This window comes from Ctenopharyngodon idella, chromosome 18 (assembly GCF_019924925.1).
Source record: "Ctenopharyngodon idella isolate HZGC_01 chromosome 18, HZGC01, whole genome shotgun sequence".
Lineage (NCBI taxonomy): Eukaryota > Metazoa > Chordata > Actinopteri > Cypriniformes > Xenocyprididae > Ctenopharyngodon > Ctenopharyngodon idella.
Genome location: NC_067237.1, coordinates 19,312,462 through 19,456,640, shown reverse-complemented (window position 1 = coordinate 19,456,640; position 144,179 = coordinate 19,312,462). Strand labels below are relative to the sequence as shown.

At 37.2% G+C, this 144,179-nt stretch overlaps 4 protein-coding genes and 1 long non-coding RNA gene across 12 annotated transcripts in view; 2 read left to right on the top strand and 3 right to left on the bottom strand.

Annotated features, from left to right (window-relative positions):
- The window catches only part of sema4ba (sema domain, immunoglobulin domain (Ig), transmembrane domain (TM) and short cytoplasmic domain, (semaphorin) 4Ba), an 85,731-nt gene extending 50,959 nt beyond the window's left edge, over nt 1–34,772 (bottom strand). Inside the window, exon 1 of one of the 4 annotated variants that reach the window (XM_051870173.1) lies at nt 34,561–34,772. The gene's annotated coding sequence lies outside the window, so the exon portion shown is untranslated. Of the gene's footprint in view, nt 1–12,434; nt 12,638–14,203; nt 14,222–25,649; nt 26,723–34,560 lie in introns of those variants that run through there. The other 3 variants (XM_051870172.1, XM_051870174.1, XM_051870171.1) reach the window with 3 other exon arrangements.
- Nucleotides 34,773–81,895: 47,123 nt separating this feature from the next.
- znf710a (zinc finger protein 710a) lies at nt 81,896–109,068 on the top strand. 3 transcript variants are annotated; one of them, XM_051869963.1, is made up of 5 exons: nt 81,896–82,215; nt 102,868–104,436; nt 105,803–105,994; nt 106,134–106,308; nt 107,258–109,068. In XM_051869963.1, exons 1-5 carry the CDS (start codon nt 82,189–82,191, stop codon nt 107,419–107,421), a joined length of 2,127 nt encoding a protein of 708 aa, XP_051725923.1. In that variant the 5' UTR covers nt 81,896–82,188; the 3' UTR covers nt 107,422–109,068. The 3 variants fall into 3 exon arrangements, with proteins under 3 accessions (XP_051725923.1, XP_051725922.1, XP_051725924.1); XM_051869962.1 differs by lacking the exon at nt 81,896–82,215 and adding an exon at nt 100,480–100,846; XM_051869964.1 differs by lacking the exon at nt 81,896–82,215 and adding an exon at nt 100,516–100,846 and having other exon boundaries at nt 102,868–104,406.
- An 89-nt stretch (nt 109,069–109,157) lies between these two features.
- On the bottom strand, nt 109,158–124,227 carry idh2 (isocitrate dehydrogenase (NADP(+)) 2). Its single transcript, XM_051869966.1, has 11 exons — nt 123,974–124,227; nt 115,841–115,932; nt 114,909–115,074; nt 114,366–114,526; nt 114,123–114,266; nt 112,552–112,688; nt 112,197–112,348; nt 111,800–111,912; nt 109,915–110,012; nt 109,687–109,779; nt 109,158–109,532 (listed from the first exon to the last, which is right to left on the bottom strand). The coding sequence occupies exons 1-11, from the start codon at nt 124,083–124,085 to the stop codon at nt 109,448–109,450; spliced, it is 1,353 nt and encodes a 450-aa protein (XP_051725926.1). The 5' UTR covers nt 124,086–124,227; the 3' UTR covers nt 109,158–109,447.
- Nucleotides 115,939–143,715, top strand: LOC127499567 (uncharacterized). Of its 3 annotated transcripts, XR_007926143.1 has the most exons (5): nt 115,939–123,819; nt 125,873–125,990; nt 127,188–127,300; nt 135,314–135,396; nt 142,941–143,715. It is a non-coding gene; the product is annotated as an uncharacterized LOC127499567 (long non-coding RNA). The 3 variants fall into 3 exon arrangements; XR_007926144.1 differs by lacking the exon at nt 135,314–135,396; XR_007926145.1 differs by lacking the exons at nt 135,314–135,396; nt 142,941–143,715 and adding an exon at nt 130,081–130,225.
- Nucleotides 127,356–134,200, bottom strand: ankrd34c (ankyrin repeat domain 34C). The gene is made up of 2 exons (XM_051869965.1): nt 132,953–134,200; nt 127,356–131,793 (listed from the first exon to the last, which is right to left on the bottom strand). The coding sequence occupies exon 2, from the start codon at nt 131,760–131,762 to the stop codon at nt 130,179–130,181; it is 1,584 nt and encodes a 527-aa protein (XP_051725925.1). The 5' UTR covers nt 131,763–131,793; nt 132,953–134,200; the 3' UTR covers nt 127,356–130,178.
- Nucleotides 143,716–144,179: the final 464 nt, after the last annotated feature.

Here is a 144,179-nt window from a genome sequence, read left to right as displayed (position 1 = left end):
GTCGTGAGCTTGATTAGTCATGCAGGAGTCGGTGTGCACGGATGCATCTCTCAGCAAGTGGGCGTTAAAAGCCTCAGCGACTAAAGGCCCTGCCGGTAATGGCCATACTGGCTCTTCAAAAATGTTTGATATGATTTCATGCTTTTTCCATTGCAAAATACAAAGACACAGATCATAAACACTGCACAAATCATATCAAAATCTGTTGCTGGAGAAACATCTACTATAATAACATTTATATGTTGCTTGCAAAAATGTTTTTTTCAGAATACACGTCAATTTTTAGAAAGCCATCAATGGAAAAAGGTGCTTTGTAAGCATGTAATGGTGTAGTTATGGCCGAAGTTAGCCGGCCAACCTTCCTTAAGCTGGATATCCATAGAGGAATGCAGCAAGTGGTTTATTTATACTTTACCATTACTAAGTTGCATTGCAACATGATACCCCTCTACACAATCAATACAGCGTATTGCACAAGGGCATGGCATGATTGGATCAATGTAAAGCTGAGGGAATGGAACCCAAACAAAAATGTATCCTGAGATGCACTGTCTGATGTTGGAGCTAAACACTGAACAGATCTTTGTAAAACATCATGTTTCTGCATAGCGATATAGAGCGATATGCTGATATATCGCACGGCTACGAGTGTGATATTGCTTATATAAAGCAGTATAGTAATGCTGCTTGTGTTAGGGGTCAATTTGACTCTAGCAAACAACAATAAAAAAATAAATAAAAATAAGGCTACTTCAGGTTCACCTGACCACTAAAAACAGCTGTCTAAATATAGAAAATACAAATAAAAAAAATAATAAAAAAGCTCAAAAAAATCATTTGAAAACAATCAAATAAAATGAAATAAAATAAATGAAAATAAAATAAAATGCAATGAAATATAAAGTAAGAAAAAACACTAAACCTGGAATCCTGAACTTTATCTAAGTGATGTGCAACTCTTTTCTACATGCATCAGAGAACACTCATCTCTTCGATCTCTATTTTCACATTCTGCTGAATCTGATAGTCAATCTAAAAAGCATTTTATGTGGGCTCTTCACATGCAGCTAGATAACCCCTTTACTGTTAAGCAAAGATTGATGACCATTAATTATTGCCCTTCGCTTGGAAGCGACCCAAAAGCATCCAAACGATTGAATGCATGACATAATCCCCCAACAGAGTTGAGGCAGAAAGACTGCGGCAAGCCGTTTCTATGGCTGTGAGTCCCAACACTGCAGTCAGTCTGTGCTCTGCCTGACAAGAGCTCTTGTCGATGAGATGAAATGCACTCTGTGCTTTTAGACAGCAAACTTCAAATGCCCATTACGGAGATTAAATCTCTGAACATTTTTCATCAAAACCATGCATGTAAAATCTATCAGCAGCACTATGCAACTGGATCAGCATTTTGAATATTAGCAGAAGCTCTTGATTCACTGTTGGTGGGAATTTATTCATGCAGTGCTCACGCTGTTACAAAAGAAACCTGAGGGTCATTTGGGGCTGTTATGCTGCCATAACCAAACCACTCAGCTAGCCTGACACTGACTGGTGGGTGATCTCATTGCAGGCGGCTCAATAAAACACACGCTCATTCTAGGGCCAAAGAGTGCAATGTCACCCAGGCAGCGGCATCTCAACCATCCCTGTGATCCAAACAATCCCTTACAACTCAGATATTTTGAGTAAATTCCACTCCACGCACATTTGAGTCCTAGACGACGTCTTGTGACCCTGGAGGACGGGCTGACCCATAATTAATAGGGCCGACATGGGTCATGTCAATCAAAGTGGAAGCTCACTAGCATAATGCTTCGCACTTGAAACATATATGATTCACGTATTTCTGTGTGAGGAAACATTAATTAGAGCTATGTTTGCATCTATAAGAATGTTTTGTCCCCTTCTGAAAAAGTAGTACGTTTAAAAAAAGAGTACTTATTATAGAATTAAAATACTATATTTCGAACTTAAGTATGAACTGAATGACACTTAAAGGTATAGTTAACCAAAAATGAAAATTTTGTCAATACTTATACCTTCAAGTTGTTCCAAACCTGTTTGAGTTTCTTTCCTCTGTTGAATACAAAAGAAGATATTTTAAAGTAGGTAACTAGAAAGTTGACGACTATAGTATTATTCTCCTACTATGGAAGTCAATGGGTGCCGTCAACTGTCTGGTTACCAACTTTAAAATATCTTCTTTTGTGTTCAACAGAAGAAAGAAACTCAAACAGGTTTGGAACAACATGAGGGTGAGTAAATGATGACAAAATTTTAATTTTTGTGTGAACTATCCCTTTAATTGCATGTTAACTAAAATTAAGTGAAAATGTATAATAGTTTCAATTTATATTAAATGCAATTAGTTGAACTTTAGAGTGCTATTTTGACCCTCTTAAGTGGTACACCTTTATGTAATTTCATAATTACTAGGGGTGTGGAGATACACTTAGCTCACGAGATGAGACGATACAAGATATTGGGTTCACAAGAATGAGACTAGATGTATTTTAACACTGTTTTTAAGAAACATTCAATGACAAATTGTATGACTGGAAAAATAGTATTTTATTTAGACTGAAGGTCACAAAATGCAAAACAATGCAGGTTCATTTTGAAATGTTTTAAACAAATCTAGGGCTGTCACTAACGATTATTTTGGCAAACGAGTAATCAGACAATTTTTTTTTTTTTTTGTGTGTGGTAATAAAAATAGACCTAAGTGAACAATAGCCTTTAAAATGACTTAAAATACATATATAATAACAATGAGGAAATAATAAAGAATCGAATAAAGATCCCCATTCACACGGACCTGTGAAAACAACTAAAAACGCTGTATTATGCATGCCAGGCCAGTAGTTGGCGATGTTAGAATTTGGCATATGTAAATAATGCATCTCTGCTGGTTGAAGTAGTGGTGCGGTAAATCTACACTTTGCTGGAAAAGCGTTAATAAACTCGGTATCTTGAGCAGCACTCGCAGACTTAACGCTCAATACGCATGACGTCACAGTTTTCACAAATTCGCGTATTTGTAGTTTACGTGGGGAAGATAACGGCGTCGTTTTTAAAAACCTGCACTCTGAAACCTGTTTCCAAAAGTTTGCATTTTCAGGCCCCCAAAACGCTGTTGTCGTGTAAATGAACGGCCAAAACACATACAATTTTTCCGTTTTTAGTTGAAAACGGTGTTGTATAAGCAGCCCCTCAGATGGCAATTTACAAAACATTGATGTCTAATTGGTGGGTAGGTGTTTAGAAGTATACCACAGCTCCTCAAGTTGAGACGTGATGAAAGTCCAGTTAATCCAGTATGAAACAACAAGTTCCAACACCACCTCTTTTAAAAGGAAACCCTTTTCATGAGCATATTATTGTGGAGAGGTGTGAGGGAGCAAAATACTAAAGGAAGGGTTTTTCATGAAAGGAAGTACTGCAGTACATGGTCTAGTTTCACCTTTGAGGTGTGACTGAGTTTGTAATTCAATAGTGATTGCACCACCCAGCTCAGGTTATGCAGGTCAACACTGATGGGACGGAAGATGAAAATGAAATTACGCGTTACAGGCATTCGAATCTGGTGTTCCTGTGCCAGTTGACAACTCAACATGATTCACATGGCTGATCATTTTTGTTTAAGATCCATAGGAGCTGATCCAACTCTTTAGATACAGCCATGATGCCAGGAACTAGACATAAATCTTGATGTGTGGTTGAGATTGCACTGAGTGAGGACCAGTTGTAGCCTGTTTTTATCACTCTCATTTCTAGGTTGATCTGATAATCAGATGAATTTGGATCATTTTCAGAAGATATAGACCTTTTTCGTTGCTTCGATCCCAAAATTAAGCTGGATACAGTACAACCGATCCTTTTCAGGAGAACATGCTACATCAAAAGGGAAATTAAAATCTTAGCAGAATGTTTTTCAACAGACATGAGAGACATTTTCAGCTGTCAGACATATAAGTACGCATGCTTTGATCTCACTCATATTACAGTCCTGATAGCAGGATAAAGGCCCATCTCTCTACAGCTCTTTGAAGCAGCACTGAGCTCTTAGCAGTGGATGATGCAGAAAATGTTCAAACACACACAAAAAAAGGTCTTTCAGATTTAAGGAATTTGGAAAACACCGTCAACCAACAGTTTGATTATTTAGAAAATGAGAAATAATAAGGCAATAAGACCTGAATAGATGAACAGTTGGTATGGTCTAAATAACTGTATGTTGATATATGCAGTATACACACAGGCTTGGTTTTTCATACAATATAATATATATAATTGCAAAATCCCTATATAATTAGGCTACTTTGGGGTTCACCTGACCCCAAAAACGTGTCTGAATATATAAAACAGGTCTGGGCATTGAAAGAAATTTCACAATTCGATTTGATTTTGATTAATTTGATTATCGATTAATCAGGTACAGTACATGGCAAATTTCCTCAAGGAAAAAAAATCTCTCTCTCAACTAATGTTGTAAACTATACAGGGAACCCCATTTGGTGCATTACTATATTTTTAAAGGTTAAAATTAACTGATTTGTAGGCTACTTACATTTAAATTATATATAAGGAAGTTGTTTTTTTATAAATATAAATATTTAAATGGTTGTCTTAAAAACATGATGTTACTTATTCAAACATAATATTGAAGAGCAGGTTAAGTAAAAATGCAGTAAATTTGCAATATTGTGCATATACAGTAGTCAACATTTGAAGTGCATTAAAACCTTTCATCAAAGTTGTCCTAAAACCGTCTTCTTAGGACAACTTAGTTCCTAGGACAACTTTGATTAACTTTTTTGATCCACTTCAAATGTTTACTACTGTATTTAGCAAAATGCTCCTCTCTACATTGTTTACAAGCTGTTTTATTAAACACTGATTGGGCGATTACATGTGACATTTCGGTAAGTTGTACTATATTTTTCAACATACCTTCTGATGTTCATTTATGTTTATTTCGTAACTAGTAATAAAGCAGAAGAGATGATTGGTTCACGTGTGCTAAACACTGCAGCTTTGTTTGAACTGAGGCGGTCATGTCACATTAAAGAGTGCCAAAACGGTATTTATTGTTTGAATTTCATAATAAAATTGACTGATTTTAAAAGCGGAAGTAACAAGAAGTAACAAAGCACAAAGCTTATAGCGATTTATTGGATGGGAGGTGGCATGCTACAAAGCACTGTCCTTTCATCAATTGAAAACAGCACAGACTGAAAGATCAATTTTTGGGTTTTAAGAAACGATATTCGTTTTTTCAAAATGACAATCGATTAAAATCAAGAAATCGCTATTTTTAGATTTGCAACATGGAATGAATGAAGCTGTTAGTCGACATCTAAAGCACAAGTACAGGACCTCGGCCTCTATAAACATGCCACATCTTTGATCCACTTTAATAAATCATTCAAACAGCAAGCCTATCCTACCTCTCTCCCATCTTTCTATACAAACTCAAGTTAGGGATGCCTGGACTGTACTGCACTTTTCAAGCAGGAAGCTTTCAGGCTGTTGTTGCTTTAAAGCACATTGTTCCAGTTGGCTTCCCTTTACATACTGTACAGTTGCACACACACACACAAGCTTCTGCATAGGTAGAAAAATGGTGAATGGCTGCTATGACAAACAGGACAATGGGGCATTGCTGGACTCTTTTGTGGCCATATGGGTTTTTTAAAAGCCTTTATGTCAGTGGTTCTCAACCAGGGGCCCAGGGCCCACTTGGGGGCCTCAGCAAACTTCCAAGAGGGCCACAGAATAACTTAAATATTTAAATTCATAAATGAATATTAATATATTAAAATTATCAGTCACATTAGTGAAACTGTGCGTAGTCACATTAGCGAAACTTTAGCAAAATTTCGCAAACAAAAAAATCCATCAAACAGAAGTCACTTTCGAACCAAACAGCTTTCTGTTGGTCAGCGTGGTAAATCCATGTACCCAAAATTTCCTGGAGAAATCTTTCACCCTTACGTAAAATTCCAGATTACATGGATTTCTATTGAAGTGACTGGATTTCGCTCACAGACCAAATGGTTAATGTAATTGCACCTTGAAGAATGAATATTGTATATTCAAATATTATGTTGGACAACAAGAGTAAAAAGGTTGAGAAACACTGGTGATGTGCAACATCTCTGAAATCAATGTATTTGCAGTGTTATCTGATGCAGTGTAAACTTTAGGATGCAGGCGTCCTAACCTGCACTGACTAAGCAAATGTTAAACGCTACATCCCTTCACTCCCTCTCACTGTCACATGATCAGCAGGCTTCACCTCACTCATACATACTCGCAAGGTTACAGTGACTTTAAATCATGAAATATCTCCAAAATAAACCTGTCAGCTCAGATCAGGTATCAGAGGAAAAAACAAAAACAAAAGTAGCGTAGCATAAAAAGTGGCCTGCTGAAGGGGAGCAGAGCAGTTGTGGTGTGAATCTCTGCATGGTCAGGGTAAGGTATACTTGAGAGGTTCAGAGAAGCCATTAGTGGACTAAAGGCCACAATCTGGAATGCTCTAGGAAGATATCAGATCACAGGCCGTCTGTGTATGTGTCAGTGTCCTCAGTGCGGTTACAACTAGGCTAAAGTCCATTAATCAACTGGACTAACTAATGAGTTCCATTTTAACTACACATGCAAACTAATACACATATGATTCGCACACACATACCACATTCTCGTTGGTGTAAGAGTCACGGACACGCTTCAATGTCCCGTCTGTTTAAAATAGACCTGCATAATACATGAAACGCAGACACGCAAGAGGAACAGGTGTGAGACAGAAGGTGTCAAAGTGTGTGTGTGACAACGGCAGGCAGCGGACTAAGAAAACACACATACTTGCCCCCTTCAGATGTGCCTGTGAATGACCATTAAAATTTCAAAAGTTTGTGCACTTATTGTGTCATACCAAAAAGCTCCCTCTGCTGTCAGGATTTCTTTCTGTTTCTTTCCAGCTCGCTCCCTCTCTCTCTCTTATCAGGGTCAGAAGCCACTGAAAGACAAGCAGGCAAATGCTAACTTTTGGTCTGTTTCCAGCTCCAGAGCAAGTTCTCACGTAAAAGCCCCTGGGAGAGAGAGAGAGAGTATGACCGGGAAAACCAGAGGGGAGGCTTGTGACGTCCCTTAAAGACGCATGTTTAAAGACTTCCCAGCAGTGAGTAAAAACACAGTGGCTGCTCAACCCCCAGGCCTCAAGTACTGCTTGCTTTACAAGACACAAATACATGAACCCTGTCAGAGCTTCTGACGCTCGTTCCCACTGTCTGTCACCCACACATCATGTGTTTATTAGTTATTTCAGAGGGTTATGCATGTTATCGGGAGGCCAACTAAGACCAGCAAACCAACAAAGGCTGGTTTAAGATGTTTTTTTAGTGCTATTTTCGGTTCAGAGTTGGTTCGACTGGCCTTCTAAGAACCGGTTCTCCTAAGAGTCTAGAGAGCCCCCACAGAGCCAGGTCTTATGTCACTGTATACGTCTCCTCTTTCCCAGCAATACTACTGCAGCAGCGCTAAACACAAACACACCAACAATGGCGGACGTTGCGTTACTACTGATGCTCATGGCTTTGCGAACCTACATCGGCAGCCAAACACGGCGAATACAACGTGTTCGTTCAGCTCGCCGTAATTGTATAGACGGAGTTTACAATCGATCTGCCATTAGCTCGATTAGCTGCTATTTCAAAAAATGGCGGTCACAAGTTTCTGTTCGTCTTTGTTGGTCACGGTAACCCTGCCCCCAGCCCCTGACACAAGCTGTTCTTACTTCTAGACCAGCAATGTTTTGGTGCTACTTACAAACCACTTTTCCTGGTTCAGAGCTGGTGCTTTGGGTGTCGAAAGACAAAGAACTGATTTGAAACTAGGCTCTGGCTCTGAACCAGCACTCAAACTACCTCTGGTCTTAGCCAGTTTAAGATGGTTTCCCAGCCTGGCCAAGCAGCAAACTGGTCTTACAGACTGACCAGCTGAAAAGTGCACAAAACCCCTAAAAACCAGCTCGGGAGATCATATAAGATCAGCAAAACCAGCACAGGCTGGTTTAAGATGTTTTTGGCAGGGATTGCACAATCATACAGCTCTCAATGCTTAAAAAAATAGTTAAACCAGCCTAAGCTGGCTTGCTGGTTTAAGATGGCCAAACTGAGTTGAGCAGCCAACTGGTCTTACAGACTGACCAGCTAAAGAGTGCCCAAAACCCCTCTAAATCCAGCCAAAAGGCCATCATGGAAAGGAAATGGTTATTCCTGCTGAAAAAAACTGCTTCACACTACAGTTAAGCTGGTCTCTCAGGTCTCTCAGCCTGGCCAAGCTGGATTTTAGCTAGTTTAACTAGGTAGTCAACTGGTATAGTAGAAAAGTAATCAAACCATTCTAAAACCAGACAACAGACCAGGCTGAGAGACCTGCTAAGACCAAGCGTGCCACACAAGTCCTGAAAAGTGAAGCCAAAGCGTCTCAATCGCCCCCAGGTGACTAAATGCAGTATAGGTCATAAACCCCGCCCTCTCTATGTAATGTAATAGGACGTGAGACAAACTAAACAGTCAAATTACATGTCAAATTTTTTTTACAAAGATGGTTTCTGTCATTTTAGGCAGTTTTTATCACGCTGATGTTAGTTAAAGTGTTTGTTCTTTAAATAAGTTTGTTTTTAGTTCGTTATTTGATGCTATAAAAATGCAGGTTTTGACGTCATGATTGACAGCTGAGATTGACAGCTTCTCTGTGAAGTAGTCACTGAGGCACCAACAGACTTTTTTCCGGATCTTCGGGAGGAGATTGGAGTTTATTTCATACCGACATAATGAGTTGTTCTGCTTTATTAACCGATTTTGCGGGCGGGACCTATCGCGGCTCCAAGTTCACAATGCGCAGACTCGAGACTCAAGATGTCGGTACCATATTGGCACACTGGCAGCTTCACTTACTACAATGGAAGAGAGTGAAGGTGCATCGTCCATCTTTTTTTACAGTCTATGGCTAAGACCAACAAACTAAGCTGATTTTTTTTTTCAGTGGGGGGTGGCACACTCATACAACTGTCTCTGCTGAATAAAATAAAAATAATAAATCAGCCTAAAGTGTCTTAGCTGGTTTATTTTTGGTGGCCAGCTAGTTTTTCCAGCCTGATCAGTTGCCAAAAAACTCTTTAAAACCAGCCAACAGATGAGCCTGACCTGGCTGGGAGACAAACTAGACCAGCAAACCAGCTTAAGCTATTTTTTCAGCAGGTATGGCACAATCATACAGCACAATTTCTCATTTTAATGATACAAAACATCAAGCATTACAGAAAGAATTCATTCAAAGTACAAAAGATGTTTTTCTGAGCAGAGATTGTTGGGGAGTGTCACATAGACTTATAACTGTCAGAAATAGAAAAAGAGATTGTGTTTGTCTGTTATTGTGTTTGTCCTTCAAGAGTGTGTCGCAACACTCGTCAGAGTTTGAGCTCCTGCCAGAAGAATCTAGGAGCAAATAAGACTAGTGCTTATTTACATTCCTTGATTCTACTACCAGAGCCGATAACTGACCCAGTTCTTTAATCCAACCAAGTTAAACATCTCTTACACTCACACATGCACAGGCAGGTATATAGTAGCCAGCCAAGCAGGAAGAATCAAAGCTAAAGCTGGAAAAATAGCCTTGGGATCTGATGACTTGGATGAGAAACAGGTGGTGCGTAGAGGCCTGAGAATGGGGAGCTTTATATTCCGTAAAGATACTACGAAGAGATACGGCCTGCATCTGTCCTGCTTTCACTCTTGACCTAATATGTAACAGGCTGCTGCTACAAAGTCAGCTGGTTCTTTTTTCTGTGTATCTTATTCTTATTTGTTCCAAGCTGGTCTTAGCTGGTTTAAGACCTAGCATCTGAAAAGTGCCCTAAACCCCTCTAAAACCAGCAAAGAGTCCATGCTAGGAGACCAAGTAAGACCAGCAAACCAGCTTAAAATGGTTAAAGCAGTTATTTAAATGTCTAAATGTTTCAGAAGGGCCAGGTAACTTGTCCAAATGTCCATTCAAATGCACTCCCTGACTTATAAACTCTGTTGTCTAGTAGTTTATGGTGTTGTATTGTATGTGACAGAAGCTGCAGTCAGGCTGTGCACTATTGATATAACAGGCACCGGTTTTTACCAACTAGCCAAACACGTTTTGACAGCCTCACACAGGCCGACCATTGTCAAGTCTCCTGTAGCCAGAATGCTATTGCCAGCTACTGTCTTTATGGATCAGACCAAAGAAAAACACAGGGCAAAGACTAACAGTGCAGTCAGCCCTGATGCTCTTCTTTCATGTCATCTTTTCCACCTCTACACCTCTACTGTCACGCTCCAAACTTTCCAAAAAACTTTTCCAAAAATTACCATTCCCTCCAAGTCTTCACAGAGAAGTAGGTCTAGATTGTAAACGGCATGAACGTTCAGCTCTTTGAAGATGGCTAAAATTGCTGTGTTTGTTACCGTTCCCTTCAATTCTCAGACTGGAGTGGTTATCTTCCGTGTGCAGCTGTCCAACAGGCTGCTAGCAAAAAAGAAAAGAAATCTCTCATTGGACATGAACTTAATGTGCAGATTTGCGCTGATTGCATATGCTCACATGAATACAAATATAGTCATCCATGACGACCTAACTACCAATGCTGGGGTCTTTATATTAAAGACCTTCCTCCTTCTGTTGAACACAAAAGAAGATATTTTAAAGAATGTTTTAACAGTTTTGTCCATACAATGAAAGTCAATGGGGTCCAAAACAACACGATTGGATCCCATTGACATTTCCAATTGATATTTAAAAAAATATCAACATAATAAATATTCCACAGAAGAATGAATATCATTTTGAACACATTGTAAAAAAGAATTGTTGGTTTAACTCAAAAAAGTAAGTTACTTGGTTGCCTTAAATTTTTCAGTTCATTGAAATTAAAAATTTGAGTTAATACAATGAAGGCAATTGGTTTAATCAACAGAAACTCAAAATATTATGTTATCTGAACCACATTAATTTAAGTTGATTTGACAAAAGAAAAAAATGCTGTGATAACAAATCATGAAAATATTTTTTTACAGTGCAGTGAAATATCCTTGAGAAAAAGAAGTACACTTAATTGTATTAAATTGTAGTGTACTTCATATCTTAAAAATATTTTTTACTGGTAGATAATATATTATTAATGAAATAAAAGGCCAGTTAATTGTACTTAAAGAGAGTACACTTTCAAGTTTTATACTTTGTAACAATGTCAAATTAAAAGTTTTCTAAAGTATTTTAAATCATTGTTTTAATGATCTTTTGTCGCGCTTTATAAAAGTACACTTATTTTGACACTCCAAAGTTTTAATATAAATTTAACCTATAATACATTTTCATTTAATTACAATTAACATGCAGTTAAGGGTCTTTTATATTCATTTAAAGTAGATTATTTACACAATAAATAATGGTATGCTTTAAGTATACTTCTTTCTCACAGTGGTATTCCTTTAAGAGCTCCATGCAGTTTTCCTATGTAATTCAAATTAATATTCCACCCTAAATGCTTTTTTACTGAGTAAACCAACCCACATGTCAAAAAAAGACCATATTCCATTGAAATGGTTTCATATTTACTTCTGTGGGAGGCTTTAGGTGGTTATACATTGATAGTCACTATATAAATGACTAAACAGGCTAGAAGTTTTCGTTTCCTGACAAACACCTGTAGTGTTCACTCCCCTACATGCCCTTGACCAAATCACAGATCTCTAAAGACGCCAAAACCACATGATCTTTTAATGGAGAACCTCACACTTCTCACTTTCCAATTTTTCCCTTGACTTGCAAAGCCCTGTTAGGAGTTCATGGAAAGTTCCTCCACGCCGACACAGCCTCCTGCCACATATATGCTCCCGTCTGCTGGCAGAGAGTGTGTGCAAAGATACTAACTCCACAGATCAAGAGACAGAGCTTTAAGCTTCTCCAAGTCAAACTGCCAAAGAGCTCATTCGTACCGGCCAACCTAAACTGAAACACACCCTGCAAAACTGATCGTTTGAAACCTAACCCAAACAAACTGAGGCACTTGAGGCACGCATACAAACAGAAGCAGACTGAGTTCGCTGTCCTGTGATCCGCTACAACCGGCTATCACCTTGCAGATAAGGTCTTACAGTAGAGGGATTGTCTTGTGTCAGCAAACACCCTCCCCCTCAATCCCTCCTGTCCCAGCAGCCCCTTGCAATAACAAACCCCCGTGCAGCCACGCCACTCGCCCGGAGCATCTAACAGGAGTGCGGCGCTATAAAACCCTTTCATTTGCACACTAACCAAACACTTCCCGCAGACACGAATCAATCATTAACAGCAACCAGTTAAAGGCACTGAAGCAAGTAGCGCTGACTACTTACTCTCTTTCAGACACAGTTTTCCAACACGTTCCTCACAAGAAAAAAAGAAATCCCAGTGGAAATCAGAGTCCTTAAGGATTGTCAATAGATCCAGCTTTGAGACTGCCAGTATCAGCTGTTTAAAGGTCTGGATGTGGGGTTGGTAGTACAGCGCTCACACTCGTGCTCTGTCTGCTGCTGTGACTGAGTGTGTATCTGACACGCTGGTGTAGTAAAGCCTCCCTCTGGCTTAATCACTGCTCCTCCCCTCACGCTCACATAGTAAGAGAAGCAGAGAGAGGAAGAGAGATAGCACTGCCCTTGATAATCATTACAAAGACTGAAGGGAAACCACACGATTTCTTGCTAACCTTTAGTTTCAGTTTTACTTAAACTTGAAGTATGAACAATGATAATTCTTACAATGATAATCTCAATGATAAGACTTACGAACAACAAAATAATTAAACTAAATATTTGAAGGGGGATATTTATGATTAAATTAAATCATACAGAATTGTTCATTTAATTATTATAATAATAAATAAATAATTTATAGAATAATAAGAGGAAAATAAATAAATAAATAAACAATTATTTTCTTTACATTATTATTATTATTATTATTATTATTATTATTATTACAGGCAGACTAAATGTAAAAAGTTTAAAAACTTTGAAACTTTGATCTACAGTACTACTATACTAAAAATTATCTTAAAAAAGTAATTTTTCATATTTTTTCACATTTTTTCCAATGTCGATAATTAAATTATTTAAATTATTACTATAATTATTATAATAAACTATTTCAATTATCTTATTATTATTATAAATAATTTAAAATGTAAGCTATATGGAATATAATAATAATTATTATTATTATAAATAATAAATAATCATTATATTACATTTAATAAATTATTATTATTATTATTATTATTACTACAGGCGGACTAAATGTAAAAGTTGAAAAACTTTGAAAATTTGACCAACCACTATCCAAACATTTTATCTTAAAAAAGTAAATATTTTCATATTTTTTTATCCACCTCAATGTCAATGATTAAATTATTTAAATTATTATTATAATTATTATTATAAACAATTTAAATTATCTTATTATTATTATAAATAATTTAAAATGTAAAATATATGAAATATAATTCAATTAAAAAATTATTATATTAAATATTATAAAATATTATTATTATTATTATTATTATTATTATTATTATTATTATAGGCAGGCTAAATGTATGCTTAAAAACTTTGACCACTATCCTAAAATTTAAACAAATATTTTTGAATTTTTTATCCCCTTTAATGTTGATGATTAAATTATTTAAAATATTATAATTATTATCATAATTTACAATGTAATTATATTAAATATAATTATATTCAATAATACAAAATCATTATATTACATGTAATATATTAATAATAATAAATAATAATAATTAATAAATAATTTTAAAGTAAAACATTTTTTATAATGGCTATGTAAGGTGAATTACCTCTGTGTATGAAATTGCTAAATAAACTTGCCTTGCCTGTGATGTTACAGTCCTACAAGCACAAGAGATATTAATTAACATTTATAAAACATCATATGAGAGGTAAGACACCATAGTGTAGTCCAAAAAGGTCATTATTTGAAACTAAATACTCCTAAAGATCAACTAGCACTGCCGGCACTCGGCTCAGGTTACAACACCTTCAGTGAATAGTGTTATTCCTGGTTGAGCGACAATCACCTTCTAACACGAGAGACAATATTCACTGACCTTATGCATTACAAAGCCTTCTCCAAAAACAGTTTTTCCAATCACAGCCAGAGACTCTTCTTTCTATGCGAGTTGTTCAACAAGACACATCGGTGTTAAAACCAGTCCTTAAAATGTCACTTAAATGCTTAAAACGGATGGTGCTAGAACAACTGAAAGATCTCAGTGACAGATCGTCTAATCATGCCCCAGTTAACAAGGGAAGAGAACTACAGAGCGCAATAGAGGAACAGTCACAGTTGGGAATCCCTGTGACTGAAATAGTGCTGCTAATTATGTATTGAGGGGAAATGCTAAGCAGGCAGATGGAATGGTAGGTTTGGGGTGTCAGGCTTCGGGATGCCGTCATTAGGAGACGGGGGACGAGCCAAATGCAGACACAAGCATGTCAAGAGAGCCAGGAAACAGAGCTGAGCCACTTAACAGCCTCTTACTTACAGACGCCAGATGCCGACTGGGACTCCGCCCCTTTACACCAGTCAGCCCTGGTCTACCATTACGCATGTCATTTTGAAACCAACTAATTGTAGTTACCTGGAAAAAATAAAATCTATTTAAAAAAGAAAGTGTAACACTTTATTTCGATGGTCCACTTTAGGCATTCTACTAACTATAAGTTACTTTGCAACAACAGGTCAACTAGTCTCAGCCTCGGACTTGGACCGTTGGCTGAACGTCTGATGCATAAGACACACAAAATGGCAAACACATCATGAGTTTCAAAGTCGCCATTTGATTGGTTGAATTCTACAGGATTTCCGGGAGACGTGTGTCGCGTTCTTTAACGGTCGGCCTGGAAACAAAGTTGTTGTGATGCCAAACCCCCTCATGGAAGAAGAAAGTCATCGTATTTACAACTGTGACAATGAGTGCTTATCAGGATCCACTAAACGCTGGATTTTCCAAAGTATGTGAAGTTTGCGGCTCCATTGTTACAGTAAACTTGCACAACATTCTTGAATGAATAATTTTATTAGATGCCGGTCTGTTATTGTAAGAACAACGACTTCACATTTTCACTCCCCTAAACATCACGCAGAACAAAACGAACTGTGACTGGTTGCTTTACATGTTGGTAAGACGTACTCTTGGGTGGTCCTTGGCCAATGAAAGCTGCGACGGAGTCCAGACCTTCTGCCTTCAGTCTGAAGGTCTGGCTACGCAAGACTGCATCAGCTAACTCTCATTAGTGGACTGTCTGCTTAATATCTGCTAACATTTTATGTTGATGGTCCCCAACATGACTACAAGGAACTTCAGTCTACTAATACTCTAATGAGAGTTAGTTGACAAGTAGTTGCAAAGTTACTTAGAGTTAGTAGAATGTCTAAAGTGGACCATAGAAATAAAGTGTAACATAAGAAAGAAAAGGGATAGAAAAAAGTGAAAAGTGCACTCTAAAAATGCTGGGTTAAAAACAACCCAAGTTGGGTTGAAAATGAACAAACTCAGCAGTTGGGTTAAATGTTTGGTCAATCTCAACTATTGCTTAAAATTTACTGTATTGCTTGCTTAACATGAACCCAAAATATGTTGGAATTAACATGTATTAATATAATGAACATTTATTAATACATTTAATACATAATAATTAAATAATAAACATTTATTAAATTGCTTTTTAATAAATGTTAACCTTTTGATTAATATTGTTGCCTCTAGTAATTATGTGTCTGATTTTTAATTTCCAACCTATTTTGAGTTCATTTTAAGCCAGCCATATAGTCATTTTTAAACAATAGTTAAGTTAAATAAAACTGGCCAGCACTTTGGGCAAACATTTAACCCAACCACTCAGTTTGTCCATTTTCAACCCAACTTGGGTTGTTTTGAATCCAGCATTTTTTAGAGTGTGTAATGCTACAGGATACACTATAAAAATGGTTCCAAAAGATGTTAAAAAAAAGATGCCAAAAGATGTTTTTCGCAGTGATACCATAGAAGAACCATTTTTGGTTCCCCAAAGAACCTTTCTATGGACAGTTCTTAAAAGAACCATTGTTTTTTTCTTAGTGAAGAACATTTTAATAATCTGGTGTTTCCACTATAAAGAACCTTTTGTGGAATGGAAATGTTCCATTGATGTAAAATGTTCTTTATGGAATCTTCAATGCCAATTAATTTGTGTGTGTATATGCCAGAATAATAATCAATTGAAAATGTAATCTCAGAAAATAAGGAAGTGAAAAAATAAACAATTCTTAAATTCACTTCTCCTCAGTCGTGATGCATTTTGGTAAGCTAAAATCATTTCCATCCACTTCCTTCCCATCATCAAGTTTGCATTTCGCTATCAATCATTTGAGTTAAAAAATTTTTGTTATTTGCAAACTTTTGTTCAATCACATTTGTGTAATCAAACATTCCTGTATGACATATAAACCAAATCGTGAATGACTTTGTTTAGACTTGCATATAAAGATTCAGTAACACTTCAGTTTGGGGAACAATTCTCACTTTTAACTAGTTGCTTATTAGCTTACATATTAGCTGTTTATTAGTACTTATAAAGCACATATTAATGTATTATTCTGCATGACCGTATTCTACATCCCTTAATCCTACCCAATACCTAAAATTAACAACTACAACAACTATCTTACTAACTGTTTATAAGCAGTAAATTAGGAGTTTATTGAGACAAAAATCGTAGTTAATCATGAATATGTGTTCCCCATACTAAAGTGTTCATACATAAAGATTTTGTCATTTGACCTACGAGCAGCTAAATTCAGAATGCAAACTTCATCAGCACCACACAGATCACCCGAGTGTATTTTCCCCCTCCGAACCTCTTGGTTGACTGATGTGGCGTGAACATCTTACAGACAGCTTTGCCGCGGTCCCCTCTGTCTCATTTGTCATCTGAAGTTAAACTCCCAGGGCTTCATGTGCACCCAGCAAGGGGAAGCATTGGCTCAAAAGTTTTCGGCTCTGTTAATCTCTCTATAGGGGGTGTGTAATCCCCTAAATTGGAACACAGATTACAGTTGTTTATATTATTCAGAACTGACATCTTTAAAGGGATAGTTCACCAAAAAATCATCGTCATGTCCTTCCAAACCTGTATGACTTCTTTTTTCTTCTTCTGCAAAACACAAAAGAAAATATTTTTAAAAAAGTGTTTTTTGGCAATACAAAAAAATCAACAGGGTCCAATGCAATGGTGGACCCCATTGAATTTCATCATATGGGCAGAAACATTCTTCAAAATACCTTGTTTTGTGAAGAAGAAAAAAAGTCACAAAGGAGTAAATTATTTTATTTTTTGTTTTAAATAAACAGAATCTTCGGTTTCACATTATTTTAAGGAGACATAGTTATATTATACTTACTCAAATATATACTGAGTAATATTAATTAACTACTTGTATTTACTATAAGGCTATGGTTAGGGTTTGGGGTTACACTTTCTTTTATAGTACATGTACTTAAAGTGTACTTAAAGTGTAGTTACCTAAGAAAGTACTGGTAGTATAAGGTACCTACATGGGTTAAGGTTAGGTTTAGGTTCAGGGTTAGTACCTAGTTATAACCCAGTTATTGTAATTGCTATAATAAGTACAAAGTATGTACATGTGCAACAGGACTGTAAAATTTGGATTAGGGTTAGTTACTTGTAATTACTATAATAAGTACATGTAGTAACATGTAACTACGTCACCTTAAAATAAAGTGTTACCAAATCTTCATTTTTGGTTGAACTGACCTTTAAGCCTGTCTTGATAACCAGCGAAGTAATGATCATTTTCTCAAATATTTTAATAAAAAAAGCTTATTTTCTCAAATGAACATGTATTTAAGTATAATATTTTATTTTGTTTTAATAATACATATATAAACAATTAATGAAAAATAAAGTCCAAAATAAGCTGAGCATCAATATTCTCATCAAGGACAAATAGTTATTCTGACCTCTATAGATTTGAATGGGTATTGCAATCATCCTCAACGTGCTCTAACTTGTGAAATCATGAATGTAGCTCTTTTTGCAAAGAATATTGCTTTCGCAAGCACATTCTCATCCTGAGAACGGCAAGAAATAGTGCATAGGTTTGACACTGAGTTTGTTCTGATGTGAAGCACCATTCTCCTCTAAATCTGAATCAACAATTGTGTCTCTGTACAGAGACTGACAGATAGCCAACACCGCAGGAGGGGACGGCAAAGCTCCTTCTGAACAGGATTATGAGAATGAGACAAATAAAGACGCTTGGCTTATGTTGAATAAATCACAACATTGATTACAGCTTCAGTCTGAGATGTGCTGAATGTGCATGTTTAAATACAGCCTTTTGTTGTTATTGATTAATTAAGTGTATAGTCAAATCAATTTTGATTCAGATCCAGAGCTGTTTTATAGATTGATAAACCATAACTTCAGTAACTAAATGTCTGTTGGTATTCTCTACAGACCAGTTTTCTCACTAAACACTAATTACAGGTTACACCGATTACAGAGTCGGAACACTGATTACAGGTCAGTCAGAAAGTGAAACTGGCACATCACATTGCTTTAAAATGCTCATGTTTACTGTGTGACAAGCAGTATGTAAATCATGAAAATTCATTTCATATATAGTGGCAGTAATCTTTTTTTCCAGCATATTTGAGGATGCCTCCTGGGGTCCAGATTAAATTCTGACTGGTGAAAGATCAAAAACTTCTCACATTTACTTTCATCTGGATGACTAATGTCCAACCCTCATAAAACCTTACAAGCTCTGCCATCAGCGTGTGTAGACGCCAGTACTCATCAAGAGCCCTCAGGCCTTTAGTTTCTGTCTCTTCTCTGCTTGTGAACCTCGTTATTAGTAGAAAGTTCATGCAAACACTGCATTTCTGGAAGTCAGCTAGAAAAAATAAATGGTTGTATTTCTGGTAGGATTATATTCAGGAGAATATTCAGTATGGTGCTGGAACAAACAAATTATTATTATACAAATAAACAAATAATTATTATTAATTATTATATTATTATATAAATTATTATATTATATATATTTTATGCTAAAAGTATTTACCATACCAAGTTTGTTGCTGAAACAAAATTAATATTTATCAATTAAACAAACAACATATGATAATATATATATATATATATATATATATATATATATATATATATGTGTATATTATTTAATACAGATGCACCGATACCAATAACCGATTATTCAGAGTGATATCTGCCGATACCGATAGTTTGGGGGTTCTGCCTTTTATACCTTCTTTTAAATTAATGATAATTTCATTATAATTAATAATTAATCATATTTTAATTATTATATTTTGAAAGAAATGCAAATAAAAATGTTATTCTCTCCATTTTATCAACTTGTTCCAGAGCGGTATCAGTTATAAACATAAACACATTACTCAAATTAATATTAACACATTAACTAAATTCTGAAGATTACATTAATATTTCTTAACTATCTGAATGTTATTAATTCACATAATTACTATTAATATTGAACATCAGACTGGTTTCTTTACACAAAGCCCAAATGCAGTGCTTTTTCCTGCCCTCTTTTGATTGACAGGATATCTTGGCCCTGACTATCGGCTGTTTTTAATCTATCGGCCGATAGCCGATAATGTGAAAATTTGCTTTTATCGGCCGATACCGATTATTGGCCAATATATTGGTGCATTTCTATTATTTAATTTTATATTTAATTATTTATTTGTTTATTTGTTTATATATATATATATATATATATATATATACACACACACATACATACATACATACAATAATACAATAATAGTATACTTATACTACTACTACTACTACTACTACTATAGTATTACTATTATTAAGGTTAAAGGATTATAATCAGAAGTTGTTGACTTCTTTATTTCAGCACCAAACTGGATATTTGATGTAATCCTAACAGAAATACAACAATTTAAGATCTTAACCATTTCAAGATATTGCCAAACACTTGTTGCAAAACACTGTCTGAAAAGTGTGCTGTACACAATGTATCTTTTCTAAATATGAAATATTGAGTTGAGAAATGTCTGCTGTTCACAGAGAAACAGAGAAAGAGAGTCAGCTGCGACTAACTTCTCCTCAGGTGGCTCTAAATGTCCATATCAAAGGAACTATGATTTGCTTTCATGTGTCTGCCAGAACGATTCCCCTGGCAGTGTGTAATAGATCATTTGTCCTCCCTCCTCCCCAACTTCCCCCTCCTGTCAGTAAAAATAACTAACAGACAATAGCTGTGTCAGTTAAGTGCTTCCCTATTCATGAAGCGGTGATGACATACAATCAGATTTTTTATGTATGGCAATACCTGCATTCAGCAAAAAATGCTGAAATTTCAAAACAAACTGGCCTTGAGGTGTGACACAACAAGCAAGTTTTGTTTAAAACACAAAAGAAATATTTGGCCAAGCACATAGCTCAAGAACGGTTGCACTTGACCTCCATCTCCCTGTTCAGCGTGGTACGTCCCTGTGGTGAGGACACAGCTCAGGGAAATGACTTGTCATTCAAGTCATTCAGAAGGGCCAAGAGCAAACAGAAGTCTTGTATTTGAGCCAGACCTCAGGGGGGCTTCAAATAAAACACTAAACAACTCTATCAAATGAAAACAAAAAAGAATTGCTGCTGCTTTTCTTTTCTACTTTGGCACACTGTTGCCTGGTATGAGGCAAAAGTAGATGGCCCAAAAAAATGGGTTTCAATAACCAGGACATGTCTTGAAAAAAGTATAGCCAGGCTTTTTTACTCTAGTGCTGCTGAGCCTGTAAAAGGAGCATCTGTTTTGTTTCAGCACAGCTGAGAGTAATGAACCTGGGCAAGCAATGAACTGTGACTAAAAAAAATCTTTGGAAGTCAATATTAGTTCTTAATATTCATATTACTGCCAAGAACACACACACACACACACACACACACACACACACACACACACACACACAAAGAGAAGGCACAGTGCTGCAGATAAAACACATGGTCTTACTGGAGTTTTTTTACTGGAGACTTTCTCTGTGCAATGACGTCATATATTATCAATATACTGTTTTCTTCTAACTAATATTTTTACAATATCCTTTAAACACAAAACAGATCATTTATAATCCACATTGTCACTCACAGCAGACTGTCTCTACATTCCCTTTGCGACACAATCTTTCAGTCATGAAATCAAAATTGCAGTATTTATTTTAAATGATTTATCCGTGCACATCATTATTTTTAATTCATGTGCCCTCGTAATCTTTAATCAAAGTAACTTCCCCTTCCTCTTGTAGAAACATCTCCTCTTCTCTGATGACATGTCTACTGGCGTGAGGGCGGAACAACCTGTCACTCACATGAGAACGACCAATACGACCAATCAATTCCCGATAGTCAAAATCAAGTCCCGCCCTGCATTTTTTTCGTTCAAAAGATGTTTCACGTGGACATATGTCACAGAGTAGAAAAGACTATCACAATTTCCGTTTCATGCCAACTTTAAGACAAACTGTATGATAAGGCTTATTTTAGATCAAATGATTTAACAGAACTTACTGACAGAGCCCCTAAAGGGACATGGTGATGGGAAAAATTTGAAATGGGAGGACAAAATATATTTTAATGCTTTTGCATTCGAACAAGTCCGCATGCACACAAAAAACGGGCTGCACGCGGACAGTGTGACCAGACATCAGCGAACTGATGACGAAAATTATGGCACACGGACTGTCCAAAGCAGAACATAGACAAGGGGTGTATACTTTTTACATTAAGGTGGCATTGCATGTATTTGTCCCATAAGGCAATCCCAGAATGCATTCTGTTGACCTCAGTGAAAAAATAAAATACAGCATAGTGGATGATGCAAGTTGATTATTAAAATAATTTATTAATTCCTGGAAAGCATTGTTTAAAAAAAAAAAAAAAAAATCTGTTAAAAAACAAACAACAGACCAGCCTGGCCAAATAGGGAGATCAACCTTATACCATCCTAAGCTGGTTTGCTGGTCTTAGCTGGTCACCCAGCCTGGTCAGACTCGTCTGTTGATTAGTTTTAGAGGGGTTTGGGGCACTTTAGGGCACTTTTGGCCAGCTTAAACCAGCTGAATTAAGCAGGTTTTTTAAAGAGAGTTGAGGTTTATAATTAACAGAAGTGATTTATTGCTCAATGTAATGCTCAGACACAAAATTTACTACGCACACTACGTCTGTCCTTTCAGAGGCCTTTGTCCTGGTTTATAGTTTGTGAATGTGTGAGAAAGAAACAATACAGCAATAAGACAAAGACTGTGTCAAGCCCACTCTGCTAACAATGCTACACGAAGGGCCATACGAGCCATAGCTTCAGCCAGACTAAACAGCACTCCTCCAGAGATTCCCTGACCTTGCTCAGTGTTAGGGGACACACAATCCTACCATAGTGCAACATGGAAGTGAACTCACTGGAGGACACCCCCTTCCATCGGCTCTATTTTAAGATCTCCAGCAACTTCTTTGCAGTTAAAAATCACCTGCTGCAAAGCTAAATCTTCGCAAAGGAACGCTAAGCGTCTTATAGTCAAAATGTCTGTCGAAATCCTTCAAGTGCAACATTGCGACTGTGTGAAATTTAGACATTTCCTGGGGGAAGGCTACTGCTTTTTTTTTTTTTTTTTTTTTTTTTCTCAGACTCACTGTCTGGTAGGAGGGAAATCAATAAAAACACTCACTGAGAAAACTGTTTTTTGGGCACCACATGATACATGGGCTAATCATTTAGGGAACATTCAGGCTAAAGCCATTTCATGTCTTGCTCATTGGACAGAGTCACAAAATCTAAGCTTTATCTTTTTTTTAAAAAAAAGAGAGAGGTCTCAAGTTAGTGTGCGTCTTTTGGATCAATTTATTGATGCGTGGAATATGCGATTGTGAAGCAACGCTCACATATTCCAGCCGCTCACAGATAAAGCATGCTAGCTGCAGGAGCCAACCACATCCTGAGTAAACATAACCTTCTCCCCGCTGGGAAATCATAAATTGACCCCCGACAGCCCACATGGTCCCATTCCACCAATCACAGTGGGCCATTTTTCTCAGGTCTGCAGATTTCACAGATCCTCATCACAAAAGAAAATCTTTACACTATTTGATTCTGACATTGAGACAAGCCTACTGCTTCTTTAATAAACCCCCGAGGACTTTTAAAACGCATGTACCCTTAATCTATATGAAATCTACAATTACTCAGGTTGATAAAGAACAAATTAGGACTATGAAAGACTGGATTAGAAGCTACAACTATAATTCATAGATTTATATTCACACAGTGCAGTAATTACTCGAACTTAGCAAATCAATTATTTATGCAGAATTGACATGGAGGCTGCTGGTATTTTCCGTCTCTTGATATAACAGGGAAAAATCCTCTGGATAAATTAGTCATGACCACATATGCACGTGGAGCAGCCCAGACACATAAAATATTAAAAAATTGCAAAAGACAAAGTATGGGATTTTACAATGAGCTACCTCTGAAACAATTTTAACTTTATGTGTATATATATTACACACACACACACACACACACACAAGTTGGGTTGAAAATGGACAAACCCAGCGATTGGGTTAAATGTTTCCCCAACGTGCTGGGCAGTTTTATTTAACTCAACTATTGTTTAAAAATTATATATGGCTGGCTTAAAATGACTAGAGGCAACAATAATAATCAAAAGGTGAACATTTATTAATAAGCAATTTAATAAATAGTTATTGTTTCATTATTTTTTATTAAACTTGTTAATAAATGTTCATTTATTAAACATATTAAAAAAATGTTAATTTCCAACATATTTTGGGTTCATTTTAAGCAAGTGATACAGTAATCTTTTAATAATTGTTGAGTTAATAATAGTTAAATAAAACTACCCAGCAGGTTGGGCAAACATTTAACCCAACCACTGGGTTAAAACAATCCAACCGCTGGGTTAAAACAATCCAACCACTGGGTTAAAACAACCCATTCGTTGGGTTAAAACAGCCCATTCGCTGGGTTAAAACAATCCAACCGCTGGGATAAAACAGCCCAACCGCTGGGTTAAAACAGCCCATTCGCTGGGTTAAAACAACCCATTCGATGGGTTAATACAGCCCATTCGCTGGGTTAAAATAATCCAACCGCTGGGTTAAAACAACCCATTCGTTGGGTTAATGCAGCCCATTCGCTGGGTTAAAACAATCCAACCGCTGGGTTAAAACAGCCCATTCGTTGGGTTAAAACAATCCAACCACTGGGTTAAAACAACCCATTCGTTGGGTTAAAACATCCCATTCGCTGGGTTAAAACAGCCCATTCGATGGGTTAAAGCAGCCCAACTGCTGGGATAAAACAGCCCATTCGATGGGTTAAAACAATCCAACCACTGGGTTAAAACAACCCATTCGTTGGGTTAATACAGCCCATTCGCTGGGTTAAAACAGCCCATTTGTTGGGTTAAAACAGCCCAACCGCTGGGTTAAAACAACCCATTCATTGGGTTAAAACAGCCCATTTGCTGGGTTAAAACAACCCCTTCGTTGGGTTAAAACAATCCAACCGCTGGGTTAAAACAACCCATTCTCTGGGTTAAAACATCCCAATCGCTGGGTTTGTCCATTTTCAACCCAACTTGGGTTGTTTTCAATCCAGCATTTTTTAGAGTGTACACACACAAACACACACAAAATAACACACATATATACACATTATGCATTTCATACAACTGGAGTATAACAACAAACAAAAAAAAATACTGGCAATTCTGGAATTAGAAATCATTGATTGTGTTTAAGTAGATTTTGTCCATATCATAAATGGAGGAAGAAGAAAAAAATGCAAGAGCTGCAAGAGGGGCTTACCCTGTCCATACTATGAAGCATTGTCCACGCACACACCCAGTCCCTCATGCATAAATATGCAGGAAAATCAATCTACATGTCACATTCATGCTGGACAGGAACATATTTCCCACACAAGCTCAGCATAATTTATAAGTCTTAGTAGACAAAGTAATAAAACCTTTACAAAAAAGCACAAGCTGGAACTTCACCTGTTCATTTAAACCTACAGATTAAAACAGACATTCTTACTTTCAAGCCACAATGAAGATCCATTCAGAGCTCAATCCTCTTTTGAAAAGGCTGCAGTCCAGGTGATATGCTGACCCAGCTATGAGCCAGCACAGGAATCCATCCTCTGCTATCCATGGTAACCAACACCTTACTAGAAGCGGTGTGTGCGTGCATGCGTGAGAGCCACAAGAGAGGAGAACTGACAGCGGCAGCCACGGGAAACCAAATTCAATCTATTGCCATGGCACCCGGTGCAGGCTTTCAGGACACAGACCTTTCCATTCAGCTGTGCACCAGACCCTAAGCCCAAATCGCTGTCCTGCCTCGCTCCCGTTCTTTTAAAACCTGCAACACATGCCATTTGTCAGATGAGAGAGAAATTACCTCCGCCGACGAGAGAGGGTCTTTTCCGCGAACGGGCGAGCCCCAGCCGTCACAGGGAGAAGAGGAACAGTAGCTCTGCAGGGATCCCCAGAGATGCCCAGGGCTGCAGCTCACACGGCACAGCGCATACAAACGCCAGCCACCAGCAGCAGCAGCAGCAGTGGCAGAGGATGGGAGGGAGAGTGAGAGAAAGAGAGAGAGAGGCAGAGAGAAAACGAGAGAGAGAGAGAAAGGGGGAATGAAACGCAGCAGAGGGGGGCTGCTCATTCTGAGGCAGCCAGGCACATTACATCATTGCTTTCCACTCCTGAGGAGGCAGAGCTGTGGAGAGGGGAGAGGAGGCACTCCCCTTTACACCTTCTGTCTGATAACGTAAGAACCTGCAGAGGAAAAATACACTGCAACCATCTCAAACTGCTATTGTGGAACGGATTATCATCAGATTGAAATGGATTTTACGTTTATGCACAATGGCTTTACATATGTACACACACCCTTTTTGGCATCAATAATGGATGGCAGTATGAAAATCAAATAACGCAGTTATATTAATCTCTTTCAGTTGGCAATCTAACCCTCATTGCGAAGGAAACAACTGTTTGGATAAAGTCCCCCTGTGGTGAAAATCAAGTTTTTAATATTGTTTATATATCTATGAGGTGTTATTGATATGCTTTAAGACAAACCATGTGCAAATTCATAAGTCAACACCATTGCTGAGTATTTTGTCCTTAAAACTGCAGTGAACCAAAGACAGTCTCAAAAACGCGGTTTGAAATCGCTGGTGTTTCTGACGTCACAAACTACCTTGTAACCAATCACGTCAAAGTGTGATCGTCAACGAGTGGATCTCTGAAGTAGTGCGAGTGAGTGGAGGTGGGGATAATTTGCATTTTCATAGAACCATGTATACTAAATGAAGCAAGTGTGTAGAGTTACATTCAAGCTATTTTAAGGCATGAAGATTTTTTTTTCAAGGAAAAAAACGTTTAAATATGTCATTTTTGTGATCAAAGATGAGTTTTAGAGGATAAAATTATTGACTACAGGGGGACTTTAACTGGAATTTACAGGAATTAAATCCCCCCCAAATACATTTAAAGGGATAGTTCACCCAAAAAAGAAAATTCTGTCATTAATTACTCACCCTCATGTTGTTCCTAACTCGTAAGACTTTCGTTCATCTTCGGAACACAAATGAAGATATTTTTGATGAAATCTGAGAGATTTCAGTTTCTCCATTGACAGTCCACACAACTGATACTTTGATGTTTCAAAAAGTTCATAAAGAGATCGTAAAACTAATCCATATGAATTGAGCGGTTTAGTTCAAATTTTCTGAAAAGACTCAATCGCTTTATATGATGAAAAGATTGAATTTAGGCTTTTATTCACATATAAACATTCATCAACTCACACATCAGTTGTAAACAGAAGCTCAAGCATGTTCACATGACGTGCGAGAACCAATGAGGTTCATTCTCGAGGTTTGTTCTAGCGCATCAAGCAGGTTTGTTTCAGCTTCTGTTAATGTTTGCTGAACAATGTTTATATGTGAATAAAAGCCTAAATTAAATCCATTCATCATATAAAGCGATCAAGTCTCTTTAGAAAATTTGGACTAAACCGCTCAATTAATTTGGATTTGTTTTACGATCTCTTTATAAGCTTTTTGAAGTGTCAAAGTGGTAGTTGTGTAGCTGTCTATGGAGGGACATAAATCTCTCAGATTTCATCAAAAATATCTTCATTTGTGTTCCCGAAGATGAACGAAAGTCTTACGGGTGTGGAACAACATGAGGGTGAGTGATTAATGACAGAATTTTCATTTTTGGGTGAACCAACACTTTAAGTTCCTTGTTATAGGCTAACCTGCATTTTTTTTTTTTTTTTTTCAAATTTTCAGTTTATTCCCATTAATTCCTGTTAATTCCCATATATTTTTCTTAATTCCCATGGAAAAGTTCCAACTTTTTAAATTAATAGCCAAATGATCATGAGAGCACACATTATTCCTAACTGGCCGGCCCATTGTTAAACATGTTTCTTTATTCTGTTATATGAGAAAGTTAGGCTATATTTTCCATTTGTTTAGCACTACATAGTAACCGCAAAGCAACACACACACACACACAAAACACCTTAGCAACCTCATAGAAACACTAAAAACCAAAATCAAAACATCCTATCAATGGCATAGCAGCAAACTAAAACTCAGTCAGAACACCTTAGAATAACCACTTAGCAACACTCTGGCAACCTCCCACTACACCCTAGAAATGTGGTGGCGAGTTTTGGGCGGGCAAGCACTACTCAGAAATCTGCTTCGCTTTTAAATGGAATCAGGAGTGGCCTGTTCTACAGTCTTTTTGCCAAAGAGGCTCCAAAGATATAGAGCAGCTTCAGGCCAGTGAGGGTCCGATGTGGGAGTATGTGGTCACAGCGGTTGGCTGATGGTCCTGAGAGATGGTGCACACCGCCTTTCCATCCCCACCCACTACCACACTGCTCATGCCTGCAAACACATGAGAGTTTACCGGGACATGAACTCTTTTCAACTCTTTTCAAAGGGAATGTGAAAGGAAAAACTACAATCATGCAATACATAAGACGGCGCATGCATAAGACAGGCTGATCCTGTTTTCTTACATTTACATACAAATGGCACATTTAACTAGGAAAGGAAGCAGCAGATATTAGTATACACTATCGGTGAAATTTTTTGGAATAATAAGGATTTTTTTAATGATTCTGAAAGAAGTCTCTTAAGGGCTGAATTTATTTGATCGAAATACAGTAAAAACAGTAAAATTCTGAAATATTTTTTACAATTTGAATAACTGTTTTCTATATAAATATATTTTGAAATATAATTTATTCCTGTGATGCAAAGCTGAATTTTCAGCATCATTACTCCAGTCTTCAGTGTCACATGATCCTTCAGAAATCATTCTAATATGCTGATTTGATGCTCAGTTTTTATCAACTATTATTGGTACTCAATTATTAATAATCGTTCATATTATAATCAGTGTTGAAAACAGTTTTGCTGCTTAATATTTTTGAGGTAACATTATACATTTTTTTCCATGACTCTTTGATAAATAGAAAGTTCAAAAGAACAGCATTTATTTAAAATAAAAATCTTTTGTAATATTATAAATGTCTTTACTCTTTACTGTCACTTTTGATAAATTTAATGCATCTTTGCTGAATAAAAGTCTTTCTTTCTTTCTTTCTTTCTTTCTTAAGTCTTACCCCAAACTGTTGCAACATTTGAACATTTTAAAATATATTAAAAGTTACTATATTTTTTATCAAATAAATCAGTTAATCAAAATGCAGCCTTGGTGAGCATAAGAGACTTCTTTCAAAAACATTTAAAAAAAATCTTCATTATTCCAAACTTTTGACCGGGAGTGTAAGTGGATTATTTACATATAGTAATAAAATAATTTTTGTTTTAATAATTAATTTGCGCTGCATTAATTTGTTAAAATAACAGCCCCAATTATAAGTCAGTATACACACACACACACACACACACACACACACACACGAGTATACTGACTCATTTACTTCTCCTACACCAACTATGTACACAACCTCACATACCGAGAGACAGCAGATTTGGGAAGAACCTGACATAGCACCTTTTGTCAGGCACAAAAAAAAAAAAAAAAAACACCACCATTTTCTTTCCCAGCTGGAGGAGCCTGCTGCGATTGGCTTTGCGAAGAGACCCCGGCTATTATCTGCAGATTGCAGCCAAGTACTGACAAACAGATTTCAGAGTTGTCTTTGCTAAAGCAAAACCACTTTACATCAAAGTGATACACATTTTACAAAAAGGGGACAAGGGCAGAAAAACAGGAAGCTCTGTTATTATTCCATTCAAAGGTCCATCTCCACACAGACCTCCAAAAAAGTCTTCCCAATGTTTTGCGTTCCCCTCAATCTACTCGGCTTTGCGGTTAAATGAAGACTCCTGCCTTTTAGGACAAGAAGGCAAGCTGCTGTCTGAGTCTGAGCAACACAGAGTCAGCCAATGAAAACACAGTCCTTTTTGTTCTGCAGCAGACCTAACTAAGTGATCATGATTTATTTGCGCTAATTCCACACTCTTCAAAAAAAGCCATTGATTCATAGCAAGCAAAATCTTCCCAACAAATAGAGCAGGCCTGTTTCTGATGAATGGCCTCTGCTGTTTTCACTGGCACTTGATTTCATAGATACGATTTTTCTCAATAGTGGCAGCTGTTGGTCAATCGATGGATGGTTTGAAGAAAAAATCATGGCCTTTTGCTGCAGTGCACTCTTGACTGGGTAAACGGCAGATGTTATTGCTCAAACTCTCTCAGATAGAGGATGATATTGATGCGGTTTAGTGTCCTCTGTGGAATGTAGTGTGTTGTGCATTCTTTGCTCTGTCCTATCAGTTCACAACATGATGCAAAACAACCACCTTTTTGATACCTGCCAAATATTTCATGACTCTTGTCCTTTAGCTATGCATTATTGATATCAATAAAAAGGCCTGATTTGCTTCTATTATTGTACAGTCTGTAAGCCTAAGCCAGGTCATAATTACAATCATTTTCATGTATGAACTGATAAATGACAAATAAATTTGTCTAAATAAATAAAAAATAAAAAAATAAAATAACTAAAATAAGCCATTTTAAATGCTACACAATTTAGCACTATATGAAAAATGGATATTCATGTTGAGATTTGCTAAAGATAACATATACGTAATTACATCATAAGTGTTCTTAAAGATTAACTTTACAGAAGCATCAGATGATGGTGAAATAAGCATGCACAATCGACTAATAGTAATACCAATAAATAAAATAAAATACAAAACATCTCTGATTTTGTACACTGTAAAAAATTATTTTCATGATTTGTTATCAGAACATTTTTTCTTGTGTCAAATTACCTTAGATAATTAATGTGGTTCAGATATAGGGCTGGGCGATATGGCTGAAAACTGTATCACGATATCAGTGTTTCATATCGGACGATATAGATAATTATTGATATTTTTTATGACCCATTTAAAATAAGGACCAGGAGAAAAATATATTACATTTAAATATTTTTATTTTAAACTTAACCTTCCTCTGATCATAATCCCCTCAGTTATTAAGACAGAAATGTCAACAACCATGGAAAACTACAGCTACAGCTACAGATGTTGTTGGTTGAATACGGCTGTGCTCCAAAGGGTGAGCACGGCTAAGGTGGTACATCAAGTTCGTAGTATTACCAGTCTTGGCGGGGACGACGGTCTTGCATAATCTGCAGACGACATCGGTCTGACTACGGTCAGACTTATAATATCCAAAAAACTGCCATACTGGCGAGCTGACTTTTCCTCTTTTATTTACAATTTCCTCGCTCGCTGCGGCACTCATTTTCTGCTTATCAGTCGCCGGTTACTGAAGAGGAATCCAGCAGACCAGCACGAGACAACGATATGGCGCAACCAAATATGATACTGTTACATGATTGGCTGTTATTGGCTGTTGCTAGGTTACCAGAGAGCGAGTGCCTTTGTTAATGCAACCAAACTTGCTTCGCAACCTCTGTTTTCTTCCGACGAAAAATAAAAAATATCGAACGTTTTATCGAACAAATTTTTTATTGATATCGATCACGTGTCTATCACGATACATATCGTTATCGTTTTATCGCCCAGCCCTATTCAGATAACATAATATTTTGAGTTTCTGTTGATTAATCAATCGCCTTCACTGTATTAACTTAATTTTTTTCATTTCAATGAACTCAATTTTAAGGCAACCAGGTAACTTACTTTTTTAAAGTTAAACGAACAATTCTTTTTTTTACAGTGTACAGCCTTTATGTCAATTTTGAATGTCATAACTTAATTATTCAAACTAATGTTTTGATTTGCTAAAGATTGTATTTCACAGTGTTATTAACTCTTTCAACGCCACTGACAGAATTATCCACCATTTATGACACAATGCACTGACGGAATTTTCTGGCAATCCAAGCTGTTATAATGTAGGAGGTGCTATTACGCATCTTCTGAAAGAGTACAGAATCTCCGGATCAAAACACGGGCAAAGAAGCAGCAGAAACAAGTGATAGAAGAGTTAAACTATTGGGCTGCATCTGAAATTGCATACTTCCCTACTATATAGTAGGCAAAAAACAGTATGTGACAAAAGTAGTATGTCCGAATTCACAGAACTCATAAAAGAGTAGGCAAAAAGTACCCGGATGACCTACTACTTCCGGTGCGATCCTGAAGTGTGCAAACGATGGACATCGTTTATCTCATGAGGCCAAGGGAGAGGATTTGTGAATGGCAGTGAAGCGACACAACTGACGCTGGTAGGTCACATGATTATGACAACATGGCTAATGTAGTACGGATTGCATTCATACTACACACACTTAAATCCAATATCGACCAATACCAATAAATAAAAATCACACTATGCCGTCACACTTTATATTAGGTGTCTAACTACTATGTACGTATATAAAAAAGCTACAATCAAAGTCCCTTTAAGGCAAGTCATTTCACTCGGCAGCCATCTTTGAAACGCCTCTCGGGCAGCTATTTCAGTATATCTCTTTGAATGGGAAAACATCAAATTCTCCAAAGGTGTTCACCAGGCTTACGATTAAATTTCATATTTGAAATCGTCAATGAAATCTGACAACCGTTTCATAAATGTTGTTTCTAAACAATCAAAATCATGACCAAAAAAAAAAAAAAAAAAAAAAAAAATGCATTTTTCAGGCTGGACCAGTACAATTTACAATAAGTGCATTGCATCAAATGATTAATTTAAATGTTAATACATAATAGTTAAAAACACTTATACAATGTTGGACCTAAAAAAAGGTTTTTATTTGATGGTCATTTTGTTGTATTAAGAGACTTCTTCTGTCATCTGAAGACTATCCACAACTATTATAACTGGCTGATTTGCCCTTCACCACATCAAAACTGTATAAAACATCATTGTTCATGTACGCCCAAACAGACCAGAATAATAATGAAACATTGTCTGTTTCATATTGGGCTTAATACGTATGACGAGGATGGGACAAAATACAGTCAAATGTCTTTTGTGAGTCCCTTAGTGTCTTTGAGAGCCCATGAATGACATTCCAAATATGCCGTGTTGTAGGTTGACTGGAATGCAGAAAACGGATTAGACTGTACTGTTTTCCATCGTGTACAAAAACTCCTCTAACAGGGCAATGCCTTAGGCAAAGAGAGAAGCTGCAGGAATACAAACACCATGGCAAAAGAGGTTGACCTCTAGCTGTGAAGATTTGTCCTGCCTAAAATCCTTGAGATATTACAGTGGAACAGAAGGCTACAGTGTTTTCTGCTATTATGGACATGCTGATTGCTGCCAGTTTTTCAGGTTCAGATTACAGATTGTTCTAAAGTAGTGTCAATGTCTGACCATGACAGGGAAAAACCCCTTAGTCTATGAAAAAAAAACGGGAAGAACCCAAGCTCAAAAGGGAAACCCATCCTCTTCGAATTGACCTGTATGAGTATGATATTATATGTTTTATGTGGTTACAATGATTACCCTTAAACTCTGGCATGAAATTGCATTAAAAAACTAAAACAAAATAGATTTAGTTTAGGAGCGAATAGACACAGGAAATAAGCGAGAGTCTGACAAAAGAAAGCAAAATGATCCAAACTATTACTTAATAGTTATACATTACCTATACCAAACTAAAATCCTTACCTATTTAAACTATAAGGACACATTAATTTGATCAAAAATGGCAGTAAAGACAAAAGATTTCAAATAAATGCTGTTTTTTTTTTTGTTTTGTTTTTATTAAAGAATCCTGAATAAAATGCATCAGGTTTCTACAAAAATATTAAGCAGTCACTATTTTCAACATTAATAATAATAAATGTTTTTTGAGCACCAAATCAGCATATTAGAATGATTTCTGAAGGATCATGCGACACTGAAGACTGGAGTAATGATGCTGAAAATTCAGCTTCGCATCACAGGAATAAATTACATTTTAAAATATATTAAAATAGAAAACAGTTCTTTTAAATTGTAATAATATTTTACAATATTATTGTTTTTACTGTATTCATAATACTCTAATGTAGGCTGCATTTCTGTAATAAAAAAAATAGAGTAAAAACAATAATATTGTGAAATATTACCACCATTTTAAATAACTGTTTTCTAATTGAAAATATGTTAAAATGTAATTTATTAGGGTGATCAAAGCTGAATTTTCAGCATCATTACTCCAGTCTTCAGTGTCACATGATCCTTCAGAAATCATTCTAATATGCTGAAGAAACATTTCTTATTTTTAATGTTAAAAACAGTCTTGCTGCTTAATATTTTTGTGGAAATCATAATTTTATTTTTCAGGATTCTAAGATGAACAGAAGGTTCAAAAGAACAGCATTTATTTGTAAGATTATAAACATCTTTACTGACACTTTTGATCAATTTGATCCACCCTTGCTGAATAAAACATTAATTTCTTTAAAAAAAAAAAAACCTTACTGACCGCAAGCTTTTGAACAGTAGTGTAAATAACATTTATTTAAATTATAGCAGCACAGTTCATCAAAATTCTGCTTTTTAAATTACATTTATATCCAAATTTAAATCAATATGTGACCACCCTCTCAATCAATTTGAAACTAGCATGCACTGCGACTACAACGAAAATAAACTGGTATGTAATCATCCAAATTCCTAACAACCCGCCCTTGGATGAAAGAACACAAAAGAACTCTTATAACATCATTCAAACTTAAATATGCATTAATGATTCCTACACACCATTTTAAACAGCCTTAGAGTGCCATAAACGTTGGTTAATTGTGAAGTAATTACAAAAATGCACTCACACAAAGGGAGTCCAGTCTTCTCAGGCATGAAGTATGGTGCTGATTGATTATATTTAGCAGTGGCAGTGTGACTGCCCTCTCCCAAAAGCATTTCGCTAATTACACGGTCAGAGGTCAAAGAGCTGGCCCCTTTTGTGTCCATTCAACACTGCCAAGACAAATCAGATCGGCTGACAATCTTACTTTGTGTGTGATGCACTCTTTAATCTAGGAAAGAGGATGTGGGCTGAAAATGATCATATCAAATCACTGGATATTCGTCATGCAGGAATGGCATCCAACCTTGCATGCGTGAGTTGATTACTCAGTATGATTCATGCACTGATTTATCAACTTAAAATAGGACCAAAGGCCAAGAGGTCAAAGATCTTCTGTTGTCCTGCATGAGACTAGAATGACAAAAATGTGACATGAAAGCCATGCGAATATGCAATCAATTAAAAATGTTATATTTACTAAACAGAGCTTTTAGAGCGTGTCCTCTTCGGTATTTTGAATGATGGATGGGATGGATTTGGAATAATAAACAATTTAATGATTCCAGTTCCTTAAAGGGGTCATGACATGGATGTTTTTATTATTTTAATATGTTCCTTGAGGTTCACTTATAATGTTAATAAAGTTTTTTGCACAAAAAAACAAATATATATGTGGAAAAAACAATTATTTTCAACCTTCATTCTGACCCTCTGTCTGAAATTATCTGTTTTTAAAGGATTAGTTCACTTTCAAATGAAAATCACCCTAAGCTTTACTCACCCTCAAGCCATCCTAGGTGTATATGACTTTTGTATGACTCTACTTTATGATTAACACAATCTGAGTTATATTAACAAATGTCGTGACACGTCCAAGCTTTATAATAGCAGTGAACAGGACCAACTAGATTAAAGCTCAAGAAAGTGCATCCATTCATCATAAACGTGTACTCCACACGGCTCCGGGGGGTTAATAAAGGCCTTCTGAAGTGAAGTGTTGCGTTTGTGTAAAAGCCAGTCTGGCTTCAGAAGGCCTTTATTAACCCCCCGGAGCAGTGTGGAGTACGTTTATGATGGATGGATGCACTTTCTTGAGCTTCATACTCGTTGCCCCCGTTCAGTGCCATTATAAAGCTTGGACGTGTAACGATATTTATTAATATAACTCCGATTGTGTTCATCAGAAAGAAGAAAGTCATATACACCTAGGATAGCTTGAGGGTAGGGCTGCACGATTTATCGCGATTAAATCGCACGCTATTTGGCAAAGGCTGCGATTATTTTATGTGCAGCTTGTCAGAGCTGTACGGCTCTGTGATCAGTAGTAAATGCTCTTCCATCTGAAAGCCAGAGGGCGCTCTTGCGCAGAAACTATGCGCTGCCACAGAAGAAGATAACACGCATCATATCGCTGTAGCTGAATAAACAGAAGATTGAAACGCTTTGATTGATTAAACATGACTAATAAACACACAACTGCCTTATTCTGAGTAAGAAGCCACATCATCTCACAGAAGGATGCTCAACTGTCGTTATGAAGTGAGTTTGGAGCAAAAACATGTTGTCTTTTGTTGGACAAGATGTTAATAAATGCTTCTCATGTCTGGAAAGAGTTTGACGCTTGTTGCTTTTTCAAATGTACATTATAAGCAACTCAAACTCGCAGTGCTTTCAGATGGATTAGCATTTGGAGCCATACTTCATTGATGAGCTGCCTTTGCAATTTCATAATCGCACTAAGAATCGCGTTTAAGTTCAATGTTATTTTTCGTATTGTGCGATAAATCGTGCAGCCCTACTTGACGGTGAGTAAATCTTTGGGTAATTTTCATTTTAAAGTAAACTAATCCTTTAAGGGATGGCTGCTTTAAAGTTTGTCAGTAAATGGCAACTGTTATGATTGGCTAACATCACTGCATAGGAAACAGTATCAACGCCCACTCGCTATTGCACGTGAGTTAGTGTTCTGAAAACATTATCCATATAAAACCAACATTAACAGACAAAACATTACGAAATCGGATTATGGGAACAGTTCTATTGCCAATTGATAATAATAAAAAAAAAAAAAAAAGAATTCCAAACATTTTTTTTAAAGTTACCCTGTGTTAAATGTGTTTAAACCATTTTAGAGACTGTAAATTCAATTAAAAACTGGCTTTAACTGTATATTAAACAACAATGCTAAATAAACAAAATGTGGTAACAATTAATTTATTTATTTTGTTGAATGTTTATGATTCACTAAAAGAACCGTTTCATAAAAGTGATTGGTTCTGCAATCAGACTGCACTGAATGCCTTTGACTAACTAAACAGAACCAGTTCATAAGAGTAATTTATTTGGGATCAGACTACACTGGCTGGTTGTATGTTTCACGCTGTAGATTCAGTAGGGCTCTTGCAGCAGTATCGAACAAGAAACTTTGCCAGAGTATTTAGCATGGAATTCCGTCCACTTCGGTAGAAAAATAAACATGCAACAACACGTAAACAGAATATCATTTGTTTTCCCCGGTACTTTTATTTGCTTAATTCTGGTACATTTCAGCATGTCATGTTAAACACTCCCTTCCAAAAAATCAAAACAAAAAACAAACAAACATCAAAATCCAATCATAACTTTTAAGCACCAGCACCTTTTCTTTGGAAATATTCACAATCTGCCAAATGTAAACACCACAGATTAATATCCAGGATTTGTTCCTTCACACCCTTCCCAATGCCAAAAATCTGTACAATCCATCCCCTCAAAGCATCAGCAGCCTGTTTTCTTTGGATTCTTTCAACACTTGCTACTTTTTTAACACTCTATTCATGTCTCTAGCCGCCATCATGACAAAACTCCAAAGCTAAAAACGAAGCAATGCAAACAAATTAGTCTGTGGTTAAGAGAAAATGAGAAAAATGTTTTTTCCTCTTCAATCTATTTGCCTGCAGAGCTGCTGCTGGTGCCCCACAGAGAAAGTAAAGACAATTCTATTGCACAGTGTTACACAAATGAAAAGAATATCATTGCATTTGGGAAATATCAACAGGCACCATGAGAAACAAAGCTATAGTTTTCCTGGCTGAAGTACTATTAATCATTACTATCATAATTTAAGGAACAGCTTGGCTTTGTAAACAAGCATATAATACAGTACTTATCACCGATATCACACAGCTGCTGCACCACTGCTGAAAATCAAAACACAATATAACTGTTTATCTTGTGTTCTCCAGTCAGACTAGGCAAACTTGACCCCAAATTATCCAATAATTTTAACACGCTGCTTTAATAGAGATAAATGCCTGCTCAATTCTCTTGTCAAAACCACTGAAAGACATTATTTAATTGCAATCTGAGCCATCTGAAACTCTTCGCGATAAATGATTCCTCTGGAAGAGCACTCCAAATGGACAATTTGAATGTTATTATAGACTTAGCATGTCCCAAATGCTAATTATTTTTCAGCCTGTGATCGCACAGATAGCCTATAGCAGCAGGTAGCACCATATCTAGAGTCAACATTGAGGTTACGTTCCCAGGCCCAGAGCAATCGCACAGCAGGGTTTGATGTTGGTACAAATCTAAATGATGGACATCATGTAAACACAGCAGCTATACTGTATGTGACTCTCTCTTGCTATCTTGGAGTTAAGGATAAGGTTTATTATTAGAATAAATTCAGTTGTTGTAATTGGCAAAGTTTTGTGATGCAAGATTTTGTAACGATTCTCAGAATGAGAATGGTAAAGGTCCAGCTCTGTGTGGTTATGTAATGAGGACACAGCATGGTGAATGGTGCCATATCACTTGATTCTTGGATTTTCTATCATCTAATGAAATGACAGAGCTTGGACCTTAAAGATTGGTGCAGTGGATTATAAATAATTAAGTTTCACTTTTTGATGGCTGTAACATTAAAAAGCAACATGTTTTCCCTGAAAAGGGGCCCTATCATACACCCGGCTAGTATCAGCCCGACACAGTTATTTTCACGTCCAGCGTCCTCTTTGTTTAAATAGCAAATGCACTCGCGCCCATCTGTTCGCCCATGTGCGTGCTGGTCTGAAAACGAGGTGTGCTCAGGCGCACTGTTGGCGTGTTGCTATTTTGAGGCAACTGAAAACGACTGCGCCATTGACCAACAAAAACCTGCTCTAAAGTCAATGGCACAGTATTTTATTTATTTTTATTTTTTGGTATTTAAAGGGAGCGTTAGTAATATGCGCCTATAAGCAGGTATACAACGTGTGTACACTCTGCTTGTTACACACACAGGGACACGCAGCAGCACACAAACATGCTAAATATTAAAAATAAAAGGATTACAATGTAAAAGATTATTGCATGTTTGCAATATTGCATTATTGCAAAGTTCCATGTTTAATTCAATGTGTTACACGCCATTTGTTTGTAATTATTTGTGTAATTTAATAGCAATTTCTGAGTGAAAACTGTATTTTTTCTTTACACTATTTAGATGTTTTTCAACACCAAACCTAACCCCTTATCTCTAAACCTAACAATTTGTCAACATAAAACAATATATAAAACACCGGATTTAACAGGCAGATACAACTACATTCATAATTTTTTAAAAAAATTACGAATATTGCAAGTCTTCCAAGGTCAAAAGATTGCTTTGTGTGAGGAACAAACCCAAAAGCGACCGCTGTCTCCATCTGCCATATTTGCAAAATATGGCTTCAGTTGTTGAAAATGCATGACATTTTTTTAATCGAGATTTTTTTTTAGGATTTTGAATTAAATCTTGATAAAAAATGTGATTTATGTTGTTGAAGCTAATGTATTAGCATATGATAAAAGGGAAAAAATGCAAGAAAAATTATTTTTGTTAAAATGTTCAGTTTGTAATTTAAAAACAAAGAAAACACATATGCAGTGATTCACTTCTGCATGCTGATGACAGCTTTCACATGACATCCATCCATCTTCATCAAAACATCACAAAAAGCCTGTACATTGTGAAATCAAAGCTCAAATAAATAGGACACAGTTTTACAAGTCAACCAGCGAACAGTGTGTACTATCCAAGAAAAGCTCACATGAAGGAGGAACTCACAACATACTTCAAGGACAAGATCATAGCAAGCTCAGCCAAGCTCTTATTCAGCAGTGACATATTGAGTTCCTCAGAAAAGAGCAGGACACATTTTAACAAACTGTGTTGTGTTGCGCTCTTCACCTTGAAGAGCAAGTTCTTAGTGTCCTTGAAGCAGGACTTCCCTCAAATTGTGGGAGTAGGATCATTATACAACCTACGCACAGGGTGACCACCGTTCTCTTATTTCACTCCTACCTGTCCAGCCATCTCCCTCCCCCCTCATCCCTTGTTCCCTTTCTTTCACCGTGGTGTACTGTTCCACGTTACCTTGGCAACACAGTGGTTATGTTCTGCTCTCCATTCAGCCGGCATTCTCTTGCCCTGGAGGGCAGATGCACTCTGCTTGTCCTCCTGTCATCCACACCAAAAAAGCCCATGTGGACGGCTCCATCAAACCCCCGTTTAACCTTCACGCTGCCTGAGACAACTGCAGAAAAGAAAAGTATGACTACAGGCATCCCAAACAACAAAATCAAGTGCTACCAGATGCTCTCTGTCTTTTCATTTTACCTTCTATATGAACCTCAAATTGCATTGCAAAGATGCCAAACCGTACTCTGAGTGGGGGTTGAGGACATTTCTCTAATTGAGGAGGATGGTTGCCATGGCAACATATTGAACCGTTGCATAGGGTAATGGGAGAACACCTTACTGCTGCTTGGTTTCACCTAGCTGAAGTGACATCTCCGAATCTCTAGTGTAAATCCAGCTGAAATCTCTAGAAAATACAGACTGCTTTAATCTCAAGAGCACTTCAGCTGCTTTAATCCATTTATTTCAACATTACATGAAAGACAGCGATAATTTGTGCTTTTAGACAAAGCAACAAGGCAACAAAAAGGCTCAACACATCATTAAAACCACACGTTAGTTTGTTTATTTTCTCTCAGGTGGAGGAGGAGTATCTGAGTGTTATTAATTTGAGCGCTGACAGAACTGGTATGCTGGTATGATTAACTAACGTAACCACAGTGTTTATTCTGCACACACGCCTTGTCTGTCTCACAAAGGTCAAACACAGTTACACAAGCAAAGTTTTTATACAGCAAACTATGTAGACACAATACAAGTGTTTCTCAAACAGCCTGGATTTTGTTTTAAAACATATGTGATGAAATCGCTATGAAAACAAAATTTAATTTTTTCTGAACTGAATATTTGTAGATTTTCAAAGTATATACATATATATATATTTTATGTAATAGGATGCATGTACATACATACATATATATATAAATTAAATAATTTATGTTGTTGGGTTTTGTTTTATACACACAGACACACGCCCTTTACAAAAAAAGTTTTTCGCCCTACCGCAGTACTGCCACCTACGTCACGCGTGACCGTTCCAACATGATTACGTAATGTGTGGCGCATCGCAGAGCTAGTGCAAGACGAGCATTTGTGGAAAAGAAGTGTACTTTTTAAGAAAACGACCGATCGTTTCGCTAGATAAGACCTTTATTCCTCGGCTGGGATCGTGTAGAGCCCTTTGAAGCTGCACTGAAACTGCAATTTGGACCTTCAACCTTGGTAGCTGCTGAAGTCCACTATATGGAGAAAAATCCTGGAATGTTTTTTCTCAAAAACCATAATTTCTTTTCGACTGAAGAAAGAAAGACATAAACATCTTGGATAACATGGGGGTGCACTCAAAAAAAATATTTATTTATTTAAATATATTAGTTGTAATTAAATTAGTTGTAGTTCTTGTCTTTCTCTTTCCTTCAGTGATTATGCTTGTTAACAGCAGGTGCTCATCACTAATGTTCAATCATCACTTAATTATCTCAATAATGCCGACACTACCTCAATGATACTTTAACTCAGTAGTGTGCACACACATGAACACTAACCAGTGTTAATTAACCTGGGCATTTTTCTGCGTACTATTACATAAATCTTAAATAAATCTAAATATTAAAACTATGTAATCCAAATGGATGGAAAATTTGAATGTGATTCAATTACATAAAACTTAAATTTAGACCGAAATATTTTTTTTGAGTGTGAGTAAATTATCAGAAAATTTTAATTCTGAAGTGAACTAATCTTTTAAAGCTACAAAAGTGATTTTGTCTTTGTATTTTGTGGTTTGATTAACATTAATGACTCAGACAGCAGCGGGTATATTAGGCTGCTGTCACTTTAAAAGCCAATACACGGATCTAATACAATGATACGCATCCATTTTCTTTCTCAATTGTTTACATTCACATAAGCCATATGTGACTGTATTTACAAGGACACTCACAGAGATGGGCATTTTAACATTATTTTGTGTGTATGTGTACGTTCCTTTACAAATAGAGGCGGAAAAGAATGGAATTCTGTGTTTGCAATGTTCTCTTATTTCGCAAGCTCTGAAATAAGTTCTCTTCCGCATCTTCTTGCACTCGAATGGCTTAAAATCGCTGAGTGTTTAAGCTGACAGGACCTAAAACGTGCAAATGATAAACTTTCACTCTATTAATCCAAGAATCACAAGCGTTTCAAACCATGGTGCCTGGTCCATACAGATCACAGATCAACTACGATCCCTATATTTGACATTGCATATGCTCACATCGCGAAGTCAATGCTAAAAGGATTTATTGTTCAGCTCTAATAATAAACAGTTAACAAAAACAACATGTATAGTCCTTCTCTTTGAAATACAGACCAAATAATTGATGACTATGCTGTACGCCTCAGACTTTTGACCAGTCAAATGCTCTCTAGGATGAGAATGTCCCTTCTTCTTCGACAGACAAGGTTCGAACAAACCCAAAAGCATTTAAGGTTCGTTGCTGACTAATAGTCCCATCCCAAACAAAAATCTGCTGTCGTCCAGAGATTTCATGGTGTTTTCAAAGGACTGGAGAATAAGACTTTCAAATGACACATCTTAAAAATGTAACAATAAAAGTAAATAAAATAATTTGGAGCATAATAGGGGTGGTTGTTCCTCAATTTGAGGTCTCTGAGACAAACACTATGCTTGTTCCATTGGCCCACTTCAAAGGCAGAGACTAATAGTGTTTGTATATGAGCCTGAATACTCCAGAATTGCCCCATAAGGAGGCTGTGATCCATATCATTGCATCCTTTGGCTGCAGATCAGAGCCGGCATGGGGGAATGAAGACAGGTCTCTATTAGTAGGTCCTGCATGTAGCCAATGTACTGAATAAGCCATTTTCACAGATTCTGCATTAAACTAACAGGCAGTAACTGTTTCAAAAGAACAGATGCCCTTGGGATAATTTACTCATATGTACATGTACATGCATACTTTGTGTGTATTGTTAATATAAATATTCAGATTACTCCTGGCTGATTACAATAAAATGGGAAATATAGCACTAAACTTTCATTGATGTATACAAAAGCTTATCCATCAGATGTTTAAATGTGGAACAGCACTCAAAATCATGAACAGTGAAGCTTTCAAAATGCTAATAAATATAGACACAAAAACCAACAGCAGAGAAACCACCTCTTTCTTAATTATTCATATGTTCTGCAGAGGGCAATCCTCAACTGTGGGTGTGATTTTTTTCTTTTTTTAACAGAATAATTCACTCAGCTGTGAAACACTCTGAAGAAGAGAGAACACCACACACCACTTTCATCTTCACACTTTTTTCACACAGCTGCTGCACCTTTGAACTAGAAAGCTGTATTTCAGTAAACTGTGATCAGTGCTGGGTGTTTCCTTTCTATAAAAGTCTACTGCTTATATACATTTAGAAGGTCTTCCAGGTCTAAGGAATTTCACACACAGACCAGCCACTAGTCATGAGCCGATCACTGAAAACTGAGAACCGCAGCATTTGATCACTGGATTTACAGAAATCATTTCACATTTAAGAAGTGTTTTTTTTTTTTTCTCAACATTGCAGCATTGCATATCTAATCAGCTCCTGACAAACACATTGAATAAACACATTGTCATTCAACCATGTATTACTGTCTTTGGAAGGCTTTTGTCTTTAAAACACATTAAAATGTACAAATTCACGTCATTTCATATTTACACCCAATGCAGGGATTCCCCAACTTTTTTGTCAGCTGAACCTCTTTGACCTGATATATTTACTTCAAGTACCCCCTGAGACTTGAGTCAGGTCAATAATAAAATTAAAGGGGACATATTATGAAAATCTGACTTTTTCCTTGTTTAAGTGTTATAATCGGGTCCCCAGTGCATCTACCAACCCAGAAAACGTGAAAAAGGAAAACTTTTTTTGGTAAGCCTTTCTCTGCAAGCATGTGAAAAAATGAGCCGCTCAGATTTGGCTCCCCTAGCGATGTAGGAAGGGGATCTTATTATAATATTACCGCCCCTTAATCTGCACATTTCCACCCATAGCGCCGCCATTTTGTTTTCGCAAGCGAGGCAAAGCTGCAGATTAAGAAAATGTAAGCATTTTTAAGTAATGCAAGGTGTTTCTTCATTTCAGGCAGCTCCACTTTCTGTGTGCTTTCCCTTAGCCTCCATATGCTCTATTACTTTATGCTAGCACAAACAGAAGTTGCGTTTGACAGAAATGTATCGGTATTACTTATGAATCACCCACAAAACAGCTTACACTAACGTTACTAATGTGATGTAATTTTACATCAAACGAGGGTCAATTCAATGCTGGATTCGCACAAAAGATTATCATGACGGCACATGCTAGTCGATGAGTTGAATCAACTACATAAATTTATCCACTAACCATTCAGAAACGTCCAGTTTCATTCTAAATGTTGTAACTTCTTCCTGAGTCTCTCCATTAGTGTTCGACTCTGTGTTCAACAATGTAAGGCTGAACACCGTTACTGACAATCATCATTTTGGCTGCGTGAGATTCTCCAGCTTTGTTGTTGTTGAGCAACCGAAGCACGAGCTGTTAAAGCTCCGCCCTCTTCTAGAAAGCGGCCGGGAGCAGCAGCTCATTTGCATTTAAAAGGACACACACAACACACGCAAAGAGGGACAAATTTGACAAGTTATAATAAATGATCAGTGGGGTATTTTGAGCTGAAACTTCACAGACACATTCTGGGGACACCAGAGACTTATATTACATCTTGTAAAAGGGGCATAATAGGTCCCCTTTAAGTCAGTAATAATAATAATAATAATAATAATAATGATAAAAATTAAGTTCACAGTTCTCTGATGTTGGTTAATGGCCACATGACATGCGGGTAAACAAATAAAATATTTAATATTTGAGTGTTTTATTTGATTGTTTTTATTTAAAAAATATTTATTTTAATTTTAAACATTATGATTTAATTAATTGCTTTTCATTAAACTCACAAACCCCAGTATGGAAAACCCTGACATAATGTAATATTTAATGCCCTTCATGCTGTTGATAACAAAGAATGGATTTTTTTTTTTTTTTTAAAGATGTTTCCCTAGCTTTCCCAGAGGCCAAGACCGTTTTAAGTTACTGCTCAAAAAAAAAAAAAAAAGTCATGAAAATGCGGTTTGTGATTAGAGAACAACTTGCCAAAAATAGTACTTTGCATCAATGTCAGATGTACATTTTTTATGTAACTATTAGCTGGGTAGATTCATTAATTGTGAATTAATTTAATAGATACTTTGTCTCAAAAACAAGGCTGTTTTCCCATTCAACCAACCAGGAAGTAGCAACTAATGGCTCATGACTCAATCTTGTCATTTGATTATAAAAAATTACCTAGCAAAAGAGAAAGAAATATAAATCTTTTACTTTGCTTCAGCACTTATGATTATGGACTATCAAGTATGAATCTGTTAAAGACTCATCATGTTAATGTCTTGTGAGTTTCATATAGTGCAGCATTTACAGCATACAAAATAACCCCTCTTATAAGCAGTGTGAGGAAATAGTATTAACCTCTACGATTGCTCATTGTCAGACACTGAGGAAGCTCATCTGCCCATCTCACCCTCACGACTGAGACCAGATGCAGCTGCTGATTTAATGGTGTGTCGTGAAAGCGTTCGCTAATGTCTGTGCAGGATGTGTTTCAATGAGACTTGGCTGGTCCACTATCACAGATTAGATATGCGTCACAATGACTGACGATCATTTGTTTAGCATCCTTGTTGATCTTAATCATCCTCTCTCTCATTTATCTATTTTCACTGAATGATACACAATTTACCGTACTCGTTTGTGTGACAAAGCTCACCCCCAATCCAAACTGCACCCATGCAGCCACCCTCCCCCATTCACCCCCAGGTCTGAACGTATAGGCAGGCAGATGGGTCCGTAACGCTCTGATCACACAGGGCATTCATACACATTAGCAATTATGTTTATTTCACCATTAGTTGCGCAAACAAAAAGATGGAAGTAGTTTTAATATACACAAACATGGATACAATGTACTGCATGGCCAAAAGTATGTGGACAGCCCCTTGTAATTAACGGCTTTGACTTTTCCAGTAATTCCAGTAATGAAAAATCCTAATGCTACAGTACACAAAGACATTGTAGAGAATTGTGTGCTTACAAGTTTGTGGCAAAAGTCTGGGAAGGGTCTTGCGGTTCACTGAGGTGGAGTTGAAGAACTAGACTGGCTTGCAAAAAATCCAGACCTGGACACTTCTGGGATTAAATAAGAAAAAAAAGAAGAAGAATAAAGTGGTTTTGAATTAGAACTGTCCTGAATAACAAATGGTCCCATTTTTCAAAATGGTCATCATCATAGTTCCACTGATGTGAATGGAATACATTCTAAAATACTACTTTCCTGCACTACTTACTTACAACACTGCTAATAAATCTATAGTGCGAAACAAAAAGAGTGAAAAATATAGTCCGATTCCCGAACAAATCAGTTATTTTAAGTAAATCAAAAACAAACGGTGCAAACAGTGTAGTTAGATTAACAAACAAGTGATTCTAATCAGCCGGTTCTTTTTTTTAGTGAATCAAACACACAGGTGCAGTGTAGTCCAAATCCTGAACAAGTGACTCTAATGAAATGGTTCTCTTTACTGAATCAAAAACACACAGTGCAAACTCTTGTAGTCTGGTTCCCGAACAAATGACTCGAATGAGTCAGTTCTTTTTAGTTAAACCAAAACACACAGCTCAAACAGTGTAGTCCGAGTCCGAATGAATGACTCTAATGAGCCAGTTCTTTACAGCGAATCAAAAACCCACAGTGCAAACAGAGTGATCCAATACCAGAACAAATGAACAAATACCCAAACAAAATCTCATCATCTGGCAGTGGAATTGATTTTTTTTTTTTTTTTTTTCCCAAATAAAAGTACTAAAAAAAATCATTAATGGAACCATCAAGGAATCAGAATCATTACTGCCAGCTCCATCACTCTTTTAATCAGGCACTGAAAAAAATAAGAATAGAACAAAAAAATGCCAATTAGAATTATTGTCTAATTCCAAAACAAATGACTCGAATGAGTCAGTTCTTTTTAGTGAATCCAAAACACAAAGCACAAACAGTGTCGTCTGGTTCCCGAACAAATGACTCTAAGGAGTCCGTTCTTTTTAGTGGATCAAAAACAGACAGCACCAACAGTGTATTCCGAGTCCCGAACAAATGACTCTAATGAGCTGGTTCTTTTCAGCGAATCAAAAACCCACAGTGCAAAAAGAGTGATCCGATACCTGAACAAACCAACAAATACTCAAACAAAATCTCATCTGGCAGCTCAATTGCAAATTGCAAGGAACCAGAATAATTACTGATAGCTCCATCACTCTTTTAATCAAGCACTAAAAAAAAAATCAGATTAGAAAAAAAAATAGCCAATTAGAATTAGGGTTTCATTTTTTGGACAATTAACCAAATAAAAATACATGCACTTGTTTTGAACTCTGCATTCATTAACTGGGCAAGATTCCATTAGAGAGTCATTTCCAAAGATCTGCAACTCTCTTTCTGAGATTTGCTTGGCAACCAGACGCTAAAAACCATGGCACTCGTCTTTGCTTTGGTGACAGAGCTTGTGCCAGGACCTAATAATACACTGACTGGAGATTGCAGGCGTTACAGGCCTCCCTGCGTCGTTCTCTCTTAACCTCTAAACATAGCCCAGTAGGAAAATCAACGAAAATTAGAGTGATGTCTTGCCTGCTCCGTGCCACATGGACCCCCTTATAAGACAAAAGGATCCGGGACAACTGCTCACATTCCAGGCATCACAGTGTGGACAGCATGGCACTGTGACAACAGTTGTAATCCCTCAGCGTCTGCTGGCGTGAGCTTACTCCAAGATTCCTTGTGTCAGAAAGTGATCAGTAGCCAAGCTATGTGTGCACCTGGAAAAATGTAAGGCGATATGATCTTGCAAACAGATTATCATACAGATTTATGGAGGTTGTAGAACTTTCCGAACCTAATGTTGGACTTTAAAGTTTTTAATGTTGTTTATATGTCTATGTGGTGTTTTTAATGTGCTTTAAGACAATCCATGTGCAAATTTATCAGTCAACACCATTGCTGAGTATTTTGTCCTTAAAACTGCAGTTTACCAAAGACAGTCTCAAAAACGCAGTTTGAAATCACCTTTGGTTTTCTACGTCACAAGTAATTTGCAAACAATCACGGTCTTTAGCATATTATTAAAGGGTTAGTTCACCTAAAAATTAAATTTCTGTCAATAATTACTCATCCTCATGTCGTTCCACACCAGTAAGACCTTCGTTCATCTTCAGAACACAAATTAAGATATTTTTGATAAAATCCAATGGCTCAGTGAGGCCTCCATTGACAGCAAGATAATTAACACTTTCAATGCTCAAAAAGGTACTAAAGACATATTTAAAACAGTTCATGTGACTACAGTGATTCAACTTTAATGTTATGAAGCGACGAAAATACTTTTTGAGCGCCAAAAAACACAAAAAAACGACTTTATTCAACAATATCTAGTGATGGGCGATTTCAAAACACTGCTTCATGAAGCTTCGAAGCTTTACAAATCTTTTGTTTCGAATCAGTGGTTCGGAGTGTGTATCAAACTGCCAAAGTCACGTGATTTCAGTAAACAAGGCTTTGTTACATCATAAGTGTTTCGAAACGTTTTGAAATTTCAATGGTTCACATGACTCTGGCAGTTTGATACACGCTCCGAACCACTGATTCCAAACAAAAGATTTGTAAATCTTCGAAGCTTCATGAAGCAGTGTTTTGAAATCGCCCATCACTAGATATTGCTGAATAGCAATATAGCAGATGGTTTATGTATATGATGTATATTATGAAGAACTATATGCCTTATTCCACTAAGTTGTTCAAAGTGTTTCTAAGGATTCTGATTTTTAGAAGGCAGCTGTCTGACTCTGAGATGGGGTTTGTGTAACATTAGCAACACATTATTAGCTCTTTGATAACGTAGTCAAGCCAAAGGCTAATCATATCAGTTACCATTATGCGTCCGATGTAGAGAGCGATAGATAAAACGCATTACCGTTCTGAGACATTGACTTGTAGATGAACCTGTATAATTCGCTCTTCCACTTCTTCTCCTAAATCAGTTTCTGGTTCAAACATATATGGCTGAATTAAACCAATATTTCCACTTGCCATCGTGTCGCGTTTACTACAGTAAAGCTGACAGAGTGGATCAGGTATTCTGAGTGGTGTGATTGAATGGAGGCGGGGACTAATTTGCATATTCATGAATCTGTGTATACTAAATGAAGCAAAGGTGTAGAGTTACATTTAAGCTATTTTAAGGCATTAAGAAATTATTACAAGAAAAAAACATTTACGTCATTTTGGTGATCAAAGATGAGCTTTAAGGGATAAAATTATTTACTACAGAGGGACTTTAGGCTAGTTTGATGAGAGAAAGCGTTAAGATATTGGGTTTTTTATTTGATCCCCCTCCCAAACCCCATGCTTGGGACAGTCCTGTCTGTGACCACAATGGTTGATAGCAGAAGGAAATGGTATATGCTATTTAGTTGCCCAAAACTTCAATGTGGGTACATATTGCACATGTAGTGTGCCCATATTATTTGAAACACTCTTTATTCTGATGTACACTAAAGCTAACTCTCGGGTTCAGACAGTTCGCCAGTTCATTTAGAGGGTAAATAATACGGCGGTTTCTCATATAAACCACTGTGACAGGCATTGTCCTGCATCCTACCTTGTCTTTCACTTTTTGAAAAACAATCCCATAAAAAAATGCAATGACCTCTTTCTGCGGTTACAAAATACAGTCTACTTCATTTGGGACTGTAACAAATCAGTCTAATGAAAAGGCTGGAAGGAGGTTTGTAGGTTAGCAAGGGGAAGACAAAGCTCATTAGAGGAGCCATCCTAGAACAATAACATTCTGCAGGCACACAACGACAGACATTGTTTTATAGGAGGAACATCTGTGAAATGTGTCCTACAAAAAAAAACCACAGATAAAACGGTTCATACAAAGGAGAACAACAAAATCAGATTTACACATATTACAGTCTATTGCGCTAAAGCCTTAAATGTTTTCAATAGTCCTGGATATTATTTTGTGCCTTTTTAAAATGTTTTTTCTTTGTCTTTTTTATGTGTGCACTGCAGTAATTTTACATGAAGAAAATAAATAAACTGAAACACTACATAAATTAAAAAAAACAAAAAAAAACAATCCTACTCACTATAATATAATATAATATAATATAATATAATATAATAGGACGCAAGCAGCAAAGCAAACACAAACTACATGTTATAAGCCCTCAGGTAAAATGCAGGCAAGCTGCAATCTTTTCATTTCAAACAAAACATAGACCTCAGAGCCCTTTACGTCAAAAAAAGTCATGTCTTTGCTCCTGACATAAAATGTGATGACACCGAGACACATCAGAGGTGTGAAACAACAGCTGCAGAGGACTGAGGCTCAGGGTGACTGGATGAACAGCCTTTGACAGAAACATCCAGAGATGTGTCACAACTGAGCTGTTATATGATCATGAACTTGGAGTCACAATCCAAAATACTATAAATGTAAAAACATGCCTTTCAAAGAAAACTCTGAAATTACTTTTCTTTTCCCACTAACATCATTTAAGCTGAGTGGGCTAAAGGATAAATGCTATTTACTTACGTTCAAATCTTGCATTCATAACTGTCACTGAATATCCTATTTCACTTGGAAATGTCACATTATGAAAGTAAAATGTATTATGAACATTCATGTTGACTTTAATAGACAACCATCACGTTATTAGGTCTTCTTCCAAGCCATAATTCAATGTTTACTGTGATCACTCGTCAAGAAGATATCTGCACAGATTCGTTTTCAAAGGACAGGACTTAACTTGCTTGGATTAGGGATAAAGACTTTCACTGGAAGATTTGCACTGTTGATTTTTTGGAGAAAATCCTTTTTTATTTGCTTTGTTTTAGGCAGAACACCATCATCTTCATGCTATACCCACCCTATGGGTCCAGCACTGCCATCACACAGGTTCCACATCCATGCACGGCTGCTTTCAATGAACAAATCCAAATACCTCTTGTGCTCTAAATCCAGCAGCAAATCTGCTTTGCCTCTTTAGCAATCACCATCTTGAAGCTGAAGTATGCCATTTCTGCTCCAATAGCATCACTAAAACAGAACAGTAAAAATAATGACTGTTTTTCTTTAACTGTAAAGTATTTGTGGTAATTGTGACTTTACTTCTCGTAATGTGACAATGCATCTCACACAGTAACATTAATTTTCACAAATGCAACTTTATTTCTTATTTTAAATTCTCATAATTACTATATTTCATTTACTCTGAAGCAGAAAAGGGCTTCATAGATAACATCCACAAAACAAAACACAAAAAACTAAATAAAATAAAACATCAAAAAACTAAACAAAACTAAAAAAAAAACAAAAAACAATAACAAATAAACAAAAAAAACCCACACAAAATAAATTAAAAACTAAACTAAAAAAAAACTAAACAAAACACAAAATAAAATAAAACTAAAATAAAATAAAACATCAAAAAACTAAACAAAACAAACCAACAAAACAAAACAAAAACAAAATAAATAAAAAAACTAACAAAAAACTAAACAAAACAGAACAAAATAACAAATAACAAAACACAAAATAAAACAGAATCTAAACAAAACGACAAAAAACTAAAAACAAAACATTAAAACAAAAATTAAACTAAACAAAACAACAAAAAAACAAAACAATATAAAACATCAAAAAACTAAACAAAACAACAAATTAAACAAAACTAAACAAAATAAAAACTAAAAATAACAAAAAGCAAACCAACAAAAACAAAAAACACAAAATAAATTAAAACTAAACTAAAAGAAAAAACTAAACAGAACAAAATAACAAAAAACACAAAATAAAACAAAATCTAAACGAAATAAAACAAAATGACAAAAAACAAAACAATATAAAATATCAAAAAACTAAAAACAACAAATTAAACAAAACTAAACAAAACAACAAAACTAAACAGAACAACAAATAAACAAAAAACAAAATAAAACAAAAAACTAAACAAAACAAAACATCAAAAAGCAAAACAAAAAAACAAAATAAAAAACTAAACAAAAACAAAGCATAAAAACACACAAAATAAACAAAACACAAAATAAGACAAAATCTTAACCTTTCATCTAAAAAGAACAAAATAAATAGATCTGCACTTGCAGCCACCTAAGCATTCAGTGAAAATGTTTATTTAAGAAAGCATGTGTTCTATCACATGTGCATCCAAACTGTATTTATATTAAAACATGTTATTGCAGCTGGCAATTAAGTGCATTATGGCATTAAGTGCCATAATGACACTGCGGGCATACAGATGTGCAAAAGGGTTCCTCCGGGGGATAGAGGAGCAGGTCCCACAGCGCTGGGTGTGTAGAGTTACTGCTATTGTACAACAACATGTGAGCACAGAGGAACCAGCCAAACCCATTTGGATGAGAAAGTCTCTCCCTGTTCCCCACCCTATATGAGTCAACGGCAATGTTTTCAAGAGGCAGTCCATTTAAAAACACATGGTTACCTTAATGAAAGAGCAAAAAGTGAACTCTTCCATAAGGTCTACACAACAGGATCACTCCACGTTTAAGGCAGATGATAGAGGGGTGAGGAGAAGGCCAAAAATGGAAGATTATACTACAAAGGGAGGTGAATCAGCAGATTTATGTAACTGCAGCACCTCTAATTTCATCCAGCCGCTCACAGGGGAACAGAGACAAGGACTTATATGAACCCAATACTGATTTGATAATGAGTTGAAGACAATGACTCAGAGAAAGGACAAGGGGAAAGGGACACTCAAATCAAGGAGATGAGGTAGAATGAGTAAGGGGAAGAACAGGTACGGACAAGTACAAGGAACAAGTCAAATAAAGTTTTATCTTAATAATGCTATAAAATTATATATACACTACCAGTTAAATGTTTGGAATAATTACGGTTTTTAAATTAATAGAAAAACAACAGCAATATTGTGAAATATCAATTGCAATTTAAAATAACTTTTTTTATTTTAATATATTTTAAATATTGCTGAATTTTCAGCATCATTACTTCAGTCTTCAGTGTCACATGATCCTTCAGAAATCATTCTAATATGCTGATTTGATGCTCAAGAAACATTTCTGATTATTATCAATGTTGAAAACAGTTTTTGGTGCTTAATACTTTTGTGGAAACTGTGATAGACAGTATTTATAAAAAAAAAAAAAAAAAATGTATTTATTTCAATAATGGTACATTAATAAAGTGACAGTATGTCACAAAAGATTTATTTCAAATAAATGCTCTGTTGAATTTGCGTCCTAAAAAATGTGTCATGGGTTCAACAAACATATTAAGCAGCACAACTGTTGATAATAATAAGAACCATTATTAATAACTGAGCACCAATAATAACTGAGCATCAAATCAGCATATTAGAATGATTTCTGAAGGATCATGTGACACTGAAGACTGAAGTAATGATGCTGAAAATTCAGCAATATTTAAAATTTATTAAAATAAAAGTTATTTTAAATTGCAATTGATATTGCAGTAATGATGCTGAAAATTCAACTTTACCATCACAAGAATAAATTACACTTTAAAAGTAAAACATTAAAAAAGAAAAAGGCAATTTATATGTAATATTTGACAAATATTACTGTATTTTGGATCAAATAAATGTAGAGCACAAATGTGAGCATAAGAGACTAAAACATTCATCAAAATCTTACCAACCCCAAACTTTTGAATGCATTGTATAGACATTAACATTATTGAAGATGAATAAATGCTAGAAACAGTATTAACAGAATGAATCATATTGTAATAATTAAGTGTTACCGATGTCCCAATATTATAGCATATAAAACAGATCCACTTCTGTGTAATTTTAGATGTCACATTTGCTTATCGATATCAATCAGGTTTCTTGAGAAAGGGGAAGACAAAAAAACAAGATGAGTAAAGTATCATGCTTTGATGATACCACATCAAGCATTAAGTTGAGAATTTACACTGACATGCCCATACAATGATTTACTCTGCCTCTAAGGCTTGACACAAATCTCGCCATCTCAGTATTCAGGTGTGTGACCCTGCCGGATCACAGTTACATTTACAGTGTATCTCTAAATACAGACCAGGCTGTTTTTAAACTAAAATACTGGATCCTATTTGATGTTCTCATACCTTACTGCCTTTATTCAGAAGCATGCAACAGGTGTGAAGACTTGAATTTGACATTCAAAGCCATTCCTGCCATGTTTCACTTGGTTTACCAGAAAAAGTATCAGGTCAAGTCAGATTACAATCAAAGTGCATGAATGACGAGGGCAAACTTGCGACAATGGCCCACAGACCAAGACGTGAAACCCAATAACCAAGTTCAAGCTCAGATTAGATTTCACAGAGCTTCTTTCCCCCCAGATTCATCAAAAGGGTCTGAGGGAACTTCCTTTCATCATCAAAGACATTTTCAAGAGAATAACACTTAGTCATGAACAAGTGGGCTAATGTCAGTATTGGGTTACTTCAATGCTTTTGTGTTAAATGAGTTACCCTCATCAGTGGAGTGGAAAACAACCTTAACACTTAGATGTTTATTAGACTGAGTTTAGTTTTGGTAGAACACATGAACTAACTTTTCTTGTAGCATTAACATAACTTTTCTAGTATTAACATTATTAAGATTATCATATCAAATTTAAAATGTATAATTTAATGGGTTTATCATTTATCTATACACTGCAAGCTATTTCTTTTCTACTTTATTTTTTGTTTTGTTTTTTCTTCTCCAGATGTGAATTTGTTGCAACTTGCATGTGTTACTTGAATTACCAGAATATTACCCACAACACACACCATATACTGCAAACGTCTTGGCTGTCCCAGTTCAGTCAAACATTCAAAAACATGTTGTCTGAAGTAACGATAGGGGCAAAGACGTAACGCAAAGCATATTTTTCGGACAGTAAACAAATTTGTCGCTATACTAAAACTATTAGACTAAAGGCTTCTGAGCATTGAATAATATCCTACATCAAACAAAAAGGAAAACTGCCTAGTTTGAATATGTTAAAAAATTCGACTCATCGATTTCCATGAAATAAACACATTTTAGACCACTGGATATGAATGCGTCTGAGGGTACATTTACATGACAATAATATACTAAAAATGGAAAAGTTTTTCCTTTGTGTTTTTCACGTACAGACGTCGAACGATCCCCATTAACACGGATCCGAGTAGTAGATCCGCCAGTAGTTGGCAACGGTTTATTTTTGGGCGTTTTTGCCTCTTTTTTTTTTATTGAGATAGGACAATTAGTTGACAGGAAGCGAATTGGGAGAGAGAGGGGGAAGGGATCGGGAAAGGTCCACGAGCCAGGACTCAAACTCGGGTCGCCCAAAGTGCAACTGTGCTATGTGTCGACGTGCTGCCCACTAGGCTATCAGTGCTGACGACAACGACGTCACTTTGTAAAGAAAAACTACACAATTATAGAAGGAACATGTAATACGCATGCACATGAGCATTTTCAAATTCTCATTTTTGTAGTTTACACAGAGACGATAAAAGTTTGCATTTTTAGGCCCCCAAAACACCATTGTTGTGTAAATGAACAGCCAAAAAATGGTGTTGTGTAAACAGCCCCTAAGATAGACAATTTCAGTGGTTTTACCATGAATACACACAAGTGATACCACCAAAAGTAATTCATTGTCTCTGCTTTACTATAAAACACACACTCAATGTGGCCACTTCACTACCACATAACACACACTCATTGTGACCCGTTTAACAGATGCATAATTGCAAGATGCAGATGCAAGACAAACAAGAGCCTGCATTTGAAATCATTGACATCAAACTTAAAGGGATAGTTGAAAATTCTGTCATTAATTACTCACCCTCATGTCGTTCCTAACCTGTAAGACTTTCGTTCATCTTCGGAACACAAATGAAGATCTTTTTGATGAAATCTGAGAGATTTCTGTCCCTCCATTGACAGCTACGCAACTACCACTTTGATGCTTCAAAAAGGTCATAAAGAGATCGTAAAACTAATCCATATGAATTGAGTGGTTTAGTTCAAATTTTCTGAAGAGACTCGATCACTTTATATGATGAACAGATTTAATTAAGTTTTTTTGTCACATATTCATCATATTTCACATATTCATTCACATTCATCAACGCACACATCAGATTTGGTAAACCGAAGCTCAAGCATGTTTGAACCAATGAGGTTCATTCTTGTGTGTTACGCAGCTCGTCTGCGCTTCCCCAAGAACCAATGAGGTTTGTTCTCGTGCGTCAAGCAGGTTCAGTTGAGCTTCTGTTTATGTTCGCTGATATGTGAGTAAAAGCCTAAATGAAATCTTTTACTCATATAAAGCGATTGTCTCTTCAGAAAATTTGGACTAAACCACTCGATTCATATGGATTAGTTTTACAATCTCTTTATGAACTTTTTGAAGTATCAGTTGCGTGGACTGTCAATGGAGAAACTGAAATCTCTCAGATTTCATCAAAAAGATCTTCATTTGTGTTTCGAAGATGAACTAAAGTCTTACGGGTTTAGAACGACATGAGGGTGAGTTTTCATTTTTGGATAAACTAACCCTTTAATTTTAACTCTAAAAGTCTGGCCTTGAGTAAACTAGTAAAATCTTCCAAAACAACTTGAATATGACACCACAGTAATGTTTGAAGCAGGATAAAAGGGGACATTTTTCTCATCACCTGCGTGTGTGTGTTGGTTCAACAGATCCACATGGTCATAGTCGTCATGCTTTCATGTTCTCAAAACTCCCCAGTAACTAACGTTTAACTGAATCATTGGTTTCCACTGGTGAGTCCCCAAGCAATCCTCTTGAAATGACAGTGCTGGAAAAAGAAAGGTTTTCTCACCCTCTCAGCCTGTGGACAAAGATCAATGGTGCCCACAATAAAGCAAAGGCCAAAGTAAGTGACTTTTGGGCCATTGGGTCATTCAGCTAATCAAAGAGGGCTTTTTCCACACATCATGGTGAGTCAGTCTGGTTAACTAACAGGATGTGATGCAGAGGACAGTGTTTCTTTGTCCCTATGAGTGGACAGAGACACTGAGGCCATATACAGGGTGGTGTTTATGTAAACTCACAAACTGAAAAAAGAAGAGATTCGAACAGCCTACGCAAGGCTCGAGTCTAAACATTTCTACACACTTTTCCAGAAAGCCCCACCCTAGCGAAAACATTCATAATATAAAGCATATGAATTCAATCACAACAGTGGCTTAACGAGTTCTCTAGGCCTCTGACTCACTGAAAATATAACGGGGCTTGTTTACGTCGAACAAAGGCTTCAGTTAACACAGTCCTACAGGTTTTTTCTTAGTAATCTATTGCCTCATTGTCACGCAAACCCCCAGAACAGGATTAAAGGCAGGTCTCTACCTGAACACTGGTTCAATCCTATGAACTTGAGCAATCTTGCCCTCTTCATTGGAAATGTGTGAGCATTTCCATGTCACTGATGCACAGAGCCTGTCCTTCTGTGAATGATTAGCAATTGCCCACTCATGCATTCACTCCAAAAACTCACTCCAAAATGAAAACAATCTTTGCTGTCATCAAAAACAAAACAAAAAAATGTTTTCAAATTTCATGTTTTCATTTTAAAGCATGCCATTTTTCTCTTCAAGGCATATATCATGATGTATTTCAGGCCACATTTTTTCTGTTACAGAAATTTCACCCCCTATTTATTAATTTGTAATCACCTTTTCATTAGGCCTATATTACTGATTGCAACATTTCATTATGTATTCAGTTATTTTGTGATATATTGATTTGTTTTATATTTTGTGCTTAATTTTATTTCAAGGTGCATTTCATTTTGTATTCCATGATGTTTTTTCAATTTCAGCTGGCATTTCACATTCTTTTTTCATGTTACATTAAAAAAGAAATGAATATCTAGTCTGTAGATACATAGTCAGTTTAATCACTCCATAGAAAATGGTTACGCTGCTTAATATTTTTGTGAAAACTGACACCTTTTTTTCTGAATAGAAATTCAAAAGAACAGCATTTATTTGAAATAGAAATATTTTGTAACATTAAAATGTATTTACTGTCACTTTTGATTGCATGCATCCTTGCTAAAAAGTATGAATTTCTTCAACAAAAAAAATAAATAAAATAAAATTAAAAAAACGTACCGCTCCCAAAATTTTGAGCCATAGTGTATTAAAATAGAAAGCTATTATTTTAAATTGCAATATTATTTCACAATATTACTTTATTATATTAGTTTTTAACTGTGTTTGTAATAAAATATTTGCCACCTTGTGAAGATAAGGAAACATCAAAAATCTTGCTGATCCCAAACATTTGAACACACACACACACACACACACACACACACACACAGAGAGAGAGTGTGGGGGCGGTCATGGCCTAAAGGCCCCGATATACTCACGGCAAAGTTCTTTTTCGTTCTTTGCTTATGGGTAAAATGGAGTTCGAAATACATGAGAAGCGATATACTGTTAGTGAACATCCCGATGCTGCCCGCGCTGCTGAGAGCGACATTTAAATGAATATGTAAATATGTGCTGCGCGCTTTCCTCTCAATAACAGAACAAAAATGAGAAAAAGGCATAAGAAAGCATAAGAAAAGCATCTGATCATAGCAACAACCTCTAGGACATCTCAGTGCACCTGTAAAGGCTCTGTTGAAAGTTTTATTGAACCATTGCGAAACACTGATCTGCAATTGCTGTAAGAAACCTAAAGCCTATTATTTGGGTTAAGCAATGTTTGTATACAGATTAGGAAGGATCTCTTGCATCTAATCTTCACTTCAAACAATAAAACTGGTTCTGTGGACATCGCTAGGGCAGTCCCTGAACAAGGCTATAAACTACAGAAACATGCGGTTTTGTTTATGGGTGGAAATGTTAGAAGGCACAGTAAATGGCTGTGCTTCAACAACTTCTATTTCAATAATTATGGAGAAAAAAGTACATCTCAAAACTACAACTGCACACAACAAAATGTACAAACATATAAGCTGTTTTCTAAGCTTTCTAACCATCTAACAAAACACAAATGTCATTTGTATGTATAATGTACAACGGAAGCTTGTTTCTGCCACTAAATAAAAAAAACTCAAAAAGGTAATTGTGACTTTCTCACAATTCTTACTTTTTTTCTCAAAATTCGAGATTTAAACTTGCTATTATGAGTTAAAAAGTCAGAATTGCATGATATAAAGTCAGAACTGCATGATATAAACTTGCAATTTCATCTTATAAAGTTAGAATTGTGAGATATAAATCGCAATTCTGAGAAAAAATGTCATTCTTTTTCCCCTCACACTTGGACATTATAACACGCAATTGCGAGTTTTTATCTCACAATACTTTATATCTCACAATTCTGACTTTATATCTCGCAATTCTGACTTTATAACTCTCAATTCTGACTTCATATCATGCAATTCTGACTTTATAACTCGCAATTGTTTTATATCACGCAATTCTGACTTTATAACTCGCAATTCTGACTTTATTACTCACAATTCTGACTTTATAACTCGCAATTCTGACTTTATTACTCACAATTCTGATTTTATAACTCACAATTCTTATTTTATATCACGCAATTCTGACTTCATAGCTCGCAATTCTTATTATATAACTCGCAATTCTGACTTTATATCACACAATTCTGACTTTATAACTCGCAATTGTTTTATATCACACAATTCTGACTTTATAACTCGCAATTGTTTTATATCACACAATTCTGACTTTATAACTCGCAATTGTTTTATATCACGCAATTCTGACTTTATAACTCGCAATTCTGACTTTATTACTCACAATTCTTATTTTATATCATGCAATTCTGACTTCATAGCTTGCAATTCTGACTTCATAACTCGAAATTGTGAGTTTATCTCTCGCAATTCTGAGAAAAAAGTTCAAATCGTGAGAAATAAACTTGCAATTTTGAGAAAAAAAGTCAGAATTGTGAGATGAAAAAGTTGCAATTACCTTTTTTTATTTCATGGTGGAAACAAGCTTCCATAATATACTACACAATTATGCCAAATTGAAGTTTTTCACAAAATAATCAAACTTCCATAATTACCATATTATGTGCAATACAATTATATCTGCTAATGTCACAGAAAATGTTTTAAAACATTTCCAGGTAACCCAAATTTTAATGCAACACCAAAGGTGCTTGACATCACCTGAAAATCTAGCCCTCTGGATGACAGCACATTCAAATTACTGAGCGGAGAAGCAGGCGTACTGCCCTCCTACACTCTTCACGAACAGACTAGCTAGTACCAGCACACGGCATGAACAACATTCATCTCCACTTCATGGCGGATCAGCTGCAGGGAGTGTAAAAATAGACACTTGGTAGTGATTGCCGGTGCAGGTGGTCAAATCTCCCAGATACTGTGCATAAACACATATGTGCAGACTGCAGAGAAGACTTTGAAAGCTTCTCCTCAGCACTTTGCTGGATTCTGCACTCTGATTGGATGTGACAGCTGAGACAGGGTTATTATTTCCCATATTATCCCAGCGGTCACATCGCTGAGTGAGGACTTTCACACCTCACCACGAATGCATGCTCACACACAAGCCTTCAGCAAACCCGACTGATATGTTGTCACGACGAATTGCAGAACTTGTGCAATGGCAAGGAATCAATTAGCTGAATCCTTTCAGCAAGGTTAAACCGCAGCATTATGTGTATCTGGTTGCAAAAAGAAAATGGCAACCAAACCAACTAACTAAATAAATGAAGTATGCTAACAAAAAGCAGTAGTCTATAAAGTAGTCTATTTTGATATTATTTTAAAGATTCATATTTTGACAAAATTTTAAAGGAAATGGTGCAGCAAAGTCATAAAACTACTACATAATAATAATAATCTTTCCCCAGCAAATTTGCAGTGTAATATATTGGCACTAGCGCTGGGCAATAAACGATATACCAAGATCGCGATAAAATGTATGTCAATAATGATAGCTCTGGACATTTTTACTCGATATGGATTAATCGAACAACCTAACACACAGCAGAAATAAACACAACAACAGCTAGTCAGTGCATGTCGCTATTAAGAGTTTTCTGCGTGTCTCTGTGTGAATGAACCGCGCGGTTTACACAAACTTACACACGTGATGCTCACTGTGTTTTCAGTGACTGCTGTCTCAATATATGAGGACATGAACAAACAAACTTTATCTCCAGAGCTGCTTTGTGAGTCACTTCACAAGCTTTTCACCGTATTATTTGAGGAAAAACTACCGTCAAACACACACTGAAACTGAAACTAAAACTGAAAGACCTTCACGACAAACTGTCAAAATAAAAGTTCAGGTTTTACCTCAAGAAATTACAAAAAAAATATATCACTACTGTATACTAAAATGTACTTCTCAAAGTAATAATAATATTTTTATTTATTCCTAAGGAATATCAAACAAGATATTTTTTCATCAATGTTTTACATTTTTACAGTTCTGTTGTGCAGCATCTTATTTGACAAAAAATAAAAATGCAATTTTTGTTGTAAATTAATTGTTATATTTTCATTTGATTACATTTTAAAAGCTTGATTAAATTGTTAAAGTTTATATACATTTGTATTAAATCATAAAACACAGAATCCCAGAAAAAATAAAATGGAAAACACAGAATTTAGGGAAAAATAAAATGGATTTCATGGGGCCCTACATTAAAAAGTAGCTACTCTGTGGAGTTTAATTGTGAATGTGAACAAAAAAGTTTATATGTTTACCTTCATTCTCAATGTCTAATAAATATGTGGAAAGCATTTCCTTCCCCATTAATGGTAAATTAATATTGTGATAAATATTGATATCATCTGATATGGAACACAATATTGTGATAATATTTTTGGCCATATCGCCCAGCCCTAATTGGCACACACTATGCCAAAGACTGCCTCGAGGATAAACAAAAACCAACAACAGACAAATCAACTTTCAAAAACCAACTTGTCACTACAGGGTTATTATAAAAAAGGGAAAAAATAAAGTAATAAATAGTATAAAATATAACGTATAAAATATTTAATATATAATATGATCAAATTTAATAATGTAATAATCATTTTAGAATAATGTTTCATCTGTTAACATTAGTTAAGATGAACAATTAACAATACTTCTACAACATATCTTTATTAATGTTAATCTCAAGATTTAATACATTTTTAAGATCAAAAGTTATATCTGTTGAAATTAGTTAATGCACTGTGAACTAACATGAACATTTTAATTAAGTAATATTAAAGGTGCAGTAAGCAATTTCTGAGAAACACCAATTTTGTGAATATTTGCTAGATGTCTGTTTTGTGTGTGTGCTGAAAAAAATATTGTCTTTGTACACAGTCCTGATAGGAGAAGAAACAAAGTGGACTGGACTGATCCACAGAGCATCAAAACACTCTTGTAGCCAATCAGCAGGAGGGGGCGTGTCCACTAATGATAGGGGAGGAGAGTGAGCAAGATTTAAAGAAAGACTGTAGATGGCTGAGAGACATTACAAAAAAGAAAAAAATCAGAAGAATAAAAGAAGGGTCATGGTCAGGCAAGAGCTTTAGGACCCACGTTAATATTAGAAAGGCTTTCCAGCGCTGGAGAGACCTAAGCGGGAAGGCCTAAAAACGTACGTAGAGGTTGCTTTGTTTCTGTTTGATACGTGAATTTTTTTGCTGTTGCACAGAAACCAGATATGCTGTTGTTTAATTACAGCTGATTCATCCATACTCGCCCAAGGTGTCTGATGTGAAGCTGTTAGTGGTTGCCTGCGTTACATAGCGTGTTCGTTATTTTTGGGGGCGGAGCAATGAAGGGAGGGGTGTGTTTATTTGGATGCCGATTTCAAATATCAACAGTGTTTCTCAGAAATCACTTATTGCACCTGTAAAAATATATTGCTCATTGTCATTAACTCATTAACTCAACAAATGAAACCTTATTATAAAATGTTACCAATATTATACTAATTATCAGTAGTCTTGGAGTGTTGGCCTGACTCAACTGACCCAAGTGACCTCCAAAGCCTCACTGATTTTTAACTTACAGACAAAACGCTGCAATAAAACTAAATCGCTCAGCCCCACTGTGAACTTCAAATGCAAACCAGCCCAGCCAGGATGAGAATCACAGCTCTTCCTTTATTAGCTGGCCATCGGTCTTGGTCAGCAGTGTCGACTGCTGAAGGAAATAAAGGTGCCTCACACAACACAAACTACAGAGGATTCTTTCTGCCTGTAACGATTAGAGCCATGGTCACTGGAAAATAGAGGAGAGAATGTAAGCGTGGCCTGTAATTGACATTTCATGAGGCCACTTTCTTTGTGTGTCCATTAAGGCAGTTCTTAATGGAACTGAATTATTGTACAAACTTCTAGAACTCTGGCTGCGATAATGTTACTCTGCCTCACAACTCCTGGTTCTCTTTCTAAAGAATGGCTCATGAGGAAAAAGGATAGAGTCACTAATAATACTAGACTAGACAATATTAAATTGAACATTCCAGAATAAATACAAGTTTGGAAGTTCTTTCAATAGCATCTGTTGTCAATTATCACAACAGCTGTCGTCACAATACTTCATGCAAACAAAAATTTGCCCCATAGACTCTTATTGTAAGAACAACTCTCAAAGCATGTGTTTGTTTAAAAAATTAAAGTAACAGCCATCAAAAAAAAAAAATAATTGCATTAGTCATCAGATGTTCTTGGTGATGCACCAATCTTAAAGTTATAGCCGAAACAATAAGTTAATAATTATTCCCACGTTTTGGCTGATAACCAATAAATTGCAGTTCACATTTTTTTTTTTTTTTTTTTTTTGTCAAAATAATTTTAAATAATATATAAAAAAAAAAAAAAAAACTAAAGTCAATGGTCGGTATAAAAAAAAATGGTATTGTTCATTCAGATTTTCTTGGTGATGCACCAAATTAAAATTATGACAGAAACAATAAGTTGATAATTATTTCCATGTTTTGGCTAATAACCAAAAAAAATTGCAGTTCTTACATTTTTTTATTTTGTCAAAATAATTTAAAATAATAGGTAACACTTCACAAGAATGTTCATTAGTTAAACATTAGTTAATGTATTAACTAACTAACCATGAGCAATACATTTGTTACTGTATTTACTAATCTTCGTTAACGTTAGTTAATAAAAATACAGTTGCTCATTGTTTGTTCATGTTAGTTCACAGTGCATTAATAAATGTTAACAAAATTTTAATAATGTATTAGTAAATGTTGAAATTAATATTAAAAAAAGATTAATAAATGCTGTATAAGTGCAGTTCATTATTAGTTCATGTTAACTAATGTAGTTAACTAATGTTAACTAATTAACTTTATTGTAAAATGTTACCAAATAATACAATAAAAACTAAAATCAATGGTCAGTATAAAAAAAATTGCATTGTTCATTCAGATTTTCTTGGTGACACACCAATATTAAAACTAAGACTGAAACAATAAGAGGATAATTATTTTCATGTTTTCGCCGATAAGCAATAAATCTTTATGAAATTAATGGTCTGTAACAAAAAACTGCAATTGTACACTCTAAAATTGCTTGGTTAAAAACAACCGAAGTTGGGTTGAAATGGATAAACCTAGTTATTGGGTTGTTTTAACCCAGCAGTTGGGTTAAATGTTTGTCCAATGTGCTGGACAGTTTTATTTAACCCAACTATTGTTTAAAAATTACTATATGGCTGGCTTAAAATGAACCCAAAATAGGTTGGAAATTAAAAATCAGACATAATTACTAGAGGCAACAATAATAATCAAAAGGTGAATGTTTATTAATAAGCAATTTAATAAATGTTTAGTTTAATTATTATTCATTCAACTTATTAATAAATGTTCATTTATTAAACATATTAATAAATGTTAATTTCCAACATACTTTGGGTTCATTTTAAACAAGCAATACAGTAATGTTTAAACAATAGCTGAGTTAAATAAAACTACCCAGCAGGTTGGGTAAACATTTAACCAATATTGTCACATTAACCAATATTGTAAACATTTAACCCGACCGCTGGATTAGAACAACCCAATCGCTGGGTTTATCCATTTTCAACCCAACATGGGTTGTTTTTAACCCAGAATTTTTTAAAGTGTAAATTCATATTCTCTTGGCGATACATCTTTTGCAATTGTATTGCATTTAATCTAATTATAAAAATAGGGGATATGACCATGCACAATTAAATACCCAATACGGATGACACTGATATAAAAAAATCAGTCCGATAACTAATGTATTATGCTTATGCATCCCCAACAACTATGTATATCAAATCACATGATTTCATTATCTTCTATCTAGGCTGACTGTCTTATCCTTGCTTGTACTCTCAGTGGCATTTAATCGATATAATACTCCATGACGGAGCTTACATCTGTGTCCGCAGAGGGCTTTGAGAGCTTCTTGGATGTCTCTGTAGCGAGCAGCCACGCCTGTCATCAAAGCAACAGCTGTCAATGAGCACAACTCACTTGAGGCACAAGGAGGAGGAAAGACGCATGTCTGTCCGGCCGCCACACGTTCTCACACAGCACCGAGGACATGTTGTACCGTAGAGCTGCACTGCACATTCCAGACCCCTGCTGGGAGGCTTTGGCGAGGCTTAATTATGGAGCACCGGTGCCATTGCTTTTCACACACCAGACTGACTGTATTTCACATTGCACGTCACCAACTGGAAAAAAAAGAAAGAAAAAACGACCTGAATATATCCGTGCTATAAATATAACCATATTCTTTTAACAGAGGGGGATTGAGGATCTTATTAGCTATGTTACAGGTGGTGAGCCAAACACATTCTCTGGGAGGTGATTTTCCATCTTGGATGTAGTTCATATTTAAATGTCTTGTGTGTAAAAACATGAAATTAATGAAACATTAAAAAATTACATTTTTAAAATATATTAAATATTAATTTAACTTTCCCCACCATTTTTCTAAAAGCCAGCGCCAGCATTTTTGATCATTTTCACAAAACCTTCAGAGCCCCCAGAATATTTTGCTGTATATACAATATATCAAAAGAAAGAACAGAGATTCACATGAACACTTGAATATGGGTATTTCCATAAAAAAAATAAACATTTTGAACGAAAAGCTGAGAAAATCGTGTTGTCAAAGACAGAGCCTCTTATTATTCTAGCTTCATGCATTCTTGTTTTTTACAACACTTGAATGTAGGTAGTTTCATAAAAAAAAAAAAAAATACACATTTTGAACAAAAACCTGAGAAAATCACCTTTTTCTTTTGTCAAGGATGGATCGGATTCAGAATTATGATCAAAACACAGATCGAGTGCATCAACACCCACAAAGCTTCACAGTCCTGTAACTCTTCCTGGGTGGGCATTTCATTCAGTAACGTTAGGCAGTTTTGATTTATATGCTGTTGGATGTTTGATGATGCCGTTAGCTTACATGAGCTCTATCGCTTGTTTCTGCTTCTTCGCCAGTTTTTTTGACGCAGAGATTCTGTACTCTTTCAGAAGGTGCGTAATAGCGCCCCCTACCGTATAACAGTGAAAACATGGATTGCCGGAAAATTTAGTTAAAGGGTTAGTTCACCCAAAAATGAAAATAATGTCATTTATTACTCACCCTCATGTCGTTCTACACCCGTAAGACCTTCATTCATCTTCGGAACACAAATTATTTTGATGAAATCCGATGCCTCAGTGAGGCCTGCATTCACTGAATCAGTGATTCGGAACGCCAAAGTCACGTGATTTCAGCAGTTTGTCGGTTTGATACGCGATCCGAATCACTGATTCGATTCGTAAATCTCCGAAGCTTCATGAAGCAGTGTTTTGAAATAGATATTGATAAAAAATAGTTATTTAGTTTTTTTGGCGCACAAAAAATATTCTCGTCGCTTTATATTATTAAAGTTGAACCACTGTACTCACATGAACTGATTTAAATATGTTTTTAGTACCTTTATGGATCTTGAGAGAGTAAGTACCATTGCTGTGAATGCAGGCCTCACTGAGCCATCGGATTCGGATCAAAATATTTTAATTTGTGTTCCAAAGATGAACGAAGGTCTTACGGGTGTAGAACGACCTGGGGGTGAGTAACAAATGACATTATTTTCATTTTTGGGTGAACCCTTTAAATATTGTGTAGGTAAAGTTTACTTAAAGTAATAGAACACCTCTCCTAAACGGGTTAGATTTTTATCATTCATGTCATCGGTTGGTGCAGAGAGACTTCACACGGTCAGTCCAAATCTTATTATTTGTGAATCTTAAGGCCCGTTCACACCAAGAACGATAACTATAACGATAACTATATATATTTGCATCCACACTAAGGAACGATAACGGTCTGTTTGTTCTAAGCTCACGCGTTGGGGTTTCAAAGTGCGTACAACATATTCTTGCTGTTCTTGTTGCATTTACACGGCTTTAACCAGCAGATGTCCTCATCATGCTATGTTTAGACTGAATAGCTAGTGCAATCGATCTAATCTAACAGTGAATTTACCTCAACACAGTGGAATTAAGAACAACGCCTATTCTTTGTTACTGCAACTTCAAAGGAAGCAAGACAATAATGTTGTCGAAACTAGCGCTGCATATCTGAGGTAATTTTATGAGTTTGCTACCCTGGCATTATGATCTCATCTCCGTTAATTACACTTCTCTCACCATATATTCCGAGGGTATGACCGATTGTTTTCCATATATCCATTTTTTTTTTACTTGTAAGACAGTGGTGAATTTAACTACTCAGCAATGTCGTCTGCCATTTTAAATGCACGAGCCCTTAAATTAGAATGGATTCTGATTGGCTGTCAGTGTTTTATCGTTCAACAGCTGAAAGTCTGAAAGTGATCCATATCGTTTCTCTATATCGTTATCGTTGTATCTGTGGTGTGGACAGTGCTATTTTTTTATATTTAGAACGATTTTTAGAACTATATCTTTATCGTTTTCTTTATAGTTATTGTTCTTGGTGTGAATGGGCCTTTAGAAGGAAAGGTTCTATAAAGTACCTTTTAGGGGTTTCCCATCATGTGATCATTTTTAATGGATTTTGATTACATTTTATGAATTAAACAGCTTGTAAACATACTACACATGCATACATATAGAAAAATTGAAATAACCTGTTAAACATGAAAGTATTAGGCAAACATTTAAGACATTTCTCTCTATATAGAGCCTTTTTGGCATAAAGGGTTCTTTAAAATTGAGTCAAGAAGTCTAGGGTTCTATATAGAAACCCATTGAAACTGTTTCTAAGTGTGAAATAGCTATAATGTTGCGTTGGTAGGCACACTCCAAAAACAACACTGTTTGCCTGGCAATGCGAGACCAGGTGAACTCTGAAAAATGTGTGACCAATAGGGGATCTAAGCATCACAGATTGACATCATGCTTCTGTACAAGCAATACAAACTTCAAAGCTGCATGGATTGTATAGACAATACATTTTAACATTTTGATATTATTCATTTATAATTTAATATTAATTCAGTAAAAGCAAACACCTTGATTTGTATATCTTTCTTTGTCCATCATTCATGACAGTTTGCGGATGAGGATGAGCACCAACAAACCACATGGATCTCATAAGCAGGCAACATTAAACACAGATTCCAGTCACTCAGAATAGTCATTAATGGATTTCACAAAATCCCACTGGTCATTAATAATCATCATAAGTTATGTTCTGTGATATATTGCAAGTAAATATATATATATATATATATATATATATATATATAAATAAATATACACACACACACACATACACATATATATACATATATATATATATATATATATATATATACCCCCAAACAAAAGCCTTTTTCCCCATGGAATAATTATCAGTAATAGGCTGAATTTTATGTATGGCTGTGACATGATGAATGAATGTTTGTTCTGTACATGCTGCTTTCTCTCTCGGTCAGGTGATTTTTTTAGAGATGGAATGGCCATTAGATTACCATGGAAACCTCCGCAGAGCAATGATGGCAAACATTTAAATGAACAGTCGTCTGACTCGAGGCTTCTCTTAAGATGCCTTTACATTTCATAGACACTGTTTTTCATATTTAATGTTCTCTATGGTATATTTAATCTTAAAGGGATAGTGCACCCCAAAATGAAAATTACGTCATTAATTATTCACTCTCATGTCGTTCCAAACTCGTAAGACTTCGTTCATCTTCGGAACACAAATTAAGATATTTTTGATGAAATCAATTCTCTCCATTGACAGCCTTTGCAACGAAAACTTTGACGCTTCAAAAAGTTCATAAAGAGATCGTAAAACTAATCCATATGAACTGAGTGGATTAGTCCAAATTTTCTAAAGAGACATGATCGCTTTATATTAGGGATGCACCGAAAACTTTACTGATGTTTTATTAAGTTTATTGCATCCGTTTTCACTCCAAACAAATCACCATAAAAGCTAAACATTACAGAGCACAAGAAGTGCGCATTAAACTCTCTCTCTCTCTCTCCATTGCATTATCATCAACATACAGCGAATTACTCAAAACACTTATTACAACTAACAGTTAACAAATACATACAGATCTTATGCCTTTTTTCGGGGGATGCTTAATAAACGGACAAACTTTAAATCTGCAAAATATCTCTGAAGAACTGCGTGCTCTCCTTGTCAGTCCGTAGACTAGAACACCCGTCAAAATAAGAGTCCCGCCTTAGTAAAGGAGATAGTGCAGATCTCATACATATTTAAACTTACAAAAAATATTAAAATGTATACAAAAACAAATTAGAAGATTAATCACAATAAAGTCTGTTACAATAAAGAAGGATTAATATGTATTTAAATACAGCGAAGAATATGCTATTTTATATATGTTTACTTTATTTCTGTACCTGAAAACTTTTAAACCTACCTAAAAAGCACTGTTTATTTCATATATATCTTTGTTCTGTTGTCTTTATGTAGGCCTGCTGAATGTTAAATGGATCCAGTCCATGTTCATTAAAAATTATTTGATGATGCAGCAATAAACCTGTAGTATATTTTAATGCAGGTGTTTTTGAACTTTGCTTATTTAAAACATGATCAAAATACTATCTATTTTGATGACAAAATTTCAAATAAGAGAGGAAGTGACAAATATCGGTATCAGCCAATAATTGTTTGTTAAAATCTGTATCGGTGCATCCCTACTTTATATGATGAAAAGATTAAATTTAGGCTTTTACTCACATGTAAACTCAACCAAACATGAATAACGCACAAGAACAAACCTCTTCTGGAAGCTAAAACGTGCTGCGTAACCAATGAGGTTCATTCTCGTGTGTTACGCAGCACATTTGAGCTTCTGTATGAGGTTTGTTCTTGTGCATTATTCATGTTCGGTTGAGTTTACAAAGCGCACTGCACTTTCCCTATTTCTCTCAACATGGGGACAGGAGAGCTGTCACTCAATAAATGTGAAAAAGTAACTTGCGTTACTTATTTGAAAAAGTAACTTAGACATTTCATTCTAAATTGAAAAAGTAATGCGTTACTTTACTAGTTACTTGGAAAAGTAATCTGATTATGTAACTCAAGTTACTTGTAATGCGTTACCCCCGACACTGTTCATGACGATGGTGTTCCCTGATGGAAGTGGCTCTTTAATGCACCCTGCCACACAGCACACACTGTTTAGGAATGGTTTGAGGAACATGATGAAGAGTTCAAGGTGTTGCCCTGGCCTCCAAATTCCCCAGATCTTAATCCAATTGAGCATCTGTGGGATGTGCTGGACCAACAAGTTCGATCAACGGCAGCTCCACCTCACAACCTATAGGGCTTGAGGGGTCTGCTGCTAACATCTTGGATACCACAGTAGGTCTTGTAGAGTCCACACCTCAGGGTGTCGGTGCTGTTTTGGCAGCCTGTGGAGGACCAACAGCATATTAGGCAAGTGGTCATAATGTTTTGGTTCATTGGTGTATATATACTGTATATTATAAAGTTTCAGTTTCTCTACTTTTTGCATGCAAATGCAGGAGACCAGGAGACTCATGCAAAGAAGTTTTGCATTTCGCTGCATTGCAAAGTTCGGTGAACTCTGATCTATGAATAAGTATCACGTGAAAAATTGTGGCTAATAGAAGATCAATACATCACAGCGTGAACAAACTTTAAAGCTGCAGGTTTGCAGCATTGTGGGAATGTGAAGCAGACTGTATAGTTTTACATTTTGGAATTATTATTATTATTGTTATAAGACACCACAAAGTGTGTCATATCTTGTTCATTGCAGTTTCCAAATTAATTTAGCATGCTATTAATTTAGCAAGTGGTGTGACTGTCCCTTGAGTCTTTGAAGAAACAAGAAGTGCTGCTTTGTTTCCTGTGCAAAGTTGTAGCACAGACTCAAGTGCAATGTGATAATTTCACAGCAATCGTGAACTTTGAGACAAATATTTGCCCTGTAGTTGACAGGTCCTCATCTAGCGTTCCTCGCACATTGTAATCACCTCCTTTATCTGTGTACAGCCAAGCCACAGCAAGCCCATAAATGACTTACAACACAATGAGCTAATACCCCTCAGAACACAAGACAAGACTTGTAACTCGTAAAATCAGGCCATTTAAGAACACGAGCACATGGATACTATCTGGGATTACTGAAACATTCTGTTGTATTAACAGAATGTACTAACAAATGAGAAATGGAACACAGAAGCTGTTGGAAGAGCAGCAATATTTTTTGTCTTGACATTGAACAGCTCAAAACACTACATCAAAATCAGCTAAAATTGCACTAAAAAGCCTGCACTGCCTTATTTAAACCAAGGTGTCTTGAACATTTGGGGGACCCTTGAAATGGACATTTTTATTTAAAGGAATTAAAGAAATGATTTAAAGGGGACCTATAATGTCCCTTTTATAAGATGTAATATAAGTCTCTGGTGTCCCCAGAATGTGTCTGTGAAGTTTCAGCTCAAAATATCCCACAGATCATTTACTATAGCTTGTCAAATTTGCCCCTATTTGGGTGTGAGCAAAAACACGCCGTGCTCCTGCTCCTGGCCCACTTTCCAGAAGAGGGCGGAGCTTTAACAGCTCACGCTTCGGTTGTTCAACAACAACAACAAAGCTGGAGAATCTCATGCAGCCAAAATGACAATTTTCAGTAATGATGACTCATCTATACACTTAAAAATAAAGGTTCTTGGCATCTATGGTTCCATGAAGAACCTTTTCATTGCACATTAATTTCTTTATAGTTAAAAAAAAATTCTTTAAATTATTAAAATGTTCTTCACACCAAGAATAGAAAATGTTTATTTTTTTGTAAGAACTGTTCACGGAAAGGTTCTTTTGGGGAACCCAAAATTATGCTTCTGTGGTATCACTGTGAAAACCACCTTTTGGAACCTTTATTTTTTGAGTTTGACATAAATGTTTACTCTGAATTGCAAACAAATCATGTAAAGTAGGGGAAAACTTCCCAGAAAACCGGAAAGCAGCATAAATAAAAGCACAAACAGCCCAACACAACAACATTGGTTTAAGCCAGTGGTGTGAGTTTGGGGGCGGGACTATCCACTAGACCAATAGAGACTATGGAAGTGTTTGAGAAACCTTTTTTTTTTTTTTTTTTTTAGCAATTTTGGTGACCCTGTTTGTCCAGAAGTTCACTTCACCTCTAAAAAAAATTAATTTGGACTAAAGTAGCATTCTTCAGAAAGTAGCATGAAAGTTGAATACATCTGCACTGTTTGTTATGCAACAAGGACTACGCTATTCAGGCAGCTGTGATGGATATCCCAAAGTGTGTTTGTGTAGTAGAGAGCAAGAGAGTGAAGACGAGATGCAGAGATAGAGAGAAAGAGGAAGAAAGGTAGATGGAGACAAATAGGCAGTGAAACACAGAGCTGTTTAGCTCAGCAGAGGAAGCAGCAGCCATCTGGGTGTAATGACACGCCTCCACTCTAACACAGAGGTGCAGGTAGTGCTGCGGCCTCTGAGGCCCCACTGTCTCCGGCACTCACTACAAAGACGGTTTTCACGATGCAGGCTGACACACCGGCCAGCTGGCCCACTGCAGAGTGACCTTTAATACACTGACAGGACATGCTCACAGCTGCAGGGAGAAGTCAAAGATGCCAAGCTTTAATTGGCAGAGCTTTGATTTAGTTGCCAGAACCCCATGATACTAAACTCTTTAACGAAACAAAACAGTCACTTCGTGGATCTTACAGAATATTGCCATGGTAAAACTTTCAGATAAGATGGAAATGTTTAATTCATGACTGGCCATTTAAGAGGATATTTAGTGAGTATATGGCTATGCCCAAAAATGAAGCCAGCTGTCTCGCTGCCCAGTCAGTCAATGACTAAACAGGCAGTGTTTGTGTATCAAAGTTCCTCCTAGGAAGCCGGTTTCAAACAAGCACCATAACATATTTAAGGTAGAGATGTGGAGATATTAAAATTCTGGCCAAATAAGCTGATAATAATTTTTTATAAATAAATAGATATTAATAAAAACACAATTCAAATAAAAGATTAAAAATTAAAGAGGCCATATTACTTGACTCATACGCGTACAAAGGCATTTGGCGTATGCGCAGTTTTGAGCAATCTCTCGCCACGAGCTGTTTCAGTTCAGAAACTACCTTTGGAGGGACTTTGTGCTCTGTATCTTTGCAGACATTTTTTCATGCTCAAACAGCAACATTACACACTAAAGAAAGTTGAAGATGTAAAAAAAATAAATAAATAAAAAAGTAGGCAAATTTTTAGGCAAATTTAGGCATCACAACATTACAGTTCAGTATGAAAAACAATATTTATTTTGAGATTTGCTAAAGATTACATTTAGCAGTCATTAAATTATTTTAAAGATAAATATAAAGAAAAAAAAAGAAAAGAAAAAAATAAATTTAAATGCAAAAAATTGGAGGAAATTTCAATGTATAATTAAATATCCAATATCGGCCAATAAATATCATGTAAATACCAATATCATGCATCCCTAAAATAAACAAATTTAAGTCAGATCCAAAGATAACCAAGCAAATATTTTGTGACTGCTTATTTCGAGTTTATTCCTGCTTATCTTTGAGTCGATGTAACCCCTCTTGTTCGAGCCACTCACTCTAAGCGGGACTTGAACCCGGGTCCGCTGGCATGGGAGTCGGGCGCTCTAACAAGGAGCCTAAAGATGTTAGTCCCTAATGCCAGTCGCTAGAGCACCTCTTGAAATCAGGGGAGTGAGGTTTACATGCACAGCTTCTTTACGGGCCTACGACATTTACACTCACCCCCCTAAACCTCACTACCATCCGGGTCATGGCACCAATGTAACCCATCCTATCCAAACTGCCTGCTCTAAGGGCCCGTCCATACGGAGACACATTTAGGTGGATACGCAAAAAAATTGTATCGTATATGTTTCATCCAGACGGATCCGGGATTTTCAGAGCCTGAAACTGCTATTTTTTTAAAACCGGGTCCCAGAGTGGATAAATCTGAAAACAACGGCCTTGCATTTTCGTATGTGCAGCCAATCCGTATATTTTTGTGAAACGATGATGTCATCATCCCACGTGTCAACCCTAGTCAGACATCGTTACGTCACGTAACAGCAACAACAACAACAACAACAACAGCGGACTACATGCTTGTGTTCGTGCCGCAGAAGCTACCGAGCCTATTAGCTTTATTAAAATAAAGCTTTATTTCTAAGCTTTATTAAAGTTTGTATACAGCACGCAAGGTTTATGCGCATGCTCCTTATTCTTTGTTTTTAGTGTATCTCTGTGGCAGAATTACAGCGCCACATACTGATCTGGCATGCATACTACATCGATTTGAGTCGGTTTCAGTGGTTTTGTGCATACACAGATATTTATTGAGACGAGGGGGAAAAAACAAAGATACGGATACAGAAAGCTCTTGCTTCGTGTGGATGTAGCCTAAGTGGGACTCGAACCCACACACAGCTCTGTGCGTGTAACAGAATCTAAATCTAAAAAAAAAAACTAATTTACATTTACTTACATTTAATCCACCTGCTGAACAGCACACACTTGTGGGATATCATAGGCAGTGAAGGATACGTCTATATACTACCTTGAGAAGCCAACTACACGAAGACATCTTTGACAGGATGTAACGCTTCCCTTACCTCCATATGTGAAAGCAGAGCTTTCGAACGCAGTCAATGAATCTTGATAAAGAAACAGGTGAGAGTCCACATGTCTAGGCAGGCACACTGAGAAAATGTGGGCTAGGACAGAACTAACAGGGATTCAAGTGGCTCAGAGTTACACTTTATGTTAACTTAGCCTACAGCAAAATTATTCAAGTCATTTAGGAGAAAGAAACGCTTGCTTAACAGAGAGCTCACTGTTTATATTGACATCAGCTCCTTCTTCTCTATGTGTGACGGCACCTCCTCAGAATGGCATCCTCGTCTTGTCCTTGATTTACGATGCATGAAATCCTGTCAGAATGAACAACTTAATCAGCCTCAGGCCACACTAAATACATTATATGTACAAACAAAATCATTGGCACAGTTGCTCTAATCTTAAAGATATTTGGGGGAAAGTGCACTTATGTGGCATTATAACTCATGAAATCACTAATTCTCTAAGCTAAACTGACTCAAAGTGCTTGTTTTTAACTTTTATGCACAAAAGATCCATTTGTAATTGGATTTAGCTTCATGCACTAAGAGGTTATTTCAGGTAGATGTCCTCCGGTTCTTTTATACATTTTTTTTAAAGAAAATTGCCCCTGCCTGCTAAAGGTCTGTCAGCAAATGAATTGACCAATTATAGACAATGAGCCCTATGAGTATTTTTACATAAACAAACAAGGTCGAGAAGCTGAATTATACAGAGTTTCAACATTCAGTCTCAGCTTTCAAATGTAACTCAGGTCAGGAGTGTGGGTGTATGCTTGAGGTTAATCAAATTGCAGCAAATGTGTATTCTCACAAGCCTCAAAGTGAACATTCAAGCTACTGTTTACAAAATCAGCATTAGTGTAGCTGTTTGGATAACCCATTTCCTTAAGCACAGAGCACAGGCTGAATGGAGGACTAGAGTGCTACTTAAAAGTATAATTAAGAATTAAAAAATATATAATTATAGTTACAGATTCAATTATTTTATTACATTTAAAGTCGGCATGAAAGAGAAGTTGCGATAGTCTTTTCTTTAAAAGGTTAGTTCACCCAAAAATGAAAATTCTGTCATTAATTACTCACCCTCATGTCGTTCCACACCCGTAAGACCTTCGTTCATCTTCAGAACACAAATTAAGATATTTTTTATCAAATCCGAGAGGTATATGACTCTTTAAAGGTCCAGAAAGGTACTACAGATATCATTAAAGGAACACTCCACTTTTTTTGAAAATAGGCTCATTTTCCAACTCCCCTAGAGTTAAACAGTTGAGTTTTACCGTTTTTGAATCCATTCAGCCGATCTCCGGGTCTGGCGGTACCACTTTTAGCATAGCTTAGCATAGTTCATTGAATCTGATTAGACCGTTAGCATCTCTCTCAAAAATGACCAAAGAGTTTCGATATTTTCCTATTTAAAACTTGACTCTTCTGTAGTTACATTGTGTACTAAGACTGACGAAAAATGAAAAGTTGCGATTTTTTTTAGGCCGATATGGCTAGGAACTATACTCTCATTCCGGCGTAATAATCAAGAAACTTTGCTGCCATACCATGGCTGCAGCAGGTGCAATGATATTACGATATCAGGATATTAATTTCCTGCGAAAACCATCATGTCAGGTCTAAAATATAAACACGTATAATAGGCTTACCATAGTGAATCAGGATAAGACAAAAACTTGTTTTGGAAGAAGGATTGATTCTGTACGGACTCATTTAAATTTGAATTTTGAACAAAACAAAAAAAAAGTTAGGCTACATAAAAGAAAAAGAACACTGCCTGAAGCAACATAAAAGAGGAAAGAACACTGCCTGAGAAAACAAACTACAGTCAGATGCTGAGGATGTCTATAATCAGTTAAGGGCACCATATCAAATCTGATTTTCCTTTTGGCAGGGTTATTTCAGAGTCATTAAAACAAGGTTTGTTTTGTTGTCATAAAATTACCACTGGAAATGTTAAATCTTGGAACGAATTCTGTTTGACCAGGGAAAAACAACTTTAACCACAAGAGAAAATACAAAGGACAGCCTAACAGAAGACAGATATCACTGAGTGTAGCGCAGCCCTTGACTAAAGGAAGATTGGCAAAGCAAGAAAGAACAAGATGGAGGGCTTTACCTGACACCACAGGAAACCAGCTGCTGCTTTGGACACCTCAGCACTCCCTAGGGATTCTCACATCGTTGATCTATATTTTTATTTTTTCCTTCTGTAGCCATTCCACTGAAACGATTGGCTCAAATCCCAGCAAAATATTCAATGAACTATATTTAAGTATATATAGTATATATGAAGTTAGTTCTTCCAGCTGCACACACAATAAAACACTTAAGGACGATTAATAAGCACACTACACAAATCCTAATGTAGTTGTCACATCAGAAGAGAAACACTTGTGGCAAGAGAGCTTTTCAGAGTTGGTGTTAGTCTTATGTTCTGTGAGAGGATTTCCTTCATAACCATTAAAATAGTCTAAATGCTCTTCTAAGGCAAAAAGGAAGTAATGTTTAATATGACGTATGAACAGAATAACCTTTTTATAACTGGACTTCATTGTATATTGTTACATTGTAGATGTAATAATACCAAGGCTGATAAAACACTAGTCACCTCTCTGTGTACATGTGTCCTGCCCTTCGAAGGTGTTTGATTCTGGCAAGGTACATGTTGCAACGAAACCAAGGCCAGACGCTGGTGTCATAATCGCTAGCAAAGAGAACAAACTATAAAGGGCAGAGAGTCAGTGTATGATACAGACGGAGAAAAGCCGCACAGACATCCAAATGAGTACTATACACAAAGACAGGGGTCTCACACTGTTTTCAGGCCAAGGACCCCCTGAAGAGAAAGCAGGACCCTACTACACACTGTAAGAAAATTAAAGGGTTGGTTCACCCAAAAATTAAATTTCTGTCATTAAGTACTCAACCTCAGAGAGGTCATCAGAGGTTTTTTTTTTTAACCTCCCATAGTAAGCATCGAAAGCATTTTTGCGCACAAAAGTATTCTCGTCGCTTCATAACATTAAAGTTGAACCACTGTAGTCACATGGACTATTTTAACAATGTCTTTACTACTTTTCTGGACCTTGAATGTGGTAATTTTGTTGCTTTTGATGGGAGATAAAAAAATATATATATATCTTAATTTGTGTTGTGAAGATGAACAAAGTTCTTACGGGTTTGGAACAACATGAGGGTGAGTAATTAATGACAGAATTTTCATTTTTGAGTGAACTAACTCTTTAACGTTACATTTTACTCCTGTCCTGGCCTACATAATAACATGTGTAAAGTATGTGTAAAGTACCATATTGTTGAATTTACATACTTTGGGATGACACTTGCATGCCAAAGCCAGTTAAATATCCAAATTATTGATATAAAGTCATATATTATATCAAGTGAAATCATTATAATTAATATTATATTAATTATAAATGTGATATTAAGGTAAAGTAATTTACTTAATACATTTTCATATAAGAGGAACATGAAATATTAGAACTTTTATGTAAGAGAGGACTTAAATGTTACAGTAAGAGGAAGAATTAAACATATTTTTATATATATATGTGTCCACAAATTAGTTTAAACAAAAAATTATGGATCCCTTGCAGCACCACTGAAAGCATAATGATCATTTAAGTACCTTCTTAAAGGTAAAAAAAAAAGTCTTTCCTTTACTCAAAAATGTACTTAAATGTTATGATTGGAAAATGCTTGATATGGGCTTATGAATATGGTTGAAGAATGCTTCTGAAGTTCAGTGGATTCAACCCAGGCAGCTCAATAAAGAAGCTGTAAACATAAGAGATGCAAGTTTAGGCCCAAGCTTCTCCTCAAAATATACAGCGAGTGAGAAAGGGCTCAGAATCAGCGTGAACAGCCCTGTGGGTTCCTTGAATTGCCGCAATTTTTGGCTGACACACTGAGAAATCAAAGCTTGGCATGGTTTTGTTGGACTGCACTGAACAAGTACAGAAGACGCTCTCCTTCCTACAGGTTTCAGAATCCCTCAATGAACACTGTCTGTGTTTATCAGGCCAATAAAGCCTTCTTTGAATCATAAATCCTGAGCATGATGGCGAAAGAACATAAAACTAAATCCATCTAAAGGCAAGCTTATTTTTTGTGGTTATGTTATATAAATTTGTAGTACAAGTTTGTAATTAGGTCAAGGTGGGTCTAGATGAATTGTGCCACATCATTAAATTATGAGCTTTAATAACGCAACACTGGAAAATCCGTAATCAAAACCACTAGATTGCAACAAACATTTGGACTGATGACGTTTAACTCCATCTGGAAGTTCTTTTATTTCCTATTCCACACATGCAAGACATCAGTTCAACTTTATTACTCTCAGAACCTCCACTAGCACCCTATTTGTATGTTTGGTGGGGAGCGGCTCTGTTACATAAGAAGCATTAGTACAGAATTCCAGAAATTCCAGCTGGAGGAACAACTATGATCCCAGAAGAGGTACAGAGAAAGTGGGGGTTACAGCAAATGACGACAGAACTGACTCAACGCACGCACACAGCTGATCCATCTGCAGTGCTGGACATTACCCATTACCAAACCTCCAGGCTGTCATTTCCTTAAAACAGAGGAGTATCAGAGGCCTGGACTGTCTCACTGCGCTCATGGGAAACTCAGGAGAGGAAATGATCTAAACCGCCATCAGCAAGACAAACAGCATCAGGATAATACTAGTCTGATCATCTCAGAGCGTCTCTCAGAACATCATCTCATCACGTCACTGAGAGTGAGAAACTGTGAAGAGACTGACAATGCATTTAATCTGGAACTGCGTGATTAATGGTTATAATTATCTGCATGTTTATTTCTCGAAAGACAGAAAGAAAGAAAGAAAGCTTTAAGGAGCTCAGCAAACTTTGTTGCAGAAGCCAAATAAAAGACAGAGGGAATGTTCTACTGCCATCTAGTGGCGAGACTCGTGTATTAACAGTCCTGCCATGCGACAAATTGTAAACCAATGGAACATAAAGACTGAAATTACCTACTTTGCACGTATATAAAATACAATAAACAGTTTTATACACATTATTAGATATTGAACTCAAAATATCTAGATTTTAGCACTGAATATGGGTGCTTCTTTAATTAAGAGCACTTTTGTCCCTAAATAAGACCATCAAAGGCGAATGTCAAATATACACATTTAAATAATATGTAATTAAAGTATAATCCTATTTTAAATATAAAAACTTATATTAAATATAACCAAGCTTTGTGAATACTTAACCAACTTTGACAAACAGCCTGATATATAAACGTTGAGTATAGATAGATAGATAGATAGATAGATCTCCTTTGAACACTAAAGAACAAACAAACAAAAAAAACACCATCTTGTGGATACAGCACTAAAAATTACATTTGTCACATAAGATGAAGAAGCCACGAAGTCAATTAGAGCTACGTAATATATTGCACAAGAGAAAAGTTCAGGGTTTTTTTTTTTTTTTTTGTTTTTTTTTTTTTACAACTTTTAACCACGTGACTGTTGTAGTGTTTAACAATAGAGGGTATGCACGTGACGTCAACGTCGGCCGGAGTGACTGCGGTTACGTCCACTGAGTGGCAAAAAGACTTAGACAGCATTGATTTTCAACGTGAATGCTGCGGAAAAACACATCCAAAACGGGAAAGAGCTGTGCGATTGACTGTACAAATTAATTTTACAAGAAATCTGAGGTAAATTTTTAAAGACTGCCGAAAGCTACAGAAAAGAGAAGCAAATGGATCGCAGAAACCCCAGGCAGCGAAACGTGGATTTGCAGTTATCGTTTTGTGTCAATATGTTGAATTTTGGGGTAAAATCATACCGTATATATTGTATTTTCATATATTATTGTATTGACAACTCCTCAAATATTTACCATCTTAAATTCTGCATAATTGGGTTTCTAAATAAACACGGACAAAAAATATACAAGTTTTAGGGCTGGACGATATATATATAATATTGATAAAAGCGATCACCCGAATTTAGACCTATAGTATTTATAAAGCGTTCACAGGCAAATTTGTTTTTGTTTTGTATTTCCCCGGCGTCGAAATCATACACGTAAGGAAACACGATTCCTGGCTGCATGTCAATATCTATGTATTACTGGATTTTTGGTAAGTTGTAAGGAACACTATCGAGTCCAACCTTTCGTTTAATCGTTTGTTTTATTCGTGTTTTACTCTCGTTTTCGCAGTTTCCCCTATTAAATCCAGTCAGGCAGCAGGCTCTTTTGCCACTCAGTCCTGGACCTGAGGGCGCGTATGGCGGGAAAGTCACGTCGATGCATACCCTCTATTAAGTCCTCCAGAGTTTTAAATAAAACACGACACAATTTATAGTAATATTAATCACATAAACTATCTTTTTTAAGAGCTAATAAGCGTCTTTCCAGGGAATGTCTATTATAAAATATAATAAAATTGTGTATCCTCCAGTACTGAGTCTGTCCTATAGAGGGCAGTGATTCAGAAATACAACGCCAATTACCAATCGTTTCCAATCATTTGACTGAGTTCACATCACAAATCAACGCAGAATATAGCAACGGTAAACTTGTTTCTTTAACGTTCTTACATGAATATCTTTATCCCACGATTAAGGTTAATTAAGTGCAGCCGATGAAAACTGTCTTCCTGATCAGTGCTCGCTAATGGCTGGTCACTTTTGCTGCCTTCACGTGCTTTCAAGTCGAATAAGGCCTGCAAGTGGAGACAACGAATAACCAAACGGCGTCGTGTTTACTAGTAGGCAACCTGTGATACCTGAGTTCTGACGTTGGAAGGGGCGTGTCCATACTTAAGATGGCGGAAAGCAACCTGCAAATGATGGTAATAAATGATTTAGTAGTTATTTTAATTTATTTTATATTTAATTAATAGCATAATGATGCATGCTTTGCTATTTGCTTTTTGGGGGCGGGAAATGTAGATGCCATGCATTAGTAAATAATGTTGCTAGTTAAAAAATCATTTCATTGTTCATTTTGGTTTGCAGACCAATAGAGTACCTCAGAGATTAAGTGTTTTTGTAGGCAAAACCCAGAAGTGAGTTAGCATTTTAGGACTTCCGGTTCCATCGCCCTAAAATCTATGGGTTTTTTGAATGGGTTTTTGCTAAATCGCCTGAAATAAGGTCTGTGGTTAACAAAGCCTCTAAATATTTTCACGTTTTGATCTATGACATAAAACACACCAGTTATAACCCGCTTGTGATTTTTTTTAAACCTTTATTGTGTCTTAAAAACAGCGGTTGCTAACAAATTGCTAAAAGGGACTACTTCCTTTGGGACTTTAGACGTCATCATGACAAACAGGACATTTGGACAGCATTTCTCATGAAAAAAGTGGATAAGTATTCATACACAGCGCAGATCATAATCAGCGAGCATGTTTTTAAATAAAGTTGTTTTTTTAATAAAGTTTGAGGAAGCTTGGTAGTGGTGACGTTGATCTGCGACCATGGTGTGCTGTAGTCCGTTTATAGCCAACTGTTATCTTTTTATATCTGATGACTTTATTTAGGCTTAATAATGTATAAATGTTGTGTTAACTTGTAAAGATTATCTTGATAGACAAAACGTGTAAGTGTCATAACCCTTTGTTAAACACAGAGCTTATTTTTTTGCGATTTTCCAAAAGTCTGTGGGAAAAATGCATAGGCTTTCGATCGAGGGAACCCGTGCGCCGCTAACTTCCGGGTTGGCCTACAAAAACACGTCATCTCTGAGGTACTCTATGCAGACCATGAATCAAAATTGACAAATCTTGTGTTTTATAGAATATTGCAGTATGTATTATAAAAGATTTATCTGTGCACATCACTGTTTTTTTTTTTATTTTTTTTTATTCATGTGCCTTGTGCTTGTAATCTTTAATCAAAATAACTTCCCCTTCCTTTTGCAACATCTTCTCTGATGATGTGTTTTTCAGCATGAAGGCAGGAAAAACTGTCACTCACGTGATCTAACTATCCAATCCATTCCTGATGGACAAAATCAAGTCCCGTCCTACATTTTGTCTTGTTTGACAAACTGTTTCACTCTGATATGTCACATTAGGGAAGTATGTACTTCTTTTGAATAAGAACTTACTCCACGAAAAAAGTATGTTCTGAACGCACTACAATCGTCTTTCCATCATCAGTTGCTTAGCTTCTCTGTATATACAGTCTCTCATATACGGTTGCAGTCTCTGAGCTGTTTGTTTTTAGTAAGCGTCCTACTTTACCATGGTATCCAACTGCATCAAGTTGCAGATCACTTTCTGCACTCCCGTTGGACCATATGCAAAAACAGTTACAGGATATGCAGTTGTCTAAATGTATATAACTGTAATTGTAACATCTAACAAGGTAGTTTAGAAAATTATCAATTATTGAAATTATCACAAATACAGATTGCAGAGATGACAGTTCAAATTGTAACTATGTCTTGAGACTAATGTGCCCATCATGTGGAGTCTGAGCACATGAATGACTAAGCAAAGTCATATTTACAAGTGGGAAACTCGGAATACTAAATGATAAACGTGTTGTGGTGTTGAAGGGGGTGTGTCAATTTGAAACACTGGAAACACTAGCCATGTTTTCTAATGTTTTCTAGCCATGGAAACACATTACCAAATAAATTTCTCAATGCGCAACAAAAATTTTTTTGTTGACCTTGCCTCAGCATTGGATGTGATTGGATAACTGCACTAACCAGCGGATAAGCTATGTTTCCATCACCCTGTTTTTATGCGCATTTTGAAGTATTGCTTCAGAAATGAGTGACGGAAATGGCAAATTTCCGGGGGAAAAATCCCTTAATTCGCAAAAACGTTTTTACGCTCACTTGAGGTGGTTTTTTGACTTGTGTGAAAAGGAGTTTATGCGAATAATGGGAGATGGAAACGCATTTGCCAAATAAATTCTGACGTAGCAAACATTAACCCCACATGACTAATCTGCCGTTTCCGCTGATGGTGTTTTGTTTACTGTTGGTTACTAGGTTACCAATACCACCATCATCCGTTCGATCAACTTTATGATGTAAGATAGAAGAGCTTCAGTGGCTTCCCCAATTGCAGCAACTTAGATTTTTATTACAGATATTTTGCACCAATTTTCCAGGAAGTGACGATTTTGTTCTCTTGAACACATGGGATGGAAACAGTGCTTTATTCGCAAATGTTTTATGCGATATTCCAATTTTGCACACAAGTAAAGTTCACAACTTTGGATGGAAACGGCTGCCAATCTATAATATCGATCAAATAATATATCTATTTATAAAACGGTTAGTTCCTGTCCTTGATTCTGATTGGTCAGTAGCTGTGTTTTATTCACGATAAAACATGGCTATGACCGCTTCAACCAACGGTTCTGTGTATCACCTTAGCAACCACTCTTAGCAACGTAAACTGTATGTTCTCAATTTATATTGTTCATTGATGTTTATTGTATTATGTAGAAGAGTGTTATGAGAAAGTGTTTGATTGAGCGAGTCTATTACCTGCATTCAGATTTAGCATTTTCCTTCCGGTCAGTCCTATGTTTATAATAAAAAATCTGTTTAAATGTCTAATGTATTATCTTGTCCTTTTAACAGTTAAGGGGTTTTCCCATGACTGACAGTCGCAGTCAAAGCATTTGTCAGTTGCGTCTTGATCTGTGTTCACAACAATTCAGTTTTTTCAATGTAAAAGTCTTCGTTACTGACTGACACACTCATAAAAGCAGTCTTTGCCGCCATCTAATGGCGTAATAATGTAATGTCTGTTGCTGTTCACGGTCAGGGACTATTTTTTTTTTTCCGTCGGAAGGAAGGCTTTTAGTAAGAGTTTACTTCATGAAAGTTGCATTGATACATATTTTTGGCTTTAATATTTGTATTGTGTGGTAACCATTTTATAAAAGCAATAAGGCACTCGAGGCTAGTGCTGTATCGTGAATAAGTCATGGCTGAAGGGGTTGCAGAAACTCCGCTTCGCGTCGTGCCTAACAACGCCCTTCAGCCGTGACTTATTCATTTATCTTCTCGTATCTTATTGCTTACATATAGATCAGTGAATGGAAAGCAAGTCTGTAGTGAAGTTAATCTTAATCTTTTCTTCCCTATTGTGATGCATATATTGTGGTGAGTGAAACAGCTTCTCGAACAAGATAAAAAATGTAGGCAGAGACTTGATTTTTTCCATCAGGAATTGATTGGATCTTTGGATCATTGTGGTTTGTTATTGCTGTGATCTCATGTGAATGACAGGTTGTCCCACCCTCACACCAATAAACACATCAGAAAAGAGAAGAGATGTTGTTGCCAGATGAAGGGGAAGTTATTTTGATCAAAGATTATGAGGGCACTTTTTTATATAATTGATGTGCACAGATAAATCATTTGTAGTAAATTGCAATATTCCATAAAAAAGAATTGTCAATTCTGTGACTATGAATGACTTAGCTTCTCTCACATGTACTTGAAGGCAGCAATAAAACCTGAGTGAGACTTAAATTGATTCACCAAGTTAGACCAACAACCTTTCAACATGGTGGAGAAGAGAACCATTTCAGCTGTGAATGGTAGAAAATTATTGATGTAAAGCTTCCTTGTTAGCTGTTTTGCACATGCAAAACTCACTGCCACAAGGCTAAGGTGTTGTGTGTGGTTCACAGGGCTTTGATATGTGATAGCTAATGTGTTCTCAGTGGTTTTAATTTTTGCTGTGCAGTTGCATTGGGCATTGCTGGGTTGCTAGAGTGTTCTGGGTGGTTCCTTAGAGCCCACCTTCACATATCAGAATCACCTGCACCGCAGCGCACACATAACACAATGAGATCTTGTGTAGTCCATAATTTATTAGGTTATGTTATGTGAGATTGTATGGGGGATAACAGCCCTGCCTTGCTTGTCTTAAACAGGTAGTGCTCTGCACACTGTACAATTCTCCTTCATTGTCTATCTCCCAACATCTATTATTATTGGTAGTCGCATGCAGTATAGCCAGAGTGTATATGGAAGGTCATTGTTTTCAATTACAGATTGCATTTTCGATACCCAGTATCAAATTGTTTATCATGACATGTCTGCTGGCAGGAGGAGAACAACTATATGGTTGACAAGCTTTTCCAGCTAGCTTGGATAAATGTGTTACCTTACTATACAGTGGCTTGGTGATAGAACTGCATATATTTTAATATAAATTCTGGATTATTGTATTTTCATTTGTGGAAATATTAGCCCACTTAAAAGGGAAATCTATCATCATTTACTGTTCCTTATATCGTTTCAAACCTTTATGACTTTCTTTCTTCTGTGGAACATTAAAGGAGTTATTTAGAGAAATGTCTCTGTGTTTTTTGTCCATATACAATGGAAGTGAATGGTAACCAAAACAAGATATCTTCTTTTTGTTCTGCAAAACAAAAGAAAGTCCTACAGGTTTAGAACATCATGAGTAAATGTTGACAGATTTAGTCAGACATTTGTACGTTTACACAACAACGATGTACTAAAAACAATTTTTTTGTGTGTTTGTGTGTGTTTTGCATACAGATGTCAACATCAAAATGATCCCCATTCATTCACATGGATCCGTGAAAATGACTAAAAACACTGTCACTCTGTAAAGAAACACTACGTGCATATGGACCAAACACAGAATACGCAAGCGCATGACGTCACCGTTTTCAGAAATCCACGTTTTAGGGTAGGTTTATGACAATGATGTACTAAAAATGGAAAAGATTTTTTTCTTTGTACAGATGACAACGTTATCAAAACTATCCCCACTCACACGGATCCGTGAAAATGACTAAAAACGCTGTATTATGCTGCCAGACAAGTAGTTGGCGACGTCACTTTGTAAAGAAAGACTACGCACCTGCCCAAATGCATTCTTTTACAGAGCACTTGCACCAAACGCGCATGCCTTTCCACCTTATTTTTTACAGTTTACTGCACTTCGATATTCTTCTTGTTATTTCCCTATAGCGGCTAATAAATTGGAAGTCTTACACATTCACAGAAAACACCTTACCTTCGCGTTGAAAAATAAGGTGGATAGACTAAACACGTAATATGCATGTGCATGCCGTCACCGTTTTCACAGATTCGTGTTTTTGCAGTTTACACGGAGATGACAACGGTGTCGTTTCAAAAACTTGCACTATGTTTTCAAAAGTTTGCGTTTTCAGGCCACCAAAAACACCTATTGTCGTGTAAATGATAGGGATGAGCGCAACGACTAATTATTTAAATGGAAATTTTGCAACCGACTAGATTTCCCGCCAGATATCCTCAAATAAAAGTTAGTCCACATAAGTCAGCACGTAACTAACAGTAAACATAATATATAAAGACCTTATGCCTTTTCGGGTGGTGCTTAATAAACTGGTAAACTTTATATCCGTAATCAACTCCAATGAACTGTAATAAAGTGCTCTCACCTTCATTACTGCCGTATCCAGTATCACTCTGGAGACTGTAAGCTGGATCACGAACAGATCTATCCTTGAGTAACAAATTTTTAGCACAACCTCTGTTTTGTATTGTCCCTTTGTATTGACATTCATTCACAAAGAAGTCCGGTGTGAAATGATTCGCGCAGACATAAACGAATTTCGGTAGAGTTGAGGGAGCATTTTCTTCGAAAACAAAATTAATCCACCTCGTCTTCAGCGGCTCAGATTTAGGGAGTAAATGGAGAAAGCTATGTGGATTAATCCATCCAGCTACAGAACACCTAAAACGCTTGGGAGACATTCTCGTCAGGGCAGCAATGGCGGACTCGCTGTGAACTCGCTCAGGGCGGTTCTATGTTAAAATGGCAGTGTCTGTCAACATTCGTGGGCGGGGCCTCTGGCTAATGTGACGTCACATTGCCAGGGATCTGGAAACAGCTTGTTCTGAGACACTGCTTATGACTGCTTATGGGGATTTAAAAAAAAAAAAAAAGGAGTGGTTGGATTTTTATCGTTATAGGGTGGTTGTGTACACACACTGCCAACACACATTTATATCCAAACACCATGCAAAAGTGAATTTTGCATAATAGGTCCCCTTTAATACTGCAGAACAAGAACTCATTATGTCAGTGTGAAATAAACAGTTCTGGAAATGTAGAAATGAAAGTTAAAGCTCCAATCTCCTCCTGAAGATTTTCCGTTGGTGCTTCAGTGACTACTTCGCTCAGAGAAGCTGACAATCTCAGCTGTCGATCATGACGTCAAAACCCACATTTTTATAGCATCAAATAACTAACTAAAAACAAACTTATTTAAATAACAAACACTTTAACTAACATCAGCATGATAAAAACTGCCTAAAATGACAGAAACCATCTTTGGAAAAAAATATTTGACATGTAATTTGACTGTTTAGTTTGTCTCACGTCCTATTACATTACATGGAGAGGGCGGGGTTTACCATCCACCTAGGGGTGATCGAGATGGTTTGGCTTCACTTTTCAGGACTCGTGTGGCACGCTTGGTTCACACAGAGACAACCATTTTCAAAAACTTGCACTTTGAACTCCCTTTTTCACAAGTTTGCATTTTCAAGCCACCAAAACGCTGTTGTCGTGTAAATGAATGGCCAAAACGCTAGTCAGTTAATTAATCTAGTTAACTGCTCTAATTTTGCGTCTCTGGAAAATAGTGATCTATTATGTTGAATATCAAAGGTTTTTGTGTCTATTTGTTAATGAGGGATTTGATGGCACATTCATGTTTTGTGGAGTAATTAGCAAATGTTTAATTTCCATTAATAACACATTTGCAGATGCATCATCCTGCACATTCTAAACTTAATATAATCTAAATATGTTACAGTTTAAAAATAAATGCACATTGTAGTCATCTTTCCCCCATCTTACCCTAAATTATTTAGATTTATTTAGACTTGCATGCAAAGGACATGGTGTGAAGTTTTGACTTTGGTCTTAAAATTAGAACCCTCCTTGCAACTTATCACAGATTTATCTGTCAAGAGTATGATGAAATCTTGTGATAGATGTGTAGAGATGGACTTTATAGCTCAATGCATTTAAACCAGATAAATGGTTCATTTCTGCCTTCATCAGTATGTAGGCTGGTTAAGATTTTCTTCTGCTATTAATTTTATGCCATTAAATCCATATTTAAAAGGAAAAAGAAAAAATACAGTTTTTTTTTCTCTCACTCTCTCTCTTTTTCTCTCTCGCTCAGCGCTAGCCTTTGCTCTGCTTCTTTTTTCTCTGTCTCCCCCTCCCTCTCGCTGTCCCTCTTTCTTCTCTTTCTTTCTCTCTGGCTGCTTTTCATTCCTGTTTCTCTTTTCATTGTTTTTTTTTTTTCCTCGCTTTTCTTTAGCTCTTTGGGACCTCTATTTCTTCTCTTCCTCTATTCAGGTTTTCTTTATTCTCTTTTCTGAATAGTTGTGGTACTTAAAGGGAAAGGGGAAAGGGAAGGAGCAGGGGAGGGAGGTTAGTTTCAGTCAGATCTCAAGCATAACACTTCCTCCTACTGCAGTCAGTCTCAACCAGACTACACCAGGGACTTTTTCTTAGTGTGTTTTGTGTAGCGACTATACATAAAGCGCTCAGTTTAGCCCTAATGAAACACCCTCAGGTGCCTTTCTGTGCATGCAAACTTGTCTCATTTTGAATAATTGTACGCAAAAAAAAGAACAGGGGGTATATTGTGTCTCACTGGTTTTCTTTGTTGTCGAGGTTGTGATATATTGCTTCATGTCACTGCTGCAGTTGTGTATGAGGACCGTTATCTCCTCATAGGAGGTGTCTATGGCTCACAGGGACATCTTCATCACAGCGCTGAGCTGACAGGCCACCGTATGTCCTGCTACATAGCACATTTTCAATAGGAACCATAGGCAGAGCATATGAAAGAACCCTAGAGGTGGCAAAACATAAGAAATCTCACTTTCTGTTATTAGAGTCAACATAAAATTAAAATTAGGGCTGGGTAAATTTGATTTGAGTCTAATTCTTTTGGTCATTTTTCAATCATAATGTGTATTTTGCTACATATGAAAGATATTCACTGTCAGTTAATGCTGTAAATTCTAGAAGTAATCTTGTAACAAGAGGACCCAAATTATGCTGATTATATAACCGATATAATAATCATTATAATATATAATAAGCAACATGACCAAAAACTCATATGGATACCAATTTAAGCAAACTTCAAATTGCATATCTTACATTGTGTAAAATTATAAACTCATAAAAACTTCAGTTATAAATGCTCATGAAAGAGTGTAGAAAGTCTTTTTCAATAATTTATTAGACAGGCTCATAAGAGTCATTTGTTCGTGAATCTGGCCTGACTTTGCTTTTGATTCAGTAAAAATACCTGGTTTAAAAGAGTAATTTGTTTGTTTGTTCGTCTGTTTTAATGATTCATTAAAAGGACCAGCTACAAGTCATTTGTTTGTGAATCTGACACTGCGCTGTGAGGTTTTTGATTCAGTAAAAAGAGTCTTGCATTTATGAATCAGTCTAGACTAGTTGTACTTTATGTCTCACTAAAAAGAACCAGTTTAAAAGAATCTTGAATTGTACTTGCTCAGTGATTCACTAAAAAGAACTGGCTCATAAATGCCATTTGATCATGATTCAGACACAGAGCTGTGCGTACAGTAGACACTGGCACAGAGTAGAAGATCGATTTTGGGATTTTAAGAATCAAGATCGTTCAAAATCTTGTTCTCTGAGGTCCACTTATAATTTTAAGATTTTTACATCAAAAACATCTAATTTAGAAGTGATAGGTTATTTTCTATCCTGTTTTTGACACTCTCTTTGAAACACCTCGTTTTGATAGGCTTGCTGTAGTGTAAGTAAACGCCCACTGCTATGATTGGGTAACAGTTTTGCATATTAAAATATTTCTAAGCATCCCCGCTACACATGTGAAATTGTTTTGAAAACTTCCGTCATACATGTTTGTGCCAGAGTCTGATCCTGAATCAGAAGACAAACCTGTCACCTCAAATACCAGGGATACTCATCTGTGACAGCTTGGTAATTAATCATCTTTATTTATATTTATTCCTTATGTATTTGTAAGGTAGTTTTTACATTATATTAGTGTTTAAACTAATACACTACAAAAAGGTCTTTATCTCTTTACATAGTACATTTGTCAACCATGAAACATTAATGCGTATTACATGCTTTAGAAGTCTTGGTTGTGGCAAATAAAGTTTAAATATGGTTGATAGGATAACTTGCGGTGTTTCTTGTAAACAAAATATGAATGAATGTACCATCTTTTGTCACACTGTCATCCTTATTCATCGTTCATCATTTTCAGTAAAGTAAAAGTAAAGTGAGTACGTATCAAACAATCTGTAACAGACAAAGCAATAGACATGGTAAAAACATTGTTACTGACAATTTTGTGTTGTGATATTACTGTCGGATCCAATATAGTCGGCACTGCATCATCTTTTATTTTCAGTCTCTCTGAAAAGTCTGAATCGAGCAGTGTCTTGTTTAAAAAATGAATCCACAGTAAAATGAAGCAAATAAACGAACAGTGCCTTACTGACGTGATCTGAAACTCTGTTAAAAATAAAGTTCATCCATGCTTTCCTAATGTTCAGATCACTAGGAAGGCAATGCGAAGACTGTGTTTTTGCAAAACTTGGCACTGCAAAACATCTTGTGTTCCTCAGAAGCAGCTCTATCGTTTTGTTGCTCGTAATCCTGTGTTTGTGTCTTTCCCGTATTTACTCCGGGCGGGGCTAAAGAGGCAACAATGTAGAAGTGGGCATTGATCATCTTCTGCAGAGGCTTTCTGTGACGTCATACTGAGACAGACTCTGAAATGAGTCATTTTGGCAGCTTAGTTTCAATAAAACCTGTTTTTGGGAGGAAGTTTTGAGTTCTGAAACTTACAGGATGTTTATGTGTTTTATATGTCAAAAGATCAAGGAAAAATTTTCAAAATTGTTTGGCTTCATAATCTATAAGCAACTTGCTCTTCTTCTGAAATGACATTTCCACTGACATCACTTGGGCCACATATAATGTTGAAGGGATAGTTCACCCAAAAATGAAAAATCTGTTATTAATTACTCATGTCGTTCCAAACCCATAAGACCTTTGTTTATCCTCGGAACACAAATGAAGATATTTTTGATGAAATCTGAGCGATTTCTGTTCCTACATAGACAGCTACTACTACGACGCTTCAAAAAGTTCATAAAGAGGTCATAAAACTGATCCATTTGAATCGAGCAGTTTAGTTCAAATTTTCTGAGGAGACTCGATCACTTTATATGATGAACAGACTGAATTTAGGCTTTTATTCACATATAAACATTCATCAACGCACACATTAGTTTGTACACATTAGTTAGTGGTAAAAAGAAGCTTAAGCATGTTTGCTTGATGTGCAAAAACCAATGAGGTTCATTCTCATGTGTTACGCATTATGTTTTCGCGCTTCCGGAAGAACCAATGAGGTTCATTCTCGTGTGTTAAGCAGCATATTTGAGCTTCCGCAAGAGGTTTGTTCTCGCGCATCAAGCAGGTTCAGCTGAGCTTTTGCTTATGTTCCCAGATCAATGTTTATATGTGAATAAATGCCTAAATTAAATCTGTTCATCATATTAAGCAATCCGGTCTCTTTAGAGAATTTGGACTAAACCACTCAATTCATATGGATTAGTTTTACAATCTCTTTATGAACTTTTTGAAGCATCAAAGTGTGTTGCGTAGCTGTCAATGGAGGGACAGAAATCTCTCAGATTTCATCAAAAAGATCTTAATTTGTGTTCCAAAGATGAACAAAAGTCTTATGGGTTTGGAACGACATGAGGGTGAGTAATTAATGACAGAATTTCCATTTTTGGGTGAACTATCCCTTTAACCAATATCCAAATAGCTACTTAGGCATGCAATTCTTATATGCAATGTCAACTTTTCACACTCCAATCAATTCCCAATGTCCTATCCTAAATCTTTTTTCATTGAATATCCCATTTCACTCAGAAATGCATCACATTATGAAAGTGAAATGGGTTGCAAACAGTTCACTTGAATTTAATTATAAACACATCACATAGACATCTGCACCATGCTGAAGTAACCGTAGCGAGATGAGGACACACGATATCGGGTTTGATTCATCCTGTAATTCTTTTCACGCCAGAACCTTCCTAAAGCTCGAAGAACAGAGAAGCAGCCCAGGGATGAGCATTGAAGAACTGACCACTCTGTCTAGCACACATGTAAATGAGAGATTGTGCCAGTGGAAATGAAACCGGGGATTGGACGACTGGAAGGTGATTAAAAATGCAGAATTGATAGGGCAACAGATGAAACTTTTTTTTCTCTCTCTCTCGCTCTCCATAAGTAAGAAACTGAAAAAAAAAACAGCATGATGGAATGGCAGGCTTGAAGGGGAGAGAAAGGTGAAAGACAGATGAAAGTGAAAAGAGATAAAAGCCGGAGTGAGGAGGGTGTGGGATAAAGCAGGAGGAAGGGAGGCAGAGATGAAAGCAAAATGAGAAAGATAAGAACAGAGTGAGAGAGACAGAGAGGGAAACGGAGGGAGAGATAGATAGTGTACAGCGCAGAGAGAGGGGTAACCATGGAAACAAGAAGAAGGTACAAAAGAAGAGAGAGACAAAGGGGTTTTGATTTAAAAGAATGAAACTTGGGAGAAAGAAAAAGTAATTCAGGTTGAAATTTGTTACCGTGAGGTGAGGGAGAAATACAAAAGAGCACGAGCTCGCGCGGAAGGATGGACACTTTTTCCCGTGCTATTTATGAGACCCTGCAAATGAGACTTTGCCTACGGTCAGGCGCGTTAGTATTTACAGGCCTCTTCATTTGAGCGTATATGAAATTGGATGTGAAACTAGGCAGTCAGACTCGTGCCGTCAGTCCATTTAACTGCCATTAGCAGGATTATGAGATGAAACGGCACGGGAGGCAGGAGGCAACTGTTCTCTTGAAGGCAGCGGCGGGAGTCAGTCGAGGCTTTGACCTCCCAACCTCAGACCGCAGGGAAATGCACACATGCAGAGGAGTGGCGCTCCTGAATGCTTCTAGGCCCAACACAATGAACTTGTGCCTTCACAGCTGAGTTTTTGCAGGGTGTGGACACCCGCCTCATTCAGATGCATACAATATAGCCTCCAATGTTCATTCAAATTTGTCTATCTTCATGGAGCCAAAGCCAGACATTGCTTCTTCTTTTTTATTATTCTGTGGTTTTTGAGTCTCTTGTGTGTCTCTTTTTCTTTCTATCTCCCTCCCTCCCTTCCCCCTTCTCTCCTGTCTTTCTCTCACTGTCTCTTTCCCTTTCCTCTTTCTGTTTCTCTCTCTCTCTCGCTCACTCTCCCTCCCCCTCTCTCTCTCCTCTTTCTCCTTCTCTCGCTCTTCTTCTCTCTCTCTCTCTCTCTCGCTCTCTCCCCCACTCTCCTCTTTCTTTTCTCTCTCTGTTCCTTTTATATCCTGTGCTGAATGCTCTCCTCCCTCAACTGTCTTTCTCTTTTCTATTCACTCTATTTCCTCTCGGTAGAAACATTTCTTGCCCAATATTCTGTCCAACATTTTATCTGTAACCCCCATGCTGAATGAGGGGGGTAATCTTTTATTCAGGATTTGGAGAGCCTCTCTTCTTTGCATCTTCTGTGTTTGTGTTTGTGTGTGTGTGCGCGCGTATCTGAGTGCGATTTTTCTCGGACAAGCTGCAATGAAAATACACAAACATTGAAATCAAGAGCGCAGGATCATCAGGGCCGAGATGCAACTTTGCGTGAATGAGATTAAGACTTCCAGTGAAGTGCTGTAGGATTGTAACTCGGTGTTTGGATATACTAGCTGCCGCTGTCTAACCTCATAACATGTTCACACAAGTGGACAAATGATTTAGAAGTTAATTTAGAAAGGAACTAACTGCTGGCAGTAGTGTCTGGCTTGGGGTCAAAGGTTATGTCCATTGAGTTTCTGTGGTTAATAAGTGGCAGTGCTGGTGTGTGTGTTCTGGGCTCGGATGGGGGGGAGCTGAAGGCTGGCTGTATGCGCTTTAACACCTCACAAGATCTCCAATAAACCCATTCTCGAGGCAGCACAGAGTAATAATCTGGTAGCTTGGATGACAGGTTAAGATCTGGCTTTCTGCTAATTCATGTTTGTTTGGTTCTGCCCATATTAAAAGCTTTTGAAAAGATTGTTTATCATGGAGACATGTTTAGATTAACATGACAGCATAGTAGGGAAAAGTGGGAAGTAAATCTAGTTTTTGTCATGTTATAGGCCTATTTACACTTGGATTTACTTAAAAAAGCAGTGTCAAGTGGTTCCACGCAACTATATTAAGTCATTTGTACAAATAAAAATTTAGTTGTATGAACAAAAGAAATTCGAGTAAAGCTGACAAAATTTCTTTGAGTACATACAAATCATTTGAATTTGTCGCTGTTACATAATATTTATATGTGCAGTTTACTTAATGTTATATATAAAAGTTTATTACATGAGGTGAACACATTTATTGACTTAATTTACTTTATTAAAGGATTAGTTCACTTTCAAATTAAAATTTCCTGATAATTTACTCACCCCCATGTCATCCAAGATGTTTATGTCTTTCTTTCTTCAGTTGAAAAGAAATTAAGGTTTTTGAGGAAAACATTCCAGGATTATTCTCCTTACAGTGGACTCCAAACGGTTTCAGTGCAGCTTCAAAGGGCTTTAAACGATACCAGACGAGGAATAAGGGTCTTATCTAGCGAAACGATCAGTCATTTTCTAAAAAAAAAATAAAAATAAATGTATATGCTTTATAAACACAAATGCCCGCCTTGCAAGTGCTTCCGCCAGACCGCCTTCTGTATTCTTCAAAAAGCTTACGCTGTATGTCCTACACCTTCCCTATTCAAGTTACGGAACTAATGCGGCGCCAGTTCCGTTTTCGCGTAATTTAAATACAGAAGGCGGTCTGGCGGAAGCTAGATATTTGACTTCATAACTTGTTTAGGCTAAATATAGATATTTTTCTTACACAAACGCATCGCTTCACTTCAGAAGGCCTTTATTAACCCCCCGGAGCTGTGTGAAGTACGTTTATGATGGATGGATGTGGATGAAAGCTTTTTCTTCAGCTCATACTCATGGGCCCTGTTCACTGCCATTATAAAGCTCAGATGCGTCAGGATATTTATTAATATTCTATTACGTTCATCAGAAAGAAGAATGTCATATACACCTAGGATGGTTTGAGGGTGAGTAAAGCTTGGGGTAATTTTCATTTGAAAGTGAACTAATCCTTTAAATTAACCATTTGCTCTACAAAATGCACTCAAAAAAATAACACATTGAACAAACTCAATTTAATTGAGAGCAAGAATTCCATCCTAAACATGCGTATATGAGTGCTCACTGCCACTCTTCTACATAATGGTAACCACAAAATTCAAAAACATTACAGAAACTCCTCTAAATGTCCAACGTAACTGAACATTAAACACTAACATAAACTAACATCATCTTTGCCTTTACTGAAAAACACATAAAATAACACTTTAATCCCTAAATTTACTCTCCTAATGCAGTCCCTTGCAAAGCATGCTGGGAACTACGTGTCCACTGCCCAGTTAGTTATGTCAACATTCATTTGTGCGTTTCACTCAGCAATGTTAAGTTGCCTGAACAAACACTTAAGTAAAGCTAACAATACTCATTTTTAGTAGAAACAACTCAGTTAAATTAAGTTTATGTAGTTACATGAGTTTAAGTAATGTGAACAAGGATGGTTTGAGTAAAACTAACAACAATGAAAGTTCTCTTTTTTTTTGTGTAGAAAGCAAAAAATTAAAATATGTGTGTGTGTGTTTATATATATATATATATATATATATATATATATATATACACACACACACAAACAATTTTATTCTGAAATGATACATTAAATTGACCAGAAGTGACGATGTCAAATAAATAAATAAATGCTGTTTTTTAAAACTTCCTATTCATCAAATCCGGAAATATATATATTTCCAGAAAGAAAGAAAAAAAAATTAAATCAACATCAATACTTGTTCAAATGTATATGATTGCATAAGGGATTCATCTTATCTTCTTTTTTTAAACATTTTTTGCCTTCACTAGTTCTTTTTAAAAGGTTGTGTGGTTTGATAACAGAATTTTAAAATAAATCCCATAATCTCTCTTATTTATTATGCATGCATAATAATTTGCAAAATGCATTTTAGCTTATCACACCACAGGACACGTCACCTTTCTAAAAGTATGTCATGTCAACTACACATATCTTATGTTGGTAAATTTAATATAAAATCATGTAATTGTTTAGTCGTAAAATATTACTGTAAATGCAGAGTTTCCCCAAAATCGTACCTGTGGGGTCAAATGTGCCAGATGCTTTAGATTATGCTGTGTCAGTGATTTAACTAATAGTGGGTTTTGTCTCCAAATTCAGGAAAAAAATACTCTTTCAAATACTGTTAAATGAAATGCTGAATATATTCAAATATTCTGAATATTAAACTTTTTCTTACCTGTCTTAAGAAAATGTGAATAATGTGCATCAAAATAAGACTTCAGAATGGTATTGTGCATTTGTAAATTGTTTTTTTTTTTTTTTCATTTATGTTCACATTTTTATTTGAAATGTAAATTGTTCACATAGTCCCTTTTGATTCATCTTGCCCCTTGAAATGATACAACTCACATTTTTTAAAGTAAAATATCTAAGGTCAAATTTTTCTAATTTCAATTGAGAACAGACATCCTGAAAAAAATATATTAAATGTATTAGTATTTAATGTATTAGAGGACAACTTCCATAAAAAAAAATGGCACAGTTTACCCCACTCTCTACTTTTGAATTCACCTCTCCCACACACACAAATTGCATTAAGAGTTGAATAACTTGTGTTTGTGCCACACCCCTTCACCTTCATTGTGTCATAATGAAAATGTTAGTATGTGCTGGTGGAGGGTTTCAAGTTTCCCCGTCGCATCTCCGCTCAGGTCACGTTAGCACTGAGAGTTTTGGGAATTTAAAAACGACCTCGCATCCCAGTCAGATCTCAGCCACTAACCCAACCGGTTCAATCCCGCTTCCCTCAGTATCATTCACACTGCCGCAGAAAACAATGCACTGATGCAGACAAAAGTTCCCTATTGCTTCTCTTCAGGCAGAGGAGAAATACACAAACCATAAGTACAAGTGTCATGTGATACGCGCACACACACATACACTTGTCGGTTAAAACCTGTAGATGGATTCCCAAACCACACACCCCTCTAAAACACAGCTACACAAACCTGTGGAGAAGCAAAGACACACACGTGCAGAAGAAACTAGTAGGCGTTCATTATTCATCATGTATTCTTCCCTGTGTGTGTGTGTGTGTTAGGGCTGGTTCACACAAGTCTGATACTTCTGGGCAAATGAGGTTAGGACAGGTTTCAAGCCATTTCTTTTCTTTTTTAAGGGAGGGGGGAAAACCCATGGGCCTGGATGGGTATTCTTTCTTTCCCCTAACTTTTGTTGTCTCCCCCTCTTCGTTTTCCCCACAGGCGGGCAGCTCTGTGTTGTTTTATGTACACGTCCCTGGCCGTTTCTTCTTCCATGTGGATTCTTTGTCTTTTGCGTCTTATCTCTTTGTTTCTTCCCTTGCACTCTTTCTATTTTCTCTCCTCTCTCGCTCTCTCAACTTCCTGCTATCTCTCCCCCTCACTCACACCCTCCCTCAATCTCTCTTTATCTCTGTCTGTTTCCCTTCGCTCCCTATCTCTCTCTCTCTCGCTCCCTGTCCTTTCTCTTTTCCCTCCCTCCCTCCTTTCCTCTCACGATCTCTCACACGCACACACATCTTTCTCTCACTCAGACGCACATATACTGACTCTCCTACAATGCTTGATTTTCTCTCTCTCCTTCATGGATTGCCCTTTCCTGCTCACTGATGAAAAATGTCCTCCACTCTTCTCACATACTGACGGTATACAGCAGCACAGTCCTTCACTCAGGTGTGTTCCATTCCATAATAGAGGCTCTTTTGTGGGACGGCCAGCCTACATCCCGGCGTTAATAAGCTCACGGGAAGTGTTAGAGTAATCCCATACCTTTTCCGTAATGAGGATGAGCGGGAACACCTCAGCACACACCCGGCAACGGAGCGCGCAGGTAGCCTATCACGCGCTCCTCCTGACAAGAGCAAACCAGAACTTCAATAGTTAATATCTTTCCTTGCTGTTTTTCCCTTTTCCTCTCTTTTCCCCTGCCCCCCCTTCACTCATCCACTCCCCCTCTTTTTCTCTTGCTGATGAACTCCTCTTTTTTATTTTCACACTCCACCATCCCCCTTTTTTTTCCTCACTATCTCTCTCTCAGGCTGCTGAAACTCTCTCTCTTTCACTGCATTCTCTTTTTCTATCTCTCTTTCAGTCCCCCCACCCCCTCTCGAGCGCTCTCCCTCCCTCTTCTCTCTTTCTTTCTGTCTTTCTCTCTTTTCTTTGACCTCATCTTTTCTTATGCTTTGCTCTCCCTCCCCCAGTTCCTCTCTTCCTTCTTTTTTGCTGCATTCTCTTCTTCTCTCGCCCTCCCCCACCTCTTTTCTCTCTCTCTGTCGCTCTCTCTCTTTCTATTTCTCTCCCATTCACCCCCCTTCCCTTCCCTTTTCTCTCTATACCTCTCTGTCTCAGTCCCCCTCCCTCTTCCTCTTATTCTCTCTCTCCCCCATGTCTGTCTCACTCCCTCCCTCTCTTTCCAAACTGCTTTTCTTTCTCCTTTTCTTTCTTTTGTCACTCATTTTTTTGTGCGCACTGGCTCTCAGACATCGCACAGGCGTCTTGCGGCTTAATTATTTGAGATGCGCAAATAAACAGACCTGTAGAACTCCTCCCGGAAAACATTTCAGCATATCTCACTCACTGTCTGTCTTGACACCGACAGACACACCTCCAGTGATTAGAGATCACTCTGTGTGTGTGTGTGTGTGTGTGTGTGTGTGTGTGTGTGTGTGTGTGTGTGTGTGTGTGTGTGTGCGCCTGCCGGCTTGAAACATGTTTGCTATCATCTCCAAAGCGAAGAGAGGACGTACATGTGCTGAGAAGTGAGCTTTTGTTAGTACGAGAGAAATATGTTTGTTGAAGGGTCACGCCGTATGGAGTGTGTGCGTGAGAAAGAGAGATAGTGAATGCGCGAGAGAGTGAAAGAGAAAGAAAGAAAGAGATGGGGGAGTGTGAGGAAGGGAGGGCAGAGAGACGGAAAGAAAGAAAGAAAGAGAATGGAAGAAATAGGTTTGTGTGTGTATGTGTGTGAGAGAGGCAGGCACAGTCAGTTCTGATAACAGCAACAGTAGGAGGAGGATGAGCTTGGCTCCGCCCCCTCTCCCTCACGCAGTTATAAATAGGAGCTGGTGTTTTTTGCTCCTCTCACTTCTCTTGAAGGATGAGGTCCCTGAAACATCTCAAACATCACACCAGGAGTAATGTGGTGAGTGCTCAACCCAAACATACACGCTGCCCGAAGCGGCATGTGTTGATATATTGACTCGAACTATTGGTTAATTGCTGTGTTAAAGTTTGAAACTCTGAACTGTGGAAATGAAATAACTTTTTTCTCCCTCACAGAATACCGCAAGAGTGTCATTTATACTTTAACCTTTCTCTCTTTTTCAGTCTAGCCTCTCTACCTCCAATGCAGTATCTCTCTGTGGTTTTCTATCTCTCACACTCACAAACACACACAGCTTGATTCTGTGCTAGTCTTTACACTAGCTAGCGTTTTTGTTTTTTATCTATTTTTATATTCACTTCAGCTCTCCTCATACAGTCACGGCTGCTATCTTGCCCGACTGGCTCTTTCATTTGTCTTTCTGTCTTAACACTCCTTCTCTTTCCTTTTCCCTCCCTCCTTCTTTCTCATTTCTCACCCTCTTCTTTTCTCTCTCTTTCTGTCTCCTTCTTAGTTTCAGTCTTTCACTCCCCACACCCCTCCCTCTCTCTTTATCTCTCTGTTGTACTCTCTCACTCACTCAGTTTCTCTTAGTCTCTCATCCCCCGCTGCCCCTCCCTCTCCCTCTTCTTTCCTCTCACTCTTTCTTTATCTCTCTTTATCTTTCTTTCCTCACTCCCCTCCCTCACTCAGTCACTCAGTCTGTCTCTCATCCCCCAGTTCCCCTCCTTCCTCTCTCTTCCTTCTTTCACTTGCTTCCTCAATCACCCTTTTTCTCTCACTCACTCACTCACTCTTTTTTTCTGTCTGTTTCTCCCTCCCTCTGTCTGACTGCTTTAAAAGCAGTAATTATAAATGACATGGTTATCAGGGCATCCAGGTTCCCCTTCTCATTTCTCGTTCTCTCCTCTCTCTCTCTCTCTCTCTCTCTCATCACCCCCCCCCCCCCCCCCACTTCTCGTTTTCTTTCCTCTGTCTCTGCTTGTCTGTCTCTCTTCCTCTGTTTTACAGCTGTCAGTCTCTCCCTCCCTCTTTCCCTTGTGTATGCTTGTTTTTGCTTAAGCTGAAATCCGTATTTCATGGCTTTCTTTTTTCAGCAAAAATCAAGGTACCAGCTTGTTAGAGGTGATAATGTACGTTAACTACTTTCTGAGCACATACACAATTACTTGTGTGAACATGACAGTGATTGGAGCTTTCTGGTAATCTAGAACAGAGGTGTGGTAAAGTTACCCTAAACTAAGATTTCAACCAAGTTCCCCTTAATTAATGCATATGTAAATAACATAATCATCAACCTCAAAGGAACAATTTTTCTCCTTAGTGCTGCAACGAACTGAATCATGTTGGCTTCAGCCAATCTCTGAAGTCTTGACTGGACTCACTTATGTTGCTGGTACTGCTAAAACTTCACTGTCCAGCCTTTTCATCGTCAGCAGTGGCAGCGCTTGACCTCGCAGGAAATGCTGTGGATAGTCCACGGATGTAGACTTCCCGCTCGGACCCAGACACTCTTTGTGCTTCGTGTCCTTTTAAAGACTGTGAAGGAAGGAAGCATGGCGCTTGAATATGTCTGTCTTATCTAAAGCAATCTCTAGTGTACACAGGCAAGGCGTTGTCAGAATATGTCTCTTGCTTACTGCTGTGAATATATATGTATTATATGTAGTATAATTTTGATTTCTTTGATGAGAATGTTCACTATTTCACAAAAAAAAAAAAAAAAGATCAGGTAGAGGAAAGATTTCAGAAAAAAACATTCCTGCCATGTTGCCAGAAATTGCCTGATCTGACTGAGCTGTCATTTAGCTCTAAAGCAAATCCTTAAACTCTATCCCAACAGCTTTTATTTGTTGCCCCGCATCAGTCAACTTCGTTGTTCTGACACTCATGTTGATGTGACGCTATTGCGCTGACTTGCCATGACAGTGTTGCCATGACAGCGTTAGCCAGACTTTGTTGCTACGAGTGTATTGTATTGACGCTTGCAATGACAGATGTATACACTGATTCTGATATCATGAAATATTGCTAAGACGTGTTGTTCTCTCCATTGACAGGAAGAGCAGGAGGTTCCTCTGGTCCGCTGCTATTCTAAAGTGATGGAGCATGCGGTGGATGTCGGCACTCAGACTGACCCGGTGGTGGTCCTGTCCCTTGCCCAGGCTGCTGTGCTGGGCCTCATATCTCAGAACGAAATCTTCGGAGCCACAATTGCCCCAAACGGTTTCTACACAGGAGAGGGACGTGAAGGCCCTGCTCCCCCTGCAGAATCCATGGAGTATGAATATGCAGATCAGCTAATTGGAGCCAATGGAGACTATCTATCCGAGTCTCACGGGGAGAACAGGAGGCCAGATGGGCTCTACGGGGCAGAGCGCAGGCGACCTGGGCCCCGTGGGAGGACCAAGAGGCCCTTGATTGAAGGAGAACCGGAGGAGTCCACGGAGAGGTCTCTGGACACATCGAATGAGGTGAAAGGAGAGAGGCCTGAGTTCCCTAGCCCCTGTTATCTCTCGAATCCCCAGCAAACTGACAACGAGCCAGAAGTGTTGGACCTAGCACCTCAAAGAGTGCCAATGAAAGAAGAGCAGTGTAACAAAGGCTACCCTGAGTCCTCGAGGGAGCCAGCAAGCAAACAGGTAGACTCTGAGACTCAGTCTCAAGGCCACCAAAGCCCTGTGGGGCATGGAAAGGCATTGGTGGAGTCCCCCCGGGAAGGACGGGGAAAGCAGGAGGAACAACAAGAAGAAGAGGAGGAGGAAGTGGAGGAGAGAGCGCTCAACCTGAAAACTACAGAGGAGGATGTGAGCCCAGCAATGAGGCGCTACTATGAGTCCAGCGTGACGGCGTATGAGGCTGCTGAGATGGGCCTGCCGGGAGATTATGAGGAGGGCGGACAGGCCATGATGTGGGCGGAGGGTGAGAACTCCTTGGGTAGACGGATGCAGATCGACCGTCTAGATATCAACGTGCAAATCGACGAATCGTACTGTGTGGATGTGGGCGAAGGCCTAAAACGCTGGAAGTGTCGCATGTGTGAAAAGTCCTACACTTCGAAGTACAACTTAGTTACACACATCCTCGGTCACAATGGCATCAAGCCACATGAATGTCTGCACTGTGGAAAGCTCTTCAAGCAGCCCAGCCACCTTCAGACGCATCTGTTGACGCACCAGGGCACGCGGCCGCACAAGTGCACCGTCTGCAAGAAGGCCTTTACCCAGACCAGTCACCTTAAACGGCACATGTTGCAGCATAGCGACGTCAAGCCTTACAGCTGCCGCTTCTGCGGCCGAGGCTTTGCCTACCCTAGTGAGCTGCGTACTCACGAGACCAAGCACGAGAGCGGCCACTGTCACGTCTGCACGCAGTGCGGCATGGAGTTCCCCACTCACGCCCACCTCAAGCGCCACCAGGTCAGCCACCAGGGTCCGACGACCTTTCAGTGCACCGAATGTCATAAGTCCTTCGCCTACCGTAGCCAGCTCCAGAACCATCTGATGAAGCACCAGAACGTGAGGCCTTACGTCTGCTCGGAGTGCGGCATGGAGTTCGTGCAGATCCACCACCTGAAGCAGCACATGCTTACACACAAGGTACTGACACAGCAGGCCCTCGAACACAAGGTACTTAAACCTCATTAGTTTTTGTAATCTTCCCGCAACCATCCTATTAGAATTGACTCCCCAGTGACTTTCAGATCCAGATCCACCTACATTTCAAACCAAACGCTACATATTCCCCATAAATCCGTAGGTTATTGTGTCATCTTCAGCTGTGTCTCAGGTATTGCCGCAACAAGTTTCAGTGTAAATGGAGCTGTCTCTGTCAGTCCCTTCCAGCCATCCAACCCTGCCATTAACTCTGTCCCTTGCACTAGTATGGAGCTGTTTTGTTTTGTGTGTGCTTTGTGCAGTGAAGTGTGTCTCACATGCTGATACTTCCTCCTTTCATTTCTCACTCTCCATGAGTGTGATTCATCTTGTCATGACTGCAGTATCAGTAAACAGAATGTGTCACAGGTCAGCAGGGTTATAAACAAAAAAACACATCGGCAGTTAGTCATTTCTTCAGCGTATATATCAACAGTTGTCTAGTTTGGAATCCATTTTTAGATTTATTGCCATTAGAGATAACGACTGAATGAGAACACTAGATGATTTCAGTTAGTTGGGTACACTATATGGCCAAAAGTAAATGGACACCTGAATACTGCACCTGTATGTGCTTTATAATTGCCAATAATAGGGATGTTGGAACACGAATAAAGGAATTTGATACCATTCGGACATGAGCATTAGTGAGATCAGGGGTGTTGGGTGATGTGGCCCGGTCAAAGTTGCCGTTCCAGTTCATCCCAACAGTGGGGTTCAGATCTGAGTTTTGTGGGACCACCCCTAAACTATTACCACAAAGTTGGAAGCGCATAGTTCTCCAGAATTGTCTTCACTGAAATTTAAGGGTCCAAACACACTAATTAAATGCGCTTATGGCCATGTAGTGTAGATTCAGTGTAGTTCTTCATAGCACATTCTGAAATAATAAGGATGTTTCCATGTATCTTAGGTCAGCAGTATTCCCTGGATACACTGGAAGTGTTCACTGAATAGTCAAATTGTTAAGGCGAATGTTTAACCCTCTTCATTTGTTAATGTTTTAGCTTGGTGGAGCATCAGCGCTCACACTGCAGCGTATACACGTCTATTTACCCTGCAGCATTGCGATAACAACAGTGAATGAAGTATGTGTGCGTGAATTTCTTGCTCTGTATTATGAATTCTAGTGAGCGAGCAAGACAGGCACCCTGCTGATGGATTCAGCTGCGCTTATGACAACTAACCACTTTTTCTCATTCAGCTGATGCCAGTGATAAATCATTTTTCCTCCTGCTCTCAAAAGCGAATAAAAAAAAAATACACGGCTAATTATAAAAGTTACTTTTAAAGTGATTGAATCATATCTAAATATATTACCGTTGTCTTTCTCTCTCAGGGTATGAAGGAATACAAATGCGACGTGTGTTCTCGTGAGTTCACACTTTCTGCGAACCTGAAGCGACACATGCTGATTCACACCAGTGTGCGCCCTTTCCAGTGCCACGTCTGCTTCAAGACCTTTGTTCAGAAGCAGACGCTTAAAACGCACATGATTGTCCACTTGCCTGTGAAACCTTTTAAGTGCAAGGTGGGTACAAAGAACTCTTCCATGCACAGTACAACCCTGCTGGAGTCCTCCGGGCGGTCTATATTTTTCTACTTGATATGGCTGTGCATCAAACATAGACCTCTAATAGTTCCAGTATTTTTTTTGTTTTGTTTTGTAGGTGTGTGGGAAGTCCTTCAACAGAATGTATAACCTGCTGGGTCACATGCACCTTCATGCCGGTAGCAAACCCTTCAAGTGTCCTTACTGCACCAGCAAGTTCAATTTGAAGGGCAACTTAAGTCGACACATGAAGGTGAAACATGGAATCCTGGACACCTCAACTGAAGGGCAAGGTAATATGCAAATTATACTTACTCATGACTCTTGCAGTTCTCAATGTTATCGAAAATTAGAAACGACAGGACAGGTATAGCCTAGAGGTTTATAGAGCTGCTTGACTCTCTGTGGGTTTATAGGGCGGAAGTTGAAAAAAGTAAATGCTAATGCTAGTAAAAGTAGCAAGACTTGTGATATATATTTGACTGATTCCGAGATTTTTGTCAGTGATTTAAAGGGTTAGTTCACCCAAAAATGAAATTTCTGTCATTAATTGCTCACCCTCGTGTCGTTTCACATCTGTAAGACCTTCGTTCATCTTCGGAACACAAATTAAGATATTTTTGATCAAATCTGAGAGGTTTTTTTCAACATAATTACCACATTCAAGGTCCTGAGAAGTAGTAAAGACGTCGTCCACGTGACTACAGTGGTTCAACCTTAATGTTATGAAGCGCCAGCATCACACGCATGCGTCGTGCTGCTCACGTGAACAGCGTCGGCCAATACTGAGTCGGCGTTTGGACGTCATAATGGAATCGCTGCACTGCGTAGGAGAATGATGGTAGAGAAGAAATTGTTGAATAAAGTCGTTATTTTTGTTTTGTTTTTGCTTCATAACATTAAGGTTGAACCACTGTAGTCACGTTGACGTTTTATCGATGTCTTTACTACCTTTCTGGACCCATTAAGTGGTTATTACATTGCTTTCTATAGGGGATAAAAAACTTTTGGATTTCATCAAAAATATCTTGTGTTCTGAAGATGAACGAAGGTCTTACGGGTGTGAAACAACATGAGGGTGAGTAATTAATGACAGAAATTTCATTTTTGGGTGAACTAACCCTTTAATTTCATGAAATTATAAAGTATTTGTTAACCCCCTGAATTCACATTGTGACAAAAAGAAGTGTTGAATCTAATCATGCCAGGCTTACATTTGTGCATCTCCATTTCCTTTCTCAGATGCCCTGCCTGATGCGGAGGGTCAGGAAGATTACGAGGAGGAGAGCTTTGATTACAGTGAGAGGGAAAATCTAGCCAGCAACAACGCACAAGATTTGGCAAAACTCGCCAAAATTAACTACTACAACTACACCAAGGTTGCTGCTCGCTACAACACGACTTAAGCAGCGGACTGAGACACTAAAATGTGGTTTGAGGGGGTGAAAAAGACTGCAATGATCATTTCTGTAGTACTCTTGGCTCTGATGGGAGCCAGTGAGGAAATAGCCATCATGAAGTGGATGTGCACTGGAGCCCATTTTGGGTCTGTGAAACAAAAGTGATAGCAGACTGAAGCTTCATTTTAACAATGTCATTTCACATTACGGACCATCCTGAAGAATAAAGGACTGTGTGTGTAAGTGCTGTTCTTTTTGAAACAAACGTTCCACTTTTTCCCATTACAGAATGCAGTTTTTAAGAAGTATATAATTTCTGAGCTACATTCAATGGGGCAGTGGAACGATATGTACAGATATAAGAAAGCACTTAATCTATACAGACAGTCCACAGCTCTTTTAAACGGATAAACCAAGACTGCTGTTTCAGACCATTGATCTTGTTGGTGGTTTTACTGTCCAGCAAGTTAGATACCATTTTATAGGAGTTAACCAAAGCTGACAAAGTGCAAATAGGTCTCATTACATGTTAACTTCCCCAGCATTTAGTTTTTAAGCATACTGTGACTTTTTGTTAAGGTTCTTCTCCAGCATTTTTCTGATGGGCATATGTTGTTTGTTGCTCATTGTGGATTGATTTGAGTTTGTGGAAAGGTTTTTCAGTGCCTATTTTTTTTTTTTTTTGGCATTTAATCACTGTATGGCCTTCTGGATATTTTTGTTTGTTTTAACATTATTGCAAATAGTATTTATTGTTCAATGTTTCTTGGCATTCACAAGTGTAAATACATTGCCAATGTTCCAGATGGGCAGAGTTTATTTCAAATTTAAAATATAGAAGCTAAGTCATGGGTTTAGTTAAATTTGGGCGTAATTGCATTATTTACCCAAGTGCATTGTTTAGTCCATCATCTCTAAAATACAAGAATCTTCCATCTAAATTATATATTTTCCCATCTTTAGTTCGATGAATGTAATAATACTAAGATTTGTCCCTTTAAAGCATTCAATATTTCACGGAGCCATGCGTCAGCAAAAAAAAAAAAAACTTTAAATATTTTCTTCATAAATCTCTGAAATGTTTTTTAGTTTGCAGTCTGTTCTTTACTACTTGTGTTATTGTACTACGTACCAGCTAAATTCATTTTATTTAAAATGTGATCTAGCATTTTTTTTTTTTTTGATGTGGATTAAACTCTTATTCCAAACCTCATCCAATTTAGCATCCATTTGACAAAACCTTGTAACATGTACTGCATCTTTCACAAAGTCACCAATACTGGTTGAATTTTGAAGAGGATGCCCTAAAAACACTGGACAAAAATATTAACTGCCCTTGTGTGTGCAAGAGAGTGTCTCATCCATCATTCCTGCGCAGAGCTCAGGAGTGATGAACGACAGGCTGCCGACATGTGACAGGGCTCGAGACCCAGCAGAGACTGATTGGGGAAATTCACCATGTATTCTCCATCTAGCTAAGAAACTCAAAATGTTAATGTGAAAGATGGTGCATTTTTGTTTTAAATGGTTGTGTCCTTGCATTTTGGGCTGTTAGCTCCAAGCTAAGCAGGAGTTTTAGTTTTGTATAAGCTTTCAATTCTTTTGTTGCACACTGATGTGAATATGTTGTTGATAAATGTCTGTTAAACGTTGTGCTCTGGACATTACTGTAAATTAATACGTTTATTTACCTTTAAACGTGTGGAGTGTGTGAATTGTGATAAACAACACAAGAAGAGGAATCCAGGTGACAGATTTATTAGAGGCTTTTTCACGTGTCCCTTGATCTTTTTCTCCTGTGGTATTATACAGTATCTGACATACAGTACTTCATCTTAAAAAAATAGACCCCTGGAGGTGCGGGAAGAGATGGGATCACCCATCAGCAGGATTCACTAACAGAACAGCTAGGAAGGAACATCACTATGTTTTTATTACTCCTCCCTTCATACATTATGTGGTATTCATGACCTTTAAGTTAAAAATGAGGTACAAAAAGACACTCTCCACCATGTCCGGGCCCTGTTGTCCTTCATTTGCCCAGTGCCTTGTCTAGGTTTGTCTTGATGGCATCCAAGAAGTCTGTGGTGTTGACGTAATGCTCGTTCAGCTTACAGCTGTGGTCACAGAAAGATAAATGTTAATAACGTTAACTAGAGCAAACATAATTGATGTCAGCAGTTTTATCATTAGGGCTAGTCGTTTAATGGAGGTTAAAGACATTGCACTTTGATCATTTTTTTATATGCTCTGAATAATTTGCTGACTTACTTGGCGAGACCGTGAATGCAGCCAGCCAGATCCTTGGTCATCACACCGCTCTCCACAGTCTCCACGCACACCCGTTCTAGAGTCTGAGAGAACCTGCAAAGAAACCGGACAATGATGAACAGTTCCACTTCCTTTTAAACATTACCAATATGACTGGAATGCTGCTACATCAAAGATAAAACTCCTAATCATACAGTACAGATGACTGGCAGTAACAAATGAGCTTACTTGATCAGGTCTGGGTTTCCATCCAGTTTGCCACGGTGCTCCAGTCCTCTGGTCCAAGCAAAGATGCTGGCAATGGGGTTAGTGCTAGTTGGCCTACCCTGTGTAATAAAGATAAACTCAATATTATGATACATTTTTATAATTCTTGGTAGTAAATTCAGGGTTTTACAATGTAAGCATTTCACATGCAATTGACCGTGAAAATAGGTAAATGTGAATATAATAAATATATGGGTGCGCCCCAACTGTAGGATACATACGTATATAAAAAGTATTTTATGTGCGCCTCCTAGAAAATCATACATCAAGACCAAACGTTACATTATAGAATTGCTTCATTTATTTGATCAAATAGAGTAAAACAGTATTATTGTGAAATATTGTAATTTAAAACAACCGTTTTCTATTTGAATATATGTTAAAATGTAATTTATTCCTGTGATGCAAAGCTGAATTTTCAGCATCATTACTCCAGTCTTCAATGTGTCACCTGATCTTTCAGAAATCATTCTAATATGCTCCAGATTTGGTGCTCCAGAAACATTTATCAGAGTCGAAAACGTAATATTTTTGGGAAAAACTTTTTAATTGTTTTCATGTTTCTTTGATGAATTGAGAGTTTGACACAGCATTCATTTGAAATACATTTTTTTTTGTAACAGTGACACTTTTAAGCAACTTAATGCATCCTTGCTAAAAAATGTTCAAGGTTCAAATGCTGATGTTGAAGGCGGTTGTTTTTTCTTCTCACCACAAGATGGCAGGAGGCATCTAAATTCAGTTGTGGAAAGTCCTAGTTGCTTTATTAAGTTCTTGTTTTTTTTGTTTGTTTTTTTTCCCCAGTTACCCTTATTGGTTACACTTTTGATGGTCCACTTACTAAAAGTAACTTTGCAACTACATGTCAACTAACTCTAAAGTACACTGTTAGTAGACTTAGGTTTTAGGGTTAGGTTTAGTAGAATAAGTTGACATATAGTTGCAAAATTATTTATAATCAGAAGAATGTCTGTTAGGGCAGCATCAAAATAATGTGTTAGTAGATATTAAGCAGACAGTCCACTAATACTCCAATGAGAGTTAGTTGACAAGCAGTTGTAAAGTGACTTACAAGGGGCTTTTGCACCAAATAGTTGTAGAAACTCAGTTATAGGAACTAGCCATGAGGATAGTTCCCCGAGAACGAATTTCTCCCCCGGGCCGTGTTCCTGGTTGCATTCGCACTGGGAATAGGAACTGTGAAGCTGCCGACAGTGGCATCTTTAAGCGCTGCATTTACAAACGCTAAAAAAGGTGAATGGAGAATGCCACGATCAGAGCTGTGTTTGTTGTGTGTCGTGGGTTTTGTGATAATGGAGATGGAATGTAAACGCATAATTTACGTGACTGAAAGAGCAGAAAGTGGGGCTAAGAGACGAAATCTACTATGACAACTATTAGTATTACATACCATAGAGACGGAGAAAAGAACACAACTGGTAAATGCTGTTATCTCTATTTTCCATGTTTGTGAAGTAAATATGTTTACACAGCTTTTTAAAAATGCCGGATACTGGCGTTTGACGTGCATTTGACCAATCAACGTACACTCACGTCACTGATAGTTCCTATAGTGCTGGTTTAGACCCTAATCTGAAGCAGGAGCTAGTTTAGTTCCCCCAAAAGGAGTTCCTAGAACTAAAATCGTTGTGAAAAAATGCGAACACAGCAAAATCGGGGAACTTTAGCCAATAGTTCTAGGAACTATGAAAAGGTTCCTCTGGTGCGAAAGCCTCTATAGTTAGTAGAATGTCTAAAGTGGACCATCGAAATAAAGTTACCATATTCTATATCTGTATGCGGGATATGATACGTAGCAAGACAAAAATAACTGAAATACACAAACCTTCTGGTGCTCACGGTAATGCCTGGTTACTGTGCCGTGGGCGGCCTCGGCCTCAATGGTTTTTCCATCAGGACACACCAGCACTGAGGTCATCAACCCCAGAGAGCCAAAACCTGTAGTCAATATATTTAACATCCTTTAATTAGCTAAAAGCATCATTTCAAATATCCTTCATGAGCACTCTGTGTCTTTGCATAAGGCAGAAAAAGAAATCATGCTACCAATTTTTAGTTTTTAATATGATTATGTAATCTCTAGAGTCTAGAGCATGACTTGAAAGTCTCTGTAAGTGCTAAAACCTAAAACTATTTAAAAAGAAAACAGGCTAATTGAATGAACATTAGTGCAATATGAAAAGACTGAAATGATTGAATATATATTTTCCTATGATTTTTACCCTGAGCAAGGATGTCAGACTGTACATCTCCATCATAGTTCTTGCAGGCCCACACAAAGGCACCCGACGACTTCAGCACCTGAGCCACCATGTCGTCGATGAGCCTGTGCTCATACCAGATCTTCAGCTTGTCAAACTCTGGCTTGTAGTTTCTGCCCATGGAAAACAAAAAAGATGCATCAAGATTTGCCATTGAAAATACTTTGGAAGAAAAGTATAGTTTCACATGTCACCACTGTGGCAGCATCTCAAAGCGCTAATCTCATAATTACACAGCAACACACGCTCGTAGAAAACACACGGTGGAAGAGTGTAAATACAAAGCGTGCCAAAGACACCGATAAATCCTTCTCACTTCTCAAAGATATCCTGGAAAATGTCCTTGAATCTGCCATCGTAAGCCTTCAGGATGGTGTTCTTAGTGCTCATGTAGAGAGGCCATTTTTTCTGGATGGCGTACTGGAAGCAGCTGTGAGCGAAGCCAGTGATGGACTGTTAGAAAGAGATGAAAGACAGAATGTCACACAAGTGTTCCACTTTCACAATGGGGAATTCAGCTAGGATTTAGAAATGCTGGCTGCGTATTTCCAATTGGTGGGGGGGAAAAAAAAATATCACACTTCAAATGTGAAGTGGAAATGGTGTAAAAAATCTATTTCAGCAGCATCAATTGGTGGCCTACAATGAACAGACAGTTCATTCAATCTTTTTTGAGGGGAAAAAAGAGCCCACCACCAGCACCACCTCTGGAGCTGCCTACAGGCAGACACTTCTTCTGTTGTAAACCCAAACAGACCATTCCCCTCACTACAAACAAAGACTTCAGGCCACCAGGGTTCACTGCAGGAACATGGGCTGAAGGAGGTCATCTATATCTAGACCTCATCCCTCCAGAGGTGTAAGTGCAGAACATAACAGAATTTGAGTCAAAAAGGCCTTAATTATACAAACTGAGAATACACGAGACAGTCTAAAAATGTCTCTAATTTAAGGTGTTATTTTTATACCTTCAAGATAGATCACCAGAGTACAAGCTCATTAAAGATATTTTTCAAATTCTTACATCCGTTTGCCAATTTTTTATTTCAGTGGAAAATGGAAAGGTCCCTGCAGATATGCTGTTTTGAGATCACATTTGGATTCACTTCAATGCATTTTAGCACTGTTGAATGGTTTAATTCAGGAAGTGCAAAACTCAGGGGGGTTTCACACCTTTTAACCAATGATTTTCCATGTCTCTTCCAGTCATGTGATTACTGGATTTTAAGTCAACTTGCTTGGCATTCACAAAAAACAATTTCTAACAGAATAAGTCATTAAAAAAAAAAAAAAAAAAAAAATTAACTTTAATATTCTGTAAATTATTTCATGCACACCACCTTTCAAAAGTTTAAGGTCAGTAAGATTTTGTATTGTTTTTGAAAGACTTATGCGCATAGAGACTGCAATTTAAATTATTCCTGTGTTGACTCCAGTTTTCAGTGTCACATGATCCTTCAAAATTCTAATATGCTGATTTTCTGCTCAAGAAACATTTATTATCAATGTTGAAAACAGTCGTGCTGATTAATATATTGTGAAAAACATTTTTTTCAGGATTCTTTTATGAATATAGTTCAAAACAACAGCATTTATTTGAAATAGAAATCTTTTGTAGCATTATAAATGTCTTTACTGTCACTTGCTGAATAAAAGTATTAATTTCCTAAAAAAAAAAATCTTACTGACCCCAAATTGAATTGTAGTGTAGATATATTTATGTTATATTTATGCTATTTTATTACAGGAAAGATTTGTTTGCCATGACTGTGGGTGGCATTGACATTTGGGGGGGGGGGAAATGTTATTGCTCTTTTCACAGATTGTTTATGACATTCGATTCTCCTTCAGTGTTTAAAAATGCATTATATGCATATGCTCACTGACCTCATCAGTGTTGTACATGCCCATTCCACAGCCACCACCAGGGAAATCGAACACCTCCCACTCCTTAGTTTTGCTTCCATCAGCTGGAGAGAAGACCATTTTGAATTTTCCTGGTTGGCTCACAACGAAGTCTGTTGCTTTGTACTGTAAAAGAAAAAAAAAGAGGATTGCAGGTCAGCAGGAATAAGAACAGAACACATTGGGGGAAAAAAAAAAAAAAAAAGCAAACACAAACATCCAGACCTGGTCACCGTGGGCGTGTCTGCCAATGGTGATGGGCTGTGTCCAGCCAGGAACAAGTCTAGGAATGTTCTTGCAGATGATTGGCTCACGGAAGACAGTGCCGCCCAGAATGTTCCTGATGGTTCCGTTGGGACTCTTCCACATTTTCTTCAGATTGAACTCTGTCAAGTGTAATTGATGACAAAGATTTACATAATGCACTTTTTGTGAAAATATGGAAACAGCATGGTTATTTTAGCAAAAGCAGTTGTACAAATCAGAAGATGACCATTATGGATTTTTAAATGGTTATCTAGAAAGCTGATGATACCAGTACAGATTTCAATGATTTTTTTTTAAAATAAAACTTTCACAACATTTGCTCAATTCACAAAAATATGCTGGAAAAAAGTGATACAACTGTTAAATCAACAACATTATCAGCTGATGCTGATAATTTCAACATTTCAAAATGGCCTAATTGAACAGCATGGCTGATATATTAAGTCATTACAACAAATAATATAAATCACAAAGAGGAAGTGTTTCTGAGATGTGCCGTACCTTCGACCCTAGCTTCGTCGGGTGTAATGGTGGCGCATTTCACAGCAACATTGTATTTCTGGGTAGCTATAGCAGAGTCGATTGTGACTTGGTCATCAGTCTGGTCACGATAAGGAAGACCCAGGTCATAGTACTTCAGCTCCACATCCACATTGGACAGAATGAGCTGGACACAAATGTTTCATGTTAAATGTGTAAACAGTGTCATTAAACACAGATTAATTCATTACAGTAAATCAAGTAATTTGACAGTTTACCCATTTGTTTTTAGTCTCAAAGGTGATGTAGTTTTTGATATTTGCCCCCAATATTCGATCTTAATATTCAGTTTGACGGTGGAGAAGTTATTATAATCTTTGGAGTAATGGCATTGTTTGTTGGCTATAAATAATGAGCCCATTCTGATTCTCCACAGAATTGGCAGAATAATTTCAGCGCGTGGATCGCCACCACCACCATCTGCCGTTCCTCTCATTGAGGCAGACGGCCAGTCAGTGAGAATGACCTCAACACTGGCCCTGCCCCCTGCGTGATGCGGCTGTAATCTCCCAGTCTTCGCATGTAAACACTCTCCCAGTAAGCCTATCATGCTGTCTTTCTAAAAAAGGAGATCCGCATAACACGCCAATCACTCCTCCAGTCTCTCCTCGTCTGTTTAATTCTCCCAAGAGACGCTGTCACATTCCCTTTCCAATTTCCGTCTCCTTTTGTCTTTCTACTCTTGTCTAACCCAATTTTCGTTCTGTCTGTGCCTGTCTAGGCTTCTCACTCTCCTGTTTCTCTCTTTCCTTTGCCCTCTACATCTTTCCCTCCTGCATTCAGTTTCTCTCTCGATGTGTGTGTGTGTGTGTGTCACAGATTTAAAAATAGACCAGACAGACACTGCTTCCCTCCCCCTCATTCTCTCACTCACACACTTGGCGTTTAAGCACCTTTTCTTTGATGAACTCCCAGATGATCCTGGTCATCTCATCTCCGTCCATCTCCACCACCGGCTGTGCCACCTTGATACGTTTATCGGCATCTGTCAAATAAAACCAAAACAATCTTTCTATGAGTCTAAGTTATGAACCTCATCATTGCCACTAAAATGTCTTTTCATGTTGACAATGGATCAGTTTTTATACTGCTAAATAGGAGTATTCTAGAGGGGAAAGGCTTGTATATAAATTACACCCATACATAATGCATCATCAACACCTGCTCTGTCACTGCAGCCATCTATCTGCACAGAGCGTGCAAATGCTGGGCTATCTGGGTCTATATACACTTTGTCTTACATGTAAAAACAAGGAACTGCATTGCATGCATCATCATCATTTTAACATTGTCCCTGTACATGATCAAAGACATATATAAAATGGTGAAATTACAGCACAAATGAGACTACAACGCACATAGCTGCTCCCTAATCTAAACCAATTTTGTAATTTGAGGTTATTCTTCAGATCTGACCACATCATAAACTATAGTTCAGAAGTTTTATGTCAGTAAGATTTTTTATTTTATTCATCAAGGTTGCATTAAATTGACCAAAAGTGACAGTAAAGACTTTTACATTGACAAACATTTTCCATTTTAAATAAACGCAGTCCTTTTGAGCTTTCCATTCATTTCTATGCAAGAATCCTGAAAAAAATATATCACCGTTTCCACAAAAAAATAATAAGCAGCACAACTGTTTTCAACATTGATAAGAAATGTTTCTTGAGCACCAAATCAGCATATTAGAATGATTTCTGAAGGATCACAAAGACTGAAATAATTGCTGCTATAAAATTCAGCTCTGCCTTCACAGGAATAATTTACAGTTTAATATAGAACAGTAATTGTAAATTGTATAATTTCAAAAGATTACTGCTTTACTGTATTTTTGATCAAACAAATGCAGCCTTGGTGAGAATAAGAGACTTCTTTCAAAAGCTTAAAAAATATTTTATATAACTCCAAACTTTTGAATGGCAGTGTAAACAAGAAAAAAAGCAAAAAAAAAAAAAAAAAGCCTACTGTTGACTGTAACATGGGTTTTATATTTAGATATGTTACACAGTTTGCACTTTGGTTTCATTATACTTCCTACTAGGGTTTGACAGTACAACTGTATACACCATCTCAAGTGTTACAAAAAAAAAAAAAAAAAAAAAAAGGCATGGTTATTTCACATATACAATGCCCTCTAAGGGTTTGAAAATGACGTGATATTGAATAATATCAGCACAAACCCTCATTTCTTAGCATAAATCCATTGAGGTACCTTTTAATTATTATTGCTATTCTTCATTGATGATTTTCATCTTGATTACACAATAATGGCAATATAAGTGACAGCCAGGCGTGCCCCTTTGGCAGCTGATTACTGGATTAAACTGGCCCAGGTTTCATTTTTAAAGATTACTGGGTCAATACACCTTTATTGTTTTACTGGCTGATTGCCAATTAAGTTTAATAGACAACAGACCAATTAGAACACAGTTTAGAGATGCTTTAAATGGTTCTAGAACTTTGTTCTGAATTCGTTTTTATTATTATTTAATAAGATGTTTTATTATAGTCTGCATTGGCCACAATCGTCACAATTTGATAAGGATTTTTGCTGATATAGTTCAACTCCACTTTGCCCAGTGTGTTTCAAAACTTCGAGGCAAGGGAATTATTAAACAAATTTACTGTATAATGACAATGAAATGTTGCAATATAGTATTACTCGTACCACCACTCCCACTTGCTGCTACAAGGACCAACTTGCAGCAATTTCATGAACTTAAGAGTCTTCCTTGAGTGTTTCAAACACCTTTTCATGCCACTGCTTCCCTAAAGAGATCAAGTAGAGGTCATCTCACTCTCCACCTCTCTCAGTGGGGACAAAATAGAGAAAGGAGGGGAAGCCATGGAGAGAATCAAGTGACTCTGTTCCACTTGCCAAGTTCCTACTCCTGCTACAAAACCACTCCATCTAAAGAGTCGGCAAAGCGGTCAATATCAGTAAGAGAGTTCATAAAAAATAAAATGCTGTCAATAAAGCTTGGCCATAATGACCTTTATAATCACTGTGAGTAACATATTTACTACAATCCACTGGTGTATCACTATAAACTGCATCTTCAATGCATTTCAGTAGCCACAGGTCAGGTCAGGTCCATCAAGTCAAGGTTCAGACCCTGTGAATATTTTAATTGCAGAATGAATGGGGATTATTACTTTGGTCAGACCATTTAATTTCTGTTGTCTTTCATTTCAGAAAAAAAAAAAACATCTTTCAGATAGAGTTACCGCTCAGCACAGCTGTGTCAACCAAAACTGCATTATGGGTAAGGCCTTTCGCTTGAAACCTGACTGGGTTCATAATCAGAAATTACATAAACAGGGAATCCTGGGGTAAAGAATCCTCTCACTAGTCATGAGCGCTGGGGACAGCATGCTAAAGGGGGAGGAGGAGTATATGGGCAGGGTTATGTAAGCATGCTTCAATACCCTGTTTCTATCAACACTGCAGCCATCTGCACAGGGCATGAATCCTCCCATGAATTATATATTTATGCTGAGCTAAGATATGAGCTAATGTGCCATGATGGACTGTGGAAACACTCACGTTTCCATCCACTGAGAAATAGAATCTGCAAAAATATCACAATGTCAAACAAGGACTTGTGATCTAGAATCCAATGACCTTCAAAAACAATTTAGTTTTTTACTTCAATGAGTTATTCTTACTGCAAACTGTACGCAATCAAACAACATGCTTCACATGCAGTGAGCATAAGGCACACAGCCACTTTACTCCTACACTACTGCACAATAGACGATATTCTGGCATTTACTGCACTAGAATCCAGTTGATGCCGTCACCTATTTTAAGAACCTTTTAAACATAATAGTGGGTTCTACACAACTATTTCCTTCTAAACTCGTTTAACCTAAATTAAAGGTACACTATGTAACTTTTTTGGCTCAAAATTAACAATTTAAATAAGTCAATACATCAATCATTCATCCAAATGTGTTTTTGTCTTTCCCTTTCCCTGATTCACTATATTAAGCCTATTATAAATGTTTATATTTTAGACCTTAGACATGTTTTTTGCAGGAAATTGCGTGCATACATCACTCGCCTGTGCGAGTCGCATCATATCTGTAAATGGAGAACATGTTGAGTAATGTGCCGCGTGTGTGTGCCGCGTGGCGTGTTTATGGCGCGTGTATGGCCTGTGGCGTGTATGGCCTGTGGCGTGTATGGCCTATGGCGTGTATGGCCTATGGCGTGTGGCGTGTATGGCCTATGGCGTGTGGCGTGTATGGCCTATGGCGTGTGGCGTGTATGGCCTATGGCGTGTGGCGTGTATGGCCTATGGCGTGTGTGTGGCGTGTGTGCGGCATGTGGCGTGTATGGCCTATGGCGTGGGAGTGGCACAGGTTAGTTGTCATAGCGAGCGAGAAAGGTTGGCATGTAGTACATTAAATCTCGAACTTCCAGGGAACCACCCTTTTTAAAAGAATGTGACAAAGCTCGTAATAAAATAAGAAGGTGAGAAGGTGCTTTTCAGAAAAGGTGAGAACTGAGGGATTTGAAATGTTGTAAAAGTGAAGCAGATATGGTATTTTTATTACTCAACATGTGAGTAAGGTATTTTATTGAACAGATAAATTGCCATATGTAGCTCTCTAACAGAATTAATTGTTAAGCATTATCTATTGTGAAGTCATTTTTATTATGGTTGTTGTGCTGGAATTACAATGTCTATTTAATTTAGGTTAAGAAAGAGTTTCTATTAAAGATACAGGAACGTTTTCAGCTAGTCTGCTTGAGATCCTTTCCATCTAAACTGGTTACATCTCTTAAGCCTAGTAGTGAATGATTTATGAGCAGTAGGATAATCTTATTTGTGAGAAAGAACCATATTCATCCGCAGTCATGAAGCACAACCAAAACATTGGGTCTCATTCACTACGCATACGCAAAAATTTGTGCGCGAAATGTGCGTAGGAATGATTTTAAGACATCAAAAATTTCGTACTAAAATCATTCTTAATGTGTGAAAATATAGGAACAACTGAAAGCACTCCTACGCAAAAAGAACGCACTTAGCCTACTCTGTACGGCCTTATAATCATGTTATATAAATATGAAATTTCATCCTAGCAAGACTATAATTATATTAAAGTAAGTTAAATTAATTGTATTATATAATCCATATATAAAATTATTAAACAATACAATTTAATCTTAAAAACATTATTATATAGCCTACAGTGATTATGTTCAGCTTCAAAGTTGCTCTGAATAACGCAGATATATGTGTACAGCTAGCTCATGAGAGGTCTGTAATCTGGGTCTGTATGAAAGGTGTTTATTGTGAGAATGGCACGCTTGGCATTGCTCTAGGACCAGGTGAGAGCACGTCTTTAAACAGCGGCACGTCTGACGAGAGTGACATAAGCCTGTTAGGAAAGCGTGCGAGGAAAGCCCTTATATGGACATTGTTTGGGCGCGTTTTATGCAAATGATTAACCTCGTGCACACGGCCGCTCATTTAGAATACTCCAAATTCACTAAAATAAGAACGAGGTTAAGAACAAATTCATGTGCATATGCATGTGTTGTGAATTCTCCTGTGCGCACAAATCCGAAATAATCCACGCAATTATTAGTGAATGAGACCCAATGTTCTTCAGCAGGCCGTTTTTGGTTTTTAACAGCTAGAGGGCCAAAAGTTACATAGTGCACCTTTAAGTTAATTTGTGGAAGCGTTTGTTCAAAAGTTTGGGGTTAGTAAGATGTTTTTGAAAGTCTCTTATGCTCACTTATGATGCATTTATGTGACCAAGAATACATTTCCAGTCTTCAGGTGACACATAATCCTTCAGAGATTTTTCTATACTGTAGGGATGCAGAGATATGAAAACTTTGTCCAATGTGATAATTCTTTATATTTGAAAGCCGATAACCGATATATTGGCCGATAAATCTAAATACAAATTTGTATATAATTTAAGAGCCTGATTACAAAAACAAAAAGTTTCACCATTAAAAGCCATGTCCCAAGCAAACAATTATAATGTCCTCATTATAATTTTATGTAGCCTATATGAAAGACATGTTGCAATTAACTGTATATTCGTTTTTGAAGTGACTTCATATTTCAAGCAATTCAAAACCATCATGGTGAACAGTGCGCATCTGAAGTGTCTCAGCTGAAGGAAATAATCCATTATCAGCTTTGATAAATCAGGCAAATTTTCTTATTGGGCCGATAACGATAACATTAAAAATTAACATATCGGACGATACCGATATGGTGGCCGATATATCGTGCATACCTACTGTACTGATGTGGTGCTCAAGAAACTTTTTTATTATTATTATCAATGTTAAAAATAGTTGTGCTGATTGATATTTTTTAATACTTGTCAGGAATCTTTGATATAAAGTTCAAAAGAACAGCATTTATTTGAAATAGAAATCTTTTGTAACATTATAAATGTCTTTACTGTCACTTCTGATCAATTTAGCGCATCCTTGATAAATAAAAGAATTTAAAAAAATTATAATTTGGTTACATATTCTACACCATGGTTCCAAGAGCCATAGTATTTCATTTCTGTCCCTGCCATCAACTCTGAATGGAATTGATCAAACTTTCATCAATTACTTGAGTGCAATCCAAAGTGACTTATTTGCCATTCAGTAACATTTTGGCACAACTTTTTGAATCTTATCATTTACATTGCTATATTTATTACCATATTTATATAAACAACCTTAAAAAAAAAATTGCAAGGTATAATGCATTTCCATGTCAACTGTGTCAATGCAACATTAAATAAAAAGTTTACCCCAAAATTTTAATTGTCATTTACAAACTCTCAAATCATTCCAAATTTACAATGAGAATAAAATGACAGAATTTGTACGAACTATTCCTTTAAACCTTACAACTACGAAAGGAAAAGGCCATGTCAACCCACGTGTATCTAAGCCTCTACACAAAGCATGTGGTCAGGCTATCATATGGCAAGCAATCATTCTCACATGACCCTTTGATTTTCAGTTGTCAAGGACATGTGCAAACACTGTACACTTGTGCTCCACACTAGAAGGTCAGTAGTTAAAAAATCCATGAGGTGAGCATGTTCACATGGAGTCCTCGCAAACCATTTGAGCAAATGTTCTTACACTCTTCCCTACGGACAACCTTAAAAAGTAGCTCAAGAGTGACACAGAGAAAAAGTGTCTGAAATGAGCAATTTCATGAAGATGCTGCACCATGGAGAAACTAAAAATAAATTAGTCAAATTACTAACCAGCTGGGTTGACAACAGCAGCTCAGATGCATCTCTAAATAGTGGAAGACAACGCAATACTTAAAAGTAAAAATTTTTTAATCCAAAGAATATAATTATAAAAAAGGAAATATATATATATATTTATTTTTTTTCAGGAAATTATATTTATAGCCTAAATTTATATTTAAAGTTTAGAAAGAGATTTATAAATGAGTATTGCGGGCTTCTCAGCTCTCATTACAACTCATAAAACCTCCTGGCAAAAGTCATATCCAACCTTGTGACTTTAATGAGAGAGAACATGCAATTGTGCTTGGCATTGTGCCTGAACTTAAGTCAATCTGATATGCAAGACGATTTCTTGATACATGAATGCTAAACTGTGGCCGACACTTCACCTATATTAGAAGCTCACTGAAAGACCCATAATAATCCCAAACCGCCTTAGGGAAGAAGACATACCAACAAAACCGTTCAGTGCCAAAGCATCACATCTCCTATTAAACTTGGCAATGCAAATGGTTTAATGTGGCACACCTCAAGTGCAAAAGGTTGGTTATGTCATTATTAAATGTATTCATTCGGATGCCATGCATGAGTACTGCTGTTAATTAGGACTAACCTATTCAGGGTAAAGTGTAAAGGTGACCTGGAGGACATGAGGGCTGGTGTACGCCAAGTAAACCCCTAACATTTGGACAATCCTCCATGACAACTGATTAACTAACACAGAGGGACAGCTACTAGTAACACTTCATTCACAGTTGTGCGTGAAGTTATGCCCTTCAGCTGTCCCACGTTTTAAAGTAACAACCTGAGACGCATGTTTCACCAGATAACCAGCAATCTATCAGTACAGTAAGTCCAAACGATAGTTCAGTTGCTACATCAAAGAAGACATTTAATTCGATGCGGCCTCCATATCAAATAAAACTAGGGTGAAAATAATGTTATACAGTGTAATAGTCAAAAAATTGACGTAGATAATGTGCATGTCGGTCATTTACACCTTCACTTCATGGTCAGCACTCAGTCATTAGTAAAATACGACGTAAGTTACTAACCAGGCCGACTGACCTTGAAATGATTCACACTGCAGCACAAGCAAAACCCTATATGAAGACTCATATAACCGGTTACCGAATTATCTAGCATCACAAAGCAGTTCGATTAAATGTTTACATCGTCTACAGCAGTATTTTAGGCGCGAATGGTTTCATAAGTCATCCCGCTGCCTGCGTAAACCATTTGAGAGATTAAAAAAAAAGCCCACAGCCAAACGACTCTCTTACGACGCCGTCAAATTGTTAAAACACTCAATGATATGATTAAAACCGGATTAGCCTTTTAGAAACGGTCTCTTAGGCACAACTGATTAAATGAAACTAAACTATCGTATTATGTTCATTTTCTTTAAAAGGCATCCAACAAGCGAACAAAGGAGCGCGAGCACGGCGCGCGACTTTTGCCTATGCGGCCGCGCGATTCCTGCTGCACGTACAACGTCACCGCGAAATAACGTTCTTCTGTGGAGTACTGAAGCCGCGAAGAGATTGAAATTTGCAAGCTGGCGGACTGAAAGAAATACAAGAGTCCGAAACCGGCCGGCGTCTTTCGACATAAGTATGAGGTAACGTTATGTGGCAACGTTATGTGGCAGGAATGTAAGGATATTTAAAATTTAAAAGCCCATCGTCTCAGATAAGCATTAACCGGTGTTAAAGCGCCGGTTAATGCGGCTTTACTGACACATATACAGACAATTCTGAAAGTGGAAAACTCACAGTTCCTCTGTTGCAAACTCTGGCAAGAAGCTGGAGCAAGAACGGCGGGGTTTTTTGATAGAGTGGCGGCGGACCTAGTGAGAGAGCTGAGGACCTTCAAGTAACCTGCCATATTTTTTTTTCTAGCTGAAAACACTAGAGGTTGCTGCCCGACTTCACTCCGGTCGAAGGAAGGGTCGAATGAATCGGAGCAAACGGCAATAAACGTAGCTTCTTCTCCGCCTCCGTGTCAGGGCCGACGTCACAATTATATGAGGTCAGGACTTAAACCCATCGGAGTGGTGAATGGCCAATCGTATTTGAATAAGCAGCACATCGATGTTCCATCTGGTGACTTTTGATAACGCACAGTTTGCACGTTCCCTTTCGTTTTGAGTTAACCCTTCACAGGCATCCGGAGTTATTTCCGATTGTGTTCTCTTGTGGAATGTCCTCATTTGCATTCATCTTTTTTATAAATATAATTTTTAATATAACATTTTCAGTGAATACCCAAACAAATTGGTGGTGGTTTTATTTGTGTTATTTGTCATAAGTAACAGACTGTCTTAACGACACAGAGCAGGCAGATAACCTCTTCACATTCCGTTTTCTGGTTGCCGAGCAGCTCCGCTAATTTTAGCTGGGTTGTGTTACCATACTGGGTGAAAGAATGGGAGGTGCGTAGTGCACATGCGTCGTAGAGATTCTGCAGGTCACTTCAAGGTGCCAAAAAGCCAGCGTCTGTCTGTGAAGCCTAAGGAGTTGTTGACAAAATACACATTTTATGTTCTGTCTCACACAATTCACAACATAAAATTGTGTTATAGGGAACTTTAGGTTTTGTTAATGTACCATATAATTAAATAGAAATTATGGAGTTAATTTATGCATGTAAGGAATTTTCTCACCTACAATTTCAATCGTCCCAGCTTTGGCAATCTAGGCCAGTTCAAATTTAAATTCCTCAAAGGCTTTACATGATTTTGACAAGGAAACAGATTGAGTAATGTCAGTAACCTTTCATGTTTACGTCTGTATTGTTGTCATGTAAGTCCACGCTGTCTTTCTGAAATTCAACTTGCAAATATTGCTCCACTGACCTACATGTCAATATGACCTCTGTTATCATTCAGAGGTCTGAAACATGTAGTTCACAGTGAACTGTTTACTCTACAGTGTTTGTCTGCTTACAGTAGTCAACTCTGCATAGGTCAAAGACAAAAAAAAATTCCAATTATTTTCACAGCTGGATCTGGTTCACCACAACTGAATTACTGCTGCGTACTTATAATTAATATGTACAACAGAGCAGTGTGGTACTGATGAGAACATTCTGTCATGTGGTTATAATGACAGTTTAGGGCAAAAATAACAAAAAAATTAACAAAATATATTTGTATAGTAATAATAATAAAAACATTTTTTTGTATTGATCATTTTAGATGTACATACATTTTTTTTATCCTTTTCCACTTAAATTTACAGTGAAATCAAGCCTTATACAGCCTTATTGCCTTATTGTTGCCTGTAAATAATAATAATAACTATTATTTTTATTATTATCATTATTATTAAAGGGTTAGTTCACCCAAAAATGAAATTTCTGTCTTTTATTACTCACCCTCATGTCTTTCCACACCCGTAAGACCTTCGTTCAACTTCGGAACACAAATTAAGATATTTTGATTAAATCTGAGAGGTTTTTTATCCTCCATTGAAAGCAATGTAATTACCACATTCAATGTCTAGAAAAGTAGTAAAACATCGTTAAAATAGTCAACGTGACTACAATGGTTCAACCTTAATGTTATGAAGCGACGAGAATACCTTTTGTGCGCAAAAACAAAACAAAAAAAACAACTTTATTCAACAAATGCATCTCTCCCCTGCCATTCAGCTATGCTATTTTCGTTGCAGCACTTCCAGGTTCTACGTCCAAACGGCGACTGAGTACTGGCCGATGCCTGTTCATGTGAGCAGCACGAGGCATATGTGAGATACATTGTTGGTCTTACGGGTTTGGAATGACATGAGGGTGAGTAATTAATGATAGAAATTTCATTTTTGGGTGAACCAACCCTTTAAAGCATTTTTTCATAGTGCCACCTGGTGGAGGTAAAGTCTATAATGTTAGTAAATAATTAATATAATATAATAATTAAATTAGATTTTCACCTCGCATTACTGGAAGCTTTAGTTCAGAGTAATTTAAAATATTTTTAGTTAGTTAAAATAGACAGTATATAAAACTTAGTTTAGCAAAAAGTAATATTCTGACTAATATTCCTTGTTTCAAAGTGGTGAGTTACAAGTTATTATAGAAAGAATGAATGCCAAATGTGTGTCTCATTTAGATCATAATATAATCATATTCCATTTTATGCATCCTATTTGTTTTCCACTCATCTAGAGAGGAGAGATGCTTATACTGTATGTCCACCAGAGGTCAGTAATAAATCATTATTACACTTTAGTGAAGGCTGATACAGTTTTCCTGTAACATACTAGAATTTCCATTATTTTTAGTTCACTTGTAGTATGTTGTTATACAAAATGTTTATACTTCCAGCATTGCGATCTGTCTGTAACCAATAGTTTGTATTGAGTGAAGTCATTTATCATCCATAACAAACATCCCTTTATCTTGGTTTATAACACAGCAGATATATAGATATATAACAGTTATTCCGCTATTCTACAATGACCTATTTATGCAATTGTTGCATTTGGAGAATACTATGAACAACCAAGGAGGCAGCTTAGTCAACAAGTATCATTAATGGTAAATGGTAAACCTAATACCACAGGATATCCAGGGACTTTCACACACAACAGTCAGAGTAAATGGAGTTGATAGAAAATTATATGAAAAACAAGCAAAAATTAAATGAGTGTGTGAGTGAGTGACATGTCTTGACCATGCTGGTTCAAGCTGAGAGGAAGACAACAGCTTTTATTTTTCAACATTACACTTATTCTGGCTTTAACCTATACATCCTGGTATCATCTGTTCACTATTGAACAAAAACGTCTAGCCTAATCTATACCTTTGGAAGAGGATCCTCTATAATCCCTTAATGTACTTTATTGAGAGTCCTGACGACTTTACACTCTACTGTGGATTAGATCTGGAAAAAGAAACTGGTCTACTATAGGTCACTCCTATTGTTGTTACTCCTTTGAGATTTACAATCAATTTAACCCACTTATTTCTACTTTTTGATGACCACAGTGACTACTAATCTAAACCAGTGGAAGAATGACACAGACTATGAGGAGGCTATGGGGATCTGAATGCTGCAACGATGGGTCTGTCCTCATCAAACCTACTTCTGAATATAACAGGTGCTTTTACGGTCATTTGAAGTTTCAGACTTTGAGATTAGAAAGACTAGAAAGATTGATACAGACATTTATTCAAAATATACAAGATACTACATACAAAAATACTATGCATCAAACAATGTAAACATGTGCGCAACCAATAGTATGCCTCACAGTTTTCATATAAAGACAATTGTGATAAAACCTTTTCACATGGTCTCATTTGGGATTCATTAATAATTTAAATTTCACTCTTATATGTTTATTTTTTTTTACTACTGAATTGCTTGAGGGCCAGCAGTTCTGAATTATAAATTATAATTATTATTGACCCATACGTATTTTTATGTCATACACGTATTTCATAATCACAGACCAAAAGCCTGAATGCATCTGTTTGTTGATTGCTTGTCTTTTATGTCTTAACCCAGGGAAAATTAGTGAGGAGTTAGCCAGCTAACTCTAGTACTACAGAACATATATTATTTCACAGCCTTATGCAGGCTAATAAGTGGCTATTAAACATTATAGCAGCAATGAATCTGAAGCACTTTGCAATTGCACAAAAAGTAACATGGGCACATTAGTTCTACCACATAACATTGGCTGACAAATGGATAAACCTACGTTTACATTTGTCTGTACAATAGTCATTGGTTTATCACAAGGTATGTTCTGCTACAGACCTTACCCAAATATATTATGATATAAGTATTACCTAGTGATTTTTGTCAATTGTTGTCATTGTTATATTTGTCGTGATTTCTTACTTGCAGTTCTAATATTGTAATTAAATTGCTGCTGAATTATATTTTATTGAAAGTAATCTGTGATGCAGAACACCTTTTACACTCCCTCAAAGGCACTATACACTAATTAGCTACAAACATTCAATCTTTTGAACTCATCATGGAATGAACTGACACTTTATATATATATATAAAGACTGCCAACCTAGCAAGGTTAACTAAGGGTGCTATGACTATAGAAATCATCTTTGCGTTAAGGAGTAAGTCATAATTACATTTGCAATGTTGCCTGTATTATTGCAATCGGTGTAAGATGTAATCAATTACAAGAGACAGATCACAGATGGTCAGTATTTCTTACAGAATCTAGATCAGGTATTCATGTAATGATACATCTGCACACAGGCATTATTAACATCAACATTAATAAGCTAACATTTTATATGTATAGTGATCAGAGAACATTTCTTTTGCATTTCCTTTCTCTTGCTACAATTCTCAACCGGATTTGCGGTTCTTACAGCTTTTTAATCAGGAGCCAATGGAATGCTCTCTTTTAATGGGTATGATCTGGTGACCTCTCTGCTCCATTTTGACAGTCTGGTTTTGCATTCACTCTCCTGTCTGCTTTAATGAATCTCATGGAGAGATGTCTAGACTTTGAAGATATACAGATATTTCTGTCTCTGTTTTTGTTTGCAGCAGAAGATCTGCGCTTAGAACTAGCTGTAGTCAAGCCTGTCAAATTCAATCTTCATACGCGAGAGAATAATAGCGCACTCTCTCACCTCCTCTTTAAGAGGACAAACACTACCTTTGTTGCAGAATGGAAAATTGCACACTGCTTTGTTGTGTTTTTGTGATTGTGATGTAAATCCCATTTCCACCAACATATATTTTGAAAAACAGTTTTGTGGGTGGTAGGAAGCGACGGTATAAGCTTACACTATAATGTTACATCATATATTAAATCTAAACTAAGCGCTAGGTTGCATCTTTAAAGGATTAGTTCACTTCAGAATTAAAATTAAAATTTCCTGATAATTTACTCACCCCCATGTCATCCAAGATGTTTATGTCTTTCTTTTTTATCAGTCGAAAAGAAATTAAGATTTTTGAGGAAAACATTCTAGGATTTTTCTCTATATAGTGGACTTCACTGCAGCTTCAAAGGGATCTACACGATCCCAGATGAGGAATAAGAGTTTTATCTAGTGAAACAATCAGTCATTTTATAAAAAAAATAAAAATGTATATATTTTTTAACCACAAATGCTCATCTGGCACTGCTCTGTGATACACCACGCATTACGTAAGCATGTTGGAAAGGTCACGCGGAAGTACTGATCCATTGCAAAAGAACGTGCAAAGACTAAGTCAAACACCCTTTACAAAAAAAGGTAAAACAACAATGTGAGACGATTTTGAAGTTGGAGGAGAAAATTAGATGGAGTTTTTTGCCCTCCCGCGGTGCTTCCGCCTATGTCACGCGTGACCTTTCCAACATGATTACGTAATGCGTGGAGCATTGCAATTTATTTTTTTTTTTTTAAATCACCAGTTTAGCGAAAATGAATGTTTTGCTAGATAAGACCCTTATTCCTCATCTGGGATCGTGTAGAGCCCTTTGAAGCTGCACTGAAACTGCAATTTGGACCTTTAACCCATTGAACCCCAGTAAAGTCCACTATAGAGAGAAAAATCCTGGAATGTTTTCCTCAAAAACCTTAATTTCTTTTTGACTGAAGAAAGAAAGACATAAACATCTTGGATGACATGCGGGTGAGTAAATTATCAGGACATTTTAATTCTGTGAAGTGAACTAATCCTCTAAATATCTTCACCTTTTATAGACAATAAGCTATTTATGCACCTCCGACATCTGATTTTTTCCTCTGGTAGGCATTAGATAAATATATTAGTTTTCTGTTGCTGTTTCAAAAATGGTCTTTTTGCTAATTGAAACTAACAAGTAGATTAACCTCATGATACAATATCCCTTTGCCCTAAATGGCTACATTCAGTGCTAACTACCTTTAAATTCTATTACAGGTACCACCTGTTTTCCACCTGCCTAAGCATCAATATTACCCAAGATCTCAGACGTATATTAATGATGTCAAAGTTGCTACATCTACATAGACTGAGTTTCAAGATTGATGGTTGGGCTCTTCAAAGTTTGAAAGCTGCTTCATCTGTTCCACTTGCATAGAGTGCCTTCTCACAAGCTTCTTTTTCGTCCTGAGGTTGCTTCTCTTTGGTGAGTTGGGTGCTACGGGAGCTATTGGTCTGATACCTGCTGCAAGTGGGGATGAGGGCTTGCTGCTTGCCCCTATATCTGGAATCGGAGGGTTGGGGTTGACGTTTAGTGGGGGCAGGTGACCTGGGCGGGTGTGGGATATATAGTCCAGCAATAGTGTTCCAGAGCCGCGCCGCTCCAGTAGGCCAGGTGCTCTGCATCTGGCTGTGCTAGGGGACGAGGTACTGGGATTGCTGTCCAAGGACTCTCGTGAGCCTGTAAGCATAGCAAGAGGGGATGTATTGAGCTTCCTTCTCTCCAGGGGTGCCTTAGGAGAGTCTAGCATGCTGGAATCTGAGTACAGCTGGGAGTCTGAGTCGTAGTGTTCATTCCCCAGTCGCCTCCGGTGCAGTGTGTCTCTGAGGCTAGCTGGCCCCAAGTTTCCTCCACAGCCATCCTGTTCTGTGGGGACAGTGCTACGCCGTCCCAGGGGTTGGTGCTGTGCTAGCGATCTCTCATAGGAGGCCTTGGAAGATGATGTTTGGGAGATTTTTGCGGTCTGATCTCCCAATATCGGAAACAAGATGTCCTTTCCGTCCACGCTGTTATGCCGGGACAGAGTGCCTCTTTTAGACAGGCTCAGACCATTGACACCTGCAACAACATCTTCATCTGAGTTGGCTCTCTTGCTCTCTTCATTTGCTGCTGCCAACACAGACGGGGCAATCAGACCCCAAGGCTCTGACTGTAGTCGCTTCAGCTGGGGTAGACGAGCCCGCTTGGGGTTCACTGGCTTCTTACTGGGGGAAGTAAGTCCATTGGGAAGTTTGGCTGCTGTGTTTGAGGTTGACTTAAACTTTGTTTGAAAATTGAATACAGTGTCCTTCTCCTCCTCTTTGCTGGGAGATGGCAATGCATGAAGATCTATCTCTGACGGTGAGGCACATGGTGCAAGAGATGTCCTCTCATCCAACTCAGGAGACGGAGGAACATTCAGGTACTGCTTGGTAGTTTTGGTTCCAGACGGCGATTTGTCGGTGGTAATGATGATGACCTCCTTGCCTTTGGCTTTGCAGGCATCAAGGAGAACTTTTAAGGTTTCTTTATCATCTGCGTTGACAGCATAGACTAAAGCAGAAGATCCATGACGGTCCTCCAGACTCGGATCAGCCCCGTTGGTCAGTAGAAGTGAGACCACCTCATGTCCTGCCCTGTGGCTGCATGCATGCATGAGGGCTGTCCTTCCAGCTTTGTCTTGGATATTAGGGTCAGCTTTGTTGTCCAGAAGGTACTTGACAAGCTTAGCCTTGCTGACACTCTGCTGGTCAGAGTGTTTGGACATGCAGGCCACCATGAGTGGCGTCTCTCCACGATCGTTGCTTTCATTGATGTAGGCTCCACCTTCCAGGAGAAGTCTTGTAAGGCGCAAACGGCGAAGCCATACTGCTTTCAGCAGAGAGTTCCCATCCGTCCTGAGCTCCAGCACGTCAGCCATCACCCAGACTGGACCCAAATCAGCCTCAGTCCTGCAAGGCAAGAGCAGACTGCTGCTACAGCCATCAAGCAGATCTCAGAGACATTTGCATGTCACAAACACTTCAATTTTTAGAAATAAGGAAAGGTGCTGTTCATGTGTTTAACCCTGCATTAAATCACTAGCCTGTTTGTTTTGAAGAGCCACCAGGTGGCAGCCTGAATGCGCAGGAATGAGTTATTGAAAGAGACGCTGAACTGACAGGTGGATCAGGTGCGAATGGAACTTTGAATTTGCGTGAAAATTCTAAAATGTGTTTGTGTTGTGTTTCAACATGTATTTCCTTATGAATCCTTAAATTATATCAGTGTTCTCTCAATGTATATCAATGTTTTATCTGAATGTGCTATAGTGATGTAGTGATAAAAAATACGGATAAATATCGAATCAATGACATTATTAAATAAATGAATTGCGCGGTTTTCCTCTATATTTTGTATGTATTTTTTAGATTTATTTGATAGGCTGCCTTAAAAACAGTTGCTTTGGCATAAATAGTCGTACTGAATTGTCTTCTAGCCAGTTCTCGACCCACACAATATATTCAGATCAGTTAGCCTTACTTGAAATAACCTGATAATCGTTTAAAATTAAATGGAGTTATTATAAACCCAAGAAGGGTTTTAATCAGGGTTAGCTGATTGCATGTGATTTTTGAACACGGAAACTGTATGACGGAATGGAAGGACTGATAATGCGTTTTTGGTTAGTGTGAATAAATGAAATGTGTTTCGTGTCATATAGAGTTTTATCCAGATATTTACGTTTTCATGTAATCACTGCGTTCGCGATTTGGCACTGTCCATGGTCCTGAGAGCATGTGAAAAATAGTAAACATCTGCGATGCGCGCTTGGAGGATAAAACATGGTCTCATAATTTTACAAGTTATAATTCCAGGTCCAGTTGCATCCACCTCTGTGTAAATCACAACTTTGGTCTGTCCACCTGCATGTTCTATTATCTCACATTTATTTGTGTGCATGTGAACACGAGTTCCCTAAAATTTAATTTCGTTAAACATTGTAATATTAGTAAACATATTGCATCATAATCATTAAATAGGTAAAATATATGAAAAACAGTCTAAATGTTTAATGCGTTTCTCAGGTAGTTAGACACCCAAATAGATGAACTTATTAAATTTCCTTACCTGGTTGACGCACAGGTTTACCATTGTAGAATAAGTCCACGGTAATGGTCTCCAATATTCTAGAAGCTATGGAGAGGCATAGTTTCTCAGCACAGCTCGTGTAGTTATTTAGTTCAGACTCAACAGAACTGTCCTATTTTAGGTTCAGTCCGTGCAGAGGCACAACGACGCTCCAGCCCCACCGCTTTTGTTACTGAAACGCAAGAGACCAGTCCAATCGCTACATTCCTATTTGCGCACCCAAGGATCACACTAAGACGTTGAGGTTATAAATAACTTCCCCCCTTTTCACTTCGTGAATTAAACGTGAATCTGTTTGACGTCAGAATCTACAAAAATAAATCGGTTCTGGTGTGAACCTGTGTTGTCATCATGAGCACAAACAAACAAAAACATAAAAAAAAAAAATAAAATAAAAAATCAGTTTTTGTACATCGAGATTAGGAGTCTAATCAGTATGTAATACAGTACAGATGATGGTTAAATTTGAAATGTAAATATTTTTATATATACAGCATTCAAAGAATAATATCAGTAATAATATCAGCATCTAACCATACTGACTATCGCATAACGTGTCCACCCAGTTAGACTGTGTCAATCTTAGTAAATTGCACATAAATTGCACCTGATTACTGGATTTGATGTTTTGGCATATTATAATAATACTGCACAAATGATGATATGTAATAATTATAGCAAAAAATGTAGCCCTTACTAACTTAAACATTTAAATAACTTTGTCACAGCACAAATTGAAATTAAGCATAACACAGTCTTGTTCACTACACAGACTGCCTGTGTCATGAACAAGAGAAAATAATTCTTTGATGTAATATACTCAGCATTTCAATAGCTGCATATAGCACTGATTAGGCTGATAATAGTGCACCTGTTCAAATGCCCATTCTTATGTAAGTAGTGACTATCTATCTATCTATCTAGACAGCATTTCCACAGCTTATAGTTTGCATTGCAATTAAACACCCATAACTTGTTCCAGCCATTTCAGTCATATATAGCATAATAGGGACAGTTCTATTTTTAGGTTGCTATGAGACAGCACAGAATCATATTCTGACTGAGACCGATAGAATTTGTGGTGCTGGTAAGAGCATGAACTCAAAATATTAATAAATATTTTTAAAAATATGAAACTATTACACCTAGTAATATTGTGACGCTAAATTGCTTTTATTATAAAGTCTAATAAAAATGGCAGACTTTTGTCTTCGAATGACCCTTGTCTTTCCTTTCCTCATGTTTTTAATATCACACAAGGCCTGTGGCTATTTACTTTCTGATAAACTGCTCGCATGAACCCTTTTTTCCACTGGAGCAAAACAATGGTTTTTGAATGACTTTACCCACACACTGTCCCCACGTTTATCTACTGATGATGACACTTCTGATCACTTAGGAGAATATTATTATTTACCCAGCCATCGTGTCTGAGACAGAGGCTAGTTATGAAACTGCAGGGCGCTGCCAATCTCCATGTTTGTGTTCATCCTGCTGGCTAATGGTGTCGTTTGGAGCTTCTCCAGCCGTATGACCACGCTTCATTTATCTTTACAAAAGTTTCCAGAGCGCAGAAAGGTGGACAGTAACTGGGGGTTCAATATCTGCCGTGGGGGTCACATCTTTTTGATAGGGAAATAAGGAAAAATATATGCATTTCATATAGAGCAGCTCTCATGTGATGAGTGTTGTTAAGCAACAGAACTAAGGGCGGGTGGTGGTGTGGAAAACAGATGCGATAGAATGCCCACTGTTGTCGGTTACCAGTTTTTAACATGCTTTGTGCATTGCAAATGAGAAATTGTCTCCTTTGGCATGACACTGGTAATGACAATAAATCTGCATATTGGTATAAGGGGTATATTTGTACATGAACTACTTATCTGGTTTACAAAGAGACGTGCCATGCTGTGAATTGGCATTGTTTTATGTGAGCCTAGTGTGCTAGTTTGCCTATCACAGTGTGCTTTCGAGGCATGGCTTCCTCAGGCATGCGCTTTCTGACTGGGGAGCAGAAAGGTTCCTGAGCTCTGTTGATTAGACACGTTCATTAACATGGGAACTACAGGGACGTCAGCACTCTTCCTGCAATTTTTTTTTTTTTTTTTTCCCAGTGCAACGCCTTAGATACAAAATAAATAATGAAAGCGCCCGAGATTCAGCTCTCTCACCCCTGGGAGCTGTTTCCATTTTCAGAAATCTTACATTGCACCTGATGCGCTGCCTCTGTCTAAATATAACCCCCATCGCTCTCTCTCTCTCTCTCTCTCGTTCTCTCCTTCTCTCTCTCTCTCTCTCTCTCTCCAACTTTCTCACTTTCTCTCACTCTTTCATTTACAGAAGAAGCGAAATCACACTGTGTTAAAGCATTGCAGTTCTGCAGTAGCAGTCTATAGAAGCCACGGAATAAAAGAATAAAAAAGGTAATTTTGAGTTTGTCTCACAATTCTCTTTTTTTTTTCTCACAATTCTGAGTTTATATCTCACATTTCTGAGAAGAAAAATCAGAATTGCGAGATACAAACTTGTTATTCTGTCTTTTTTCCTCAGAATTGTGATATAAACTTGCGAGACAAAAGTCAGAATTGTGAATGTCTTAATGTTATCTGTGTAAAATGTTATAGGTTAAATATTTCATGCTGTAACTGTAGGGCTAATACATTATGTCCCCTATGAACTGCATATGTGAATATTATGTAAATCTATTGTTTACATCAAATTATCCCAGGTTTCATCAGTCCAGTCTGTCTGTTTATTGGCTTGCAACATGTCTGCGTTTAGCTTCAAGGGGAGTCTTTGACTATTTTTTTCTATAAAAACTTAGACTTAGATCTTTCCAATTCTGACATCCAAAAGCACAAGACATTTTTTTTCTCTTATTCTGTGCATTTTTCCCGTTTTCTTACACTTGTTACCATTTTATTTAATTCTATTTAAAAAAATGCAACAGAAAATAGTAAAATCAATCCTTTTAAACAAGAGGAAACATATATTAAAATAAAACATTTTGAGGGCTAAAACTTTAAACTTTAAGTTTTCTGGGCCAAATCCATATTTAGAAACTGTCATTTTCTGCTGCCCGGTAGACTCCGCCCACAAAAAACATCATCGCTCTTTGCAAACGCCCAAATGGTCTATAAGACATGCATTTAGCCATCACCTTAAGGGTTAGTTCACCCAAAAATGAAATTTATATAATTAATTACTCACCCACATGTCGTTCTAAATCCATAAGACTTTCGTTCATCTTCAGAACACAAATTAAGATATTTTTGATGAAATCCGAGAGGTTTTTTATCTCCCATAGAAAGCAATGAAATTACCACATTCAAGGTCAGAAAAGTAGTAAAAATGTTGTTGAAATATGACTGCAGTGGTTCAACCTTAAAGGGTTAGTTCACCCAAAAATGAAATTTCTGTCATTAAGTACTCACCCTTATGTCGTCCCAAACCTGTAAGACCTTTGTTCATCTTCAGAACACAAATTAAGATATTTTTAATGAAATCTGAGGGTATCTGATCCACACATAGGCAGCAACGTCATTGAGGCACCTTTTGAGATCCAGAAAGGTATTAAAGACATTGATAAAATAGTCAACGTGACTACAGTTGTTCAACCTTAATGTTGTGAAGCGACGAGAATACTTTTTGTGCACAAAAACGAAACAAAAATAACGACTTTTATTCCGTTGCAGAGCTTCCGTGTTTACGTCCGAACGCGACATGTGTGTGATGCTGACGCAGGAGCCGGCCAATACTGAGCCCACGTTCGGATGTAATCACGGAAGCGCTGCAACGAAAATAGCATTGCAGTATGACAGGGGTCAGACGAATAAAGTCGTTATTTTTGCTTTGTTTTTGCGCACAAAAAGTATTCTCGTCGCTTCATAACATTAAGTTTGAACCACTGTAGTCTTGTTGACTATTTTAACGATGTCTTAACTACTTCTCTGGACCTTGAATGTGATAATTATGTTGCTTTCTATGGGGGATAAAAAAAAACTCAGATTTCATCAAAAATATCTTAATTTGTGTTCTGAAGATGAATGAAAGTCTTACGGGTTTGGAACAACATGAGGGTGAGTAATTAATGACAGAAATGTAATTTTTTGGGTGAACTAAGCCTTTAAATCTTTTGAAAATACGTTTGCCATCTTTAATAAGAAAGATGAATTACATCATTTATATGGCTACTGGTTTTCTGGTCTTATTAATGTTGTTCAGTTTTCCTTAATGTACTACACAAATGTAAGTGATTTTCAGGTTCACACCCTTCAAATGTACATATCAATTCTATTAGCTCTTGTGTGTTTCTCTGATTCTTCTTTTCCAGCAGTTCTCTCCTTCTGCCACTATTCAAATGTTTTGTCACTGCAAGTAATTAATCATTTCAGGATTCGGGTTCCAGAGTGTCTGCTCTCTGAGTGACCTTTCTGAGGCTAAGCCCAATTAGAGTGTGCCAATTTTCAAACCCTTGCTGCATTTACATATTCTTGAGCGGCAAAATCCTAGTGATTTAGAAAACAAATCTCAGTCAAAATTAGCATTTATAGCTGATAGCAAGCTTAGACTCTTGTATGGTGTCTAGAACAAAAATGAAACAGGCAAACATTGATTGGGGACCACTCAATAGAAGAGAGCAAATAGCGGAGTGAAGAAAAGCCTGTCTAGTGCCTGAAATAGATCTTGTGATTTTTTTTTTTTCTTTTCTTTTTTTTCTCTAATTTATTTATTTATTTTTCACCTTGGCAGTTCTGCTTCATAGTCACATCAATCAGTCACATTTATTTATATAGCACATTTAAAAACAACACACGTTGGCCAAAGTGCTTTACATACAATCTAAGATTATGAAACAATTACAAAAATTACATAAAATTAATTACGATCAAATGCAAGAGAGAAGAGTCTTTTTATGAGATTTAAATGCATCAAGGGTGGCACAAGATCTAACATGGATGGGTAAACTGTTCCATAAACAAGACAGAAAAGGCCCCTTCTTAAAAAATGATTTTCATGATTTGTTATCACAACATTTTTCTTTTGTCAAATCAACTTCAATAATTAATGTGGTTCAGATAACATAATATTTTGAGTTTCTGTTGATTAAACCAATCGCCTTCATTGTATTAACTCAGATGTTTAATTTCAATGAACTAGACATTTTAAGGCAACCAGATAACTTACTTTTTAAAGTTAAACCAACAATTCTTTTTTTACAGTGTGGGAATGGTTAACTGAAACCTTCACTGTAAAAAATTAATGTGATTACATTTTTATACTGTAAAATTGACAGTTTGTTCTGTAAATGTGTTTACAGTTTTTCTGTATTTTTTACAAAATCATTCTGGCAACCACAGCTGCCAAAATTATTTTGTAAAAACTACGGAATATTTTGTACAGTGTTTGTACAGACCTTAAAGGCCTAGAGGATGTATGTTGCTGAAGAATTTTGCTAATATAACTTAGTGCCAGCCCATTTAAGCCCTTAAAAACAAATATTAACATCTTATACTTAATCCTAAATTTGACTGGAAGCCAATGGAGGGATGCTAGTACAGGTGTTATACTTGCATATTTCCTAGTCCCGGTTAAAAGCCTAGCAGTAGAATTTTGAACCAACTGTAGACATGAAAGTGATGCATGAGAAACACCACAATACAATGAATTACAATAGTCCAATCTGGACATAATAAAAGCATGCATAACAACTTCCAAATTATTAAAAGACAAAAAAGGTTTCAATTTCGCTATATTCCTTAATTGGAGAAAACCACTTCTAACCACAGAATTCATATGCTTATCAAATTTTAACTCAGCATCAAAAAGAACTATAAGACTTCTTGCTTGATTATGTACCTTTGATTTAAACAGTTAGTTTACCCAAAAATAAGACCTTCATTCATCTTCGGAACACAAATTATGATATTTTTGATGAAATCCAAGAGGTTTTTTTTATCCTCAATAGAAAGCAACAAAATTACCACATTCAAGGTCCAGAAAAGTAGTAAAAACATCATTAAAATAGTCAGTGTGACTGCAGTGGTTCAACCTTAATGTTATAAAGCGACGAGAATACTTTTTGTGTGCAAAAACAAAAATAACGACTTTATTCAACAAATTCGTCTCACCCCTGTCAGTCTTTTACGGTATTTTTGTTGCTTCCGTGTTTACGTCCAGGCCGGCTCCTGCGTCAGCATCACACGTATGCCTCGTGCTGCTCACGTGAACAGGCATCGGCCAATACTGTGCCGGCGTTCGGACGTAAACATGGAAGCGCTGCAAATGGAAATAGAGTAGAACAATGACAGGGGAGAGACGAATTTGTTGAGTAAAGTCGTTATTTTTGTTTTGTTTTGCGCACAAAATGTATTCTCATCGCTTCATAACATTAAGGTTGAACCACTGTAGTCACGTTGACTATTTTAACGATGTCTTTACTACTTTCTGGACCTTGAATGTGGCAATTTTGTTGCTTTCTATTGAGGATAAAAAAACCTCTTGGATTTCTTATGGGTTTGGAAGTACGTGAGGGTGAGTAATTAATGACAGGAATTTATTTTTGGGTGAGCTAATCCTTTAAAAAGGCCTAATTGATTAATTATATGTTTGGAAGAATTCGGAGGGCCAAACACTATCACTTCAGTCTTAGATTCATTCAGGTGGAGAAAATTGGCTGCCATTCACTCCTTAATATCATTAAAACAAAAAAAAAGAGACTGTAAGGCTGAATTATCCCCATTTTTATAGGGAGATAAAGCTGAGTATCATCAACATAAAGATGCTAATATACATTATGTTTCTGACAAATATCAGCCAATGGAAGCATGTAAATAGAAAATAAGACTGGATCCAATATCGATCCTTGCAGAACCCCACACTTCATTAGAGCAGAAGAGGGTGAAAAATGTCCTAATTCCACAGAAAAAATAAAATTCTCCCAGAAAGATATTATAATGCCTTTGGTTTGCTTCTGATCTTACATTTGTATACTAACCATTTATTGAGCTCCATTTGCTTTTGTAAAGCATGAAAACACATTTAGAAATAAAAAATTTTCAATTAGATCATGACAAACCTGAAAAGCAGTCTGCTTGTGAATTAAATACCAAACAAAAAGTCTCTGAAATAGTGACATGATGTTGGTTTTTGCTTTTCCTAACACCAAATAATGGTTCTTTTTTTTTTTTTTTTTTTCTGGTAGAATAGTGTAAGTAGCAGATGTTGGCCTATTCTGTTGCATTTGATTTCACCACAGTGATGGGAACAATAGCAATGGGTGGAACATGATCAAAGGGACCCACAGATATAATTATGGAAATCAAAGATCATTTTTGTCTCCAGTGGCAACATGTAATCCTAGTGTGAATAGAGAAAAAAGACAAATATCGCAAAGATTAAATGAGGTATTCAGTGATACATTATCTAGAGAATCTTTGATCTATGAATCAGCCACTATATACTGTACAATTAATTTCAGTGTCACTGCAGAGAAAGAGTTAATACAATGCTTGGTATCTCTTGATGCTTTCACCTCCTTTGTAAAAAGCGAAACAATTCTTTAATTACTTTTGCAAATGATGCATTTGCTTTGCATCACTTTTGCATCAAGTAAAGAGGTGGAGAAGTGGTTTTTGATTTCTGAATTATAAATCTGCTATAATGCTTTTGGTATTATATTTCACCAGCTATGAAATTCTACTCAAGGTTTGTTTAAGCACCCATAGTCTATCGCTAAGGAAAATGTTGGCTTTTGCTCTTGCACAGATTGTATCCTGGCAAGTAAAGGCTGTGCATATGTTCTATCACACAATTTTTAATCATCTTTACCCCCAACTCACTGTGACTAATCTCTACTCGTCTCTAGACCAAAATAATCAAATGAATATGCTTGTGCTGGAAGCATGCGGTCTTTCTCCTTCTTCTTGTTGTGGTGTAAAATATTGGATGTTGCTTTTGATTGCGTGCTCCTGAGCTTAGCGTCTCTTTAAAAAGCGAGCCTGACATTCTCATGGCATTTGGTGTCTCAACGATTGTATCAGCTGAATGTGTGGGCTGTGACAGCAATGAACTGGCACAAACCTGACTGCAGCACTATGTCGCCTTCTCTTGCCCTCCTCTTGTGTCTCCTCTCCCACATGTAGACCATACCCTGTGGCAATGCTTGCATGTAATACAGAGATATGCATAAAATATCTTTACGTGTACTTGAAGTACAGTACGCGCCCTCAAATGAAGCCCTCAAGCCATTTTATTTCGAGGAATGCTGATTGTCTTTGCTGGTGCTTGGAGATGGTTTCGGATCCTCTTATGCAGACTGATGCTCTCGCCGCTGTTGCATGCATTTACAATACAGGCAACAATCTTGCTTGGTGATTATTGTGTGGCGGGCCGTATCCTAGGAGATTTGTGAATATCTAATGAGGAGTTTGCTGCTCATTTTGCAGAGTGGGTGCTTTGATGTCTTTCTGTTGCATTTCCAGATTCACGTCAATTTCCTTCCTAATGAAGCTGGAAGCCTGAAGGGTGTAGATTATGAGACATTTCCGGCTATTAGAAAACATAGTGCGTCCTTTGATTGGAAAATTAGAGTGGGACCCCTCATACTGAGAAGAAGGTCCATCTACTTTGCCCGTTTCTCTACTGTCCACTTAAAATGCTTGTAAATATGAATCTAATCTATGATTCTAATTGCTGTTTACTTTTTGAGTGCTTCTCAAAGACTTAATATATTTATTCTGTTGCTCAAACAATAGAGTAACAGAGGTCATGAGTTTGATTTTCATGTGATGAGTTTAGGCTACTAAAAAAATGTATACTTTGAATGTGACGTATGGTGCTTTGGATAAATGTATTTCATTATCATGATTAATTAACATCAAAAATGTACTCGGTAATGTCTTCCTCATTAAAAAAATGTTTTATACATAAAGAAATTGAAGAGTGAAAAGCGTTATTTCAACTTCATTTAAAAATATGTATTTAATTGCCAATTTGAGGTTATGAACTAGAAAGAAAGTTCCACCAGGACGGTTATCATTTACTGTATTGCATTAAAGGGGTGGTTGATTATGATTTCACTTTTTTAACTTTAGTTAGTGTGTAATGTTGCTGTTTGAGCATAAACAACATCTGCAAAGTTACGACACTCAAAGTTCAATGCAAAGGGAGATATTTACTTTTACAGAAATCGCTTTTAAGGACTACAATAAACAGCTGGTACAATGAGCTTCTTCCTGGGTTGGTGACATCACAAACCCTAAAATTTACATAAACCCTGCCCCCGAGAACACACGACAAAGGAGGCCATGTTGGGCTGCTTTAAAAAAGAGGAAGAGTTGTTGTAGTAGAGTGTTGTTACCATGCCGTCATTTTACGCCGGACTGCTTCACAAACGAGGGTCAATTCAACGCTGGATTTGCACAAAAGATTAACATGACGGCACATGCTAGTCGATGAGTTGAATCAACTCCACAGCAACTACATAAATTTATCCACTAACCATTCAGAAATGTCCAGTTGCGTTCTAAAAGTTGTAAGTTTTTCCTGAGTCTCTCCATCAGTGTCCGACTCCGGTTTGAACAATGTAAGGCTGAACACCGTTACTGACAATCCTCATTTTGGCTGCGTGAGATTCTCCAGCTTTGTTGTTGTTGAGCAACCAAAGCACGCGCTGTTAAAGCTCCGCCCTCTTCTGGAAAGGGGGCCGGGAGCAGCATCTCATTTTTGACAAGCTGTAATAAATGATCCGTGGGGTATTTTGAGCTGAAACTTTAGAGACATTCTGGGGACACCAGAGACTTTTATTACATCTTGTAAAAGGGGCATAATAGATCCGCTTTAAAGGATTGTTTGGCTGCATAAATTAGGTCAGCCAGAACCGGTAACACTTCCTATAACACCCTGTGTACTTGTTCATAAGAAGAATAGCATCTATGCTAATATTATTCTCTTTGTTTATCCCAAGGTTTTCTCGTAGTCAGCCGGATCTGGGACATATCCAGATCAGAAGGAGGACCTGCACCTAAACATGACCACAACACATCCCTGAAGTGTCAGCAGAGATTTTGTCAACTAGACCATCCCATGTAAAGGCCTCATCTACATGACAGCCAGTGGCACAGATCCCCAACAAAACCGTTTCCATACCAGCGTGATGAATCCGATCTTCAACCAGATGGAATTGGATTAAATATTTTGAATGTTCTGATCCAGTCTGACTTCTGACTTGTAATGCTGCCTGAATCATAAATAATGCACTGTTCGTTTGTTGGCTGGCTCCCCGACTGAGCCTGGTTTCTCCAATATTTATTTTTTTTATCTTGTCCATTCTGTCACCTGATGGCTCCTTACCGCTGTTGCATCTGGCTCGCTTAGTCGGGGATATTTAACACTCAACAATATTACTGATCTGCCTGCATTGACACCATTATATGAGAACTGAACTGAGCTGGATGATGACATGACTGTATAGATAAATGAACTAAATTAATAACTAATGATTTTTACAACGGAAATGAATCAATACTGAACTTCTTAAGCTGGACAATGACACTATTTTTGTCTAGAGCTGTTGTACAGCCCAAATTATGTTCCTGTTATCACTGTAAAGCTGCTTTGAAACAATCTGCATAGTAAAAAATGCTATATAAATAAAGGTAACTTGACTAAAAGTGCATGATTACTGCTGCGCTCTATTACAGTCACTGTGTTTGTAAACCTTTTTTTTTTATTAAAAAATACTGGAATCTAATTGTCATCCTACTGACTGTCATCCTACTTGCCATTACTGAAATGTAATGTGAGATATTTTAATATAAGTAGCAGTTCTTACTGTAAATATTACTGTTTGTTAGATTTAAAAAAATATATATATCAAGTCGCTGTTTTTTTGTTTAAATGGTGTAAGACTATAAATGTACTATCCTTATTATGTCTTCTTTCGCAAAAGAGAAGTTGAGGCTGTTTAATCTGTTAGTGTATGTGTGTTTGTGTGTGTTGCACATGTGTGTGTGTGACAGCTTGTTAGAGAGCATCACACTGCCTTTGGTTTACACCCTTAGCTGTTGCTATGACGTCTTAGGCAGCGCAAGTGCTCTCTGACTAAAACACACTTCCTCTGCTGATAAGAGTGGGAATGTGAGTATAGTGTCATTTTTTCTCTTCTGTTTTTCACGTTTGAGGCACCAACAGACCGTTTGTACGT

Bases quoted from the DNA above. Each gene is read 5' to 3' on its own strand.
- znf710a (XM_051869962.1), top strand. From the start codon at position 100,802: ATGAGGTCCCTGAAACATCTCAAACATCACACCAGGAGTAATGTG. The intron at 104,437-105,802 runs GTACTTAAACCT...TTTCTCTCTCAG, and splicing joins AGCAGGCCCTCGAACACAAG to GGTATGAAGGAATACAAATG. The intron at 106,309-107,257 runs GTAATATGCAAA...TTCCTTTCTCAG, and splicing joins CACCTCAACTGAAGGGCAAG to ATGCCCTGCCTGATGCGGAG.
- idh2 (XM_051869966.1), bottom strand. From the start codon at position 124,085: ATGGCAGGTTACTTGAAGGTCCTCAGCTCTCTCACTAGGTCCGCCGCC. The intron at 114,527-114,908 runs GTACGGCACATC...TACACTTGACAG, and splicing joins CGACGAAGCTAGGGTCGAAG to AGTTCAATCTGAAGAAAATG. The intron at 114,267-114,365 runs GTCTGGATGTTT...TTTCTTTTACAG, and splicing joins GACACGCCCACGGTGACCAG to TACAAAGCAACAGACTTCGT.
- ankrd34c (XM_051869965.1), bottom strand. From the start codon at position 131,762: ATGGCTGACGTGCTGGAGCTCAGGACGGATGGGAACTCTCTGCTGAAA.